The sequence below is a fragment of the Chaetodon auriga genome, chromosome 14 (genome assembly GCF_051107435.1).
Source record: "Chaetodon auriga isolate fChaAug3 chromosome 14, fChaAug3.hap1, whole genome shotgun sequence".
In the NCBI taxonomy this organism is placed as follows: domain Eukaryota; kingdom Metazoa; phylum Chordata; class Actinopteri; order Chaetodontiformes; family Chaetodontidae; genus Chaetodon; species Chaetodon auriga.
The window spans coordinates 9,095,662-9,239,840 of record NC_135087.1 but is presented as its reverse complement, the minus strand read 5'-3'; the positions used below and the strand labels follow the sequence as shown (position 1 = coordinate 9,239,840).

The following is a 144,179-nucleotide window of genomic DNA, read 5'->3' as shown; positions in this document are numbered from 1 at the left end:
CATGAGTGAGAGGGCAGTGACTGACAAAAATAACAATCATGACAAGCAAATTTATTCTATGTTATTGTGGGAAAAAGTCATTTTGAATTAAAAATACCACAATTTCATAATGACTTGTGTTTAAATATTTTATCAAATCATCTTCCAATTATTTTTTTCTTCCATCTAAATTTAAATGATCCTTTCATTTATAATTCATGTGATTTTGGTTTAAAAGGAACTCCACTGACAGTAAGTATCATTTCCCTGAACTGCCTCCAAGAGGATTCTGTGCACTTTGTCTATGCCTGACAAATTAAGACCTTCAGAGGGATAAATTGTGAATTACATGACTGTCCAGCCATTCATACATAATGAATGACCTGTCCATTCATACATAATACTGTCGATGCACGCACGTATTCAGTTACACTAATATCTCCTCTCAGCACTATTTGACCGGATCACAATATGCTAGCAACCGAAATTGGCTTATGGAACCAACATGGCCGGCACACTGCATAGTGAAAAGGCCGAGCGGAGCTTGAAAAGAGCTTTGTGGGGGAAATTGAAGAATGCTGAGAATAAATGTTTGCTCTATAGGATGTGCCGGCCACAGTGTGCTGTGCTGGTGAATAAATGATGAAGAGGAAGAAGGCCCTGTCCTGCTGAGCTTGTCAGCTTTGGACAGTTTTGTTTGTGTGTGTGTGTGTGTATGTGTGTGTGTGCAGGGCTGACAGGATAGCTGGCCCAGATGGATTTATATACAGGCACATTGCATGTCAATGTCAACATTTTACGGAGACTGGAATAATTTTCCTACATATTTGTAAATATCAAAGATTCCTGTTTAGAGCAGATTCTCCTCTCAGCTGTCTCAGTCATGAACATCTCTCTTTGTGTTACTGTATGATGAATAAAGTTGGTGCTGTTGTGGTGTTATTGTTGCACACACAGACATGCCCATACTTCTGTATGAACACAGATTCTAAAGTCTTCAACATTGCCAATGCCATGTTAAAATTCTGTTGAAAACTTTGACCAGCTGGTGCTACAAGATAAAGTCAGTTCACCGAAGTGATTACACAATTCGTCCTGAGAGGGACGACAATGTCTGTACTGAATTCCATGGAAACTGAGTGAGACATTTCAGTCAAAACCGCAAATGTGAACCTCATGGTGGTGCTACGGGAAAAGTCAGAGGATCACAGAAGTTCTTAGGATTCATCCTCTGGGCACCACGAACAGACTGACGTTGCCATGGATGGAGCCATGACGTTAGTGTGGCTCGACAAACTCTAAAACAATTCCTATTATTGTTAAAAACTGGAAACTAAATTTTGAAATGTCCACATCTCCTGGCTGCAAGCTGTTGTTATTATCATAGCCGCTACATTCCCTGCAGGGATAATTGCATCTTATCACGGTTCAGTAATGAGATCAAAACAAACCAGTTCAAACAAATCCATTCTCTGTGCTTAACTCCTATTTTTGTTATCTAAATTTGCTTTGCATGACAAAATATAGTCAATTAGTTTGCGGTTTCCTATTCATATATCTATATCTATATAAGATGTATGACTCCAAAGAAATCAATTATTCCAGAGCAAAAAGCTAAGAAGGAATTTTGCTGGCTAGCAGTAAATCTAAGTCATTACAATAACGCCTCAATATCTGTTATTCCCTCATGGATTTAATTATTGAAGGCTGCATTAGACCCTGTCCTGTTGAGTGTTTGTGTGCACACATGCAAGCATACACTACATTAGACACAAGCTGCAGTTGCTGGTAGTCTACCACCATCACTAATGCAGCATGGAAACATGGGAATGGATCATGTGCCTGTCGAGAGATTTCTGTCTAGGTCGTTGCAACTTAAGGCCTGCAATTTCTACACCGAGTCTCTGGAAGCTCTCGACTGTATGCTCCAGATACATATGACTGTCTGACGCATCATTGCTTAAAGTACTTCTGGAGAGTCTGTCACAGCAGACACTTGGTGGTATGTCACAAATCCATTGGGATTTAGGCTGTTGCTCCCTGTGCAGCACATAAAGATGCCAGGAAGTCAAGAACAACATCCCTGACTCAGAGATGCTGCTGATGTCATTTTTATGGCACCGGTAAGAGGATGTCACTGACGCAAAGCTGACATGTACGAGCCCACAAAGAAGTTCTGAACTCCTTGTGGACAAAAGGAGACGGATCCTCAAGGACGTTCATGTTGAGTTTGTCATGTGCAAGATGATTTTTGAAGACGCCTGAGACGTGATGCGTTTGCACCTGCGAGGACATCCACATACACTCGAAACCTGTGGTGTGACTGTGTATCTGCACACGTACAGTATTGTGATGAGCCATGGAGGTGTCACCTGCTACTGTCTGTGGCTGCGTTCCTCTGCGGTGTTGACAGGCACAGGCAGGTTATGGGATAGGAGCGGCGACAGCAGCCTTTCTAACTGCAGCAGGTGCTGTCTGTCCAAACTGTGTTCCCTCTGTCTCCCTTCTCTCTCCAAACTCCCTGTTTCCTTTTCCCCATCCTCCCCTGTGGATGACTCAGAGTTCTCTAATAATTTTACTCTCCTCACCAAGAAGCACCTCTAATTCATGCAGGAATAAAGGTGCAGTAAACCCTGTGTGCCGCAGGTTTGTAAATCACTTAGACCAAAATTCCACCAAATTCACATGAAAGTAAAACACCCAGAAACTACCTCAATATAACAGGAAATACTTTTAAAAAAAGAAAAACCAAAAATTTAAGGAAAGAGGAAAAGACGATCAAACAACACACCAAAGTTGAAGTGATGGAGTGTTATCGAGCAGCAGCTGTATAATGTTATTTCAAGTCTAGCTAGACAGCTGGAAGATTTATGGGATCATGACTTCCAATCAACCACAGGCATTTTCCATGATGGCACAACAGATGGAATGCCAGCCTGACCACATGTAACATGTTTAATATCATCAGATAAATGAACAAACATACCTAAGCCTGTTTAATCTGCAGTGTCACGCATTTCACGAAACACAACATACAGAATGCACAATCAGCTCTACGCTCAAGTAAATATAGAGTAAATACACAGCAGTCAGTTTGGTGGTGGAGCAACTGTGTAGGGAATGACAGTATACAGAAGATATTAAGCTGACAGCTGTCAGTCAGTGTTTTATGCTCCACAAAGGATTAGTCTGTGCATTAACAAACACCTAATTACCCTCAACTGCTTCTCATTCAGATTCCATGAATATTTAATGGACCACAGTAATGAAATTGTGTAGAAGTAAATTTAGCACAGTGGAGCTAAACAACTATTCCGGGTAAAACTGCAATTATTAAGACACGCAGGCCATCCCAGCATGAGGCCTTTTAATGCAAGAGTAATTAGAATTCGGCTAAATTATTGCCGGCAATAATAATCATGCAATAACACTCAGTCACAGTTGTGGGATTTAAAACATGATGTACATGCAGTTCTTATCATAAATTTGTTTAGCAATTACGTCCCTAAACCACAGCGTAAACACCAGTAATGACTGGAACAACACAATGTATGGTAAACACATCATTTATATGCTAAAACCCTGTGTCGGCCAGTGACAGAGCTCTTGGTTAGCAAACCACGCTAACTTTTTAACATATTGGCGCATCTTTACAAAACGGTGGATCTGATGCTGGACGATGCTCTCTGTGTGAGCCACCCATTAGTGTCTTTTTATTTCTTGTGAAACCCATAAAAAAAAGACATCAAAGGGCTTGTTCACTGATTTTCAGCTGCGTGTTCACATGCATTGTCCTGGACAGGTATTGATCCGCCGAGGAATGAAGAGGAAAAAAAATCAATAGCTTTTACATGAATGCACAACAAGCAGTTTTAGCACGTGTGTGTGTGTGCAGAATGAGGTCCATAAGGGTAAAATGTACAATACTGAAAATGCACATACATTCAAACACATGCTGTACGCGTACAGTATATACAGTGTATACACACCCTCTAATGATCAGTCTCGATACATGTGCATGAGTACCAAATTATATATGTACATAAAACACCTTCTGACATACAGAGAGCACAAAAACAACAGAACCTGTAACCTGCTCCTACATCCATTAACTCTGTCAGGGTGAGAAAGTTGGGTGAGCTGGCTGGATTTCTTTTCTCTGGAGAATCGTGGCTGACAGTGGCTTAGGGTCCTCGTGATGTACACATTAAAACCATGAAAATACATCTCTCAGTTTCTGTCTCACACACATCTCTCCTCCCTTTACTGTCTTCTTTCTACCCTCCTTCCTGTCTACCTTTCTGCCTCTCCTCCAAGTGAATTGAGAGACACACAGAGCAGTCATGGGCCTGATAGATTAGGTCTAAATGACCTGTCATTATATTTGACTAATGGTCAATCAGACCAGATAGAGACACAGACAGACAGCCAGACGCCTGTGCAGATCTAAATCTAAGAACCAATGTGCCGCCATGGCAGAACGAACAGATCACCCAAACCACCCACATGATCAGCCGTCAGCTGCAGGTCTTGATAGAGTTAGCATGGTGCATGTTCATCACAGGTTTTAGGTCTTGTGTAAGGGTCTGTGAACTTCTTCATGATAGTACATTTATTTTCAATTAGAAATTGAAGCCTTATCGATCCGTTACAAAGGTTACAGCAGACATATTAAATCTTTTTTTGTTAAATTTAACATTAGTGAACTTTGACATACTAATTTGCACTGTTTCCTATAGCAAGCATTCTCGACAGTGCTGAACTTAAAGGGAACTGAGGCGTGGAAGGGCCTAGATTAGAGAAAGCTATCATAGCTTTTTAGCTGTGTTACACCATCCACTTTTATCTAAATGTAACCTTCCTCTGTCAGTGTATAAACTGCAACAAAAGAGGAACAGTTTGCAGATAGTTAGTGGGGAGTGGATGGTACAAATGTATCTTTTGAATAAAGTGTATGAACTTATTGTCCTGTTAAGACAACTGAGCCCGCTAGCTCTGAGAGCTTGTTTTTAATGGAGTTATCTGTGTCTACTCCCTTCAGTAACCCTCTCTTAAATGAAACAATGTACAATCCCCAACAAGAAAATCCCAGGGGGAGTAAACAACCCACTACAGAGACAATGGAGAGAAGCTTGTTATTTATTGTGTGACTGACTGGTGTCACCCGGTTGGCTAGCATGTTAGCAGTTAGCCCTTCTGCTACACTACATTAGAACCTTATAGAACCACATATTTTGTGTATCACTAAGCCTTAAAACACTTTGATCATACTGTGCGATTGTGAGGCAGAACATACACTCAATTTGTAGACTAGGATTTTATGTTTTTTTAGGTGTCTGGATCTGGGTAGCACAAACACCACAAACTGGTGAAGGAGTGTGCATGGCCAACAAAGTGTCACATCAAAAGCTCCTCCGAGTTACAGTAATCAGGAGAGAGCCTCAAATCTGCCAGTGTGAGGCGGTGAGTAATTAAGCCTTGCTGGCACAGCAAACGGGTGGACAAACGTTTGATTTCACTAAGTCCTTCTCTATTTGTCAGTGTAAACTTGTCAAAGTACACGGTGTGTGTGTGTGTGTGTGTGTGTGTGTGTGTGTGTGTGTGTGTGTGTGTGTGTGTGTGTGTGTGTGTGTGTGTTGCCATGTATTCCTTACGTTGTGGGGACATAAATCTGTTAGCACAGTCACATTGTTGGGATGGACCTTCCTTATAGAGACAAAATACAGGTCCCCATAATGTAAATCATTAAATCTTAGGGTGAAGACTTGGGTTAAGGTTACGATAAGGGTTAGGTTTAGATATGTTAGGGTTAGGGTTAGGAAAGTAGAGGTAGTGGTTATGGTTAGGGTAAGTCTCCAGGGAATGTAAGTCTATGTAATGTCCCCAAAAGTGATGGGCTGTTTGAAGGTTAAGACTTGGTTTCAGTTGTGCATGTCGGTGAGGGTCCTCATAAGTGTGGAAGTTGCCTCCTACAGTAAGTAGCTTCATGCTTCATCTTTGTTTTACATTAACAGCATGAAAACGTAATCATGCTGTGTGTGTTTGTGTATGTTGGGTTAGTCATTCCAGTCATATCCAACACATGTACACACACACGTACAGCTGTCAGTGCTGGGTGTTGTCAGTGTTGCAGCTGGAACAGAGGCTGTCATAGGGACCCAACGTCAAAGCAGATCTGGTCACAGCTGAACCTGAAGGCATAACCAAAGTCCCTATCAATCCTCCTTCCTTTCTGTTCTCCATCTCTTTATTCTTTCCTCCATGATGAGGAGGTAAAGCTCAGTTTCATTCAGCCCTATCTGTTCTTCCACCTCAAATCATGAAAGATCGGTGTCTTTCTAAATAACCATTTTAAGACACAGTCTGTCTGATAAGTGATGTGACAGTAAGGACCAGCGGGAAATGTTTGCAGGGGATTGGAGTCTTTTCCTTGTTTGACACGTGTCTAGAAACCCATGACCCCCAGAGCTCAGTGCTCCCAGGCACATTAGTCACTAAAGCCACATAAAGCCGTCTTGCCTCTGCTTTGTCATCTTGGGGAGTTGGATTACATAATCTCTGAATCAGATTATTCTTCTGACCTTCTTTTTCACCAGAATCAAATGGACAAGAGGAGCTCAAAGACTGAAGGTGTGACTCAAAGACAGAGCAACTTAATGACACCTTCATTCGTTTATTTCTTTTCACCTACAGGTGGTCTGTTTTTGAATCCCTCACAATCTTACTTTTGTGCATGTGCACGCCAGCATTATTGTCTTATTATTCGTCTACTACTCTTGCTCCCTTCCTTGACAGATATGCTTTCTTTCCCTTTTGGATTTGGCTTTGTTGGGATTTTGAATGCTCGGATTTGAAGAATTGTTCAGTTTTGATTTTTGACGCACCTACAAAGTATTGTTTGTAGAAATTACTTGATGACTGGCTTATTTTAACTCATTGATGTAAAGCTGCTCATTTGCATAATGAAAGTAATCACTCTAATAAATAGGTGGAACTCCCTCCAGCTCCTCCACAGTCTACAGTAGACTCAAAAACAGCTCATCGTGCTGCTGATGAATGAAATAAAAGAGGATGAGAGAGAAAGAGAGAGTTCATAACCACACGCCTTCATTTCAGAGAGACAAGGGGAGAAAGAGAAAGTAGGCCTGTCCTGTAATGAGTATGAAAGCAGCACATGTTCTTGTGGACATTGTCACAGACTGCTTTGGGGTTAATAATTAAACTCTTAAATTACTCAAATATACTGTAACTAATTTCATCATTTTTTCTCCACTTTGTAAGGCTCAGTCAGCCCTCTTTGTCTGTGACAACAATCTCATAATAATGGTTGTTTTGTTCTGTTTTTCCAATTACAATGATGTGGCCACACCGTACAAACAACCTGTTCTGAGTCTGTAGATGGGGATTAATCTCATGGATATACTTGAAAATGTAAAACTGAATGAAAGTTAATTTTATGTGGCTGATAAGTTAAGAGGGTGTCAGCTAAATAACCCATCTACTTCAGAAATGTTGTAGCAGATACATGCAATTTCAGCATTACATCTCCAAATGGGATATGTTCGATTAAGGGACCTGCTCGGGGGCATGTTGTACAGAAATTAAAGCAGCTATAATCTTTATTTTTTCAAGAACCACTTACAGAATGACCATGTGAAATGGGTGTTTCGCAGTGATGAACCTACAAAGACTTATCATTCAAATCTGCAGCTCCCCTCAGTTTTCCAGAGCTTTACATCAAGTTGTTTAACTGTCTGGCTGCAGCATTAGTGTTTTGGTTCACTCTGACCATCACCATGGTTTTTCCGCTGCATCAGGCAGCTGTATTTCAGCAAAAAAAAAAAAAAACTCTAAATACCCTGTGTACACTATACCTGCTCAGCACCAATAGCAGAAAAACAAGTTAGTGACCAGCTGGTAAAGATAGGGGAGCATTTAGGACTATACATACTAAGTCTTTGTCATTTGTTACACTGGCCCCAACTGGCCAAAAAAATCAGTTATTGCAGAAAAAAAACCTACTAGCTAACAGTCCTGTGTGCCATCTCTACAACCTTGAGGATGACAAAGAGATTGATATTAGGACAGAGGAATAACTGAGTGGAGATAATTATGCACCACTGAATCAGTGTCACCCAATAGAGCTGTGACATCATCCGTCCTACACCCACACAAACACATCAAAGCAGGTGTGAGAGGGAAGGGGAAGTGGACGGTCAGAAGGGCGGGTGAACCTAGCAACCGCTGCTACTAAATTTTTAAGTGGAAAGCTGGAGGTAGAAGGTCAGAGAGTCCTTGAACAGGTTTACAATCCTGATCTAATCCACACATCTAATGAGGAACAATCAGCTTATACTCTGAAGGCAAGGCCACAGGACCTGGACCTGTGTAGACACAACTCGCAAACGAACGAAGAAATATTAGCTGGAAAAGCTTTGATCAGAATCTCTTAAAGAGCTTGTACATGGTGTGAGAGTGTGAGTAGACTTATATACATATGCAGCCACAGTAAAAGATAACAGTGTGTAAATGAGATAGGCAGAACCTGCTTCAACACACTCCTTTGTTTCTCTCCCTCATCACCACTGTGGAGCCAGCTCTGCTCTCCAAATGAGAATGTGGATCCTGTCCAGCAGAAGCAATGATGCCTTGGATAACATCCATAATAAGGCACTGGCCAGTGACACTGACACTAGATTACTCCCAGAGACGCTATTTCCACCTGCTGGCCTCGCAATACAGCTGAATATGTGTTCGCGTTATCCGATCGAGTCTGGTAAATGAGCTTCCGAGAGGACGACACCCTCCTCTGCTTGCTCTGATTGCTTTATCACTTGTACTATGATTATCAGAGCAAGCTAACCAAAAATAATAAAAAAAGAAAACTCACCATACTCCTCCCCTCTTGGTCACTCTATCCTACTTTCTCAGCTGCTCCTTTCCTCCCTTCTTGTCTGCACTATTAGTTTGTGCTCCCAGCCCCCATCAAATCAATCTCGACTCCTTAGCAGCATGAAGTTCCTCACTTCACCACACCTGCTGCTATGATTAAACGGACATGGGACACTTTTGTGTGACCTATCCATCATGTCTCACACTATATGTGTGTGGGTGCTGGATATACTGTATGAACCGATGGTGTTCTGATGTTTGGTTTTGCATTTGCTAATTAAAAAATATGCTGAGTGCAAGTAATTTGAATCAATCATTGTTTTTGAATGTTCGAATTTGCATGTGTACTCTTTCATTTGTATGGATGTTTGAATGTGAGTTAATAGGAATGGGCATGCATTTAAGCATATAGACCTACATGCCAGAGGAGAAAATCTGGTGTTGTAGTATAAAGAGCAAGAAAGTCAACACTGACCTATTTCAACTTATATAACATACTGAAGTTACATCACACATGTAACAGGAACATACTTTTTTTAACCCATGATCTTTTCCTAACCCTAATCATGTACCTCCGTTACTTAAACTTAAGCAAACTAGGAGTGCTTTAGTAACAACAATAACGCACTTATTTTAACACCAAGCCACGCTCTTTTCCTAAACTGAACCAAGTAGCTTTGTTGCCTCAACATGACCAAGTAGAGTTGGTGTCTAAATCTATGGAAAGTGTGAGCGTTTCACAACCTTAAGCACGTGAGGAAAAACATCCATTTTGAGGAATGAGGATGTTTTGTACATGCATATGACCTTTGTGTCAAGCTTCGCTCACTTTAGGCTGTACGTCAGGGACCTCAAGGTTTCCAAACATGACGCATGGGCAGTGGCCTCCAGCGTAACATCTTACACATCAACCCTGGTGCAACTTCTCAGTTTTCGCTATGTTGCATTTTCATCTTCCAACGAAAATAAATCTGCTTTCTTAATTAGACAGGCAACATGGGTAGCGTCGCGTGAGGGCCTGGATGCTTCATGCATAAGTGCGCTTTTGGTGAGATAGTTTCTGTCTGCGAGTTGGACAGAAATAAATCTGCAATTCCCACTCCCCTCCCTGCTGCGTCCACCTCGCTCTTTTTTCTGCTTCATAACTCTACATGTCTGCCCATCTGGCTAGCTGCCTCATTTCCATTCTTTGCATCTCTTTTAATTTAGTTTTCTATCCTCTCTTTGTTTTTTTCATTTCTTCCCTTGAATCCCTTTGCCTTGTTCACCTTGAGAGGTCTCCTCCTCCCCCACCTCTTCCCCTGTGAGAGAGTATCTGTTTCAGAGCCAGAACACATAGAAATGCTGCTCATGGACAGAAAGGAAACATCACCACCACCCTCCCCGTCCGCCCGCCTCTGCCTCCGTCCCCCTCCTCCTCTTCACAGGGATCCGTGCTGTCTAGATAGATGTGAATGAAGGTCATCTTGTGGCTGACGAAGAGCCAAACACATTGCTAGTCTTTCTCAGCAATTCAAATACTGGAGCACTGCTCTGTTTTCTCTGCTTAAGCTATGTATACAGCTGTGTAGACAAACAGCACCAACAGTTACTGCAGTAAACTGATACTACAGGGTGTGTGCATGTGTGTGTGCACCTATATTTGTTTGCAACATGAATTCATCTGTGTGGTTTACGTACAAATTGCAGAGACCTGTGGTTGCAGGGGGCGATTATAATCAACAGCTTAATGGTTGATGCAGACCAACTGAAAATGTGCTTGTGGCCACAGGGCAGCACTTCCGTTATTGATCCTCAACACCCACAAAGGCATGCAAAGTGGCTGTTTAAATGCCTGACATAGGTTTCATGAACAAAATCAAAATGGCTGCATATAATTGCAGAACTTTGAGGTTCTTTGAGTGAAATGAATCTGTACTGTAAGTGCTGTCAAGCTCTTATTTTCCCTTCCAGCAGTGACTGTAACAACACCGCAAAAAGTAAATCCCCACAGCACAGTGGATAATGCTTGCATTTCTATGCATTACATCGCTTACTATACGTCCATGTTCCCTCTCCACTGAGGCTGTTGGACATCTCTGGCTTGGCTTACAGAAAAGAAAATTAATAGGGCAAATCGGTCTTAATGAGTCTAAATCCGCTAATAAAGAAAATGAGCTCTCAATCAGTCAACCAGGCAGTTTCTATTTCACCCTCTCTCTCCCAAACGCTCTGAAGTAATGTAAGAGAGGACCTCGGGGGAGGACTTAGCAGATACAGTGCTCGCTGTATGTGTTCATTCACTTTCATAATCCCTCTCATATTTCAGACATTTCCGCAGAGCATCAAGCAGTACATGTGCTCTCTGCAGGACGTACTGTAGCTCCAGTCTGATGCTGTTTTTTCCTACATGTTCGCCGTCTTCTCCCAAAGGCCTGCTCAAGCACGGGTTTTCTGGGGGAACTTAAACATTACAGTATGGAGATTGGATATCATAGAGTTGTCTTTTTTGCTTCTTGGTTCATGAAATAAACATCTGCTGACACATCAAATGGTCACATATACAGAGAAGCTGCAACCAAGCACTGGGCAAACCTAATTAAAAAGATAAGATGTACTGACTATTATAACCACTCATTATAACTCCACTCTGTAAGCTTGCTTCAGTCCTCACTAGAGCTTGAGGACTCCACAGGGGTGCATTTCATGCTCAATTAAATCATTACATGATAATAACATGGTTGTGTATCGATGTGCATTTTGGCAACAGGGTCATGCATTGATCTGCCTTTGATTATCATGAGGGTCATTTATTGACGTCTTCCAACCGAGATCAATCTGCACCCTTTAGAAGGTTCAATAGTACGCTGCCTCTTCCTCAACCTCCTGCACCTCTTTATCATAGTTACTGTACCAAAAAACAAAAAGAGGAATGGGAAGGTTTGAACAAGGGGGAATTTGCCCGAGTGCTGGAAAAAAAAAAAGAAAAAAAAAGGTAAGGCTCAAGGTATGATTAGAGCTCGGTATTGAGTTTGAACATTTTTCAGTGCCAGTTCCAGTAAAGTACTGGAGTTTTTGGTGTTGATTGAATATTTTCAAGACCGATAGTTTGAGACGTATAAATGGATTTTCCAACAAAACAAAGCAGAAAATGCCAAACTTCTCAATGTATCAGTGATCAATGTTGTACCAGAGCAGAGCTAAATAAAATCTTAACTAAAAAAAAATGAAAGCTATGATTTGGACCAGGAAAAATCTGATCGGAGACACTTCGATCAAAAACTATTGAGGCCTGAAAACCCAGACAGAGTTACTGAAGTCTTTACTGATAGAAATGATAGCACCTCTCCACTTTGAATCCAGAAGACAATATCTGTGTGTGTGTGTGTGTGTGTGTGTGTGTGTGTGTGTGTGTGTGTGTGTGTGTGTGTGTGTGTGTGTGTGTGCGTTGTGTGTTGTGTGTTGTGTGTCTGCAGTGCAGCCTCAGCACCCAGATGAAGTGTCCCTAATAGGATCCCTGTGGGATTCCTCAGCAGCTTTTCACAGCGATCCTGCACGCTGTCAGCAGTCAGCACTGACAGAGCCTAAAACTAAAGATGGGACATGCTACTCTCCCTCTTCCTCTCTTGCTCCCTCTCTCTGCACACACACACACAAGCTTACATTCAGTACACACAAACACACAACCGTCACTCATCAAAATGCATGTCAGCTTCCAGTGGAGTGTTTTGGAGTGTTTAGATGAGTCAGGCAGCCATAATTATTGTAGCTTGCCAAAATGTTAACACCCTCGTCTACCTTCCAGAATAATTGGATGTGTCTTCCTTCCTGCTTCCTTCAACTAGTCCTCCAGTTGTTGTCTTATTTTCTCTCTGACACATGAAAAACGGACAGCTACTTAACAAGCTTGCTAATATGGTGCTGTTTGTGTGACAGGTAAGACGGTGTCAGAAGTAGTTCGACTTTCAAAGCCACTAATTGGGCTTCGTTTCACCATGGGGGAAATGGAAAGCACATAGGACGCGCATTATTCAACTTTTAGAAATGTATAATATTACTATACATACATTTAACCAGTTACTTTAAATGCCCTGGTCTGTAGCCTCTTAAAATGTAATAGTAGAATATATAGTGAAATGAAATATGTCCAGACAGAGCTGTTTTTGTGGGCTGCACAGGGGATGCAGAAACATTAGCCGACAGAATCACCCCCCCTGTGCAACATAATGTATCTCAGAGCCTGAAGGACTGGCTGCTGAACATTATAAGAAGTAATTAACCAGCTCCTCTGTTTAGCTAATTGGAGATTGGAAGTGTGATAGTCATTAGCAGCTCCCATTTTCTTGTCATGGCTCCACAGCACAAAAATAAAAGAAAGGGTGAACACTTTCTGAGAGTGTGTGCCATTCAACTGGAAATTTCTGGAAGCGAACAGAAGACCTGACTATAGAAAGACAAATTGAGAGGACATAATATGAACGCAATTTTTCCCATTGGGTTCTGCCTGCCAGAGTTCACGGTCGGTGCCAGCTGGCTTTCATCCTAACTCACCGTCTATTGTACAACTGATGAAGCGAAGACATCAGTGTAAAAGCAGATCAGTGTCTTTCAGTGATCAATTGAATGGAAGGAGCAAATGATGTTAACACATCCGTGTGACCACAGAGTAGCCAGTAGAAACATATTCTCTCTTAAAGCAAAGCACATGTAATATGCAACAAAGCAATATGGAGGCTGGTTCCTGCTGTGCTGATGACACACAGTGGCAACACATATTTTGTTACAGCCGCTCTCTTGTATAGTAATGCCCACTTTTTGCAAGCGAGGAGGGTCTGTTCAGAAGCCCTTTTGCCCCGCTGTATGGTGGGTATTAAACCATAAGCCAAAGGTACTGATAAAGGACACATCCTCCTGCTAAAAATGTCTTGGCATGAGATCAATGCTGCCCAGCTAAAATAAGCTGCCGCCATGCCTGGACTGATTTCAATATGGTGCAAATGTTCTACTTAAGGAAGGCAGCTTGGAAGTACAGTAAAGAGAAGTCAAACCATGCCTCCCATCTCTCCTCCCCTCTCTTGCTCTCTCTTGCTGGTGCCATCTTGAGAGTTTTGCCCAAGACTTTTTTACTACCAAAGCTGCAGGGTGTAAAAGAAAAAGAAAAAAAAAAAAACTCCATCCAAAACACAGAGGAAACAGATCAGAGCTTCACTGCTTACTCACACACTGGTTTTAAGGATCAAATTCAGTTCAGCTGTCTCATGATTATTTCATTAAGCGTGGAATTTTACAGTAGCCTTGACCTGGATTTGTTTTCATATTCTGAGCATCATTTGATCATTCACACTTTATGCAAATCACATTCATGTGCCTTCATAAGAATAAAACTATTGCCTTTTATCACAAGAAATCCCTGTATTTTGGATTTCCTTCAATTATTCAAAATGTCCAAAGCTTTATGTTTTTAGTGGTTCATTTTTAATTTAGCATATAGAGTATTTGAGTTTTGCATCACACACATCCATGGATACACGTCGAAAAGCGTGGAAAGCAACCACCTTAAGGGAAACATTGGTTAACCTTCTACATCATGTTATGTACAGCCTCTTAAATCCAAGAGCAATCAAAAATAAATAACTCAGACCTGTAGGAGTACACAGCTATTCAGGCAAAAACAAAATAGAAATATATTCAGTACACGCACACACTCACACCCTATCATAGTGCAGAACACAGTGAAAAATTAAAAGTCTGTACTGCGGGTTGAGCCAGGAATTTACACTCATTATGTATTCATTATACATTGTTGTGGATAAGACCATCAGCTTTGTCTCAGTGCAGAGTGCATCCAAGAGTCTGACTGCATGTCTGAGGCTGTTTACGTCAGATGCCTCCTCCTGCTGACAAAATTACTCCCCAGTACCTTCAATCTTTATTTTGTGGCATCACAGCTCCTTCACTTCTCCGACTCTGTGTGTGTGTGTGTGTGTTTACAGCCCAAGGACGTCCATGCGACAGATGCACTACTTGTCATACGCCTGGATGTATGTGAACATGCGGGCATGTGTGTGCCAGCATACTGTGTGTGGTATGTGTGTGTGTATGTGTGACATTCTACCATCCTCACAGCATCAGACATATCCTCAAGGTCACAAATCAGGCCAGGTGGCCATTGAGAAAGATTAAAGACACATTCCTAAAAAAAAGGAGACACTTATGATTCATCATATGAAGCCAACAGCCATGGAAACCTCTGAAAGGCAGCATTAAGAAGTTATGAAGCGGGGATTTGGGCAGAAACCCAAGAGATTTTAGACTAAACTCCTAAACCCTTCTACATGTTACAAAAATGATGGCGGTGAAAGTGAAGGAGGAGATGTCAGGAGGAAAAGTGGGGGAGGGAAGGATAAGGAAAGAGGCAGAGTGTAAACGAGACAGAGACATTAAACCCCCACTAGTCCCCTCTGACAGATGCTAGCTAGGGCGGCATGCCAGGGAGGCGCAGTCTTAAGGTGACAGGCTCTGCCATAGTGAACAAAATTGATAATGCCATATGGCTAGAGGAGAGCAGCCATGGATTCCAGTCACGAAACCAGAACGAGGAATAATCCTCCTGTCGCTGTTTGTAGGACATGTTTTTACTGCCCTGTAAGACTGGAAGGAGGGGAGAGGAAAAAGAAGAACAGGGAAGTGGAGGAAGGTGGAGGAGACGGAAGGAGGAGGGGCACGCTGCAGGAAAGGCCACGCTGATGACCTCCGCCTTTTCCTCCCCCTCGTGTTGGGTGCAACCCTCTCACTGAACGAGCAGACACACACTCCACCCTATCTCCTAATGCTCGGTTTCCTCGACAGCTACACCAACGCTGACATAACTATTCCTCGTGGCGCTTCAATCCGATAAAAACGTGCTCGGGTTTTACAAGAGAAGAGAGCAGGTGGCACTGAGCATCCCTTTTGTATACCCACACTGAAGAGCAGTGAGTGTGTGTTATCGCAGATGCTTTATAGAGATGGGGATTGTGAGAAATGCAGACTCACAGTTACCTTTTCCCCAGGTACAAAGAGGGACCAGAGGAGGCGAGGGGAGTGGGGGGCCTGTTCTGTAGCGAGAAGCAATTAATTTGGAATGTGCAGCACCAGAGGCTGGGAGGTTAGACTTAAATGGACCACAGCCAGCTACAGAGACTAGGCTTAATTGTTTGATTGATTGGCCGCGACTGCAAGGCATATTTCTGCGGCCCCTCTGCGCCGATCAATGAGTCAATGAGCGCCGCGCCAAACCTCGCAGCTTCCCGGCCTCGCGATTCAATTAATGTGGAGGCCTTGGTGGCCCCAGCCTGCGATCGCGTTACACCCCTGGAGACAAGCCTCTTTCTTTCTCATTGAACTGGGAGCTTATTGCGGCAAATACAGGCAAGGGGGCAGGGTGTGTGTGCGAGGGGAGGGGCCGAGAGGAAGGAGCAAAGGGGGCGGGTAGGTTGGCTTTATTAGATTGGTAACAGACACTACATACTGTATTGGACACAAATCGAGTTACCCTCCTAATCTGTCATTTAAACAAATTATCTTGGGTGGTGATGCATCAGCAGTATCGCTGCTCTCCAGGGAGTTGAGGTGAGGGGGAGGGATGGAGGAATGGAGAGGGGGAGGGGCAGTGATGGAGGGCTGAGGCTAATAGAGACACAGGAGAGACTGACACTTTGTCAGGAGAGCAATGGAGGGAGGAAAAGATGGCGAGGGGTGACGGGGGATAGAATACAATCTGAGGTCATTTTGAGACTGTTGTTTATGTTCACCTGCTGAACATCTGACTACAGACAAAACAACTTAAAAACTGTGATTACTAGCAGCTTACAACAGTACAGTATGCAATACTGGCATGTGACAATTGCTGAGCTGAATATTTGACAACAGACAGAATGCAGTAATGAACAACTGAATGATTGACAAGTGTGCACTAGAGATGGAGAGATGGAATATTTAGAACAATATGTACGTAGTGTGGAAAAGCTGACAAATGTTCCTTTACCCAAACCAGTTGAGTCCAAAGAAGAAGAGAAAGGTTCAAGCTGGACTGGAGGCGGTGTGTGCTGGCCTTTAAAATGGCAGACAGCTCTGACGTGACGTTTGGCCCGGGTCAGGGTCGAGGCTGACGCCGCCATGACTGAAGATTGACAGGTTCATTGAGGGGAAGACATACAGATAATAGACCAGCAGAGACACCTGCGACTCAGGGGCCACAGTGCATCACGTTCAGTGTGTTGCAATGTAAACATGAATTAAAGAAGGTGCAGTCACAGTGCTGTCTGTCCTGTGGAATAAACCGCAGTAGAACCAAAACTACAGCTACTTATCTGTGCTTTTTAATGCATTTTTTAAGAACTTTGCATTGCCTTTGTGCAAAAAATGTACCATGCAAAGGCAGAAACTCATCTTTGCTATGAAACTGAGGTAAAATGTATGAAGTTCACCATTTCCTACTGGTTGCTGATGAGGGTCATGAATTACTTAATGTCCCTGAAGCGTTTACAAAATAGTAAGACATTAATAGAACCTTCGACATACTGCAGTTGAGACTGTGGATGATAATTCAAATAACCAATACAATTCATGTGCTTTCATTGACAAACACCAGTGCACTTATGCATTAGAGAAACATGTCATGTTGGTAATGATCTTGTATCACTACGGGCCCATTTTCTTCATGATAACTCTTGGCTCAATACACAAGATGTCAAATAGACTCGAGATGAATGGAGCTTGCCAAGGCTTGAAGGAAAACGTCCCAACGTGTTAATCTTGATAATACTTCAGCAAGTACAAGATATATGAAAGCTCATCAGAACAGATTCATATACCTGCCAGGCTTTGGAGTTCCCACTTCTGATTTCTAGATTATACTGTATATAACAGCCCACCAGGTGGTGGATACAATATTGCTGATTACAGAACATAAAGGAGTGAAGAGTCCAACATAAATCAGAGTCACATGGGGTGTGTTATCAGTCTGACAAGATACCATGAATCTGGTGGGTGAGCTACAACAGCCATTGCTCTAATGCTTGTTTTAAAACAATCTATATTGTCTTCCAACTCAATTTCTTTAACTAAATCCATGCAGTGCATTGTAAAAATGCTTACATGAGACAAACTGCTGATAAAGGAAGCACACACACATCACATCACAAAGTGAAAGCACTGACTGGGAGATCAAGGCAGGTCTCAGAGGCCCGCTGCCTCCCTTTGACCCTCCGACCTCATGGAGCTCCACATGAAAGTCCCAACACCTCCCACCTCCTACATCTCCGGCCCCCTCTGCTCCCTCTGTACCCGGCCGTGGGTTGCTGAGTGCACAATATCCAACTCTGCCGACTCAGAGAAGCAGCGGGTCAAGGTGCAAAGGTCAGCTTTAAATCCACGACCCCTGCGATTTGCATATGACACCAGTTTCCTCTGCAGAGCTTTGCTTCCTACTGGGTCTGCTGGTGTTTCATTAAGCATTCATTCAAACAGATCCTTCTGTGTGTTTGTCTCAGCATGGTACATTCGCTGTAACCTCATCTGCCTGTGCTGTAATGTGCCTCCCACAGTGCAACATACTGTACAAACACATTCATGCAGTAAGCGCACGCAAATGCACGCACGGAAAATTTCTAATAAACGTTTAATAAAGTAAAAGTATTTAAATTAACTGTACCTTCAGTGCATTTTCAGTGTCTTTCTCTTCAAGAAGACCCTGTTTCATTGATGTCTGCTCCCCATCTGGTGATGTGTACATTACTAATTCAGTTGAAAATAAATAAAAAAAAGTTGCATGGTGTCACAGTGCATAGAAACTGATCTTTGCCTCAACAAGGGTTTTCATCTGCGTCAAAACGCAGTGACAGCCATGTTGTACACATACGCCCATTTCTACATGATAAAGTTCTACAGTCGCTGCACCTGAGGGAGCTGTCCTCATTAGGGCTCATACACGTACACTCTTTGAATACACACAGCATGTAATATACAATCGCACACTCACTCACACATTCATGCAAACATAGACACAGTAATTGGCTGTTTTTAGAGAACACCATGTTTCTCAGGTTCCTCTGAATTGTGACCAGGAATTTGGGAAACAGCACACAAACACACCATCTGCACATCTGACCACTGGCTGTCACATAGCTTTAGTTTACCTCTTCTTTCTTTTGTCATCTCTGAACATGTGTTATACTCATGACTGTAACTGACACATCAGCTATTTCTATTGATTATGTTTTGAGTTAGGGGCAGAAAATAAGATTTTTCCTCTCCCTGCTCCTTTACAGCCATGCAACATGTAAATAGAGTTCTGTTTTGATTGCGTAATGCATTTTGTATTTTTTTCTTTCCTCTGGAGTTTAGCATTACCATGAGCGGAACGAATAAAAAATGAATGAAAAAATACTTATTTCCTTGTTTTATTTATTGGTTGTTAACGGGTCCTTAATGTGAGGTTGGTTTCGGGTTAATGTGCATAAATGATGGTAAATTAGTGGCATGTGAGTTGATAACGAGACAATTTCAAAGATCCTACGGTTAGTTTAATGAAGCATCTTGCATGAATCGCATGAATCTTTCAAATGTGTGAGTAGTTTCTCTGTACATAAACCAATGCCAGATTGCTTTTCCTTATACACTTATCCAGTGTCTGCAAGATCCTTAAACTGATGATTTTAGAACAGGTGTTTCTAAAAATCATTCTGCCGATCTTAATCCTAAACCTGACTGCAGAGTAGTTCCTTAAACTGATGAGTCATACGGGCACATGCACAAACGTATAGCAGCATGAGTCACATCTTCTCTCCGTGAAACTTACTCACACTCATTTCCAGTAACACGTGGGCAAAGGTTAATGAAAGCAAAGGGCTGAACACATTAGGTCGACCACAATGATGCTAATCCTCACAACAGGTTAACTGGAGGAGACCCTGACTGGCACCCGCTCCCAGTTGACTGATAAAAAGTGAGCAAAACAGCTTCTTTTCCGGAAATCATTTGGGATTTTTCTTTCTGAGTGCGAAGGTGCCAGCACTCCAAAATAATTATCTCCACAGCTAGAGTAATAAACATCAACTGTGCACACGAATGCAGAGATTTCATTTTCTCCTAATTGCTTCTGTGTATTGAATAAGTGAGGAGTTTTTAGGCATGCTGTGGCAGAGTGCATCTCGACTCTGAATATGACATTCAGCCTTTTCCCCCCCTTCATCAAATGGGTAAAAAAAAAAAAAAAACTGTGCTGAATAAACACACAAACACACACTGAGAGTCGAGAGTGGAATTGTGTGTGTGTGTCTGATGCAGCAGGGCCTGTTTTCTAACTGCTATGGATAGTATTTATGTGTGTGCCCATGTGCATGAGAGTGTGTGCTCCTTTCTTCAGCCCAAGTGGCTGCTGAAATATGAATGCATGGTGTAACTGCCCTGCTATCCCACTTGCAGTGCTTCTGCAGTCACTGTCTTGTCGCAATGAGCTGTGACAAGGGAATTCAGGGGGAATGGGTCTGCTTCAAAAGTCATTTCTGCTGCCACTAATTGTCTGTCATTCTGAGCTGATGGGCAGCAGGACGCTGACAGACAGCGCTGATCACCAAGACGGGACACAATTGGATTCTGCAAGACGGAGCCTGTCTAAATGCCTGAACTGAGCGAAAGTCTGAGCTGCATTACCCAAGATTTTTATATAGGTCTACACCTGAAGCAGGTGACTGACAGAGGTGGAAGAAGCATTCAGTAGTCATATTCTAAGAAAAAGAGCCAAGACAACAATGCAAAAATACACCATGACAAGTAAAAGTCCTGCTTTCAAGCGCTTGGTTTCTTAGTATCAGCAAAATGTAATTTAAGCCTAAAAAGTACTAATTACACGGAAAAACAGCCTCTTTAACGCATATGTTATCACACATGATATTATCAAATGTTAAAACTGATGCAACTTCTGACATCAACATGCAGTTGCGTGTAGCTTTTCTGTGCTGTTTTGTCAGCAAACATGTTCATTGTGCCCTTTAAATACTTGAAGTCTCACCACACCAACTGTTCACACATGCTTTGCTGTCCTGTCATTCCCAGCCCCCCTTTCCACTCGCCGCATGTTATTCCAGGTATAGCAGACAGAATGCTTTCTGTGGCATTTAAATTAACTCTAAAGCCTCAAAGTCAGTGTTATATTTACCTCGCTGACGCATGGTGAGCATTGGATGACACTGATTCACCTGCCGTGCTGGCGTGGGGCCTGGCTGAGGTGTGAGAGCGATACTGGACCAAAGGATAATGCAGAATGGAAAACACCTGTCTGGCCTGCTTGCACAGAGCACAGGAGGCTGAGTCGACAATGAGAGGCACCCCGGTCAGTGTGAGGCAGCTGAAAATATTCTTCCCAATTTACAGTGCAATTTGTTTGGGACTGACAGTACCTGTGGGTACAAGGGAAACAATGTGGAAACTAAAGAATTTATACTGTAGGTATTTTTAAACTACTATCATATTCTGTTATTGCGGCGTAAAATATGATCTACTGAGCAATAACCTGGTGTTTGAGATGACTTGACAAAGAATTTATGCTGTCAATATTTTTAACAGCCTGGTATCCTGACCATCCTTTGAGAGCTGCCCACAAGCGAGCGTCCAGCGTGTGGGGCAGCAGAGACCGTCTTCCATGGAGCTGCAGTAAAGGGACACACTTTGAAACAGGCTTTGTATAGATAGCACCTGTTGTTTTGGGATTAGGTCTGCTCGCTGCCGGATGGAGCTTGAAAGGTAGTTAATTTAGATGACACGTGCTGAGTTTGAAGGTTAAATGACCCGTAGCTCGTCATAACATGGTTTAATTTTGACAATGTGCAATGACTCTCAGTTAAGGTTGACTTCAATGTTTGTGTCCTTCATGGTTAATGACAGCGACACCGTGACATGACATGAAACCAATCTTCTTTTAGACATAAGTAGAGTAATCCATTGTAGATTGGTGTAATAGCTCTTTTGTTATTTCATTTGCTTTCTGATCTTTATACCTTGCTTATACAGTCCAAATAAATCTGATCCACTTCAGGCTTCTCATCTCTCCTGTAAGTACAGTGTTGTACCCGATGTGTAAGTAAGTGTAAGTGCAACATATACATATGTATGCCTACAGTATGTTCCTGGCAATACTATTTCTCCAAAGATTCTTTGTTCCACAGTAAAAACACAAAAGTACCTGCTACTTATTAAAGAACGATATGTCATTTGCCTGTCCTCATTTTGTTACCATCTCTACCCCTCCAGTTTAGGTGAGCAGTATGTGTTAATTTAGAAATAAATCACTGTAGATGAATAAACTTGCGATCGTGAATATCTGCTTTGTGTGTGTCTGAAGGACAAACTTTGGAGAGGGCTGAACTTCTTACTTTTTAGGTGTGATAACTTTTCTATTTTTTATTTCTTTCTTTTCATTTCTCAGTCTCCATCTCTCTGCCTGTTTCTTTTTATCTCTGTCTCTCTGTAGTGCTGTAGCCATGCTGAGACAGGAGCGACATGTTTCTCTTCTCCATGTCTTTGAGGATCTGTTGGCCGGGCCAGACGACCCGCCAGCTCGGCTGACCCAATCCAATCCAGATCCTGAAAGCACGGGGGCTCTTTAAACCTCCACACAGGCCTGGATGACAGGCCACCCTCCCTTTTGTCTGATTTGAGAGTCGGACCGTTGCTGTTGTTTCAGCTGCATTGCAGTCATCCCAGACACGTCCAAATTTCACTGGGGGAAAGAAGATAGACCTAAGAAGAAAAGGCAGCTGAGGACAGTGGCAGAGTTGAGGAAAAAGAAGAGACAGAGAAGAAAGAGCAACAGAGAGACAACAAAGAGGAACAAAAAAGACACATCTTATCCAGCCCTGAGTCATTAGTGGGCCATGATTTGTCACAACTGTCATTACACACAGAAGGCCACTGAGAGGACATATCAGCATGTTGCTCAACTCCAATCAGGCCTCACAAAAAGGGATATAAGTTTCCCTACCACTCACTTATTCACTCACCAATTCATTAGATACCTCCCTCTTACTATTCATGACATACAGAACTCCTCAGTCCATCAGCTGAGCAGACAGCAGGCGGTAACTTACGGTATTTCTGCAAACTGAGCTGCAGCAGGTAACTCATTTTCCTGACACTCACTAGGAGGCAATTAAATAAGATGGACCTGAAATTGGCAGACAGTTGACCTATAAATCCACAAATGGGCCACTGGTGGCGAGTGGAGCGGCCAGAGAGAAACAGCTGAAGGAAGAGGGAGAAGAGAGGTCCAAAGAGGGGGAGGAAAAAAATAGAAAGTGACAGAAGAGGGGGAAAAAGACAGACACGTATCAGAATAATATGTGCTTATTCCCTGCAGCTGTCAGGCAGGACAAGCACACCCAGACGGTGAGATATGACACATGGGTGTGTCCCGTCCGGCCCACTTTCCCCCAGCAGGTCCTGTGAACGTCTGGTTGGCCTGGCCCTAATCCTCGCTCTGAGACTGACACCACTGCTGCCTCCCCCTATGCGAACCTGATTTCTTTGTCCTCTTCTCTGTACTTTTACGTGATAACAAGTTAAAGCAGGACTTGTAAAGTCCACTGTTTTGACAGGCACTGCAGAGATCTGCTGCAGCCAGGAGCCACAGATAGACGAGGGATAGTGAGTGAAAACGGGAGACAAAGTACGGTGCGGCAGCGGCAAAGCATGATGAAACAACAAGTGATATTCGTGATGCTTGGTTTAAAACGAGCCCCAAAATGCAAATAACGCTGAGCTTATCTGTGAATGCGATTAAAAAGCAAGTGTTGGGACACATAATGTTTAACCTACATACCGTATCTCAAGCGATTTCCACAGAGAAAGTCCCTCTTATCTGCTAATAGACCTCGGTAATCCCTCAAACATGCATGTAGTGCACACTGGCAGCTTCTAATGAATACTGAATGAGAAACTAGTCTGCTCGAAATCATCAGATAGCTCATACTAGTGTATGCGCAGAGAGTAATACTGTTATGGTTCATGGAAAGGGAAGATCCAGATTTGTTCAAGTCAGTCAGGACTCATGGTTCATCAATGACTCCTTGCTACTGAAGAGCAGTGACAACCTGGGACTGTCCAGGCCAATCGTGAGGCTTTCTTACTCGGTAAAAACCCAGCTGTCTATGGATTTGCAAGCTAAAAAATACAAAACAGTCTACATTGCTGCATCCTTGAGTGCTGTTTGGTCATATAATTACATATATGGTGACCTCTGTAGCATCAACTGCTGCCGACAAAGACAGCTGACTTGCAAAAAGTTCATTTAATCACTAATCGTCAACAAACAGCAGCACAAGGATGAATCGTGCAGGGCTCGTTGCAAATCACGGAGAGGAAAGCTATGCATGATGAAGTCTGAATGTCAACATGCCAAGCTCTGCCACATTCATTTTCACTGTGATTAAAACAGCAAACACTGGGGAAATGCAAGAGGTGAGGGTTGCCCCCTTGAAATGAGCCACTGATATTTGTTATGTTCTGCTTTGTAAACTCTCACAGCATCAAATTAGTGCCAATCAGCTAGTTTTCATAAAGTAATGTGGACAAGAAATGGGAAAGTAGGGGCTCCAGGGGTTTTGGGCAGAAAATCAGAGTACGGAGAGAGGACCAGTAGTGGAGATCAGCAGTGTGACCATATCCAGAAAATTAGATTAACTGAATTAGAGGGATTAGATTGACTATAGCTGGAATGGTCCCGATGCCTCTAAGAAAACGGAAAAGACAGAGCAAGAGAGGGAGCGCAGTGCGTGAGAGAGAAGGAGGGCGGACGAGGAAAGGAGGATAGCCGGAAGAGTAAGATGTAAAGAAGTTTCTTTGGGAGTTGGGTGGAAAAGTCGTATTGCGGTAGAGAGAGGAGCGGAAGGAGGAGACAGCTCAGCAGATTTAGGCATCCTGGGTAACTTTTAGGGGCTGGCACTGAAGTGAGCATCTGATGCTGTCGCGGCCAGTCCTCGCTCCTGAAGATTCAGCCAGGTTTGTTCTGCACTCAGCTTAAGCTGCAGTGCCCCTTAGTGGTGAAACATTGGCATGTGCTCTCTGAGCATGACATGGTCCAAAAGAAGAGACATGGGGGCATGGAGAGGACAACTGCACGGACCTTAATTAAAAAATACATATCACTAGTATCATGCTTTTGCTTGAAACTTAAAAGCTTTGATGTGATTGCTTCTATTTATGATCACTGCCATGTTTTTGTGGTGTAGTGCCATTCCCTTCTCTACATTATGTGGCCTGTTTTGACCTCCTCCTCCTACAGTGTTGGAATGCTTGTGATGAGAAACCATTACCAGCCCATTATCCTGGGCAGATCTACTGCCATGCATGAATAATAGGTTAGGTGTGGGTGTGTGTCTCATTGTGCAGCAGAGAAAGACAGAGCTCTAACCAGGGGGGAGATGAAGCCTAAATCAATGTGATTAATTCATGTTAATTGCTGCCCCCTGGTGTCAGTGCCGCAGTCGTTGTTACTTTGCTGATACACAAGCTTTTGGCGACGCCTCTTTGCCCAGGAGATGAATCTCCCACGTCGATTGAGAGACAGATACAAACTCCCGCTGCTTCACGGCTTCACACTGCAGTTAAAAAAGAAAAAAATCCCCAAGACTCACAATCTCTCAGCTTGCTACCCGCCAATCCTCTGGTGGAATTTGGAGAATATTAACAAGGTTGTTGTGATGTATCAAAGACAAACAGGAAGTGACAGATTTTGTTATGAATTCTCCCTCCTGCATATTTCACCGCCATTTAGAGGCTTCATGCAGCCTGCACTGCAAAACTGTGGGGCGTTGTCTGCATGCTGATGTCCTGCTCATTCTGAGGATCAGAAGCTATCCCTCACACAGCAAACAGAGATGTTTCAGGAACTCATAAACCTTCCTTCAAAAGGCACAATATCTGCAGCACACAGACAACGAATGAGGCAAGGATTCGGGCCGGGATAAAACCGAGGTTGGTCATGTTTCAACTGATTCTTTCGCCTCAGAATCTCAATCAGCCAACACCTCGTCTGGTCATAGATCACTGTGAACAGAGACCTATTGGAGCTGATATGTAAGGATGATTAATGGCAAGCAATCGGTCAAACTCAGCGACATGATTTTGAGATGCATGTGTGCGCATGTGAATTTTATTACTCTCCTCATTCAGGTACTTAAAGCAGGTCAAAACCAAAGGCCTCATTCATTTAGGATGGACACAACCCCGATTCCATAAAAGTAGAGACGCTGTGTAAAAAATAAGAGGTCGATCTGAATCTCCCACTGAAGCTACCAGACAGAGAGCATGAACAGAAAGCCACAGCCAGCTCAGACGTGCACCTTTGGGTGTGAAACAGCTTTATGTACACATGTGCAATGAACCAGAGAAACACCCTGTTTGATATATGTCTCCAAAAGAGGCAGACCAACTCCCATGATCACCTCGTCCACGCGACGGGGCGAGAGCACTGAGTGCTCCCAGAAGACGGACAGATTGCATGTCACTGCTTGTTTGAAGCCAATCTGTTTCTTCAGTCAAGTCAATAATAACAGCTGGATACAATGAAGGAGTGGGCTGTTAGATCAATAATGATGTCATATCACACCATGAGACTCATGCTCAGCGGCTACTACATACAAAGCCATCTCCTCTTCTCTATAGTGTGTGTTTTCAAGGCTTAAAGGCGGTACAGGCATCAAGAGACACCATGTTTTTTTAAGGCTTTAACGTTACAGTTGTTTGCTCTTATTTGAGAAAAGCAGCAAACATCCCTCATGTTTTGCACCTTGTATAACAACAATAATCCCGTGTATACTGTATTGTGAACATAAATGGCATAAAAAGGTCCACAAGGAAGTGGGTCAATGCAGATCTTTTCCCTCCACCCCCGTGTGTCTTCTGAAACTAGTCTCGTTTCCAGCAGGAGCTTAAGGTGGTATTTATACTCTGTAAGCAGAGAAGATGCCTCTCTCTGTTTTCCCTCCAGCTCAAAAATATCCCTTTGGGTTTATTAATAAACACAAGAATGTTAGGTGTTTTTACACATTACACAAAGCTGAGCATAAAGCACAACTCGGCGTACAAAGGCAGTGAAGTCAGTAAATTCTGACCCACTTGCACAAAAAGAGGAAGTGATCTAATGAAGATGAAAGTGAGAGGGAGAGAAGTGTGTGAGGTAGATACAAATCAGGATAATGACTGATGATTCCAGCACGGCTGACATTGCACTCCACAGGAACTCAAAGGCAGAGAGGAGAATGGGAGGCCCGATTTAGAGCGAGCAGCTGTTGTGCGCTTCGCCTCGCTAACACATCTGCCAAGTCACTGTGGGCAGGGCGCTGAGGTGACTTCCCAAGCTCCACCAGTCAGTCCCTGCCTCTTCCTTACATCAACTTAAAATCCTCTCTGCAAACAGACTAATGTCACAAACGCACACTGGACCGACCGGGGTCGCTTGCATAATTGAGGGGGAGCACTTTCAATTTACGAGTCTGAACTGCAGCACTGAACGGCGACCGGCTCCTCGGATGTGCTGACTCGACATGTAGCTGTTGCTTGTTGGTGCCATGTGACTGCACATAGCTCAGCTCGGCCAAGACAAACAGCATGTCATTACTGGGTAAATGCTACGTTGCATAAGATCAGGCAGGGGTCTTTGCCATGCTGCTGTTTTAACCTATTGTTTTAACCTATTTGAAGTTGTGCTTTGATGCTATATTTGCATTTCAGCCTTTACAGTTAATCCCACTATGTGGAACCACCTGCTACTGCCTATTCTGAGCAATTTTGTTTGCCTGTGAGCACAATTATTTCTTTAGAGCTTAATCTGCTCATTTTTATTGTTTTTTTTTCATTAATTGCCAAGTCTATAAATGCCAAAAAAAAAGAAAAAAAATGCATCTTCAAAAAGCTTGTTTTGTCTAAGCAACAGTCCAAAAATCAACCAATTTACAATTCTACAAAACAAAGGAAAGCTTCACACAGCTTCCACATTTCAAAGGCTTGAGCCAGAATGTTTGGAATTTTTACCTGATAAATGACTTCAGCAATTAATTATCAAAACTGTTCACTGATTAACTGACTAATTGTTTCAGCACTACATTGAGGCATTAACGCTTGTTTGCTGTTGAGTGTGTGGCTGGTGGACACTCCTTTGTCTGCAAATCCAAACTCAGCTTTACTGTACTCTTTCCCACTTTAGTCTTGGCTGTTAATACAGTTTATGCTTTTGTTTATTATTAAATGTCTGTATCTGTATGTATTTTGGAGCCTGTATCAAATATAATTCAGTCAGCGGACTCACGCAGATTTATTACGTGAATATAGAGAAAGACAAAGTTGATATTTGGCTTCTCGCCTCTGATCTCGTCACTCCCTGCAAAAAGACACCGAGCTCAGCATGGCAGATTGGGGAGTGCTGATAATAAGCACCCCCTTGGGAGGAACTCAAATTCAGTGTCTATTGGCAGAAAGCAGCCCACACAACAACATACCAGCAACTGTTTGCAGCAGTGTTTACGAAGAAAGCAGTAAACTCATATGAATCAATACTGTAAAAGCATCACATTGCACATAGACGGTATCCTGAGGGATTCTCACATCACGTTACCTCGTGTGATCTCATGAATCCGGCTGTCTCACAAGGGAATTACCACACAACAGCTGAAGAAAAATAAATATGGACAGAAGAGGAAATTGTGATTAAGAAATATTGCACAAAGGTTAACAGCAGCAGCAGTATAAAAGCAGAATTTGCCAGATTACATCACAATGCCGACCACAAGCACATCAGCACAGTAGCTCCAGCAGCCTCGCAATGTTAGCTTGCTGTTATTGTCAAGCACTGAAACACTGAACACAGCCAACACATTAACTCTTTTGTGATTGATGAACTTGCTCGCTTGCTAAAGTAAAACATGCAGCGAGCTCTTCTGGGCTGAAGGACACACTTGAGACAACAGTCACGGGTATTTCTTCCACAAAGCCAAGCTGGGGCATCATGATCAGACAGAAGGGAGGTGCACAGTAGAGTTAGGAATTCAGCAATGCAGCAGCACAGCAGAGAGAAAGAGTGGGCAGAGGTTTAACAGTTTGAATCATTTCTTATCGAAAAGGGTGCAGTGAATATATGTTGCAACCAGCAGACATACAGCATAAGACTGATTTTGCTCAGTTAGGTGCTTAATTTATCACTTCTTTAAAGACACTGACATTACTGAAACATTATTGGTTGTACAGATTTCTTTTACCTTGTACTGCAGCACATACAACCACACTAAGGTAGAGCTCTGTAGAGTATGTGAAAAGTTTTGTAGCACTTTCTCTTAGTGGAAACAGTTTGAGGAGCTCCTGTCCAGACACATTTCTCTGGATCCCACTTTCCAGAATACCTGGGGGACACAGGCAATATCCTGCTGCAGTTATTAAACTTTTGACTTTGGGGTAAAAATCCAGTCCTGACTAATAGGACTACTCAGAATCATTGCAGAGATTTGTATGCGATAATGAGAAATAGAAGTGCATTCCCAATTCATTCGGCCTTCTCACCCCTGGGTGTAACTTGTAATTACTCCTATGGAGCTTTGGGGAGGTTGGCAGATTAAAAAGGAGTTGCCCTGAGGCCGGCCAGCCAAACAGCCGACGAGCCTCTCCTGAAGTGACACCAACTCCCTGGCTGACAGGAATGTCAATGCACCTCACAAGGTGACACCAGTCCTGTGCTAAGATCACTCAAGACATACAGTAAGTACCTTCAGTGTGTCACGCACACCAGTCTGCCCTCTGCATGTGAAAATAAGTGTTAAGATAAATCTGAATTAAAAGTGAAAACACATAATATGTGATGGTAGAATGTAATGTGGTATATAAGAAGGCCTTTTCGTCCTTTTCCTTCAAGACTTGTGCTGTGGTCCAGCTGCACATTGGGAAAATGCTGCATGGCTTCACTGCCCACTTGCTCTGTCCCACTAACTCAAGCTCCTGTCAAGACATCCACTGTAGCAATTACTGGTATTGAACAGCTTTCAATCAGCCCTCAATTCACACCTTCCACCTGCGATCAATGCATACATTGCGCTGAAATTAGACACTAATAATCAGTTCTACTAATCAATAAACTACCAGGCAATAAAGCTAGAAGAGGTGATGGGTCTTTGTAAAAGGCGAGTGCATCCTCCAGTGGTCTGCAAAGGTAATTCAACTGTGATTTGCATACATGCTAAAGCGTTAAAGAAATTAAGGCATCAAAAAAGATCAAAAGGGGTCGAGCCATAAACCAGGATGTGTGTGCTGTGGTGTATTATCTGAACCTGTGTTGCTAGAACTAGAATGGAAAGAGAGAGGGGAGCTGAACGATTAGAGGTGGGTTTTAAGAAGGTGCCAGGAAGGAATGATTCACAGGAATTGGCAGAGTGAGTAATGGCAGTGAAGTCCTGCACCGGGGCTTTTATGAGGTACTTACTCCCCTCCTTCTCTGCAGCACTAAAAGCTATAGATCATGTATTTCAGCACTGCTACTACGCTTACTGGCCTTCTGCTTGTCAGATTGGTCCGCATCATTAACTGGAAGATTAAAATACTCTTACGAGGTGGCAAGGAGGGAGAACATAACATAGATGTTTTGTTAAGATTCATTTCTGCTCACTTGACTCTGCTATGCAAGTCGTAATCAACCATCAGACTTACCAGTTCTTCCTTTCAATCTGTGAAAACCGTGAATAAGCTCAAAGCTCAGGGTTCTGGTATAAATCCAATGACATGACTGAGTACAAAGACGCATTACTTATACTATTCTGTGCTGCATATGCTCAGTATATCACCTGCCTAGGATGTTGGTAACATTTACTAAATGATGTACTGACTTGGACATGGGTATCCTTATAAATAAAACAATGTTGAGGGAAAACTGATGCAGGTTATTCAAGCTAAGCTAACTGTGTGTTACTGGACTTTCTTTTTTTTTTTTTTTTTTAAATCAAACAAGACATGCAAAAGCTAAAGCTGTTAAATATGTTTAAACAGACATCAGTTTATTTACATTGCTAGGTACTGCTCAGCCTTTGAAAACAGTTGCATAATGTGCTCTGTTGCTCTGGAGGGGAACTCTAATACTGAGGTGCATTTTGGGAAATGTAGGATCTAGCAGTTTTGAAGCTGAAGCCAAATTAGGGAATAAACATTGGGATATTTAAATCTCTTTTTTTTTTATATGAATCTTGCTAGAAATTTAATGGCAATGGCAGCAGTCTTGATATCACTGTCTGTGGTTAAGGGCTATAGTTATGTTTTACACAATAAGGCTTCATGAACATTCAACAAGAAGCATTGTTTAATTGATCACAATTTTTACAAGCATTAGCCTGTAAATGTAGAAACCAAACTTAAATATGTAGGTAACATTAAAAACTACAAGTTTGTCATTCTAAATACTCCCAAACACCTGCCAATCAATCTGGGAGACCAGCAGGTTCCAGTCATTTATTGCCAATTTTTGTGGTGGGATTTTGTTGTATTGAACAGTCTTTCCTGCAGCCCACACACACACACACACACACACACACACACACACACACACACACACACACACACACACACACACACACACACACACACACACACACACACACACACACACACACACACACACAGAGTCTGGTCAATAGTGAGGCATCAAGACTTGCTGCCTTGCCATAACTTGTGATGATATCGCCCTCTGCAGGGGAAACAGGACACTCTCAAATAGAGCAGAGGTACACACCCTAGGTTTGACTGCAGCTGTATGCTTCATTCTGCTCTCAGTAAGTCTTCCTATTAAAGACGAAACATCACCAGTGCCGGGCAAACATTTTACACAACGTGAAGAAGAATGAACTTTATTTCTTTTTTTTTTATTGATACAGTTTTTTCTATGGAAGGTTGACAAAAACTCAAAATATAAAAATGTCAATATCACTACTTAAAAAAAATGTCTTCATCTATAATAAATAATTTAAATACACACACAATGCAGAACTACTACTTGAATTTAAACCTGGTGAAAGAAGACAGCAAAGGGAAGCATGCAGATAATACTGAACTATTTAAAGGTAAACAGCTCAAATTGGATAAAAAGATACAAGTGATCATATTTAAATGTGCAAAATTTGATCAAGAATGACCTTCACCATTTTACTTCAATGCGGACTTCTGTATGACTCTTCCTGTGTCATCATAAACACAACAACCAGTATTTCATTCAATTGTAACCAAAATCTTTAAACACTTTTTCTTCATGGATCCTCTGAGGCAGTGTTACCCTGGGTTGCCACATTAAGCGAGACAATATGAAGAGCGATTTGCAGACTGAGGTGAGACGTTAACAGCAAAAGGCACTAATAAAGAACCATTATATTTTGATTGTGGATTGGACTTTATTTTACATATTACAGTATTATAGAGAACTGAGATTCAGTGTGATAGGAGCATTGCTGAAGCATGAAGTGAGACCGAGAACATCAGATGGAGAAAATGACATAAAGACCCTTTGAGCTTTTGGCAGCTTATTGTTTATGAGTAGAGAAAAACCACGTGAGTAAAACACACAAATGCGATCATGATAAGGAACACCCGACAAAATAAATGTACAACTTCTGATTCCACTGTTTGATGGAACAGTTAAAGCTGGTTATAAAAAGGACACTATTTATATGCTTTTTTATTAAAACAATAAACATCCAAAGTGTTAGAGAGAGGAATACAAGCACAAAAACATTTAGGCAACTGGAACGTTTCAGTATGAACTCAACAGTGCTCTGCAAGATAAGGTTGTCGGTGCATTGTAACATCATGAATTATAAAATTCAAAATATAAAAAGAATCAAATACATCTCGATTGTGAGGGTGAGGAAGCCAAAGTTACAGCCAGTGTGAGAGCAATGACACAAAAAACTACTACACACTGCTGCTGCTGCTGCTATTTGAGACATTTTCTCATTTATCTATCAGTACACACATCATTATAATGACCAACCCAAACAATTATACAAAAAGTATGACTACTGAATATTTAAACTTGAAATACAGCCGGGAGTCATTTCAAAACATCCCATGATCATGGGACAAATTAGCTCTACAGACATTGAGATAATAGTACTAGAAGAATTACATATTTTGCTTTTTACAATGCAGAAGCTGGTTTACTGAAGTGCCCCCCGCCCCGTCTCCTTCACATAAATTATTCAACTTAAAAGCCTCATTTTGAAATCAGGGTTCTTCAAGTACACTTCCAAAAATGTTGGCAACTATATTCCATGTAGTTTTGGTTGTTGTTGAATGGTAAACAAGTCTAACAGAGGACTGAAATATTTCACCCAAACCGCTCAACTTAGTCTCATATGCTGTTTATGAAACTCTGTGCTGCAAACATTTGACTAATACTGTTTTGAAATGATGGACAGAGCAACAGATTGCACTGTCCAAGAATCAAAGGAGTGAAGGAAATGCTGAAATAACGTTTGGATTTGCTGATGTTCAGGCGGAGAGTTAATGTTGGGATTATTTCTTACATCCCACTCTCCCAAATGCATTGCCAAAATATTTATCCGGGTACAACCCAATAAGCATCAGGTAAGAAAATCAAGAGGGTCCTCAGGTATGCGTGTGTTAAATACTCGTGACGGGAGGGTCCGTCAAATCTGCATAATCACTGCAGTGCTCATGAATAACTCTCATCTTGGAGTGATTGCTGATAATGACATGTCAGCATGTGTGCACTCACTTTAGAGTCTGAGCTTATGAAGACAGGAAGTGTTTTGAGTGACCGTGGTAATCAGATACAGTCATGGCTGTGGCGTGGAACTTTTTTGGCAAACAGAGGTATGAAACATTCTGCTGACAGACTGAAGTAGCGTTGTTTAGCTCCTCTCTTCCTCCCCCCTGCTCCATGGGTCACAATCAGAAGATGCACCATAATACAACAACCCCAAACGTTAAAATGTTAACATTGTTAACAAAGAGGAATCATATTAAAATTTTTAAAAAGAATAAAATCTGGAATCCTTCTCCTGTACAGCGACCGGCGATTGTTGATCCCCACCCCCCCAGTTGGTTTTGGCAGTGGTCTAACACTTGTGCTTCATGGCAAGCTGTAGAAACATTGGGGTGAGGGTTGAGGGATAATACAGTGAGAATTTTAAATAACCCTATAGGCAAAAAGCAGCAGACTCTCTTCAATGAAATGCAGCAGCGAGCACAGCGAGTGAAATGAGGAAACAAAGCACAGATTTTAGAAGCGTTTCATAAGCAAAAAGCTGTTAGGAGAGGTTTATTATACAGGTGCCGGAGGGCAGCCGGGGTCCTGGTGTGCTTTTTTTTTATTCAGGCAATGAGAAGGTAACTTTGTTTACCTCATTAACGAGGGTTCTAGAGAGCTCTGCTGGAGGCTCATTAGAAAGATGACCGGGCCCACCAATCTAATTCACAAAGCTATGGGGTATGGAGACGTGAGGATGGAAGACAAACATTTACCCAACCATGCACACACAAACAGACACAGACTATGTTAAATGACAAGAAGCGAATTCTACAGATTGAACAAGTGGGGGCAGTAGAGCGTCATGCAGGAATGAGGGGCTCTGATTAAAACTGAGCAGTGCATCACAAAGTGAGGCACAGAAATGGGACTGCAGGAGTGGACTAAGAGAAAAAGAGTCAAGGTGACCCTCTCAAAGCACTGCACGTCGCTATGATTTGAAGATGCACTGTATGCAGAGGTCCTCTTTCAACCCATGCAGAGGACTTGAAAAGCAAGAAAACTCCATCTCAATAAATCCCGTCAAGCCATTGTCAAAGGCATCCGCAGACGGAAATGTGATGAGTAACGTGCAGGTGGTCAGGAATGACATTTGTAAAGCTATCGACTGCCTTGAACAGCAGGCTTCGGACATGCAACATTATGAGTATTGATAATACCGTGCAAGTCAAATGACAAGTTATAAAACGAAGAATATAAAACATAATGACAGTGAGTGAAATGAGAAATGCGGGCAAATGAGTGATTCTTCATGGGGGTGCTACAGTCATTTTCTCCTGAAACCACCAGAGCCAAGGCATTTTTCTCTGCTTATCACAGTTTTTGTAATTCATCACAGTGGGGAAGCTCATCTGTGAGCAGTAAGAGGGCCATGCAAGGCCCTTCAAATGTGTTTCAATTATCCCACCATCACTAGTATGGCATTATGCATCGCCCTTAGATGGCGCATGTCTATCAGCACGGTAATAGCATGACGGTGCGCCAGGTCTGCCTGATTTCACACAAAGAAGCCGAGCTGCAAACCCAGGGATGTGTGATATACTGTGTGCTATTAGTAAGACAGTTATGACGATCATAATCAGGTGCACTCGTAACAAAGCGATAGATTTTTTTTTTCTTGTGCTTTGCAGTAAAAAAATCATATTATGCTAATAGCCTCATTAAACAGCATGCAATTAGTTTTGCAGGAAAAGAAGATACAGGATGGATAGAGGATGAGGGAACATCCTACAAAGAACTAGAAAAGAGACAGTAAATGAGGGAAGAAGGTAAAAAAGCTATTATCTGCACAGAGCAGAGAGCACCACTGATGAGAGGCTGGGGTCACAATGAAGCAACTCTTACATATATCCTCAGGTTTAAGTAAAATGTTTGATCTTTTACGTGCACCAATACTGATTTAAAAATTATGACTAGATCTTCTATAACACGAGGTGGGGCTCAAGTCATGCATGTCATACATTTCAATGCACTGCATTAAAATGCATCCAGTAGGCCCACCCTGAGGTTGTTCATTGTAATGTATCTTGCTAACATAATGCCTCACCTTGTGTGCAGTGACAGCGAACTGCTCGGCACTGTTCATCATGTCTGCAGTCCTCTCTTCAGCCCGACCTAATCGCTCGCCGCGCTCATTCAGAGCCTGGCTGGCCTTCTGTACAGCACTCGTCACACTGTCTGCAGCTGAGTGTAGTATACTGTTACCTGCAGATAAGGGTTGGGATGGAAGAGGGAAGACAGAGCAAAGAGTCGAGAGGAAGAAAAGTAAAGTGGCACACAAGGGAGAAAAGACAAAAGGGGAAAGAAACTGTGATTCTTCTGGTGGACAACAGAGTGCGTGAGACCAGCTGTGACATTTGATGGGTGTAGTTTAATCAGTGACCCTGGGAATAATTGTTAATGGTGGAAGACAAAACATTGCAAAGTAAATGGCTTCCCATCAGGTGCAACGTGGGAAGGTGGCTAATGAGTTTTCTTCAAAGCTGATTCACTTCAAGGGAAGATCAAGTGAAATTAACCTTTCCTAACTTCAAAGTATGCAAATAGCTACACATCACTTAATGTCTCTTTTCAGAAAACATGTCATGCCTGCTGACAATCAGCACTGCTTTTCTTCAGTTTTGAACTTCTGCTGCCACCTCTGTGATTACTTGCCTCCTTTCTGAACTTCAGTGTAATAAAGAGAGGATATGTGCTTGGCTGCATGAGCAGCCCTGGAGACCCAGCAGTGGATATAAGACAGAGAACACATCTTCCGATAGCTGTGGCAGCCCTGTGGATGTTTCCTCTGACAAGCCATTAATCTACCTCACATCGGGAAGCAGACGAGGAGCAGCAATCTTCATGCAGCCTTTCTCTTGGCAGTGGGGTACAGTCATTTTATGTAGATGTATCTGATGTCGACTGTTTTCAAACTGCTACTTTTGGTTGTCCAACAAGAGTCTAAAAAGGCTTTCAGTCTGTGTGGGCAAGATCCTGACAATTCGTTTTAACAGCAACATCCGCCTGACACCACAGGGCTCACAACATGACAGAAAGTAAAATAAAAAATGTCTAGGAGCACAAGAAGCTATTCTATTGTAATATATGTTTTAAATGTACTGATTTTGTGATGACCACCCCAGCCACTCCAGGAATTTCAAACATTCAGTTAAATTATACTAAATAATTCACAACACTGTCTAGTCTTACCTAACTTTAAGTGAAAAATAATTACGAACAACACAACAAACACCCACAAAAAAGATGAGAAAGATTACGCTTTTCAAGGTCTACCCTCAGATATACAGTAAACGAGTTTGAGGGGAACAAACAGACTGAGCAAAGCTGGAAGGTACTGACTGTATTAAGACTTGACAAGCTTGATTCCATCTACTCCCCCAGGAAACTGCAATATAGTGAGTGTATGTCCCGTGGCATCAAGGCAGGTATGCTGAGTGACAGATAACTTGGACAGCTCTACTGCAGTGCTTTATATGACAGCCCGAAAGCAGCCGGTGAGGCCAGCTGGTGTTCCTTCAGAAGAAGTTAACTTGATAAAGTCAAAGCAGTTTGTGTTGAGACACACCTGTGCTGCAGACACATGATGGATGTATAGACGTTCAGACCCACACCTGTGCGCACTAAACGAAATGGAAATACATGCAAAACAGAAGGCCCTCCTTCGGTCAGTTTCCCAAAGATTAATGTAAATTAAACACAGACTACCACACTGTAAACACACCGGGATTCCTTCCTCGGATTAGAATTTGTCTACAGCATACAAGAGTCTACAGCTACAACCTGAATATAGTATCTACTGTCTTAACTTGGAATTCTGTAGCCATTAGCAAAGCAAAGTTCATGGGTAATTCTCATACACCGCAAATGTGTCTTCTGGTTTACACTGGCTAAAACATATCTCTGCTCTGCTTCTTTTCTGAGAAGCATCAGTGGAAAGGATAAGACCTTTTCACCTTCAGACAGATTCCTCTTAATCCGCTCCTTCTCCAGGGGAGCCAGGGGAGTAATACCGCTATCGCCTTCAATATAACCCCCACTCTCACAACCCCTCCACACCATGCACTCACAGAACATCACCCTTTATTTGTCTGCACTCCATGTCCCTTTTCTCTGGTGCCTTTTCGTCTCCATTCTTGGAGATCAGTGGCGGGCTGCAGCGTGGGCTCCCCCAGTGGAGAATGTAATTACAGAGAAGGCAGGGTGGGGACATTCTGGCGAGCTTACGAAGGGGCTGCAGCACCAGGAACTGAATGAAACGTGTAGGAGTAGATTATGTTATGTGGTGCCACTGTTATGATTTAAACTCTGAGCCTTAGTGGCTCTTAACTTAAAGTGGGAGCCATCCAGCCTTCACTGTTATCAGTGGGGATCACAGCAGCTATGTTAAGAGCTTCGCCGGTATTAATAAAATGTGCATGTTATTGACACTAATGTTGAGCTGGTAAATCTAAAAGAGAAGCTTTTTGTTGCATTGTGGATAAAGACTGACCTACAGTACCAACCCTGTACATCCATGACACGCCTCTTTCAACAATACGGGAGGAATTTTGTTGCTATACCCCATGATATCAGAAAAAGCCAGTGTTTCTTAAACAACTGAGAGTGAACAAAGAGGGAAATAGAAGTTATGAGCAGAAAAATATAACAAGGAAGGGAAAGTTCATTTAAAGTCAACCCCTCCTTTTTCAGCTCTGCTGTAAGCAGTAGATTACAGGCTACACTGCTGTGGCGCTAAAGAAAATGAGCTGATGGTTATCAACAGGAACATGTCAGATACACTTCACGAGATGCTGACAGCCAAGTCACATTTACTCTCAAAGCATATGGGATTGATTAGATCGGACAGTTAACGTCAAGAACAAAACACACCTACGCAAAAAGATCCATGCTACAATTAGTATTTTCACTCTGAGAGCGTACATGAGCATATGATCACTGTGCGAGGATAATGCTGTGGGGTATGATATGTGTGGGTGTTTGAAGGGAGTGAGACTCTTACAGTAATTTCTTTTAAGTATTAGGGAGCACACACTTATCTGCACTTCAACAAGTACCATCAAAAATTCTCCTTATTACCCAGATATAACCAGAGGGCTTTAGGCTGCAGTTATTCATCCAGAGAAACATATTAAACATTCTGTCAGGGATTTCTTTAAGTCAGGCCTATTCAACTAGGGGTCTGTGGGCCAGATACAGCCCTTTTGTTTCTACGGCCCGTAAGAGGCTGCCTGCAAACCAGGCTGGCACGTGTGTGATATGGCAAATAAAACTAAGATATACATCTCTGAGCTACTTTGACAGATCTGAACCATAGACTCATATCATCTGAACCAATATGGTGGGGATTTTGAACTTCAATAGCAAGTGGGCTACATAGGAAAATCACTGGGGGTCTGTGGGCCTCACAGAATACTTTATCATTTAGTTAGTAGATACATGGAATACACTAGTCACACGCACCCCCTTTCTCTCACTATAAGTGTATGATTAGAGTCAATATCAGACAGCAGTCAGTCCACACAGACTACAAACAGAATATAGAACTTTTTGGTCGCAATGAGCAAACGCATGTTTGAAGGAAACAAGAACACTTCACCGGGTGGATCTATCATGTTTTGGGCTTGTGTTGCAGCCAGTGGCAGTGGGGACATTTCACCTATCACAGGATAAATGGTTTCAATTACATACCAGCAAATTCTGGAAAAAGGCTGAAGATGAAAAGAGGATGACTTCTACAACAGGATAATAATCAAAATCCACATTTGGACGGCCTCAAGAAGCACAAGCCCTGGCCCTCACAGTACCCCGACCTAAATATCAATGAAAATCTGTGGATAGACCTCAAAAGAGCAGCACATGCAAGACGGCCCAAGATTCTCACACAAATACAAGTCTTTTGCAGGAACTGTTGGGTGGCAACAAAAAGTCAAATGTGGCTATTCCAATGTGTTAATAAAATTTTCAACCTAAATTAAAAAAAATAATAATAATAATAAAAAATAACTTGTAGAAGCAAGGAAAAGGATTTATGACAAAGTAAAGGACCTGAACCACAACTGCACTTACAAATGGAGCATTACTGTGATAAAAGAACATATCTTAATCTGTTTTTAAATTCAACAGATGGAAGTTTATTTTGCTCTCTACATGTGTGAAAGCAGCTCTTTCTGAGTAGTGGAGGTATAAAGCTCTAGAGTGGTGAATATGTAAATAGTTTGAATACAATAAATCAGCATGAAGGCCAAGGCTGAAAAACAAACAAACAAAAAAACATTCCTCTTTTAATGCTTCTGTGGTCTGGCATTTTGAAAAGTTTTTCATGTTTAAAAAGACTAAAGCAGGAAGAATACAAAAAAAAACTAACATGCATAACATGCTTCATATTTATATTTAATTTTTAGACTAGTTACTTTACACTTTAGTTTCCTATACAATGAAAACTAGAAGTTATTTGGCAGTTATTCCTTGTGTTTCTGGTATTTTCCCTTCAGCGTGTCCTCCTTCGTGGCACATGTACCCATGATCTCCTCTCTTCTTTTGTCAAGTGAAGAGAATGAGAAGATCATCATCACTGGATGAGGTTGAATTCCCGTTTTATTCTCTAGAGCGAGCTGGAACAAATCTGCTTGAACCTTTTACTGAACAAGTGTTGCATTTCTGCCAAAATGAATAGTTGTAATGGGAAATATTGGTGTGCTGTTTGTTCGTCACGTTCCTGGTGTGCAAAGGCCTTTCTGCAGCTCTTGCTGCTGTAAGATAAATCCCGTTGCAGTTTAATTAATGCAAATCTTGACATTATCCGCAGCAGCATAATGAAACTATAGCAGAGGTTCAACCAGGAAGGGCACCTCCCCCCGGCACTCCTGACACACACATACTGTGTAGTCTTTTACCCAATCACTTTTCTCCACATTTTTCCTGCAATTATTCCCTTAACAGTTAATTCTCTTTTTCAGCGTTCACTCCCAAACCCTTTATAAAGAGCAGTTCTCCCCTCCTCTGTGTTCTTCCCAAATCATTAGCCATCTGGACATTCCCCTCATTTTCAGATACCACTCCCTCCCCATGAAATATATACTGTACTTACACCCTACTGTACATATATCACTATATCACTGTCCACCACCAGAATCGAGGAACCTGACTTGGTCAGCATCAGCAGTCACAGGCGATCTTCATTTCAACCTACATAATCTCAATTACACTAGTTTTCAAACATTAATATGAAATGTGTGATCCGATGCTGAGGTTTACAGCAAATGGTTCTTGTTGTAAACAGTAATTAAGTAATTAATCTGTATTATTATGTTTGCCCTTCCTACTTCAACTACATTTGACTCACTTTTAATGTACAAATATACAGTATGTGTCCTACAGACACTCAACTTTTACAGTTGTGAGTGAGATGGATGTGTAGCCTGAATGGCTCCTTCAGCCCCGTGGTTAACGTCCCTGACATTTTTCCATGAGGGGACAGGCTTGACCTTGCTTGCTCGGTCGGCCTTTAGTTCTAGTCACAGTGCCTTGCTGAAGCCTTTTTCACCAGCATGACAAAGGACACCAATGAGGACAAACATGCACATCCTGTCCTGAATGTACAAGAGTGGCGCCGACGCTGACAGAAAAACAGCTACTAGTTATTCATGAACAGCCTACTCTCAGTGGCTTTAATCAGCAGATAAATGTCAGCGTCACACAATGCATTAAACAGCCATAATTCCCCACCATTATAGTCTTGACGAAGCTTAAATGTTAATTTGTGAAATGCTATACAGAAGAACAGAATACTGAGAAAACCATTAGGGAAGAAGCTCTATCACTGCACTGCCCTTGTATGTCACAATGTGATTTACCTCTCTACAGGATTAGTCAGTGACTCTGCACACAGCCTGACAGTGAGGGGCAAGGACAGCAAACATAACTCACATAACCTTTGGGTGTAAACTTAAAATCCCTTTCAGCATGTACTCAACCCCCACACAGCGACAACATGGACTAGAGAAATGCTGACCTTGTGCTCACTAGGAGCATAGAGGAGAACTCTGTTTGTAAATGTTAACTAGAGTGAAGCCCTAACAATGACAACACAAGTCCCTTAAATCCCTGAGAGCCTGGAGCAGAGCCCTCAGCTCAGGCAGGGGACAGGTTTCTTTTTAAAGTCTTTTAAATCCAGCGGCAGAATGGGCCCATTTGCACATTTTTTTCTACTGTACAGCATGGTAGACCTGCACTTACTGTGATCTCTACAAACCTGACTACTATTGGAACTTATCTTGTTAGTAGAAGGCGACATGTTTAATTTAGTGCAAGAAACTTTGTATATCACCTTGTTTTCTAGAGGAACTCAATACTTTTTAGTAAAGGATATGACTTCTTACTTTTAGTAGTTTCATATGCTGTAGCACTGGCTTACCTTGTCTTAGCAGACGACTGAGGTGTGCAACAAATTCTTTCCTCATTCTGTTCAAATACACCTTGCAACGGAAAAAGACTGAATCTACAGCTTGGTCTTCTGTGATGAGAAAATATCAGAAGTCAGCTTTCATGTTCAGCACATTTATTTTTGGAATCAGTGAAGAGGGGTTACTGGTTTTGGATTATTAGATCATGAGTTAAGTGTTGATGGTTCAGTTCTTTGTAAATTTCATGCAAAACAAAAAAAAAAGGGTGAAACTGGTTACTGTTTAATTATTCATCCATGAATTGATTGGAACCCTCAAACTGAGCCTTTAGCATAAAAAGCAGGGAGACAGGTGTGCCTAATGCTGAGGGCTTAAAAACATCCACTGCAGGCTCACGGTTAACAATTCTTTTAGATTCAAGTCATGAATACATGCCAGAAAAAAGCTTCGGGAGAAATTGGCTATAACGGGGTATAACAGTGTGGCCAGCAGCCCAAGTCGGCACTGATAACAAGGCAATTAACAAATTAGGGGCTTTTATTTCTAGATCAATTACACGGCCCATCAAAGACCAAAAACATGGGCCTGTAAAACTCCGTGGTATCACCTAGAAAACTGTCTGTAAACAGAGCTACAGTTACAAGGCACATGGATATGGACTGAGATGTACAGAATGAGGAAAAAAGAAGTCTAGAGTTTTACTGAAAATAGTTTTGCATCAAAACATAAACTCCTCCCTAACTCCACATACATTATGATACTTGGGATGATACTCCCTGATGATTTAAAATTAACAATACTATTTCACAGATGCAATTCATGGATGAGCTCTCTGGTCATTCTAAACTCAGGATTGACAGGACCTCTTGAATTAGTCAGATCCACTGCTCCCTATCTTGAACAGCAAAACATACTTGTCCTTCTTTTTTGGGGGCTGCCATCCCAGAGGATACTGTAGACAGAGTCTCCCACAGTTATGGTCCCACACCTGAGCAGCGTCATGATTTTTGTTTTGCACTGGTGTGAGACTTAAACCGGAGTGGACAGAGCTGGCAGCAGGCTGGCATCCTCTCTGTTACTCCTGCCACAACGTGCGTGGTGAGCTGTCAACTTGTTCATCTAGCACACACAGCATCCTCCACTCACTGAGAGCCAGGAATTCATTATGTGATCATTTGGCCAGATGGATGTACAGCATGTTGTCAATAGCTGGATCAATACTGTAGCTGTTTCTACAACACCATGGGTTGGACTTTTAAAAGTGTATCTCAAAGAGGACATGTCGTTTGTGTGGGTAAAGTCATTCATGATACAAGCATCTATATCAAGGCCAGTGCAATGTGTCTTGTAGGCATCCATGAGTTTCTTAGATTTTGTGCTACAGGGCTTCACAGTGTAATGTTCAGATCTACTGGAGGCGTATGGTTGATGCAACATTTGCATTCCATAATCCATCCTACTCTAAAGACCCCCAGGTTCAGTGCTCTCCGGGACACCACTACCTTCCCACCTACACACACGGAGACTATAGTATGCACCAGGGTCACTTTAAGCGAGTTAAATACGGACACGGCTTTCAGAGTAGGAGGGAGGTCAAGGCAACGTAGCAGAATGTTAAGGAGCATGGGCAGCTTTATCATTGATGAGCGGAGAATGGGTTCCCACACAAACAGAGTAAGCAAACTACAGTATCTTTATACACAGATTTCACATAGTCTCACCTCACTGTAATGAACTACTCATTCAAAAATACTTTCCAAAGCTGCAGCTTCACCCAGAAATCCGAAAAAATACGTCACGAGTGAAAGCTTTCACATAGCATGTGTTACCATTTACAAGAGACTCTGGCTTGTCATTAGTCATTATGTGACTTGCTCACAGTAAGATCTGTAGTGCTAACAGACACAAGTTTAAAATTCAGCAACGCAAACAATTTATTGTATGTTTCTAAAATATCTACTTCTACTAATTGATTATTGTACTGTGTATGTGTGGCAGGTGGACACCCTGCAGGAGGCAGATTCGGGATGTGTTTCCATAAATAATCCCATGAATAATACAACAGGTTGAATAGTGCTCAAAGATGAGGCTTGGGGGTAAAAAGATCGATATCTGATTAAGTCGCTCAGGAGTCTGCATTCTCTACTGGATTTCACTGTAGAGGAAACCATCGACCAGCACCAGAACTCTTCCTCACAATGGGTAACAAACACACAACTTGGAGTCAGGAAATGACCAGTTATATGGCTTTACATCTATACTTCAGATGTCTAAATCATTTGGGAATGGTTACGCTTTGATCATCAGCTGTTACTTATTAGTTGGGTATGAAATGATTATTATTTTCAAAGGGAGAGGTTAGCTTTAAACTGACATAGACTCATAAATTCAACATCAGTGTCATTCGTTAGGGGACTGTTATAGCTTTTTCTGTGATGTTTATTGTTATTATAAAGGGCGGACACCAATTGAAAATAATGAGTTTCACACTTCAGGCACACAATAAAATTTGTCAACATCATATAAATAAGAGAAAATTATTTAGTGTTGGATTTAGCATTTCTGTGTGCTTTAAACCAGCTGATCTACGTCATATGCTTTAAGTCACAACTGATGTATTTTGTTGGAGATCCTCATTGACCTCACTACAGCCGAGCACTCAACAGTTGTTGTGTATGAGGAATAAACATGCATTTTCATACATGCCAGATGCTGGTTGTCATCGTGCATAATTAGATGCAGACTGGCTTATAGCACAGGATGACAGCAGTGAGTCTGGCGCTGCAGAGCCACTGTGTTCTAAACAGAAATAGACGTGGTGTTTGTTTTTAACTGTCTTACCCCCCAGCAGTTTGGCCTGACAGTTGACAAACTCTGGTTTCCGTGCTGAGCTGTAGCGCTGGCAGGTGTGGTGAAGAATCTGGATGAAGGTGCACTTCTCTCCTGCTGAACCAGCAACCCACTGATCGAAAGCATTTTCGAACATCAGGTCAAACTCTGGACAGTCCTTGGAGAGAAAACCAGTAAGAGAAAGACATTAGTACCAGCAAAATCCATGTTAACCCAAGAATAGCCCTTTATCAACTACATAGACAGAAGCAGTTGCAGGGAAATGACTTACTTTGTTTGGGTCAATGCCGTTGACCTGCCGTAGCTGGTCAACTGTCCACTGTGACCTTTTTACAAAGGCAGAAGATCCTTGGAACTGCTTCACCTTAGTAATGGATACGTAGGACGGTTTCTTATTCGTCACTGTGGGAAAAATCAAGAACAAAGCATACCAGATAAGATTGTTGCAACAACAACTAAATTCCAAAATGTGAGGTTTCTGTATATGTTTATGACATGATGAGAAAGCCTGAATTAGGATAAATGGACGGTTCAGGTCACAAGATGAGGAATATAAAGAGTCAAGCAGAAGTACAAGCTTCCTTTTGTGGGCGGCAGAAACAAAGGGATCCATTAACAATGGACATCTCATTGTTGGAGCCAACAGCAACAGAAGCCATGATATAATTTCCTATGAGAGGACAGCCTAACCACGAACGGACAAATCCTGTGAACATGGATTTGGCTTTTGTGTTTATCCTGCCAAATTGTGTGCAGTATACAGTAAACTGTTGTGTTCCAGCTACATAAAGAACATTTTTCCACATTACTGGTCTGAAGAACATAAACACTTGGTTATATTGTTCCTGTCAAAGTATAAATTGGTGAGTTTTTTTTACACTGTGCTGGACACAACTCATTTCTCTTGACGAAAGAGATGTATTTCTTCCACCGCACGGCAGACTAAATCTATGCGAGTAACAAATTACACTGCATTCAAGCATGGAGGTATTGCCTTTTAAACAACTCACAACAGAAAAATGGACATAATGGACACAATCAGTGGCTCAAAAAGTGGCTTTCCTAAGGTATTTTGTTTTGTCACTCGGTGCAGCAACAATCATGCTTAGTTGGTTTATAACATTTGTACAATCTAGAGAAAAAGTCTATTGCCTGCCCATTCTAGGAGCCATTTTCTTTTTACTTTGACCTAATGAGCTTGTCCAACAATATCAGTAACATGCTAATAAAGTGTAACTTTTAAGAATAACTAAGATGTTGTAAGGTTCCAAAACTTCACTCTAACTTTCCACCTCCTGTCCAACGGCATCATCATTGTGTCCTCAGCTTGGCCTCGCTCACCTCAGCATTACAGTGCCTTCACTTCTATTCCCATGGGTATCTGTGTTTGAGTCTTCCCATCAACACAGTCACATGTTTGCAGATCATCGAAGCTCACAGTTCTATTATGTGTCTGGACTTTGTACTTCTCAGGAGCAACGTGCTTCTATGTTGCTTTTCTAACCCCGGCAGCGAACCCCTGTTTCCGCTCTCCCACATTTGCCATTGTGTCATCTCGGAAAGAGGGAAGCGTTTGGGTCACTTTCACCGCTGTTGCTCTCCTAACCTCTCCCAAAACCACTAGCATCCCTACTGGTTGCAATGTTACATTTTGCCTTTTGTTCACGCTTGTTTTGTGAAAAATACGCCACACCTTTTTCTGGGAATGATTTTGAAAACATAGGTAGGGCTGAATGTTACGTCAGGTGATACATTCAGTAAGCGAACTCCCCAGAGAGGAGGGATGTTTGGATATGTTTTGTGTATCCATTTAGACAGCTGCAGTTAATACTTGAGGTGCTGACCTGAGGTTGCATGCTGGAACAGACAGACAGAGGCAGACAGATACAATTCAGGCAGATTGGCAGTTTCTTTCTAATCTTTTCTTTGAGAATTTATTCAGTTATTCAAACAGACAGCCACTGCCATGACAAATAGATGAAGTGATTGATCAGATCTGTCTCGGGTCACACAGAAGGCTAATAGAAGCTCCAGAAACTGGAAAATTTCATAAAGAGGACAGCAGCTGGATGTGATGAACCAGTGTGGTGAAGGGTAGGTGTCTAGAAACTCGGGTCATCCAATTCACAGTAAGAATAATTTGTCTCTGACTATAGCACACTTTCCCCAAACTGATTAAGTAGAAATGGGGTTTTATTGCTCTCAATTGGCAAGTGGAGGACTGCTAGCTGAGAGATAAAAGACTGCCACAAGTACATTATGAATTCAACAAGGAACCATCTTTCTCTTTCAGATACGAGCCTCGCCTCCATCTTATCCTACCAGAAATGTCCAATACTGTATGGAGCTGGGATTTATGATTATTTCCATTATCGATGAATCTGTCCATATTTTTTCAATTAACTGAAACTGCTCTGTCCATAAAAAGGCAGAAAATGGCAAGAAATGTCATCACAAGAGAGAATGATTAGGTCTTCAAATTGCTTGTTTTGGCTGACAAACAACCTGAAACCCCAGAGATATATAATTTACACTGATATCAAACAAAGGAAAGCAGGATATACTCAAATTTAAGTAGCTACAACCAGTGAATGTTTGGCATGCTTGTATATGAATTATTAATGTTTTTTATTCAGCACAGCCCTATGAGGAAAGTGTAACCTGCCTTCCAATTAAGTACAATATGCCAAGTGTATGTCAAACGTACTCATATCAGAGCAATCAGTCACAGTAGGGGAACGGAACATGTTGAAAAGACAGGAACAGTATTTTTATAATTTACTGTAGCAACCAGTCACGTCATGGCTCAACGGTTGTAATTCTTTTCACCTACAGCATACTTTAACACAACAGATGGAAAAAAAAATATGATGATGAATGATTGCGACCCCCATGCCTGAGAGGCTTTGACTGACACATTCCCACATTAGCATACTCACTTGTCATATCACACGCTTTGTGGTGAGGCTGCTTTCAAAACAATCATGCCGACTTCAGGATTAGAATAATAGTTGCGTGACACTGGAGAACGGGCATGAACCATGTGAAAACGGCGTACTACATGATCTGTTGTGCACATGTGGAGGAAAATTTACTGCAGGCAATCCTGGAGTGCTGTTTGGCGATTTATCCACTTTTTTAAATAAAGCTATGACACTGCACTGAGAGCTGAGTACTGAAATGCATCAGTGAACACGTGAAAGAGACCTGTCGTCTCCAGGCCATGGAGCTAAATCATCAACACATCAACACCCAGGTCTTAATCAAACTGCCAGACACCTTTGAGCCTCTCAAATCAATTTCATATTCAGCTGTTGACTCCCACCTTGTCTGAGTTGCTCCCCTGCATATTAAACAATTACTGAAAGTTAGAGGAGCTGGCTTTATTCAAATGGCAATCAAAGAGAGGACTGTGAGAAAATCTATGCTCAGGCCCTTCCACTAATATGAAACCTCAAGCTGGTCTCACTGAGTGATCCCGAGTGTGAAGAAGAAAATAATTAAGAGAAGTAATTCTCAGAGAAAATAATGACAGAGGCAAGCTGGGATACAAAAACTGATCATAGAAGGGAGTAAGATATTTGTTTCACATCATTAGGCGCGTTGACTTTTCACCTCATTTTATCAATACTTGAAATCCAGCGTCACAGCAAGCTTCTCATCACGAATATATCTTGAAACATAGTTCAGCTAGACTACTATTAGACTAGACCATACCCTGACGACAGTTGCAAAATTTCGGTAATAAGGGGAAAACTTTTCATGGGGATTGAAGGGAATTTATGGGAATTAAAAGGAAAAAACTGGAATAAAACTGAAATATTGGACTTATTTACTCAGGCTGTATTTACCACATCATATGTAGATAGAAACATATATTTTACCATGTCTTAAATTGAACTTCAATTAAATAGTTGACTCACTTAACATTATATTTATCTATTTGTCCTCCAGACCTTCTCTGTGTCCTCCAAGGTGTTAGACACTGATGCCTCACCTTCATTATCCAAACCTGTTGAGGATGGTTCTGTGTCAGGATCAAAGGTTCAAATTTGCCTTGATAGGCACCAGATTTCAACTCATTGGTGGTGGTTAGCTTATGTGTGCCTTGGTGTGAGTGTCCCCAAACAGGGACCAGTTATGCTCAGCGGTGGCTGATGCTGGTGGGATCTGGAGGATGATGAAGGCAACACAGGAAATCAAGTCGTGGCATATTCCATCTTGTGCAATTTTTGTATTGAAATTGGGTAAAATGTTAGAAATTCTACAAATTCCTGAGCTTACGTTCCCTTTGAATATTTTCACTAAATTTACAGACATTTTCCAGAAGTTCACTGGCCTTATGCAACCCTAACCCTGACCACTATTCAACTGGTGCGTTGAGGCTGAGCTTCAAAGGCCAAAGCTGATCAAGCTTGTGCAAAGTGAAGATACAGAGATGAACAGAGACACATTTTCCCTTCCTACACAGGAACTGAAGTGGATCAACTGACTCGCTTCACAAACATAATAATACAAATCCCACCATGAAGCCAATGTTACAGCATAAAAAACTTTACAAGAATGAGCAAACACCACTTGGCTACATAATACTGTATATCTAGAAACAAGGAAAGACCACAACCACTGAGAGGCTGCCAAAGCCATTGTTTCCATGTGGGTTGTCAGAGGAAGGCCACTCTGGGGTTCCTGCCCTGCTCCTTTCTCATGCTCTGATGGTGACATGCTCTCACTTCCTCCAGTGGATCGGTCCCTTGTTGTGCTTGGCCAAGAAGGGAAACTCATACTGTACCATTCACAGACTGCGGACATCACACAGGAAACATTCTGAGGATCAGCTTTCCCTCAACGAAATATTATCATAGCTGTGGTTGTTACAAGAGAAATGTGAGCGCTAGGAAGGTTTTAGGAAAAGCAGTAATGACATAAATGATCATGTGAGAAGTGTGCAGGTTGTCTGTTGTAGATTAATGCAAGCCTTTTTGGAAATGTTGAACACAGCGCGACAAAAACAAATATAATCCAGTACAATCAATACCACAGCAGCAGGTATGGAACAACTATGGAATTCATGCTGAGCCATGAAATTCATACTGGAGCTTGGACCACCCACAAGGGCATAACATTAATGACTTCCTTTCCCTTATATAATACAACTTAATCCTCATGTCAACAGTGATGCTTCTCAAAAATCTCCTTCCACAAGCCAGAAATATGATAAGCATCAGCATTTTGGGCCATGCGAGAAGAGATATGAAAATCCAAATCCACAGAATAACAAAAGACCACATCAGATATGGGAGATAATGTGTAACTGTACAGTCAGGAAGGCACCATGTTGCCTTTGGAATGACTGGTTGTTCCAAGATTCACCCACCAAGAAGAGGTGATGTTTAAAATTATTAGAAATAACACTGAGGATTTCTGGGGTCTGTTTATACAACAGCTATGGATGCTTCACAGGAGCAGTTATTGGGGGCTATTAACCATCAAGCCAGTATTGCTGCTTCTTTAAACATAACACTTCTTCCTGTGTGCCAGTAGAAATTATCTCACTTCAGTTGTCTGAGAATAGCAAATATGAAAACTCTACTGACCTTTGTATCTGCAATCTGTGATTGTGTTGCCTAACATATTTATATCACAAGTTGTGATTACAGTTTAAGGATCGCCTGTTAATGAAGCTTGAAAGATGAAAGTATGTTTTTAGTCATTTGAATCCCATCTGTCCTGCTTCAAAGAGGCATTTCAAAGACTCTATCTCAGCCAGGTGGGCTAAGGATCTCTTGACAAATCAGACCCCTTCAGTTTGCAGTCAAGCAGCTCTGTGCTCTGACATTAAGAAGACACGGTTGCCATGGCAATTGCATTTGCATGGCACAAAAGACACCTGAGAAGCAGGGGCTGGCACCTGGCCAGGTTCATCCAAGGACAGCAAGCTAGGATGGTTCACATGCAATTCTGACTGTAGACGGGATTCACAGCTAAGAGACACTAAGTCATTTGGATATCATGAAGACAGAAGGAAATGCTAATGGACAAAGTGCTGGGCTACAAAGTACTGTGTACTGCTGTTTGTTTGGCTTGGCTGAGGGCCAGATATGAACTAAAGGGTTGGATCATGTGTGTATGGACAAACTAAACAGATGAATCTACATGAATCATTGTCATTACTGGCCTTATGGAACAAGTTATGATTCCAAAAAAGAGGCCAAAGTTGAAAACCTAAATGTTAGCGTTAGAATACAACAGGCATTTTAATCCTAACTTTAAGATTATACTTTATCAATTATCAAAATAGTTGGTAATTAATTGTTTTTAATGAATGATGAATTAACCTTCGCAGCTCTACTGATGTCCCCATCTCTTGAGGTAAAAACAACAACGACCTGAATGATCGTCTGCTGCATTTTTGGATTGGAGAATGGTTTAGTATCTTGGTAGTGAGGACACGATCCAGCAAGGTAAACATTCAAACCTCACAGGTTGACTTTTGTGGCTTGTTATTAGAGCTGTCGTCTGAGGGCACATCCTACACTTTTCTCTGTCTGGGTCTGTGATTACAGGTCTATTTTAGAGCTGCCCCCACTCTGCTTGAGCTGGAACACACTGTTATCTTCAGAAAGAAGCTGTCACTGGAATGAACCACGGCACTGGCTAGACTCGCAACAACACCCCAGAACAAAGGCCTCTACAGTCTATTCACGGGATCGAAAACACAGCGACTTCTGTGTGCAAGTCCTCCTCAGACGGGATGGCGATCATGCAGTGGCAGGGCACCAATAGTAAAATGGAGTGCATATACCATGGTGAATAATAGCTATAGAAAGAGATCAGCTTCGTTCAACTGTTGGGAGGGACAACTTACACAACACTATTAGCTTAACACGACAGCACAGAAACAATAGAGCAGTGCACAGTCGTACCTTCTCATACAACAATGAACCATTTATTATAGACTGGAACAAAGCAGTGGTATTAAATATGAGTTACTATAAAACTTGCATGATTTATATCAACTTTTAATTTGATTTTCATGAAGCTCAAATTAATCCTAAATGCCTCAATAACTTCATTCCATGCCAGTATTTTTAGTGTGGGAGCAGCAGACAGTAACTACCTGACTTTCACTTTAATCGAAACCAAATTGCAGCAAACCTTTAAATGCTTATTTAACAAATTGTCAAGAGAAGGTGTTATTTTGTATATTTGACAAATCCTGTCAAATCTGTCACGGCTGGCTAGCAACTGAAGAAGATGTTACAAGGAAAAGTTCCTCATGTATTCTTTTTTTTTTTTTTTGGCATGTTATGCCCCCTTGGAGTGTGTTGTACCTTAGCTTTTGTGTTTTTCAATTATGTGACTAATAACCCATAAAAACAACAATCATGCACCAGTGCTAATAGCTGTAAACCTTCACAGCAGGAACAGGCATGGGGTGCTGCTAATGGATTTCAAAATGGCTACACCACCAAGAGACTAGGTGACTTATAGTTGAAAAGAAATGATTTTTTCACATTAAATAACCGAATTCCCATGCTTGCATTTTAATTAACCTAACTATGACTGACATGCCATTGATATAACCTCATGTTCACATCATGAAACTAGTTTGTGTCTTTGAGGATCTTTTGGAAGTCAAGTCGTTGCTTTTTATCCAAGCTCCTTTAAACAGCAAGAATTCAAAACCCAAAAGAGCTTTTTAAAACATAGCTGCCTTTAGCCTCCAGTCACATCTGTTATCCATCCAATTATAACACTCACCCAAGGACAACACATTAAAAGGATTCTGGAGGCTTGACAAATCATGTGCGTCAGCCATTCAAAATGAAAACTCTCATTTGAGGCACCAGAGCTTCTTCAAGTTCAGCTCAAATCAAAGCAACTCAGAAATTATTTAATGGAAGAATCTGGCTGAACTGAGTGTTAAACAAATTAAATTTTTTGTTATCTATGTCACATTTTTTTTTTAAATAGACAGGTATGAAGTGTATTGTCTGACACTCTATAGCATTCATTTCATTTAGCCAGTTACCTGTCTGCAACACAACTAGAGTTACTTAGAATGAAATAATACACATCATATGAGTGGGCACAAAAAACAACAAAAAAAAAAAACACTCAGTTTAAGTTTCAATAGTTTGTGTACTTTGTTACATAACATTTGGGGAGTTGCCATATATTGTCATGTAAATCAGAAAAAGCTTTATTGCCAAGTACGATTTTACACATACGAGGAATTTGTTTTGGTGAAATTGGTGCATGACACATCTACTAAAAATAATGTCTTTAAATGTGATCTAAGCTCTCAAGCTTCCTTGTTAATTATCTCCATCTCTTATGTTGAGAACACTGTTGCACTAAACACTAAACTTGGCTTCAAGTCAACTTAAGTCAAGCAAACGTCAATCTGAGCTGTAACGTGGTAAGACAGCATTTTGGTTATGGGGTGATGAGATGTCATGTTGACAGCTTTTGATAAAGTGCAAACACGCTACTGATCACTGTGACATTTTTCCTTCATGTCTGAGGTGTGGAGTGCAGCTTTGGAGTTGATTAATGAAGTAACATGAAGAGCGAAGTTATCACAGAGTAAAATAATCAGAGCAGCAGTCAGTGAGGGGAAGATGAAAAAGAAAAAACTTGAGCATGAAAGTCAGTCGGGAGATAAGGTTAAAGAGGGATAGGAGCCATTGGAAAAGCTGGGGCAAAGAATGGTGAGAGCATTTGCTGAGGCAATTGACTCACTGAAGGCTTCAACCTCCGCAGCGTTGTCAAGGTCAAAACAAAACCACCTGATGACAAATTCATAGTGATGGAAGCATGTCACTTAGCAATAAATCAGGACTTAAATAAACTGAACTGCACACGAATGCAAGATATTTCTGTCCTATAGGAGGTCTCACAATGACGGACATGTAATACCTCTTTGAATCCTATGAAGAGAAACCATGGAAAGATTATCACCAAATCCAGAGGCAAAGAAACCAATCACACTTTCCAGAGACTGGTCATTATGTTTCTCTTTGTCATCTCGCTTCCTGCTCCCGTGCACATCCAGAGAAAAAAAACACAAGGTCTCTTGTGAGGCCTTCATTTCCACATTAGGACCCCATGAGCTCGTCCATCACCCAGTGCCCCATGGACCACTTAATCACCCAGCTATTCCAGGTTAGGCCCCAGCCCACATAGTAGACATTCCTCTCGAGCCAGAGCGCACGGATACAAGGAAATATTTAATTACGCTGGGGCACCGACCTGAGGCTTCTCCCCTACTGTGATCACTGGTCCCTACCTGCCAAGTAAAACCTGAACTGATTGTGTTTCTGCATAACTCCACCAGGCTCAAGTCTAAAACAAGACATGTTTTTGTAAATGTTTGCTTAACAGCTGGCATTTCTAAATTTCTATATTAACTTTATTGCAAGAAAAAGCAAGTACACTATGTTAGCAAGGTAAGTGAGAGAGAGGGGGATAAAAACAAAAGAAGGGAAGAGTTGGTGTCAGGTCATTACATTTGCAGTACAACCTCAAGGCTCAGTTTGGAAAGAGATAAAATGCACACAAAATCTGTTCTATGTGCCAAACCTCTGTTGTTAATACACGAAGACCTCATAACAACCTAATCTGGATATCATCACGCAATAGCATGCGTCGGTATTTCAAACAGCTCAAAAAAAAAAAAGCACATTCCTCAACACTTACTTCTTCAGAATGACCTAAACTCATGTGCCTGGAACAGAAATCCAAAAACAACTTCTATGTCAAACCTGGGCCACATAGTACGAGACAGGAATGGTTAGTGACAACCTGTTCCTGATCCCAAGATGCATAGTGCTTTTGATAATTCCAATGAAGTCAAATATGTTGTTCATCACAGAAGAGCACTGTACACTCCCTGTTTTACCATACTCCTGAAACATCTCTTAAGGATATATTTCAAAGGTGCTCATTCATTATGTCACTCTTCCCTTTAAATTAAATCCAACTTGCTGTAACTTTACCCCCCCCCAACTATCCCCCATTGCTCATGTTCACTTTGGAGATACAGAAGTATATATTTTTGTCTGACTGGTTTGGATTTTGGTTCTGTGATAACTGAAATAAATATATAAATAAATGATTAGTAATCTAGGAATTTAAACCTACCCTTCTACTACTCTACTAATTCATCGATTATGCTGATATTTGAAATTGTTCACAGTTATAACTGAAACGTCTGGAAGAGCTGGATTGAATACTAGTGAGTCATTCCAGTGAATTCTACTTTAAGCCCTAAAAAGTGAAATCAAATGATGAATCAAAGCATTACAGTTCAGGCTTGCTTCCAGATCTCATTTCCTGGCCCATCTGTTCTCTTTTAGACAAGGTTTAGTGAAGCACCGTCTGTACCTCATATGGAGGGAGAGACGCAGTGATTAATATTGCACAACTGACTTCAACTATCCAAGAATACATGCTGCTTATGGAGTTGAAGAAAGCCTGAAGAAAACGCTTCACTGTCATGGCTCTGGTCAAGTCGGAGAAAAGATATTTTTGGGACTATACTGGCAAAGGACATTTTTTGAATAGCAAAGAAAATGACTGCATCATATAGTACTACGCTGCAGGGCACTTTGTTCTTTCAGCTTTGATACGCTGTCTACTTCTCATAAGATTAAGGCTAAAAAGGCACTGGCATTTGTTTGTTGTTTCTGTTTCAAATGGATGATGTGTTGTAGCTTTTGTCAACGGGGAAAAAATCTTATTATGTACTGAAAAGCACAGTTAGATCTTTTAGTCAGGAGTGTGTGTTGCTGCTTGTGTGCGTTAGTTTGTGTTGGGGACTGGGTGAGGGATATGTTCACAATTCCTGCCACGTACTGTATCAGACAGGATTAGAGCCCCACCTGAAATGTTTTCTCAGGATTACAGACTGGGGTCAATACTTCATATAGAGTGAATAAAAGTTCACACAGTAGAAAATATAAATCTGTACAAAATGTTTGCGTTTCATAAATCTTTTCCCATGGTGAGGTAAGGAGCCTTGCTCTATGAGCAGCAGGGATGAATATGATAAACTAAATGCTTAAAAACTGTCCAACAAATTGTAATAAACGATCACACAGACTGACAACCCAAAGGCTTGGCGTCAAGCATGTGGATTCACACAGCTGCAGAAATTGTTTAAGCTTTTGACTTATGCAAAGTTTTAGGGGACATGATAGATGTGGCATGTCACCAAAGAGGGATGGATGGTAAAGAGTATCCATCAGTCTTCCTAACCGGTGACAAGTGCCCATGAGGACTCCTCAGCAAGAGCCTCCTCCAGAAATCTAAACCACTGTATGATCAAGGTCATGAAGATAGTGCAGATGCCACAGTGAGGACATTTTCCCAGCGGCTAATAATCTTATGACAACACTGATGTTCCAATCACACCAGATATTTTACAAGATAGGAGTTTTTTTCCGATGATGCTCAATATCTGTAGAGTGCTTACTTTGATCTCCTGTCCAGACCTCGCTGCAGGGCCCATTTTGGCAGGCTCACTCTTGTGGTGTACTTGAAGGTGTGTGTGTGTAGATTAGAGGTGTAGCCTCCAGATGCTGCCACCTTCATCAGACATCATTTACAGATTGTCTGATTAGCATTATCAGATTCCCTATTAGCATTGTGTTTAAATCCAGAATGCCAAATGGACACTTTAGCTTTTCGCTTTGACACCAAATCTCCAGCCATTGCCTTGTCTGTCAACTCGCCTTACTAAGCAAAATCTGACACCTGCTACTCGCTACTGCTGCAGCGAGCAGACACTTTCAGTTTATAATCATAGCATCCACTGCCCAAACAACACCAAATTCAGTCGTGAGCCTAGAAGTCAATGACATGTATAAAAACATACTTTTGCACAGAACAGAAGGCTTCATTATGTATGCTCCTTAAAGAACAGTAACAAAGCCCTGGAGTTATTATAATAGCATTTCTAATTCCAGCAACCCGGATTTTTCCTCTACACCAACTGTAGCTACACAGCTAAAATTGTGGCTATAATAGGAGCCCAGGGGATATCATTTAATGCCTCTGCTGGGTAGATTTTTTCCCCTCATAGCAGCCCCTCACTTGTTGTCCACATTTACAATAGTTACCTAAAAGATAACACAGATGACAGATCCTGATCTCAAAAATGACGCAATGGTGACAGATGTGTGCAATTAAAGGGTTTGTAAGACACATGTGTTCCATATTAGACTGGAAATTGATGATTGGCTGAGGGGTAGTTCCAAAATGATTTGTTCAGTAGTAAAATCTAGTGAATCGTGGAAGGTTATTCCAAACATGAGGGTCACAAAATTCACTGAATTTACAATGTTATAAACACCCTCCTGCACTGGGATGTCTGTCTCCTTTTGCTTTTACTCTTGTTTAAAATCCATTAGTCCTGGCCTCCAGAACACTTGGTCAAAGCAGGAGTGGACAAGTGGATGAATAATTCACTACTCATTACCAAAGGGTCATGGGAAGGAACAAAGAGAGCTGTGACTGGCTACATAAATATATACAATTGTGCATTAGGAACAGATTTCTGCAGTGAAATATTAAGCAAGGGTTCAGTGTGACACATCGGTCTGTAATACAAGCTGCATCTTGCCTTTTGGAATTTATGATGGCTGTCACAGCGGATGTGTCTAAAGAACAATAATAATAATAATAATAATTCCTACCTGTAAGCTAACATGCATTGTCTTGGCAAGACTGTAGAATCTGGGAGAGGACACACCAACGTTGGGTGCACATGCTAACCGAGTTTGCTACAGTAGTTAATAATTATATTTGATGAACTCAAGTTCCTTCACTTTATACTAGAAACATTACAATCACTACAACAAGAAGCAAGCAAGCTCACATTTCCTGCAGCGTCTTGCTCCACCATAAGGTTGGGTGATGTTAGATCATAAACTGGAAAATCTGAGAAATGGGCTGCATTTTGTCAGCTATCCTCTGCAGTTGTCCACTATTTTCAAGTAAGACAAAAGTAACAAGTAACGAGCCCCATTTCAGTAATTGAAATTGCATTTTTCAATTTGAAAAGAAATTTGTTACATTTCTAGTTACAGACAAAAGAAGTGGAATTACAGTAACACATTACTCCCAAAACTGATCACAGTACAGTTATTGTTTGGTCATAACCATAACCAAATAACCAATTACAATAACCATACTATACCAACCAAAATACAGCAGAAACACTAAAATCTGTTTTCTCAAATGAACTCTGGACAATGTCTGCAGAATCAGGTCTGGACATTGTCCAGAGTTGTCCTTTCACAAATGTAGCACGGTTGCCTGTGTCAGACACGGGGGACGACAACTCACCCATTATGATGACTGTAATTGCATTGATAACACTCCATGTATTTCGACGTATCCACAATGTCACAAAAGACTGGAGCACAAAATACAGGCAAGAAGAATAAGGTATGAAGCAGCTACACTCCCTGCAATGTCATCAATACACCCATTCGCTCACTGTGTAGCAGCTTAGCAGTGCATACACTGAACGACAGTGTGTAAATATGGCTGAAGGGATAGTACAGTACAGTACAGTCAATCTAAAAGACGTTTTTTTACACTTTATCTGTATATTGAAAAGTGTTTGATGTGATCTTGTGTAATGCAGTGAGTCTTGAGATTACAAAAATTAAGTGCAACAGATAAAAGGAATGACCCTAAAGAAGTGAAATATTGAAAAAGTTCACAAATGTCAACGATAACAAACCTGAAAACCAGATCAGTACTGTCTTCAAGTATCCAACAAAGCCTGCTGGATCACTCAGTGAATATTTGTATTGGTTTTCAGTCACTCCCCTCATTAGGGATTACCTGCGTGTCTTATTAAACAATTCATCTTCAAGAACTTTTGCAGAAAGTACAGGAACAAAGAATGATGTAGTCTTTCTGGTGTAAGCTGAAGCTGCATCTTAAAGACAAAGTCCCCAGCAAACATATGATAAACAACTAGACCTTGGAGGAGGCCAAGCTTAGCTGAAAGGCAGGAAGCCTCATTATGTGACATGTTTTGAGAAAAGAAAGGGAGAAACTGTTGTGTTAAGGGCAATAAGATTAACTGGCAAGGCCAAAAACATTGCAAGCTAGGTTACTCTTAGTTGTATAAGTGGCCAGTTTTTGATGTAACAAGACATAACATGTTTTGTACTGTATACATGTATATTTTAGAGGTGGGGAATGTCTGATTGGCCTTCATTGGTGACATTACCAAGTACCTCTCTGAGCTTAAATTCAAGCTCCATGGGTCCCAGCTAGCTTCTCAGCTTTCTGCTTTCAAATGTGAAATCGTTTGAAGTGAAGTTAAAGCTGTAGCAAGTACAACCGGAAAGGGGTACCACTGCATTTTCATTCTCTCCAAGAACAAAAGCCTGCTATGGAATCTGAATATGCTTGTGAGTGTGCCAAACGCCTTGAGGCATTTGGTGAGAAATTCCCAGATATGCATAGTAAACAAAAAGAACTGAGCATATCCGCTACGTTGTTTAATGTGGAAACAGCTGGTGTGCCTGACAACCTACAAGACAAAATCATGAAGCTGAAAAGCAACAACCTACAACTGTGAGCACTTCTTTTCAAAACTGCCAGTTGCAAAGACTCGGGATTCAGAATTGATTGCCTAAGCCTGGAAAACCAGCTGTTAGCATCATCAAAAATACCATCTGATATCAGACATCTCGCCAGAGAGAAGCCATTCTGACTATCACAGAGGTTTGTGTGATATATGTGTGCAATATTTTAGTATGGCCCTTGAAGGATGCAACAGAAAGTGAAAGTGAAAGTCCCTTGATAGGAAAAAGGTTCCCCACTGCTAAAGTATATGGCTGCTTTGGATTTGTTGGAGGTCAGCTCATTACCCCTACTCACATCTTTGATCAATGTAATGCTCAACGCATCCTGGACCAGTCTCTGTATGGCATGCACATGGAGCTTATAATGAATTTCACGAAGAACTTGAGCGCAAAAAAAGCAGATTTCCCAGAAAGTCAGAGTTTACCTGTGATGTACCACACTGACTGTGAACTTATGCCCAACTCTTATGGATCACAAGCAGTGACAGTGTAATGACTGTATGACAGCAAGCGTCCCCTTCTCACACACACACACACACACACACACACACACACACACACACACAAAAACAGTGTCATTGTAGGGAACAGATTGCCACTCCACCAGGATGGATCATGAACATGGAGGAAAAGTTTCATTTGTTCCCTCACTCAGTCAGTTTCCATCTGGTCTTCCCATGAACGGTGTTCCATGTAGCTGAAAAACAGTGGGGATGTGCGAATGATATTAAACTATGATATCATTCTTCCTTTCGCTCCATCTCTAACATTGTATGAAGTTCAAGAAAAAACAATCTGATTCTCAATTCAGCTCATTTTGAAAAATTCATGAACAAGTGAAATGAGCAATTTCCAGCAACTAAACTAAAGAGGGTAATGTTTGTAAAACTATACTCAGTTGTTCTCACATCAACAACCACTTTGGTATGAAGGAGTGAAAATGTGTAACAGATACACACTTTCCTCATGGCATCCCACTAGTACACAGTGTGTACCGATATAGGACTGTCAGGGAGCCTGCAGGGGTGCTAAGCCATGCCCTTAATGTGAAATACCAGAGCAGAGCCCACCCAGCGCCTGACAGAGGAAGTCTCAACAGTAGACCACTAGGGTCCCTGCAGTCTGCTGTCACCAGGTTGTTCAGCCAAACAGCTGCCTGCAGAGAGTGAGATGCCAACGTGCCAGTCCACATCCTGTCTAACCTTTAAATCTTGATGAACACTAAAACTTCAAGCTGTCTGACTGTCTGGTGTTGGCCTGAACACCTGCCTCGAAAAAGTCATCTGTAGAGATGTGATCTTCATATATATCATTAAGACAGCACTTCATTCAAGTACAACTTTTTCTAAAACATGTACAATCCTGATTCCAAAAAAAGTTGGGGCACTGTGTAAAGATAAAACAGAATGTCATTACTTGCTAGTCCTTTTTGACATATACTCAATTGAAAACAAATACAAACATATTTGATGTTTTACCATGTCAACTTTCCTGATTTTTGTAAACATATGCTTGGTAATCACAGATTGTTTGCAAATGACCATGTTCTAGTTGTGTTAATGCTTTACACAACATCCCACCTTCTTTGGAACCAGGTTCCTTCAAACTATTCCAATACCTGTTTTTGCATTTCATGGCTATCAGAGGGAAAACAAATCCGAGAGACATGCCACTTGTATATCATTTCAACATAAACATGTCTTTTAAAAGATCTACATACCTAGACAAATAAAATAACATCCTAGACTGCGTTGTTGAAATTTGACCTACGTTTCATTTCTATCAGTCAAAGTGATGTGTGCAGAGTTTCCAACTGGTGTCCTGGAATATTTCAATATCCAAACAAACAGGAGGAATTACATTCACTTATCTGACTATTGACCATATTTTCCCATGTTTTGTGTCCAAGCAGCTAATGGAAAACACAAGTTTTTCCAGTATTTAGTTAGCGCTGCAGTCGGCATCCTGGCTACAATGTAATCCCTCTGGGCGTTTGAGCACTGTCAATGTACGTCCACTTGAAGTGTTGCCACTGACAGGCTCAGATTTTTATTCTAAGTTTGTGACAATATTATGGACAATATCCCTATAGAGACACCTTCTGTTAAATAGTAAGATCTGTTTTGTTTAACCAGAAACAGACTTTATATCTCTCTTGCCAAGGCCACCACAGAAACAGTGATTTTATCGACATAAAATACACTTCATTCAAACACAACTGAGACCAAATAATAGTCACCAAAAGCTTCTTGGTTTGTCTTTCACTGCTGGAACAATCATCACTAACGCTGGTTTGGTTGAAACAAACTCTTAAGCATGGGAATTACTTTCACTAGACATAATGACCTGGGGGTTTTAAATTCAACAGATATTCCTGGTAAAAAACATTCTGGCTTTGTGACTCCAGTCCATCATGCAGTGCATTCAGAGCATCCACTACAGCAGTGCTGCCCCACCCCTCAATCAAATATTAATTTTCAAAATCCAATGTATGTATTTTAACAATCTGAATATAAATTTGAACTTAAAATATCTGTTGACAGCCCTACAGGTTGGTATTGTCCCTACAGTGCATCACCCACTGCATTTGGTTGTATATTTAATTACAACATATGCACTTTACTCTAAATGCACACCACTTCCTACAAGATGACAGAGCTGCACTTAATTTGACCTCAAAACTAACCATATGTGCTAAACTCAACAAGCATCAGGGGCCAAACTGTAGTGAGGAGGTTCTGTAGCCCATAAGATAAACCAATCATAAATAATCCAAACAGAAATTCACATAAAATATCTGCTGTTGGTATTAAGTAATTGAAATTTGCTCAGTTCCAATTGTACAGCCTTAAGGCCTCTACCAATTAAAAGGTTTGAAGAAAGTACAAAATTGTGTTCAACTATAAAAAACTTGCAGTTCTTCCTTTGCACTTTGACAGATATTCTGTATGAGGCTCTAAATCTCACTTATCTTTTCTCAGCTGCTGTGATGAAATTTAAACACAATTTTGCAAACCTTCTGCCCAGCTGTTATCCATTGTTGTAGGGTGCGGCTGTCCGGCAAATCCACGCATCTCATACTTTCATGATTCTTGCATTTCCAGATTAAGTCAAAAGATTGCAGGTTGAGGAAATTCTCCAAACTCTAAGGCTCATGCAACCATTTCAAAATCCTCACTTCAAAAATGCATCGTCGCCTTGTACAGGGTTGTTGTTTTTTATTTTGTAAAAAGCTGGCATTTTGAAGATAAATGCTTTTTAACTCAACAGCAATAAGATGCAAATTGAGTGACCTATAATCAATATCCACCACACACAGTTGCATGCCCAGTTTTGTGGTCTTGGGAGGAGAGGCAGGATGAGATAAGAGTTCCACTGACTTGAAAACTCACTTGGAAATTGAATCAGATGTTCACTTTGCACTGAGAATCATCACAGAGCATCCCAACATTTGCAAAGGTGGTGATTCAATCAGCAGCCTTAGATGTGATTAAGGCAAGGATGCCAGTAAGAGTCTGTGCTGAACTCCAGCAACTCTATTTTTATTATCTTTTATTATTTTTATTATCCATTTTTATGTGTAAGTGACCAGTCTAAGTTACGGCTGATGAGCCATTTTCATTATCACTACATGTGTAACAGAGCTGAACACAACACTTACAGTATCATTAAATGGATGATAATAAGAAGCACACTTGGATGTGACTTCATGGTTAACACTGGCCCTGACTCTGTTAAGTAGATATGTTCTAAACAGAGTATTAAGTAACTATCATTAATCAGGTGGCCAACGCAACTCCATCTCAGTATTGTAGCCGTACCTGCTTGATAACAATGAGTATGTTGAGTCTTTCAACCCCTTTGTGGTCAAAAATCACTCGAAGCAACTTTAAATAGAGTGCATCCTCTTCTTGAAGTTCATTTTAGTCCAGATAGTTCAGTCTCACTCGATCCTAGTTTGGACAGCGGACCTTGCAGTATCTCACATATCTTGGCTCTGGGCTCTGTAACTGAATTTCTCAGCGGCAGGTCTAAGAAAGGTGTGAGGTGGTGGGTAAGGAGCATATGGTGTTTTTCTGTGTCCCGGTGAGGTTCACGCCAGGCAGCAATTCCCCTACAGGGAGTGTTGTAGATACAGAGAGGGACTCCAGCTGCTCCTCTGGGTGACCTTCATTATCACAATTAACATGCATGCCACTCATAGGCACACTAGGCTGGGATGCATGCTGCACTAGAAGCATGGTCAGAGAGGAGAAGGACGAGGGGCGTGACACAGCTGGCCAGTGAGAAATAACTACATGAAGGATGTAGGTTGCTAAAACTATAAAGAGTAAATCAAAACTAATAAAAAGATGATGATTTTTGTGTTAAATACTAGATTATTATTGGGACAAAGAGAAATACGCAAGAATTTGTCATTGCCAAATTAACTAATACTATATTGTACTGTAGTTCAGACAAATAAGACCATGATTGATTATAAATAATACATATGATATATTGTCCTGCTATCCCTTGAGTGATCAGTGTTTATTTATTGTGTATAGTAATGAGCTACCATGCTAATGGAAACTACAGATTGATGACAGGCTCTACTGTCATCAGTCTATAACAGGCAGATAGAGTTTTCACTTACCACTTGAGCTTTCACGGTGATTGAGTCATTGGGGTTATGAAGCGTGTTCATCCCTCACCAATGTCTTGTTGCATAAGACACCCCAGGACCGCTAAATTGCAGACCGATGTTGTCTTTTAATCTTATTGCAATATGAATTTCTACAATAAACATATTGCAAAGGGCAACAATATCAATGCAGACTCATAAAGCTGGCAGCTCCTGGTCCCCTGTGCCTGTTGTACCAGAGCTATAATGAAGTCCAGCCTTCAATCCCAAACTTAAGTGGCAACAAAAGAAACACTGAAAAATGTGATTATATAGATGAAGACCAACTTTTATGAAGTGACAAGAAAACCCTTGTTTATTTCTGGAAAAAGCAAGACATCAACCACACAGGTACATCTTACAAAGTTTTGCAGTCATAGACTAAGGGCATTAACTGTGGCAAACAGTGCCTTTTTAGGTTTCAAGTCTATTCATCTTAGGTGCATGATAACAGTGACTGTGTACAAAGCACAAATGGTTAAATCAAGGGTCTCAATTAGCAGCACATACTATCAGAGACAGTGAAGTGCATTTCTGTATTGTGAACTTTTAAATACTTTGTTGGATATTGTGATAGTGGTATAGGATGAGCATAAACAAACTGCAATTTGTCTCTAAAATATGCACAATGTGGCTGGTCAACAAAAAATGCAGATTTATCAGCCAATGAAATGAATGAATGTACACTCTTTGGCATTCAAAGAGCTGAATCACTTTATAGAGCTACAAAGCCATTACATAAATGTACTGACATCACTGACCTTGAGCTTCAAGGCTTATCAATGAATATTCTAAATTCAAATATATAATCAAACTGCTTTAAAATAATTCTAGAGTTAGATGCCATCAGTGCCAATACCAAACAATTTTAGTGGACATTTGCGGTGCACAAATGCCCAGAGGGATTACACTGCAGCCTGTTTTGTGACTGCTGGCTGAAGCACGCTCATTTAACACTGGACCAATTTCAAAAATTGGTGTCCCCATTAGTTACACAAAACATGAGAAAATAGGGTCCATAATCACAGATAATATTTAGTTTTGAGACCCTTAGTCTCCTCGCAACTGTGTCGCAAACACTCAGCAGTCTGATGAAGCCCAGACTAGGAAGACAAAGAAAGTTGTGTTTGATGATCTTAACAGCACAAAATCTTACTAACAAACACTTTGCTTTCAGTCAAAAACCCTGACTATAAAAAATCAATACTGAAAAACGATCAGCTTACTGCACAACGGCTAATGGGCACTTTATTCAGGAACTTTTGTTTGTTATTCTAAAGCTAATCGATCAAAGAACACAGAGGCCAAGTAAGGTGAACACAGAGACCATTACCTCGTCCCACTGCTTCTCAATACAGACCCATTCACTTACATGCCTGATCGGGTCCCTCCGGACAGAGGCATGGCGAGTACAAACAATGCTTAATTGCACAGTGGGAGGTTCTGACTTGTAATGACAGAAGACCAGAGCAGTGCTAGCCTGTTATGTTGTTGAGACAGAAGACCTCCCATGTATGTTATTGGTCTGCAAATCAGATTTTTAAAGACTATAGAGGAAGCTAATGAAGACAGGCCTATCTTACTACATATGAATGTTGATTTTCAAAGTAACAATTATGTGTAGAAAATATTTGATATTTGGGTGTGCCATCATTTTCACTTTCACATGGAGAGCATAAAACTGTTTATTTGCAAAATTTTACAATGTTGGATTATTCAATGCAAATGTAGCCTTGTGGGTTGCAAACTATACTTACGCAAATTAAAATAGATTTTTTGGTAGAGCATGTTATTCAAATGATGACACAAGGTCAGATCAGACACTCAAAACATACTGCTAGTTCATATTCTATTGGCCACTGCCCCAAACCCATAGACTTTTACTGACATACAACTGGCAGGCAAACCAAAGTGAAGCTGCAGAGGGGTTATTTTCTGACGTGATTCTGGCTTCCTGTCAACGAGACCACTTAAAAGTCTTATGGGCTAAACACCACCATGGTTTCTACATAAAGTTCGGGTCAAGCCATTATTAAAGTATCAAGCATCAATCATCAGTGAATGATGATCATCAGAGTCTGCTCATAAAACAGAAAAGAAAATACTTATATGATGACATATAGGGGAGAAAAACAGCCTGCAGTTGTTTTCAATATGATACCCTCTTATAACCATCAGTTTAAGATTTTTCTGCTGTAAAAAATACTAATATATACATTCTCCCAAAAGAAAATTCAAGTGATAAACATGCCATAAGCATGCACACACATAACCAAAGACAACTGTTCACTGCTGCTTTTCCTGAGCCTCTAAGGGAGGCCAGTGTTTGTATTCCTTAGCTTCAAATCCAAAGAGTCCAGCTTTGAGGAAGTGTTGTATGGAGGAGATGTGGGAGATGAAGACCAACAGATGTTGAATATAACAAGGAAAAGGTTAAAGATACGAAAATGAAGAAAGTGAAGGGGGGTTGGGAACAATGAAGGAGAGGGAGGAAGAGATGGAGGAACAGATAAAAGAGCCCTCACAGAAAAGGACAGGCAAAGATGAAGTGATTAAAGCTATGGGCAGGAACACTCGTATCTTTTTAGCCCACAGTTCTTCAGAGTTATGGGTTGTATGGGAGGAGAGAGTAATGGAAAGTCAACTTTTATCAATTTATTCAAAGGTCATAGAGCAGACAAAATTAGGTCAGAATAAAGCCTCACTTCAGCTGGATGAATTCCATCTCAAGATCTGCTCGGGAAGAAGTGTTATCACAATTCCTCGAATTCATACGTCAACGGTGAAGCGAGTACATATAAAAACAGAAAATCAGCATGATGTCATTACCTTGTTAATTAAAAGGTATTTGTGCAGCAGTATGATTTTGGAGAGTAGATGTACATTTGATACAGAACACTGTTTTTGTCAGCTTTGTCTTGATTATTTCACTTCAGAAATCTCATAAGTTTATCAGAAAAGGCCAAGTTCAATTTCATGTTCTTTCTTTTGGCAAGACTTGCAGCCAGTTGGTTCATACCACGAGCATCAAGAAATGCCTTGATTAAAGAACATCTTGTTCGAAAAGAGCACAGCATAACTGATCACGTTAAACAGATATGGTAACGCCTGCCAATTATGAGGACGAGAGCAGATAAAAATGTATCTCTCGTTTTATATTTTAAAAATCTGAGCAAGTCGATGACTAAAAGTTCAAATGTGATTATAGAAACTTTTATTTTCCAGCTTTGAAAATGTATCTAAATACACCAATCAAGGTCCAGAGTGGAATTAAGAATGAACGGGAAATTCTAACCTGAAACCTGCGGGTAAACAAATGGGTCAGTACAACCACAATCCTACAATCAAAAAAACTACTTCTGTGATATTTTTGCAACAATTACTGTCATATTGAAATTTTAGTCAATCATATGTAAGAATTAAGATTAAGTATATTTGGGGCTAAACAAGAGTTGCAGCTCACCCATCCTGAAATAAAATCAGTACAGAGATTTTAGACCATCTAACATGTTTCTGTGAAATGTTTCACTGGGGTGAAAGTTATCAGTGAAAACTGTTGGCCAGATGTTGCATCCCCCTCTGTGACAATAAAGCACTCCTTAGTCAGACTGGGCTTATCCAAGCAACTTCTCTTTCTGATTACCTGACTGGGGTCTGACTTGACCCCGATGCTGCTGAAGACTTGTTACTAGTAAAGGGGAAAAAAGCCATTTATTCTAATCACACAACAGTCTGGCTTTTATCTGATAACCGCAACAAAGAGTGACATTATGGGATGGACTGTGTGTATGTGGAAGTGTCATGAGTGTGTGTACTTTCCAAAAATGGGTCTGATGTTCCCCACAAGGTCCAATTACTCAAGCTCAGTAGATTCAGTGCTGTCTGTTTGCATCAAAGCTGATCCACATCTAATGGCCTGATCGCCAAACACACAAGGCTGCATTCATAAACAAGCAAACAAACACACTCCCACCACACAAACAATACGGAAATTACTGAAACCTGTAGCCTGTACGAGTCCAGCCTGCACCCTTGTGTGAAATAAGAGGGTCTCTGGCCTACCTGCCAGACTGGAAACCAGCAGCACATTGGACAAGTGTCCTGCGCAGCTGTGCACATGGTCTCCTCGCACTGCCTGAAGCTATCCTGGGGGACTTCTCCAACAGCTCCACACTGTCACTCACTCTCTCCAGCTCTTACTTTCAGTTCTCACGCACTCACTCTTTCACTCAGTCACTCGCTTGCTTGTGGTCTGAGGAGGTAAGGATTAGGGAAAGACTGTCAGGGATCTCAGAGACTCTCTTGGACCTTGTCCCAATCTCTAGCATAAGCACCATGCACTGTTAAGCACTAAAGCTGGCGCATGTAGACTTAGCCTTGAGCGTGTGTTGCTCAGGGAGCACAAATCATTCACTATGTTAGCCTCCCCACTTATGCAGGTGCAAAAATAAGGTTGTTAGGGATCTGTTGATTGAAACAGTTGCTTCTTACTCCTCATTTCCAATACTGCAACCAAAGTGCCTCTTCAATGACAACAAACAGCACGCAAAAACAGATGAAGTGTACAGTGTGGCAACAAATCCACCTCTCTGCACCTCGTCCTGTAGACTGCAGCTGGACTCAGATCTGCTTGGAAGGCAGAATTCTTCTCCGTTTTGGGGCTGTAGATAAATCCACTCTCGCTTTAAAGGAGACTGATAGAGTTAACTCCAGATGCACTAGCTCAGCAAATCCATGTGCCGCACTTAAAAATCAATACTAGCGGCTTTAAAATGATATAAGAATCATCAGGCTCAGTGAGCATATAACCATGGAATCAGATATGTCTTTGAATTCATTACATCTGATGGTATCAATCCTGCTGTGGCTTATTAGAACCCCTCACAGAGAGGCTTTTCTTGCTACATGCATTTTAAATCTTCCTTGTTCTCTTACAGACAGAAGCAGAAGCAGAGAACATTGCTGCCACTGTTACGAAAATAATTCGCCTTATTATGTTGCTGAAAGAAGGTATGTGGATTATTATGGTAGCCTCCATTCACAATCTACAACAAATGACTGCCACTAGCCTTCTACATGCATCCTGTTAAACCACCCTATTAGACATAAGCTTTGCTCAAAGCCTGCAGGTTAAGAGGAGGAAGCATCTTTAATTCATCATGCACTGAGAAGATATATTCAAAACAGATGAGGCATCAGGGAAGAGCACTGAGAGGCTGCATGTTTGAGCAAATTCACCTCTGTAAGCTGGTATGTAGCAGCATGATATGTTACAGAGGGCATTTGTATATGTGCGTATGGATCCGCATTCAACTTGGAATTCTTGTGTTGAATCTATTTACAATCCTTTTGCAAATAGATCATATGTCCATGATAAAACTAAATGATAATATCTTTAAATTCATGAGAAATGAATTGCTAGTGATGGGATCCTTTGAAACTGCCAAGGTATCCAGTCTATGACATGACTTATGAGTTAAGAAAAAAAGTCAAATGTATAGTTACACCTCGGCCCTGGCAGACAACGATCATGAACCGCAAAGATGGAATGGATGGATAAGCAGTTCTACTTGATCTCTTTATTTATGAGTAGAGGAGGGGAGAGACTCAATTGTTAAATGTTTGCTTTTCCAACGTATAATTCAGCACATGCTGTCTGCGCTGTTCTCTATCTTTGGGGCTGGAGAGGGAGAGAGCCAAACAAATATTTACTGTGCGAGCTGCAAGGACTTTGCTGCAAAAAACACTAATCGATAATTCTCAGTCCTCTCCTCAATCACTTACAGGCAGTTAACAAGTCAGTTCCTCTTCCTGAGCAATGGAGAGACAATTTTCCAGCAGAAACTTTTTTTAAAAAGAATAATGATGATGCCATTTCATTTCTCTATTTTACACATTCATGGAGAATGATAAGGAGGAAGATTCAGGCCAATATTAACTCTTATTCATTATACTGGCAGCATGAAGTGGAAAGCCACCCTGATCCAGACCCTCATCTTTGCATTTGCTGGGTTTTGGACCTGAATGTCAATGTTTTATTCGATAAAAATGTATTGTGCACTGCGCTGTAAAGTAGGTTGGGTACTGAACTCTGTACTTTCAGGATACTCATCAAATTGCATCAGTAATACCAAGTACTGATTCATGATAAATCAATCAATGCAGAGAGAGAGAGAGAGAGAGAGAGAGAGAGAGAGAGAGAGAGGACACAGTGGGCAGAGTGGCAAAGTCATGTTCATATCATGAAACACACACACCCTCTTGCACCAGCTACCATACAGCAAAGACGTTCAAACGGGAGATAATTGGACAGCTAGAGAGAGAGGGTCAGCTGAAGTAGGAAAGAATATCCTGTTAAGTTTTCTGGTCAGGCAGATAAGTCCCCAAGGTTAATGCATGAAGTTTCCAGTCTTATGGCTTTTTGTATGCAAGTGTTTGTGGTGCTGGCTCAGATACTGTGTGCTTTTAGCTTTGTTAGCCCCATAATACAGGCTGACTGACGAGAGACATCTCAATGCTGAGAGAGTAAAAACAGGATGAATAAATACTGAAAAAAGGATTGAGAGAAAATGTCTACTAAATCACGGCACATCACAACTCTTCTGTGTTTCTCCCTCACTATCTCTCTCTGGAGAAGAAGGGGAGAAAAATCTTGGAGATACTGAGCACTGAGAAACATGGATGCGTATATCTGTCTGCAAGCATAGACAAGGGAGAAGCTGACAAGGACATGCATAAACTGATCTGATCCTTTGGCCCAGGCAGGCTTCTTATTTATGCAGCACTTAAGGAAACACATTTCTGGCCATCAAAGGAATTGAAAATCAAGGCAAGAGACACATGAATAAGGGATGTGAATGGTTAACCACTAATCGGTTAACCACAAGAGTATTTTTGACCGGTTATGCATGTCGGTCTGCAGGTTAACACACACACCCCCACACACACACACACACACAACAGCTCAGTTCACGTGGGGCTAAGTGCAGTATGAAAAGCCTATAAAGTAAAAAATTAAGCATGCTAAACAAAGCTCGGTGTGGGAACACTTCCCTTAGAAAAGTCAAATTTAGTTTAGTAGCAGTACTCACACTATGTTGTACCATAATAGGAACAAGTATGCGGCTGCCATGCACTACGCTGCTATCCAAGGAGAGAAAGTGTGTCGCAGTTTGGTTGCCATCAACAAATGCAAAGACCTAGCTTGATACCTCGAGCTGAAGAGAAATACATTATAGATATACATATTTTCACTGTGGTGCACATAAATAATGAAGCTTTTATTTCAACCTGATTATGTCCTAATTATGTTCACACCACATCATTTGATCAATTTTGAAACAGGAATAACGTGCAACAAAGACTCCATGGCTCCACAGTTCATAGAAGGATCATTACTGTATGACAAGTAACACACAAACCATCTATTTGTCTTTCAATTTCACATCATAAGAGAAAAACACTTCTGAGTTGTGTTATATTTCAAAAACTGGAGCGCACTGGATTAATAACAGTAACAGCTTTCCAGCTTTCACTTTCCATTTCAAACCCTTCTTCTTTCCAGTAAAGACTATCAGAGGTTAGGACCCTTGAGATCCTTCCCTCCCTTTCTCACCCTCCTGTCTCTTTCACTATCCAAAGCCTCCTCCCATCCTAGTCTAAGCAGGTGCGTAGTGTATATTGTACTGAATAGTCTCCTTTCCATCTTTTGTATACTTTAGTGTATCTCAGATGGTCTCTAATAATCAAATAAGTCTTCGTGACATGCAGAGTCACAGAGGGACCCTTGACTGAACAGATTTACTGGCTGCACCTGTAGATTAGCACGGAAGAGATGCAGCCAAACTCAAATTTATCACCTCTATCCATGAATGAATCACTTTTATTGATGGAAATATGGAAGATTTCAAGCTTTTGGCCTCTTATAAGTAAATCTTTTACTGAAAAGTACTGCAGAAAAAGAATTCTTTTAAGTATACATCTGTCAAAATTTCAGAGATATAAAACAATTACTGAAGCAAAGTTGGGCAAAATCTTATGATGGGTATTTATTCAAGTACAAATTAAGACAAACTTTTAGTACATTTTACCTTTTAAACTGTGTACAGTAATAAAAATAAGTCCTAAGATATGCCATCTGGCAGCGTTTTAGCCATATGCTTTAATACCGCTCGATACTTTTTGCAGATGCACCAAAGTTTTGTCAGCCAAACCAAAGATAATTGCACTGAAGGCATGAGGCCAGGATGATTGTGTAGTATCAATTTTACAGCCAAAAGACATTTTGGTAAGTCCCTGTGTGCTGATTTTTGTCCAGCAGAGAGCCAGCTGAACTGTAGAATGAAGGTCAGCATAATATGAACTCACCTTTAACTACAAAACATTTTCAAATTCTTAGCTATTGTCGCATACAAACTGCTACCGTTTACATTACTCTAGCTATCCCCTAAACTGGTTTTCCTTTGCTCCCTTTCGTCTATTCCTGACCTATTCCCTCTCTAAACAATCATTTTAGTTGAGAGACGGGGAGAACTGCTCTTCTCTAATGAAGTTCATTGTATTAATCATAGACTTCCCCTGCTTGCAAGGGAACAAATGACCCAATCAAGTATACTGAAGTCACTGCAGTCAAATTTAGACAGATAAATAAATTACTTGAATACCCAAAGCATTCTGCTTGTGCCTTTGTAAGGGCTTGAAAGACAGATGGCACTGGCCGCTGGGAAGAACATTGCCGAGCTCCATTTTTTTAAGTGTTTTCATCAGGGAGTGCTGTGGCTTCTGAGACAAAATGTGTTCCTTCTGCAGCCTATGCAAGAAATGTGTTGCAACTGCAGCTGGCAAACACCTGACACTGGAAAAACTCTGTGTTTGTCAGTGAACTACTGCCAGTAAATGTTTTGCCTCATTTGAGCAGTTGGCCTAGAATTGTCAGCAAAACCACATACTACAACAATCCTCAACCTGAAAAGTCCAATAAGACTTGGATATGGAAAAGCATTCAGTTAAGCTGGAGAGGAATTTATGCCAAATATTTGTTTCAGTCATTATATTTCATTCATATTATGATTTCCCAAGTCCACAGAAGAAATGTGAGAAAAACAAAAGCCCTGTTTGTTCAACTACTGCTTGAAGAACAGACCACTGCACAGTATATTGGGAAGCAATGTACTGTAATGGTATTTCATCTCGCAAGCATTGTAGAAGTTGACAAGAAAAAGCTGTCAGACAGCAAGCAGTCCAGAACACTGACTTCAACGTCATTATTGTGATGGCAAAGTTTGCCTTTCCAAGTCTTTGTCAAATGCAGTTGTTGAAGGGGGGCCAAGTGCTGCAAAGAGGATCCAACAAGATTGAGGACTCGAATTAATGGGCTAAAGAGTGTTCAGGACATAATTACAGAGTGCCATTTTTCAGGGCAGGCCAAAAAACAACTAGTTTCCTCAGCTTCCTTCCTGTATTCTAAGATCACTGCATACATAAAATAAGTCTATAATGAATTGCACTCACATTAATGTTATTGGAAGACCTCCTAAAATAATGGATGGAGAAAAAATAATGTATCCCACCAATTCACCCAACATCATGTGGCTACTTTTACCATTTGTCTGGCAACTCCCTACTTAAAGGAGGACTGTTATTGCCTCCGAATTGCTGTGAGAGATTGAGAAAATAACTTAGTAAAATGTCAAGAGTTATAATGCACTGGCGGGACATTTTGTAAGAGTCATGGAATGTCAATACATTGTGAAATAAGACAGAACTCTTGTGAAATAAGCCTTATTTTTCACCTCGTCAAAAACATTTTCTTCAGATAAGCCATTTGAATATATTCAGAGACTGCTTTAATAAAGCCAAATGAAATGTGTTGGAAATCAGTTGGACTGAGCAACTAAAGTTGCTTATTAAATGTTTAGTTGTGAACTCTCTCAGTTTGACAAGAACAGAGCATCAGCTAATTATATGGATGGCTGACCTTTATAAGGCCGAGCTCTTCACTCCTTTATTACAGCACTCTCTTCTTTCCTCCTCCCCTTCCCTCCTTCCCTTGATTTCACACTGCACAGATGAGAGGAAGGGTCTGGGGTACAACCTTTGTTTGCACAAAACAAAAGCTGAGAACACCATGAAGATTACAGGTACACAGGGAATTGTGTTGACATGGTCTTTGCTCTGTTAGTGAGCCAATACATACGGTCAGAGTACACAATATCAAAAACATGTATGGTGTGGCCCTCTTCTCGAATAATTACCTCCTCAATGATCCCTAAGTGGCCACATCACCTCATCTCCCTGGGCCATTCCCTGCTGTCGTGTGCCATCAACACAGGCCAGAAACAAAACCTCCACTCTTAACACTTCCGTCAAAACAAGAAAGAATAGTAAAGAAGTCTTAAGGTTAAGAAGAGTCATGCCTAGTTCTGTTGCCATAATGACCAGCTAGTTTTTTTCAACTATTAGAGGCAATTAAACTGTGCTCTAACTATTCCTGCTTTGATGATTGAAATAAATCTCACTCAAATGACTGAGGTACATACACATTCTGAGCTCTAGAACAAGTTCCCTCAAGACTGCCTAAATTTAGATATATGTAAGTATAGGAAAGCCATCACTACACCACAACAACTATAAGCAACTGTAAACAAAATAAAATTATCAGCTCCAACCCACAGCTAGCCACAAATAACTCCCTGAATATATTCTCTCAGCAGGTGCAATGAAAGAATACCCGACAGTCCCTTGTTTCATCTCTTTCTTCCCCAGCTCCCATCTCTCCAGTGTAAACCTCCGGTTCTAAACAGAGATTCCTAATGAAGGAGCAGAGCTGCACCAAGAGCAATAAGTGAATTGATAGCTAGAGTGAGCTGAGGGGAGTCTTCCAAACCATCAGCCATGCATTGCCAACCACCACACCAATCATCAGATTCCTGCTACTTAGAAAGCACCCTGCTGTTTCTGCTGGAAAACAAGACATACACACCCAAGACAAAAGCAGTGGCAGCTGAAATGCTCACAGGTCCACGGCTGATGTGCGAGGAGATCAGGAAACAAAATTGTAGGTTTGTTCTGTGAACCAAAGTGATGTTTGAATAGAAGGCAAGCAGACTGAGTAGGACAGTAAAGGACAGCGGAGGGGCTGACGAGGCTGACAGACAGTCTGACTTTGGAACAGGAAAGTGCTGTGAAGAGAACTGTCAGAACCACTGGGGCATGTACTGATTTCCCAACATGCACACACACACACACACACACACAAAGCCACACTCACTCTCTGTAGACTGGATGAAAACACGCTGGCCGCCTATACAGACGGGGGCTTTTGTATGCACAACAGCACACGCACCTCAGTCCACCTGCAGTGCACCTGAGCCTTTCATCTATCTCGCTCCATCTGCTGTGCGCATGTGTGTGTATGTGTGTGAGCAAGCGAAAGAGATATCAGAGTCCATGCATATCGGATTGTGCAGTTGCATGACTGCATGTCTTTAAAGTCAATGGACTTCTCTCACAAATATTTTAGTTATCCTTTTATAATTTTGCTAAACTGAATTAAAAATAAAGTGAACTGTAGAATTAAGACAAGAAACGAAAGAATGTCGGTCCACTATGATACCACAGGACACAACACATAGTTTCTGTCCTTTCAACACTTTAAAACATTTTTTTTTTTTTTTCTAAAAGTCAAGATTTAAACGCAAACTATGTATACTTAGGCACATTATTTGGGTCTATTGGCAATAGTATATTGCTCTTACAGCCGGCAAATTTTGAGTTCAAGCAATTCATGCAATTTGTTCCTATGTTCAAACAGTGTTCGAATAAGAAATGTCAGCAGAGTGTATTCTGACTCTTTTTCCTGCAAACTGTTCCAAAGCTTCCAAACAAGTGCCATTCCATCTCTTTAATCTTTTCACTTTGCCACCTGTCCTTCACTTCTCTTAACTTTTGACTTCTGTCTTAGCTCTCCTCCCCTAGGTTAAGCTCAGGTCAGTCGAGCACTGAAGCCTATCCCAAGACTTTTAAGGACCCTCATCTCAGCCAGAAGCAGATTGGAGACTGGAGGCGAGGGGTTGAGGAGGAGGCAGACGTGATAAGAGGGGGCGAGAGTGAGGGGTGAAGACAGTTGATGTTTTAGAGAGTAGTCTGGCATAAAAATGAGCTGAGTTGCAGCAAGAACCTAATTAGTCTAGATAAAGACTGCCATAGAAAACTGATTTAAGGAGGTTCTGGTCTGGATGGCATACACACGCAGATGCGTGCACACAGACATACACATACCTTAACAGGAATGTGGAATTAGTGTAATGGTGATGTATCTGGTCCTGTGTGAGTGGGCTGTATGCCTCTGCTTTCAGTAAATACTGGGAGGCCAGCATCAGTCACTGCTGCTACACTGGCCCCGTAAGAAACCCACAGAAGGCAACATTCTTCACAACAGAATACAGATCACCCACACACCCACGCCAAGCTAAACCTCGTTAACAAACATTTGCCAGACTCCCTGAGATGTTTAAAAAACTTCTATCGGTAGGATGCAATATGGAAGCTAAACCAAATAAGACCCAGAAAAAGCTTCAAAGAACACAGGCCAACAATAATGAGCTGAGTTTAAAACTGTACAGTCTGAAATTCATAAACACAATTTTAATCTTCATTACCATCAAAACGGTTATTGTCAGCTGTTACAGCTAGCCTGGCTTTGTCCAAAGATAACGAAATCCTCCTACCAGCACTTCTAATTAACACATCTTATCTCATTTGTTCAATGTGCACAAAAACCAAAGAACTAACTGCTTTAGAAAGATGTTACTAAATGCCTCACAACAGTCTTTTTAAGTCATGTTGTCGAGTCAAGTCCAAGACAATTTTTCACATTGCAGTCAACTAACTGACTGACAAATGCAACAGCGATCCCACGGCAATGGATGAATATTCTGGATCTAAAATTCTGGTATTGACATAAAATCTTGAAGTCGTCCCTTATTTCATTTTTAAGGGGATTTTAACTGAGACACATTAACACTTACTTTGAACTTCATTCTTCATACTGTATTGACATGAAACCTGTTTTATGGTGCAGTGCTAACACCTCCTAGTTGTATAAATATGTACCCACTCATTTCTGCTTCTATCTGCACTTATAAGGATGGGCTAACCTTGACAAACGCACCCACGATCTCAATGTACGTCATGTTCATGAATACCAAAACTCAGACTGATGTGTTTTTGGATTGAGTAACCAAGGTCATAGCTGATCTGACTTTCTGAGTGGCCTGAGCACCTTAATATACCAGTGAGCTACACGATCTGCTTGCACATCCATCTCACAATGCCATCAATAGCCTCGACACTGCTGATGATGAATGGAGTGAAGTGGAAGGGGCAATACACAAACTGGTGTGGTAAGTGAGGAATCTATATTCTACATGGCCTTGGAGGAAACAGTGATACAGGACTTTGTTACTGACAGAAAGTAAGAGATCTTTATTCCTCCACAAAATAGGGCTCACTGTTGATACTTAGGCACAAGATAGAAGGGAGTGATTATAATATATACAGTTGTCAAAAAACACTTGGTCCACTTAAAGATATTTAAATTAAAGACTTCCTGTGTATCACATGATAAAGAACATCCTTTCCACTTTATGTTGCTCAACTTCTGATTGATCAGGTGCCACAGACAGCAAATTTTAACATCAAAAACAAACAACACAAAGACAAACAAACCCAACATCAAACCACACCACAAGAGAGGCACACTCAGCATATCACATACGTAACACACAGCCTACGCATCAAATTAAACATGTGAACCAACCCACAAAATTACATGCCTGCATTAACAGACTGTGCATGAATACACCCATAAATATGGATGCCCACATGCTTCCCACATGGAAACTGACATATTAACATAAAGAAACAATAGGTATGTTTACATGCACACAAGTATCCTGGCTATTGGGTTTGTGAAGTAAGGCTGTATCCCCGTTTTGAGAAACCTGGAATTGCTACTTGGAGTGCTCCAAGACACAACTGCACACAAATGAACGGAAACCTAGATACTGTTAACATCATGTAAACAGTAATATGAGTAACCACCTATCTCATCTTCTCATCTATGTTAACATTATATCCCAATTAAGATCAAAATCAGGGTATGGCTAAAAACCGGCATACCAGTGCACACACAAAGCATGTGTTGGTGACAGACAACTGGCAGAAGAACATTGTCTTACATCAATAAAGTAAACTTGGTTAGTGGAAATAAAAAGGATGGCATTTCCTAATAAGAGTGAAAAGCCAACAGATGGATCCTCATTTCCTTCACTAAACACCCCAAAGCCGCCAACCTGTAGCAGTAATGCATATAAACATGCACTGATGTAAACAGCAAGGGCAAGCAGAGGTAGTGAAAATCATGAGGATTGTTCATAGGAGCAATAGGCTGGGAAAGGAAGAAAATGTTTTCCTCAGAAGAGAAAAAAGAAATGAAAACCATATAGACTAATGGGGTGCTCCAGTGAGGCTGCTCCTTCACAGTGTCTTATCTAGCTAAACTGGCCTCACATCTGTCCTGCCAAACATTCTGTGGGCAGTCCAGGGTTTCAGCCCTGAGGTCCAGCCATAAAGGCACCGCATGAAGCCCAGTGATCAAAGAGAAAGCTCTCTAACCATCTTGGTCCGTGTTTGGCTTCTGGCTTCACTCCAGCACTCTCCTATGTTGTCTAAACCCCTGATGATGTTGTGAAAGTGTTAACATACGTTTGCGTTTGCAATCAAGCAATTCTGTGTGAACACTTGTGCGTATAAGATCAAAGACATCCTAGAAATCTCAACACAGCGCAGGCTAGGAGCATCTACTGGTCACAGAGGTAAAGTCAAACCAGAGCAAGGCAGCAAAATCAGTTTAGTTTAGCTTTAAATATGTATTGCGTATATCACATAGTCTTGTGAATGGTCTGTGTCGTGTTCTCACCACAAGCTAACCACGACAGATTTCACTCAGACTGAAACCCACCAGACTGTGACAGCAAATTGCAAAGTGGACAAAATTCACCAATTTGCCAAAACCATGTAAAACAGATTGGAGCATGACTATGAGTTTAATCATGACTCCAAAAAATGAAATATTTTGTTAGTCAACTCAAATGCTACTGATGACAGGCCTTGTGGAAAAATCTAGAGCTATAGGGAATTTAAGAATAATACTGTTCTGCTTTGCTGACAGACAACTGATGATTTCACCCTGAAGCCAGACAGCAGTTAGATATGTGAGCTGAACCTCTCTTGTTTTCCTGGAGCCACATGTAATTCTGCAACAAGAAACACTGACTCTGAAAGTGGCAGCTGTCCAGGCCTTGTTGTTCCACTGATAGATGTGCCTCTCTACCTTAGACAAGAAGCCATGTGTTTAACAAACAGCCAATTCAAAGACTCAGACTTGGCCACACTGAAAAGACAGCTCAAACTGACTGCTGCGGTTACAAGGTCAATTGCATAACATCCATATTCCATGCCTGTAAAAGCAGTGATTTATTCCTAACAGACAAAAAAAGACAACAGTCATTACTTTGAAAGTGCAAGTAAGGGCATTTTCGGGTAAGTCATATTAGTTGAAAATACTTGTTATTCTTGTATTCAGTCAGATCTTATGACTGTATTACAGCATATGATCCTGGAATTAGAGCAGTAGTGATGGCCTGGCGTTTCATCCTGGCTCCCTGCTCGGCTTGAAAGCGAAGTGCCCGTGGCTGTCTATGCAGCACAGCTCCTCATACTTCCTTTAACAGTGACATACCACAGATTACACAACTCTGCTACTATATGGCCCTCAGGCCTCAACTATCTGCTACTGTAGCCATGAGACTGTCAGCAACCCCCTTCCCCCACCCTTATATACATACAGTGCTTTCACATAGTTACACACAAGCTGAACAGTCAAAGTCCCACACCAGCCTCGTATCTTCCAATACGCTGGGAGGCGAAGCCTGGTTTCACTTTCATGATGTAGCTGTACAGTACACGCACAGGAACACACATGCGCGCACACACACACAAACAACTTAGAACAATGCTTGGCTGGCTAGAAGAAATGCCACATGACTAAGTGAACTGCATAACAGTGTTGGCCTTCACCGCTCCCACGTGATACACAACAGCAGCCTAATCAGGCGAGCGTTAGTGTAGAGCACACAGCAAAAAACGTCTAATAGGCTCACTATGGCGGGATATAAACTTGACTGAAGTGATGGTAGAAGCGGCCCTAAACTATGTGATTTCTTTTAGAACCTTATGCAACATCCATTCACACATATAGAATACTGTACTTCAAAGGATAATAAATACAAAATGTTCATCCTTTGAAAATGATTGACATTGAATCAACAAAACGCTTTTAAGCACAAGGATGAACTAGTCCGATGTCTCGGCTCATAACCAAAGATGGCAGTGAATGAATGGCTGTTTTCTCAATCCTATGCAAACAACAGAGCCATTACTCCCACTTACAGAGAGCAAAAGAGAAAACGCACCTATTCAGCTGCATTACATAAAAAGTAAGAGGTAAGAATGCAACAACCCACAATCCCTTTAGTCACACAGTCCAACATTAGGCCTCTTCATCCATACAGCAAGGTTGGATTCACTGACTGCAGCAAACTTATCTCGTTCCAACCAGATGATGCAGAGATCCAAGGTATAAATCCTCCACTGACAGCAACTTTAAGGCAGTTTAAATTGGCTACCCTTCGACATGTCATCCAAGATTTAAGACTTACCCTGCCTCAATCGCTCTGTCTCTCTGTCCATGTTATACTGACATGCACACTTATAGATGACAAACCGTCTAGCATCACCACAGTTCTGCGGCGTTAAAGTACGAGTAGCCCTACTGATATAATATGAGGTTAAATCTGTAGTTACCACATAAAGAATTGGCAACATCAGATAAATATACAATTTGCCTAATTTTGCCTAAAATTTGCCACAACAATGTGTGATGGTGAGTGTCATCTCAATTAGTGATGAACTACTTGATTAATAATTCGAGTTTCATTTCATGTGACTGTAAATCTATTAGAAGACATCACTCTGGGCCCTGGTTTATTATGATAGGCATTTTTTTTGTTTTGTTTTGTTTTTGACATATAGACTAAGCAAGCCATTTTTAAAAATGTCAAGATTTGAAAGAGTGCAGGACTCAAAGAAAAGAAAAGGTTACTGCTGATTCCCCAATTTTCACAGCCATATCTGCGATTCACACCAGCAGCTTTGGACTCAAGACCAATCTCTAATCTGACCATGTATTCTGTTGTAATCATTATTTTTAAAAAAATTCACAAGAAATTACAATATCAGATCATTTATGCATGTCTACTACACCACGCAGCCGAAGCAATTAGGACATCCAGTGACTTTGATAGATTTTGGAGCAGCAGATCTCAAACAGAGAACAGAGGTGAGGGCTGCTGCTGGGGACGTGATGAGACATTACAACAAGTGAATATCAACCAACACTCATTTCCACATCAAACGAGAAATGACTCATCATAAAACTTTCGGAAGAACAGTGTCGGTTTTCAGAAACCTGTGGTTAATTTGTGGCTTGTGCTTGACACAGTTAGCTTTTATGTGTTTGTACATGAGAGTGTAAACTCTGAAGCTCCGTGTTGAATAGCTAGAATATTGGAGGACAACCTTGAATTTGAATTCCACACAGAGAGGCTGTGCTAGCCTTTGTGCTGTACTGATACAGTACAAATTCCTCTTAGTCACCATTAAGTACTTTGAACCTTTGGTGATGTGATCTGCGGCTGCCAAAGCAGAGTTTAATACACATTAAAATGGTAGGATTAAGAAATGTCATTGATCTTCATAAGCAGTTCTGCTGGCACTGAAATTAATAGGCTCCAGCTATTCTCCTCATGAATAATATGCGTGGCTAATTCAATTAACAAGCAATATTTCAGTTGACGTTCAAATAGTCCAAAAAACAATATAATTTAAACCTCAATTTCTGCTTAGACAATTATTCAATTGCAGCTGAAATCTAATCTATTTGAAAAGGACTGACCTAAAGCCCAGCAGTAAATTGAATTAACATGTCATCTTATTGGCAGAGGAAACGTAAACATGCTCATCAGTGTGAACATTAGTGGGAGAATTAAGGGAGACGTGTTGAAATGTGATTTTGGGTCACAACAGCACAGCCGATACACACATATACATAGATGAGCATACGAAAGCCATTTAAACACAAGTAAGAGGAAAAGAGAAGAGATTTCCTCTGACCTGAGAGGCAGATGAAGGTCATGTAGTCTCCCTGACCACCAGTAGCCAGGAAGGGGATCTTCTTCTTGGTCCTCCGCTTCACCTGCACAGCAGCAAGCATCTTCTCATCATGGGGTATGAAGACCTCCTTGTTGATGGCTGACTTGGCACTCATCTCTAAAGTAGGCAGGAGTGAACAGCTGGCAAGCAGTTTAAGTGGAGAGGATGAGATCCACTCTTCACTGAAGAGGAGAAGAAAGCAAGGAAAATCAGAAAGGATGGGTTAGGCTAACTACTTACAGTGCACAATGCGTCACTTTCTCACAAATCTCCTTAATTAGAGAAAAACACATACTTTCTCAGTTGCCTCTACTGCTGTCCAGAGACACCTCTGTTTTCAGATATACAACTTTTTGCGCCTTAATATAAAAGGCCCTATCTTAGTGTTGGCGCAACGACCAGTGCAGGCAGGGCTCCGACCACTTGGTATTTTTCTGACCTTGAAAGTTGCTCTGCTCCTCTGTGCGGTGCCTCGGGCAGTGAGTGCGAAGGCAGGTAAAAACAGGTGGGAGGTTCATTCAAATGAGGGAGCGCAAAGCCAGTTGTTGTTATTTGGGTTACATAAGAGAAAAGTATGAAAATAAAAACCTTGTTTCTTATTCAAGTTATCATTTCACCAGCTATTAAGATTCATCCTTCTGCCCCCAGATTCACTGAACTAGAGGTGAGTGAGAAAATGTAGGGTTTTTTTTTTGTAATTTGGGTGAATAAGCCCCTACATAAAAACACACAGTGAGCTTGAAGTGGCCTGAAGTGAGCAGGAGAAATCATTCTGTTAAAGAACAGTTTGTATTGTAGAGCTTATGTCTTTTGTGCGCCTCAGGCCAATTACTTCCCTCAGTCTCCAAAAGAACACACACAAAACCAATCTGAATTTGTACACTCTCTACTGCTCACAGAGTATGGCACGTTAAAGCAATGACAGAGTTAGAATGGCTGTGTTGGTCTGTGTTGCAGCCAGTCTCCATGCTCCATCTCTCTTAAATGCTTTGCCAATGTTCTCCATGGAAGCGCTGTCACTCGCAAAGATGAAATGACTTCAGCTGAAGCTGTTAACAGGACTGGTTAACTCTCACTGATACAGAGCAGCAATCATGTTTCTATGATTACAAACTGACGTCTACTAGTCAATTTATTTTTTGGTGACTGGGAATGTACCACAAGAGACACAGCGGTATGCCTGATGGTGTCAGGGAAAACCGTGCTTAGGTGGCCTAACTGTGCTTAAATGCAGGATACAGTCACACAGAAGTGGGTTAATTAGGTCCAAATGCTCTCAGGAGGACTATGGAGCTTAATCATTTTCTCAGCCGCACACATTCACGAGACACACACAAGCCATCACAGCCACACACCGCACAGGCCACACTAAACTGTCAGTCTCAACCAGTCGATGAATTACTCTACTGCGAGGCAAAGCAAGCCAGACTGCAAAACAATGCCTTCATCAAACTGGCTTGCAAATAAATAACAGACCGCAAAGTTGTTTTCTAACAGTGCAGCAAGATTTAAAACGAGTACTCAGCAGCTGAGGAGAATCAAGTTGAGTCACAGCGTTGTTCATTCATTATTATAAAAAAGCAAAACCCGCAGGAGTACAAGGTTTACATGGGCAGAGGAAAGTGCACAAGCCGACTTCTCCACCCCAAAACTGATTGACCGAAAGCCTGCCATTGCTGACTGGTGGTCACTGTTACAGCAGGATTACGTCAGGACAGAAGGAACACTTCAACAGCAGTGGAACATAAAAGCTTTGAACACAAAAGCACAGCTACAATACACTGTAATCTAATAAATAGCCCTGCTGTACGTAGTACTTTCATAAAGCTATGTTCTTTCTGTGGGGAACACTATGTATGGTAATTTTTAAAACAGCAGTTAATGGTGCTTTCATACTGAATTGTATTACAGGCAAAGATAATGTGCCTAATGTGTACAGGTCGACAAAAGGAGCTGAATTGCCTCTGACACAGTCTTCCACAAACATTTTACATTACAGGTTTCACAAAGTAAAATGTATTGAAAGGCCACTGTATTATGTTACATTATGTTGTACAGATAGTCAAGTTGTTGTGCAAGTCTCTTATAAAATGCCCAGATAGACGTATGAAAGGCTTACTGAATTAGTTCAACATTTACTTTTTCTGTGTTTCAGGCAGTTTCCGATCCTATCGAGCGTCCTCTGTTTCCATCCATCTCCCTTCCTCTCTGCTTTTTCAGCAATGCAAGACTTCACAGTAAACAAAAAACTGGGCCAAGATTTTGTGGAGAGTAATTAGAGAGGGTAATAAATATGCCTTTCATTGGAATTTAAAAGACGTCCAACATCCCAACACTTCGGCTAGGAAATAGGCCCAAACTTTCTGATAAATATTCGACACTTGATCAAAGGCACAAGTTGTTTTGCACTGAAGCCTCTGTCAAAGGCTGGAAAGCTTGTTCAACCGGGGCCTTTTAAGCGAGCCAGGCACCATGTAAAAAGCGTGCAAAACTGCTTTGAGCCATGTGTGCATGTCATACCAAGCTCTGATAAAGACTACAAGACCTGCACTGTGCCAGTCCGACCTCAAAGTGCACAAACAGTACAGCACTCAAAAGACTTGACATCATGTGCTCTGAAAACAACAATCAATATTGTGAGGTCAGCTCTGAATGTATTTAGCATTTACAGTATACTCTCACCAAGAATGGTATTTTAAACTCATGCGTAGCAGAGCTTTCAGTCAATAGAGACCAACTGTATTTTTTTCTGATTAGGATTTCCTCGTTGAGGGGCAAAACGATTGCACAATTGCGAGATTTGTCATCATATTGTGCATCAACCAACCGACACATGCATAATACTGTACACATGTGTATTCATATTCATTTACATATGCGCACACCAACTGCCCCAAATGAGCTCACCCATTCCCGTTGGTATCTAATCTTTAATGCCATCTTCCCCTCTTCCTTCTCAATTACTGGATAGTACAATGAAGAAAACAAAAACAGAAAATCAAGGTTCATTTTCAGTCTTGTTGTGCTCTGGTAGAAAATCAGCCCAGCGGACTTCCTCTCCGTGGAAGCTCTAATCCGTAACATCTCTCCCTCTTCTCCGATTTCCTCCAGCTGCGAAGGCTGCCCACATCTCCCTGCAAGCTGTCACCAGGCAAAGGGGTGCAGATATCCCCCCTCAGGTGGCCCAGTGAAGCATGACGGAAAGGATGGATAAGGGGATGGGGGGCGCGAGGACAAAAACAAGGAGGAAGAGGAGGAGGAGGTAGACAGGAGCCTCTAGGCAGTGAAATGTAGTCTTCCACAATGCATAGCTTATGGTTTGACTTTGAGCAGTCTTATGCAATGCTCACAGCACAGGGCTGAACAGTTGTATTGGAGAGAGGCAAGGAGCTGCGGCAGTGAAAACGACGTACATATATTTTACGGCTGCTTATCACCTCATTTCCAAGCGGAGCCCCTCTCAAAAACACTTCATTAACTGTGGCTGTGTGTTGCCATGCAGTCAAAGGAACAGCACTGTTCCTGCTCATTCCCTTGGTCCCCCTGTGCCCAGTGTGTTAATGTGAAATCTGTTCAGTCCGTGCTCACGGCCCTCCTGGGACCTCACTGGAGTGTGGCCTTTGAGTTAGCTGCACAGCCACTTCTTTAAGCATCAACACGGTGCTGCTCTCCAGGCTGTGCTCACGAGCCCATGGGAACCTGACACAGTGGCAGAGGCTGCAGAAGCAGAAGAAAGCAGCCCAAAAGACAGGTGGAGGTTATGGGCACTGATCACACTGAATTGAAGGTGTGCCTTCCATTTCCTTTGGAGAGACATATAAACACCAAACCATCAGTTGGCACAGGCTAGAAAATCCATCTAAGAAGGAATTACCAAGTATATTTACTCTGCTGCTTGTGTAATTAAAATGCTGGCAGCTGGTGTGAGAATTACTTAGAAAGTGAGCCATTAGAAATCGATCACACAGATATGAAGCAGTGTGCTAAAGCATGGACGTGAGCTAGTGAGTTAAGGCGGACTTAAGGATAAGGATTGAGTGTGACATGGACATGTAGGCTTTGTGCACACTTGTCCTATCCTTATGAAGACCAATTAATTTCGGACCAGAATTAGGTTTAAGTTAAGGTTAAGGTAAGGGCAGGGGTTGGGCTTACAAAAATGTATGTGTGCACACGCATCAGAAAGACATAAGTATGGGGAAACACCGCCATCAGTGAATGGAATTCTTATTTATGCTGAATTTTGTATATTCAAGAGTTTTCCTTTTACATTCTAACAGCTTCACCTATGAGAAAGCTCCAAAATCTTCTTTCTGTACCACGTCCGCATTGCAGAACCAAGCTCAAACAAGACTAAGGGTGTCTTGGACTGATGCTATGTAAACAGTTCATTAAAAGACAAACAGGCTTGTTTGCTTTTTGGAATGGACTCTATTTCAAAGACAAATTGCGATAATAACCCATCATTATATTCCATTAAAAACATTCTAAACATGCACAGTGTATTTCTGGAGCCCCGTGTGTCGTGTTTGAGAGATTCTAAGAGATACACCTAAAACACACACATTCAGCAAACACATACAGGTGCACTGCACCAGTGTGTCAACAAGCATTTTTGCTTGTGGATAAGACAGCAACAAGACAAGGAATTACAGTCTGTCTGCCAACAGCAGAGAACAAGAGCAAAGGTAATCTTGGAGAATATCACTTGTAGCTGGGGTGTAGACTAAACCTTAACTGAATGAGTGTAAGTTACAAAAGAACAACACTGCAAAATTTGGAACATAATGATATCTGGCAAGATAACTAACTCAAACAGATAATATAATCCTCCACTAGAAGCAATTCCCCTGTATCTACTCCTCCCACTCACATTTGACTGACTTTGGAAACTTCCAAAGACAAAGTAGTTTCTTTCATTCCACACTGCACTCTCAAAGATGTATGAAAGACATAAAATACTTTGCCTCATCTGCAGCATCTCGTGCATGTCTTTCATGTTGGCTTATGGCTCTGTACAAGGCCTTCATTTTACAGAAAAACCTCCCACAGTGCGCACATCTTCATAGATTACATCTTTAGAGAGTGATGTCACACGGCAGTGTCACTTTAAACGAGCGGTATCCAACATCGCCACATGAACAGATGGTGAATGTTACCTCTCATAAAATAATTGAGAGATTACGCTGTCTTCCCTGCTGTTTTTGTGGTGTCAGAGCCAGCCTGTGATGTATTAAAATCCAATCCTACAAGAGTGCAGCACCAAGTTACACATGACAAAACTCAGCCTTGACAAAAACATTTCAGTCAAAGGTCACTTACAAGTATCATGTTGGTTGATAAGGGCCAATAAAACCAAGAATTATGCTGTACAATTACACACTGCAGTTCATGCCAAGGAAAAACTTTCTCTGGTATTTAATAAGACAAGACACGAATGTCGGTGAAAGAAAGCCCTTTATTTTTGGAGGATTTCTACAATATACTACTCCAAAACTACTCCAACACTTGTGGAATCAAACAGCACTCGCGCACAGCAGCGAGCAAATTTGTGTTAATACCAAGTCAAAAACAAGCACAAGGGGAGGACATCTTATTCAAGCAGGGTAAGACTTAAGGCCTGATTTAGCTGTCCAACTTTTGAGATCTAAGACCAAATCCCTCCATCAGAACCAACTCAATGTGCATGCCAGACAGCAAAGCTCATTAACACAGTTCTTCTGCCATCTCACACATCCAGAAATCTTTAAATATGCTTGATTTAGTCAAATCTGTTGCGCTGTTGTCGTATGCGAAGTAAAGTTGCAGCGGTGTGCCAGTTTTACAGTAAACTTTGGTATGAAAATTGCTGCTTATCCTACCACGCACATTTGCAAATCGACAGTATTGAATTCGACCATATTAGTGTTATTAAAAAACATTTCAAGGGATGAAAATCTCATACCACTGCAACCCTAATGAAAAGACAGGATTTGAAAACAAGTAAAGTACACAGGGCTGAAGCAGTGGAAATACTAAACAATATCACCAAGCTTTTTAAGTTATCTCAAACTCTCCAAAGAGAAATGACAAGCGGTGCTGCAACTCAACCATTCTGTTCTCCAAATTCAGCATCTCACCCCGTTTTCTTTAGTGACACTCAGACGCACTGGATTCTGATCTTCTCTCTCCCCTCAAGCTCAATTTTAGCACACTCAGGTGGGAAAACAGTGATTTTGTTTCGTGTTGTGCTTTGGAGACAGCAGGGCATTTGGACTTCGAGCCTGAATCAAACAGTTTACTGCGCACATGCATGACAACATCGGTGAGACAAGAAATTACAGGACAGGTTGTCTAATTGAACGGTAGAGAGCTGTTGCACGGTTGAAAATCTTGTGTTCAGCAGAAGGATCAAATTGATTTTCAAATAATGACCAGGGGAAACCCATGTAAGTGTCCATAATTGGCTGTCTGACGGATACCACTACTGTAATTTGTAGACCGCTTTATTCTTGAGGGAGCATGACAGCAGTTTGTCTGAAATGCTCTTAGAGAGCGGAGAGGATCAAGACCATTTTGGCTTTAAGATCCTCTCAACAATTTAATTGTTCTTTTTGCATCCTGCGACAGTAGTTTGAGTCTCTAATGTTGTTCTGGCAATTTTGTGTTAAAAAGCACAAAGTCGTCCGTTGTCCAGAACAGGGGAAGTTGTCAGGTTATATACATTATCTTGTAAATAGGATGACATTACCATCAGAACCATGTCAGCACAATAGGCACATCACAATGTGTTGTTCAATCAGGACAATGGTCAATCAGCAGCTTTGATCATTCAGGATGGTCCCTTAATCAGTAGATGAGTACATACGTGGTGTCATGGTCAGCAGACTAACACATACATACACCTAATCAAATGACATAGTTAATCATTTGATAGGTAGTGAATGCCTACGACTGAGTAAAAAGAAGATGAAATCATTTGGTTCACGATTGAGGAACAGAGAAGATGGATAATAAGATATCCCATTACAATGTGAATTGTACTTGTGTATTCTTTGAGGTATCTGAGGCAGCTAATATACATTGCATACTGTGGTATAAAAGGAAAGTGACAATGTACACAAGAATTTATACTGTATATCCTGCTGATGTCTATTTTATGTTACAAAGTGATAAGAGACTCAGCTCCAAGTGAAGGTTATATAGTGGCAGGGCGCTATGGGCTATCCATGAATCAATGAGTGACGTACCAGGCCCCGAAATGAGCTCATCCTTTACAGACCAGCACCTTATGGCAATAAAGCATTTGGGAGGGACTGAACAGTGACTGGTAAACAGCAGAAAAGCAAACGTAGAGCACCTACAAATAGATGTCTCCAATACAACTGCAGGGATCATTAACACAAAGACTCAATTCCACTATATGCTGGGCCAATGGCTTGAGGCATTAGTGAAACAAAAGCGAACGTACGATTTGTTTACATAAGGACAAGCTAAAAGCAGCAGCACTGTATCAGTGTTCATGGCCAAAATAATCGATATACACAGAGCAAAATCAGCAAATATTCTGAGGTAAACAGACAAAACATCACCAGCCCTGTGTCCAATTTTACTACTTCTCCATTACATGTATTGCAAAACAGAGTTGTTGCTCATGATCGTGACACAGACGGCATCATTTCTGTAATCCAGGGAGGGCAACCACAGACTCAGTGATTCAGACTCCTCCAGGACTCCCAATCTTGGTGTCATTTTGTCAGAAACACTGACAGGCTGGTTTTTGTTCCTCTTTTCGTGATGCCATCCACTAAGGAAACAAGGCTCTTTATATCTTTGTGTCTGCCAAGGATATCTGTCCTCTCTGGCAACAGAACAAGCTGAGGTGGTGGACACAAGGGGAGGGAGCCAGAGCGACAGTTTACACAATGCTGACTGTAATTAGACACTGAAGTATGGGGAAAGGTATAAGCTTATCGTTTATGGCGTGTCAAAACAAATTAAGGCCTGAACTCTTGCAAAGAAAGAAGCAATTTTTTAATGTAAGTGGGTTAGTTAATGCCATTGGGAGACGCAAGGGTAAGATTAGGAGCCTCACTGCCAACCTGAACTAAATGGCTTTCCAGGGTCCTACATGCCACAAAGACATAGCAGTGGAGATGTGATGACTGCTTTTTAGAGATTTGAAACACGACTACCTTTCTTCTATATAGATTTGGCAAAAATGCCAACCAGAGCATTTTTTGGAGCCTAAAAATAACGAATAATTCAGTAGAATAAAATAACAGGGGTTAACGGAAATGTGAATACAGTTTCCTTTTATAATCAACCCTAGATACAACACATTAAATCGCATTTAAACAAAGTACAGGACTTGATTTTCTTATTTTGAGACTCCCTGCTGCACAGTGTGCATACGCCTTGGGTCAGGTCTGCTTTGACACACACAAGATTATAACAAACGTTTATTTCAAACAATGGGCGGCATTGAAAACCAGTCTCCAGCCTGGTCACATGACTGCTGGGTGGAAGAGAAAAGCAACTGGCAGTGATGATCCAAATGATGTATTTAACATGTGATGCTAAAACAAACAGCATCAGGGATGATGACTGAGACCTCGCTCCATATGGTTCAGCATGGACCACCATCATCACGTTTCTTTAGAGCCTTAAAATGAGACCATGTTTTGATGCATCAAGTGATGATGTTATGATCTTGTAAGTTAATACTGATGGTGTGAAAAATGTGTCCTATTGCTTTATGAGCAAACACAGTGATGATACAGAAGCGCAGCCTACATCATAATACGCAGCTATTCAAGTTGGACAACACCCAAATTCACTTGTCTGGGCAGACAGGAATTTCACTTCCAAGTCATATGTAGGACGGGGGCCAAACTTGCTCTGATCAAATATTGGACGATTTAAGTCTTGACACAAGAATCCACTTGAGATTTCTTTTCAACACACCGTGGCCACAGCCTCAGCCTCTTACAAAGACAGCTCCATAACACGGAGGCGCGGTTCACCTCTGTGGACGCCATAAAACACAAAAATGACATATTTTGGGCTGTAAATCAACTTGAATTTTCCTCATTTTTAATCAAAGCATGGGCAAAACACTCCATCAACAAGTTTGCACCAGTAAAATCATGAAAACAACGTTTAGTTCCTAAAATCTTGACAAATCAAAAGCACTCAGTTACGCACAGTTTTAAAGCACAACACCAGCACGTGCACTAGCAGTTAACGAGCTAGACGCGCGAGCGTTCAGATTCTGAACGGCCGTTGACGCAGCAAAGTGCCAATCGCCAATCAATATCGCGAAAACAACAGTTCCTACGCGGGCACCAAACACCTATTAAACTTTTTTTTCGGGCGGGAAACTGTTAATGTGTCCGTGCAATGGTCTAAAACAGAAGTACAGTGCGGGGTTGAGGTTACTTACCGATGTGTGTCAGCGCAGCTTTCCACGTGTGGTCCCTCACTTAATTTGTCCAGCTGCTGTCACAGTTCGCCCACTTTCGGCTGTCTCTTCCTGGCCGTGAGCTGTCCTCTCAGGCGAAACGGTAGCATTTCGTGTTAAGCATCGCGTCGACTTTACTTTTAGGACAGTTGTTGGCTTTAAAACGGCGGGAGGAGACTTTGTTTTCCCTGCTGCCGTTTCAGCGGAGACGCCGTCTGCCTGACTGCAGTTCTCTCTCTGTGTGTGTATGTGTGTGTAACGTTATGGGAAGCCAGTAGCAGGTTCCCAGACACACAAACCCTCCCGCCAATCACGTACAGTGTCACTCCACCGCGTAGCGGGCGTTCCACGTCTGTATAAATGCGCAGGGAGGAGGAGGTGAATGCTAAAGCTAAATTGCTAAATTGAGGCTTTGGATGGATTTTTATGGGCTATAGTAAAGTCATAAAACATTTTTAGCACAGTTTTCCATTGATGACACTTTGCTAGGAGCCTGGGGAGTGTTTAAGCAGGCATATTTATTGTAAGGAGGATTTAAGCTAACAGTTGGACTATTTTTATTGAAAAATTGTAGAGCACATTTACAAGGATGCTAGCCTAACATTGCATAAGCAACTTTACAACTGTGAGTCCCAACAGGAACATGATAAAAGGGGTTATCAGACTGTATTAGACTAATAAGTTCATGGTGACACTTTCAGTCCCTATGGGAATGTTTGTTTATAGGCCTAGTTTTTATCACTTTCTCTGGGACTCAAACCTGAAATATATCTGATTACAGCATCCTACACAACTTAGTGAACATGTTCATCAACTAGGGCATCCCCCTGATTCCAGAAAAGTTGGGATGTTGTGTGAAACATAAATAAAACGTGATAATTTGCTTGTCCTTTTGACATATACTCACTAGAAAACAGTACTACATTATACTCAATTTGATGCAGCAACATGTTTCAAACAAGTTGTGACAGGAGGAACAAAAGGTTCACTGGTAACAGGTGATAGTATCATGATTGGGTATGAAAGGGGCATCCTGGAAAGGCTCAGTCGTTCACAAGCAAGGATGGAGCGACTTTGTGAACACATGATTGTATAAAGGATGTTACTTACTACATGGGCTCAGGAACATTTTGTTAAACCGTTGTCTGTAAACACAGTTCATTTGCAAATGATCACATTCTGTCTTTATTTATGTTTTACAGTGTCCCAACTTTTGTTGGAGTCAGGGTTGTATCACCCTGTCTCTGTGACTCAAACCTCAAATATTTCAGATTATAGTAGGCGTCCCACACTATGACTTAATAAACAGTGACTAGGGCATTCCCCAAGATCACCATAAAAAAGTAGCTGAACTTCTTTGAATCGCTTGTTTCGACAGGCCCACACTATTACATTTTGCAACAGCTCGCTGCTGGATGTGTGGGAGGTGTTCAAAACTGTCCCAAACTGCCAGCAGCTGTTGACTACCATCTTTTGTTTCTACAGCCATGCCAACAGAAATCTGTACCCTGGGAATTCACACACACGGCGGTGGAATTGTGTGAAAGAGTGTGTATGTGTGTGTGTGTGTTTCTTGTCTGATGTTTTGCTTGGCTCATTGTGAGTCATCCAAATTCCCTACAGAGCTCTAATTCCTCTCCTGGTTGATTTGGCTTCTGTTATAAGCTCTGCCTTCATTTTGAAGAGACTTGGACACTGCTGGCTCATCTGAGATGGTTCAACTTTTCTGCGCTTCTGTTTCTTTGCCTCTGGGTCTTTGCAGCTGATCATTAACATGCTGCACAGGGAAATGATGAGCATTTAAGGCTTTATTTTTTGTCATGCTAAGCAAAGGACCAGTTTAGCAGATGTCTGTGGGTCAGTTGAGACAGCCTGTGATATTAAGTGCATGATAAAGGATAAACAAATCCACTTGTGGCTTACAAACGGCAGTCCTGTAATCAAACGTGAATGTTTCTGATTTCACTGACAGCACTTTGCAGGAGTTTGTCGGGCTCTGCATTTCTCTGCCAATCTGCTGCAACACTGAACTCATAGTAAGCTGTCATTGTATGCACATAAGACCAGCTGCATTGATGGCAGATGTCATTCAGTTTTCTCACTTATAAATACAATTTATTTACCGGGCTAAAGCTCCAAGACAAATTGCTCCCTGATCCACGCTGCCAAAAAAAGAAATGTTACAAAATCATATTTGGCAGTTGGCACGTCAATAATCAAACATGGCTGTTTCTTTTCCATCCAGCCCTTGAAGCTTCCTTGGGATCATATTACAGTTTGTCTGGCTTTGTGATTCCACGCTACAGCAAGCTGCTCAACCATCTGGTAGAGCATGTGGAAATAGTTCAAGATTTTAGAATTGAAAAATGTCTTCTGAGACTTTTTTTTTTCTGCTTACCTTCAGACAATCCACTTTGATTTACACAGCCGCGTCTGTTGAGTGTAAATTTGGACCTGGGTGGGGCTTGTTTTGCCACGAGGCCACGGGGACAGCAGCAAGAAGGTATTGCATACAGTGCTGGACTCTCTAGACTGTGACACTGTAGAAATACTGAACATTACCTCTGCGCTCCCCCACATGAGCAAACACTTTCACTGCAATGACTCACTCTTTCCTGGTTGAGAGAAAAAGACACAGTGGCTGGGGGGGGGGATGCATTCACAGTCGCACACATGCAACCACACAGACGCACACAAGCAGAGAGGGTTAAAAGGGCATTAGCTGTTTCCTGCTGGTGAGTTTGGGAATTCAGCCGGCTGGGTCTCTCGAGGGAAACGCTGGCCGGCGATCCGCTCTGATGAAAGAGGCAAAACACTGAACCGAGTCAAGGTTTGTTTGGAGGTTTGGTGTGCGGCACTACCAGTCTCAATAACAGCCTGAAGACTGATTGCCCAACAAATATGCTGAAAGCTTGACGCTGCTCATTGCTCAATTCAGTGCTGAGGTTAGTTTTTGGATGCATGACACACCGCAGAGACTGAAACATCCTTCAGGTTTTGCTCACGTGGCTCGAAGTTTCCGCGATGTGTTATAGGACTGGAATCTGTGGGAAGGAAATGGTGGTGGAAAAGTAACCAATAACAGCTATTCGAGTGAATTTGTATGAGTATTTCAAACACTATTCATGTACTAGTGAGGACTTTAGCACAGCATTAGCAATTACTGTCTGTTCTTACAGCACCATAGCAAACTTGCAGAATAGCTCAACATTAAGTGCAATATTGAAATTAACAAGGAGTTATTATTATTTTGTTTGCCATGTGTGATTTTCTGGAGCAGACGTGCTTCATTGACCTGAGTGCAATGCATCCACTTAAAACTAATGTTCCTAATACTCCCCATAGATTTTCCATTACGTGGCTGTGAGGAACTGTTTTCATGCTGTTTGATAACATCGTGCTCTGTACCTGCTTGTTGCAGTGCTTCACCACTTATATTTTAAGAGTATTCGTTAAATCTTAAGAGCAAGAGGAAACGTTTAAATGACTTGTGCATTATTTATACACATTTTTAAACCAAATTCTTCACACTTCCTGTCAGTGAAATGAAGTCTGTTTTCATGGCTGCCCCTTTATATGAAATGGAAAATTATACATGCCTCCTGCCTCACTTGATGCACACGTCCTTGTAATTCTGTATGACGTATTTGGCATCAATCAAAACCTTGGAATCTTGTCTGGAATTTAAAAAGAGCTTGTGTGGGCTCAAGTAAAGCTCTTCCACACAACATGAGCTTTTAATGAGGGACCCGCCAAAGATGGGTTGAGATGTTAATCGCTCCCTCTCTTTGAGTACAATCAGTCCTTTTTCCCATTGAAAGCTCACCCAGAGAGCTCTACCTGGCACCCTTTCTCGCTTATCCTCCCCTCTCTCTGCACACTCTCCATCCCTCCTCCCCAAACCCTGGAAAACATAAACATCCCTCCAGCCTCTGACGTTAGACGAGGAGCCGTGCAGGCTGGCTGCATTAGGGAGAGCGAGGTGCTCGGTCCCCGTGGTGAGTAGGGTAAACATGGGAGATCTGACGATAGAGGAATGGAACGGTGCGAGGGACCCTTTGCTCCGACCACCGGCTGCCTCTCATCTCCCCACATGGCCAGATGGCTGCTGTACACCCTCACACAATCCCCGATGCACTCTCTATTAGTCTCTATTTTCTCCTTTCCCTGTCTGACGGCTGCACTAATCAAACACTGAATTCATGTGGTTTGTTGTTTACTCTTCACAGCGTGTGGCACGAATCACACACATCAGCCACGGCCCCCAGAGCTGCATGAGAGCTCACTGGGGAGAAAAACATGTCTTATTGTGGTCGAGCCCACATGCATACATTTCGTGTGTGCATAGTGTGTGAGTTGCTGCATGCTTTCGGTTGAGTTTTTATGTCTTTGTTCCAAGCAGAGAATATCAAACGCTGCGTGTTTGGTTTTCTTTCATCAGAGCTCTTCTGCAGTTCTCGGTAACTTCGTGGAACTCGCCACACTCAGGGAGATGGACTGCGTGTTTATGTGAGGAGAGGGTGTCTGAAACCTCTTGTTTAGATTTTACTTGTCAAGAAAGACAGAAAGTAAATCTGTGTATGTGTATGTGTGTGTGTGTGCTCTTTGCTGCATATTTCACATTATCGAAGCAGGTCAAGTGTAACAATCCACTCTAAGTATGAAATAAGAAAATATTTAGCCCTCGGATCTGGTATTGATTTTAGCCGCGAGTACCTGATAGAATATCTCTCATGTGTGGTCCCTAACCAATCACATTAGATACACAACAACCCAACTTCTCTCATCGCTGGCCTCTGCGTTGTTTTCAAGAAATTTTCTTGCATTGCTGTTTTGTGTTTCCGCTTCCACACAGAACTCTGTGTTCAGCAGAGCCGCTTTTATTACGCACTATTACACACTTTCTGAGGTATATCTGTGTTCCTTTTACAATGAGTCATTGCAGGACAAAGGTTGTCAAAAGGCCTCATGTGATTAGTCCAGAAGATCTGTCAGATTATAGGAATTATCTATATGACCTTTCAGGCACTGCTGGAGCAGAAAGACCTGTCACTTCTTTAAAACGATTCAAACAAGTTTTCATAGCTGCTCACACTGACATCTTTTTCAAATTTTGGGACTAATCATTGGAAAATTCCTTTGCCAAAGACAGACACTTTAATTAGACTTGAAGCAGATATCAGCCATCCATCATCCGAATGCGCCGGCCAGCCACACATAATGACTTTCACACTCAGATCAATCTTTAGCTGCTTTGTCACTTTATAAAACGCAGCAAAGAAATTTGCTTTAAATCCCTGCTCTCAATTCTGTATCACCAATAAAAGCTGGTTGTTCAATCAATGACACGTTTAGTTTTAATATAACAAAAATCAATATTTAATTAAATTCAGTCTGTTGGTTGATGAGGGACAGAGGGAGGTCTCGCTGATCTTGTTACATTATTCTGTTTACCTCTATCAGAACTGGTTGGGCTAGATGCCATATTTGAACCTACAGTGAGATGTTTTTTTTCTTTATCTTGATCCAAGGAATGTTTCTTTTGTCTCCCCTTTTCCCCTCAATTTATCGAACAATGTACAGACACATCAACCATGAAGCCACTGGAGATCAGTGGACTTGCAAGAGACGTGCAAGAGATACGAGAGCATGTGTCAGGACTGCAAATATCTTCATTTTTCATTTTAGATTGGCGTTATAGTATGAAAGCAGAATCAATGTAATTAGCATTACATCAAAGTTTCTACATCTGGGGTGAATAACAAGATAGTGGAAATAAACCCTGAAACGGCTTATTGTCAGTCTTCTGTTTTCTCTTGTCTGCCATCGGCATGCCAACACTGGAGAAACTTTAATCTCACTTTTCCCACAGGCAGCAGCTTAACTCGGGACTGAAAACAGGATTTCCAGAAGGAGAACCCATCCTGAATCAAAGTTGATACTCTGGGGTGTGCTGAAGTCAGATTTCAGAGCAATTTGCTGGGCAAAAGACTCTGTAATGGAGCCACACACCATTAAACACCACAAACTAAATCCATCTCCATCACGGCAGCCAGACAGTTGAATGATGGCTGTGTGGAGTGTGTGTGCGGCGGCCGTGGTTGTGTGTAGTATTCATCTGGACAATAAGTCACCCCTGTCATAATGAACGATCCAGGCATGTGAAAGCCTCAAAGGAGTCTCTCAATCCACATTACATTGAAGGAGTCCTTCAATATGAGTCCTTATACACCCTATATGTTCATCATTTAACGCAGCATTGCTAATGTATTCATCAGTTATATCAGCTAACACATTTGTTAGGTTTTACAGTGCAGCACCTCATACACAGGGAGACTTTTTACTTTCTTGCTTGTCTTTATTCAGTTTAAGGTTTCATTCTGTCGGCTGTCCCTGCCTGCCAGGAATCCACTCACTCTGCAGCGCTTATCATTTCACTGCCAGATAACATGTCAAAATCAGCTAATTTAGCCAATCAATGAGCAGAGCCCTCTGGGAAACACAAAGAGCCAAAGATTCAATTTCATTTTGCAAGTTTCATTTGGTCTTTATTGTTGGCAGGATAAGTGGTGTCGCCCTGAGACGCTGCCGTGGCCACAGGGAGGAAATGTGGAGATACAGAGATGGACACGGGACCCACTGAGACTTAGGGATTAAAACAGACTTTTTTCTTATTATGTCTTGATGTCTGGGAACAATTGAGGGAAAACAGGTAATAAAAAGGGGAATAAAACTGAGGACATCAAACTGAAGACACCAATGAGGTCCTAAAAGGTGATGTGTTACAGGTCCTTTTAATGCTATTGATCAAAGGGGAATAATAACCTGATTTATTTCAATATGTGACACTGAGGCATAGTTCATACTAAATAAAATGCCTCTATTGGACAAAAATGCCCCTAAAGACCCATTCGAGTCTCTCTATTCACTCTATTTTCTTAAATTTTGCCTTGATTTCGCCTTTTTTTTCCAAAAGCAAGATTTGGACAAAATATCTCCCAGGATGCATGTGTTTCTTCCTTGTCAGACAAATCAGCAGACTTACGCTCCCATCACGCCCCAGGCAAAGACAGGTTCTTCCACCACCTCCAAAAGAAAAATAAAAAAGGAATTCAAGACTTGTCTGTTTCTTCCAAATGTACTCCCCAACGACAGCCCTTTAAGTTGCCTTAACTCAGTTGAAAAACAAGATAGAGCCAAACAAAATAGGTTTTAGTGGGAGAAGCGATGCAAATTACCCAATTTTGTGCAACAGTGCTTAAAGCCAAAAGGTCCCTGGGGAAGAAGCGGATTACTTTAGAAAAGACTCCTACAGCAAATAGCCCGAGAGGGGATTCAACTGGAAATGTTACATGAGCTGGAATACACAACATCTGTAGCTTAAGCTGCAATTTGTTGCACATAATTTGTGTATTCTTGTGTACTGTATGTACGCATGACCATAAAATTCTTGCGTGCTGCAGAAAGTGATGATGCAAGCGCCTTGGCTCACGACAGGCCCATCTCATCTCTATAAACACCATGTGACATGACCTCATCAGCCGAGAGGACACCCTCCGGATCAGCTCTGAGACCTTAATGACACGCTTAGAAACTCTGCAACTGCACGCGTGGCGTCCCCCGGACTTCAAGGCACGACTAACAAGGTGGATGACTTAAGGCCTCCGGTAATCGTCCAACAGATCAGCTGTAGCTTGCTGTTTACGACGTTGTTTATGGATAAAACTGCTTCTGTCAAAGAGAAGAACAAGAGACGGGTAATCTCGCTTGTAGCAATAACTGAGATAACCTCTAGTGTATGAGTCAGTGACAAAGACTCCAAGACAATGACCAATATGTAAACATCCCTTCACAAAATCTCTGTGTAATAGAATCTCCCCGAGGTATCTGAAAGGCCTGTTACATCTATTAACAGCTAGTGAAACCCAACACCAATCTGACTTCACGTGGATTAACTGATGCCACAGATGAACAGGAGTTTTTGATCTTATAGAATTGATTTAGCCTTTGAACCTCAGAGAGTGTATCACATATGTTTTCTAGAGCCTTTAAACTCAGTTTAGCAGCTCCAGAGTGTAATTGATGACATCAAGATAAGAGTTGGCACTCCTCACTGTTGAGCCCAGAGCGAGCATTTTCCATGGAAACATATCTAGACCGAGCTGTCCAGGATAATGGGAAGAACACATGTGAGCTCCTTTTTGGATGGATTTCTTCTGCTTTAACATGTGAATCAAGGAGGTCAAGGCCGCAAACTGAGTGTAGCGTGTTGCATGGTATACTGAAAGTATTTAAAGCTGAAAGGAAATGGAGAAAATAACGAATCCTTCACACGGCTTTTGCCTTTTAACAAGTGGGATTTAACAGCATGCTGAGTATTACGTTAAAGGAAAAAATGGTGTTGCTGTGCAGTGTAGACCTCCAGAACGGTTTGGCTTACAAAAATCACATAAGGGAATTATTGTAGCACACACACTGGAAACACATCAGACTACCTAGTGATAAAAGTTTATGACACTAGTTTTTTTATTCACAAACCAAAATATCCAAGGCCCTCAATTATGCTGAGAAAATATTTACTTTGCAAAATGAAATTATGACATTGATTAAGAGAAATGTGGAGATTTAAAAAAATGTTATTTTATATCCAAAGCAAGCAAGACACAGTGTGGTGACATCATGCTACAATGCTCACAGTGACAATACTCACAGTGTTTTAGTCTTAGATGCCTTCATGCTAACATTTGCTTGTTAGGACTAAATACAAAGTACCGCTGAGGCTAATGGGAATGTCATAGCTTTGACCTGATGATCGCGTTAGGATACAAAGGGATCACTGAAATGATTGGAAGTCATCTTCAGTGGAAAATGAACGTCTGTACTGAATGTCATGGCAATCCATCCAAAAGCTGTTGGGACATTTCACACAAAACCTAATGGTGGCGCTAGCAGAAAAGTCAGGAGTTCACCAAAGTCAGCAGGGTTCGTCCTCCTGGGAACCATGAACGACCACGCATGGTTAAAAACCTGCAAGATCTCCTCACTTTCTATCATCTTGGCAGCAACTGTTTAAACTCCAGCCAGCGTGACCATGTACCTCCCCCCTCACAGCTGGTGACAGCCGTTAGAAAAAGAGAATAAAAAAACAATTGATCCAGACAAGGTCAGAAGACTGGTCTGAGGAGAAAAGACGGAGCTTTCTTCAAGGAAATCTCAAGGCTCACCTGAAACCAGCTAATCAGCAAATCTGCTGTGATGGCTGACATTATCTCTAGCACTCTGCAGGCGAGAGGGGGTAAATGTCAGAAACACTTTCCTAGAGAGAGCTGCCCGTGACATTAACAATGACTTTAACCGGCTGTGAACTTCAGGAATGAGGAAAGCAGAGCAGCGCTTCCTTCAAACTGAACTATGCGCTCGATTCAACCAGGAAGCTGCTGTGTTGAATGGCAGCAGGTGCTGCTCTGCTCCCTGCATTGTGTCGCTTCTTTTATGTTGCGACTTCCTGCATTTTAATTGTTTGTGAGCGGCGCAATCTATAAATGCCATCCTCAATCTCCTCCTTTTCTTTTCTGTCACATGAAGGCCCTCATCCACGCCAAAGGGTCTGAGGAATTCCACGTCATCCATCGTCGACACGCCTTTACTTCCCACACAGGCTGTGAACACAATGGGCCAGATCCCACTTGAGTGTGGACCACAAAGGGAACATTAGAGGCCACAGGGAATAGTCACAGAAAGGTATGCTTCCACGTCTAAATCCCAACTATGAATGGATCTTGATTTGCTCTGTGCTTCAAAAGCTGCCTTAGAAGTTACTGCCAGCCTTAGTGTCGGATTGAGACCCATCTTTCACGAGAACACGATGTTCCTGCAGAATTCAGTTCATTGTTCCCACTGCGATGCTGCGCACCTCATCTAATCTCACAACTGACTGGAGGGTGGATACAAGCTCATGGGCGGTTGAAATGTAGTGTCAGCTATTAATATTACAATACTTTAGGGTTGGGTCTTCTGCAAAGCTAAATTATTACATGAAATGTGCCCAATAGCAGGGCGGATGAACATCTCTAGTTATAAAGAAATGTGCCATCAAGGCCGAAGAGTCTGCAGGTTTTTATCGCACCAACCAGAGAGGAGAAGATTAGTTTATTAAGCTGTTGTAGTTTTGATTGGAGAAAAATCCGGCATACATGTGGGCTTCATGGAAAATTAAAATGAATAGCATTTGATGATATGCCAGTTAGAGCTCTTTTGCTCACAATGATCACTTCTCCTCCACGCTGTTCATCTAACTCATCCAATCTCACACAAGCAACTGTCCAACCTTTAAACCGTCCCCTGTCCTCACAATCCTCAGCATCTTTCTAAAGGCCTCCTTGTTTAAACCCATGCCGTCTGCCAGTTGACACCAAACCACCGTGGACATCAGGTGGTGCGAGCAGCTCCCCAGTCATCATGGCCACCAACACCTCCGTATCCCAGCTGCTCAGGAGGTCGACAGACGGACGTGAGCCGTGTCCGCTGCGGCCAAAAGCCTGCAAATAGACAGACTGTCTGCAGGCGTTCTCTGATCTAATCTCCTCCTCAATCTGCCACTTAGTTTTCTGCTGGGTTGGCAGGTAAACATGTCAGATATGGGCAAAGAAACCTTTGGAGAAGTTTGGAATGCATCAAGTAGAGGACTGAGGTGGAGAGATGTGGAGCGCAAATGGTTGCAGACTGCCCTCTAGTGGAGAAACATAACCAATGTACATGTAGTGTGTATGCAGGGACTATTATGTTATGGATGGTACAGTAGCTGAAAAATAAAAATGGCTTAGTTTAAATCTTAAATTTGACCTTTTTCAACATAGCTTTGGTACAAATCTGTCAGCCACAAGTTTTTCTATGCAATCCTTGTTCTTTATTACTTTTTGTGGTAATTTATCTCTAACGCACCGTGACTTCATTTTACTTTGCTTGATGCTGATTTATAGTAAAAAAAACTGCTGCATAATCAGTAAAACCTAATCTGAGGGACAAGTGTGAATTGTCCTGTTTGTAGTATTAGTATTAGTTTCTGCGCACTGAACTGCAGTATCACCGTTTGTCAGTAACTCTGCTGAAGCAGCTCAGAGGAGCATTAGGCTAATCTGTGGAGCCTGATATAGATTATTCCTCTGTGCCAAAGACCGCCATTGATTTTGAAAAATTACAAAAAGCTGCATCAGTGAGCCACAGCCTTGCTCTGGGTGATGTGTTCCTTCATTACCATAAATATGGGCAAGCTTACGTACTTCTTACTGCTTTAAATACCATCCAGCACACCAAATGTGCAATTATTGGGCTCTGATTTCAGCCTCAGTTTTACTCCTGTTTGAGTAACATTAGCTGGAAACCACAGTGACCAGCTGTTTTAGAAAATTACTGATTGTTATTTTAAAATGAAACTATATATTTGTGACCTGCTTCTGAATATTTGTCTCTGCGGTTGGGAATGAATGGGATGAGTGCTACAGACAGAGATTTTGGGATATTAGAACATTACTTACACATTGTTGGTTTGGATCCTTTCATCGCAATTTGCGGACAATAGAGGACATTGTGAGTTAGCGCAAACGCGAGACAGAAGATGCTGTTTTTAAATAAAAATTACTTTATTTTTTTAAAATAAATGCATTTTTTACAGTCAGAAAACAGAGCAGCAGGACATGCACCGCTGCTCCCGACACTGGAGGCAAACAAAAACAACATCAGAGAAAATAAACACAGACCAGGCTTGCTTTTCTCTTACCTCTGTTCACTTTTGCTGATTTGTCTCAAACTCCAGGGTCTAAACAATGTGGGTCTCCTTCATACGGACATTATTAAACGGCACACTTCAGCTGTGACAAAACCAGACAAATAAGTGAAGTATTTTAAAAAGGCTAAAGACTGAGCTAAAAACACAAAACTAAGGGCCGCCGATGGACGCTGTGATCCACAAGTGGTAGAAGAGAAAGAGGAAAATCAATATAATGCAAGAAAAAAAGAGCACATTGAGAAGTCATACGTATCTGCATTTAAAAAAAATTATAATATGTACTCGACAAATATCTTAATCAAACCTGGAGTTTGAGACTAGTGTTATCTTCATATATATTCATATATATCTTCATCTGAAAACTCAGTAAGACCACAACATAAGCAGGCACAATTCTGAATACTACACACGTTGACAGATGGCTTCCCCCCTCTTTCCCCAAAAGCAGAAAAAACAACTGTACAATTCTATAAAACGTTTGTGTTTTTACATTAGTTACAAAAAAAAATAATACTTCATTTACTGATCCTTCATACGGAGGACAGAAGAAAAAAAAAAGTTGCATATTCATTCTTCAAACTCGGTGACCTCTTGCTGGTGTGTAATGATAAAACTTAGAATAATAATACTATATGGTGTGAGAAACAGAATGGCAGTAAAGGTGGAACGATGGCGTCATGAGCCCTCCTGTTGCGTAGCGTGCATGAGATTAGCGACGACATGTCCGGGCTTTCAGATCTCTGGATGCAGGAGATTTAGTGACTGTGGTCGCAGCAGCAGCCACAAACAGGCGTGTTTGGCAGAATATGGATGCACCGCATACGCTTTCAAAGTTGGGAAAACAGACCTTCTATAGACTGAATTACTGACTTTTTAAGATGGACATTTTCGCAGAGAGGACAGTTGGAAGAGATTTTCAAACCCGCAGGACACTCATCACACCGTAGTGTGTTTTCACTCACTCTTAGCAGTCTATTACACACAAAACTAAACTCAGGCTCTTCAATGTCACACCTGTCAGCTAATACAATGACTCAGAGGAGACCATCACTCTGGACAAGCTCGGAAACGAAGACGACAGACGTCAAAAGCAAAGGAAATCAACAACAGCTTATTCATAAACAGGACTGTATACTGCAGAAGTGCTTACATGTGACTTCAGAGATGTGACCCTTCATAGAGTGGACAGGATGGACGTGTAGTGACCACTGCTGTTTACAGACGCCCCCTTTTGATTGGACTCCATGATAAAATCCATTTTTTTTAGGATAAATAATTTGATATAATTCGAGGCATCTGTGGCACCACAGCTACAATAAGTTTTAATGACCATTTGATGTCTGTTCCTTTAGTCCAGTTCTAGAAAATAGCGAGAGAAAGAGCGAAGAGCAAAAAAAAGAAGAAGATTCTTTGGGATTAAATCTGCTGTTTGATTGGTTTTAAAGGGTTGTCATGGACGTAAGTTGATGGCCATCAGTCCAGGAGGAGAGGAGGCAGGTGGTCGTCGTAGGAGAACAGAGAAGCTTCCCGGTTCAGGTTTGTGTAAGGCTCAACCACAGGGGTTCAAAAGTTCATCTGGATTGCGCTCACCACAATACTAGTGTTGTAACAAATGACCTTGTCAGCGTTAATGCAAAAAACAAACTAGAACAATAAAAACGGTGTCAGCCGTGGCAATAGCAGTGCTGTTCTGGACTCTTCAGCACAGCTCCAAACAATTAAAAACACTTGAGAAATAGTAGAATGAAATAAACCCCATACGCTGTGGTTCCACCGCCCACCCCACCCCAGCCCAGCCCAGCCACTCCCCTCCTGGCCCCTGACCTACAATCGTTGACCCCTGGAGGTTAGGGGGCAGCTCAGACCCAGCCGCTGGTCAGCTTATAGAACATCTCCTCATCTAGAGACTCGTTCTGGTCCTTGGCACGTGTGGACAGGAAGATGTAGCCACCGATGAACTCGTGGACCACCTTACAGTCCACCTCGGCACAGACGAACGACAGACTGGGCTCGTCTGCGAACTCCACCGTCACCTGAGCCCACGGAGCAAAGACATGAGGCGTGCTTCAGTGAAAACCAGCAACATGTAATCATGTTTCTTGGTGACATGTGACAGACGGTATGATGATCAAAGCTGCAGTTTAGTTATGACTGATGCCCCATGTTTCACAAAATTACTTCTGATAGTGCCCAGAGAACAAAAGTTATGAGAGTCTATTGTAGCCCTTCAACGTGGTTATTCATAGTTTTTTCCTTGTACCTCCACTGAGCAACATTTTGATTATCAAAGCTAAATCAAATGGCTTCCCAGTGTTGTGAAAGGCTCGCTAGTGCTGCAGATTCAAACTGTGCAGCTTTCAGATGCTTTTAGCTGATTGCTTTTAGTTCTTCAATCAGCTTGGGCCGACTAATGATTATTAATTAATCAGCCACTTCTTTTGAAAATTAATTTCTTCTTTTATTCCACAGATCTTCCTTGTCAACACCTGGTGCCTACATTACCCACAATGCCTGGCTGTTGACAGTCTGGTTGGAGATTTTGGTGTGCTATGTAAATAGTGGCTAATGTAGCCTCGAGCTGCTAGCCCCAAGCAGAGATGAGGGGCGGGCTAAAGAGGTCTGGTGAGCTGACTTCTGCTGACTCAAGTGACATCACGATTTCCCATAGCTCAACCCTGAAGCCACAAAAGGCTTCATATAACTTTATTGACATTTACAGTAGTATGACTCATAGTCTGTGGAGTGGAATGTCCCTTTAACCAAGTAATTACATCAGCTCTAGAAACAATAATTTCCATAATTGGAAAAGTTGCAACATTCAAGGAAAATCTATTACACTAAAATAGTCCCACTCAGTGGGTTTCCTACCATCTTGATCTCCCAGTTGACGTTCCACTGTTTCATGTTGCTGAAGCGCCAGGTCTTGATAGCATCTCCAGTGCCAGCATCCATCCGGATCAAACGGTTGTAAGTGATGCCGATCAGCTCCTCCCGCTTCCCACCCTGGAACCTGCAGAGAGGAAGAAGAGAATCCACGGAGTAATGAAAAACGTGGAGATCAAATGACAATATGAGTCCCTGTGAGCTCATAAAACAGAGAGTGGGTGACAGAGATAGAAGTATAAAGACACATCAGCAACTTTTTTCAGCTGTGACAAAACTTACTTGGCAAGGAAATGAGTGATTCCAAACTCAGGCAGGGACTGCCACGCCTGGATGAAGCGCATCTTGGCCTCAATGAGACTCATCTGGGCCACATTCTGGTGTGCTTCGAGGATCCGGGCTGAAATCTGACAAACACACATGTGCGAACATTACACACAGTACTTTGCACGACAAACACTGACACAATCTCAGCTGTAAACAAATGCATCCCGTCACCACATTGAAGCACCCTGATCCACACACACACACACACACACACACACACACACACACACACACACACACACACACAAAGTCAGCCAATAGCCAGAGAGATGTCACAGTAAAAGTCTACAACACACAGCACAAACAAATATAAACCTATGAGGCCCCTGGGAGCCAGACTACGGTTAATGAGCCAAAGGAAGCCTCCAGTCTGTGAGAGCGTGCATGCATGAGTGTATTCCCACCCTGACACTTCACACTTTTTTGGGCTGCAGCCCAACATTTTAACATCTAATTAAAAAGTGGAAGAAGTGTAAGCTGAGGATCCTGACATCTCTCTCTGTATAACTACACATGACCGTTTTCTAAAGGATGTCTAAGAGTGCTTCCTCGAGCCTGCAGGTCACAGCTGGCTTCAGTTCATGTGAGTGCTGCATGAGAATAACAAGAGACTTCTTTGCTGAAAGAAGTAATCCATCACAGAGAACTTCACTTTGCAAACCTCCCACATATTACGTCTGATTAGCATTGCATTCTCGAGCTGCGTTAGGGAAAGAATTGGAATTGATCACTGAGGATGAAGTTGTTCATTTTGTTGCAGTGCAGAAACAACTTATTGTCGCAGCTTCTCATAAGCACCAACACAAAAAAAAATCCAGCAGCCCCCGCTCAACCGTGTAATGATAACCAAAAAGCATAAACAAGCTTTAGTGATGGATCACTTACGTTCAGCATATTTCTAGCCTCTGCTTTTCATATTATACAGACAGAAAAGTAAAAGACATTACCCGAAAACTCATTAAAGCCTCCCTCAATCTAAAAACCTATGGCTTGTTTTGAGAAATGGTGGGAGCATTGTTAAATATATGGAGCTTGTGTTAAATGGGCTAAAACATGCAAAAACACCTGCATGGTACATTTATTTTACTGAATATCCCAGATTGTATATGTCCTATCACTGCTTGTCCCTATTGATGATGTAAAGAAAAATACAAACAACACAGATGCCCAAATGTTGTAGAAACAGAATTATGTATTTGCATATCTTAAGGTATCCTGAAAACATTAGAGCTAATGACAAGTAACCAACAAACTAACAAGAAGGATCTACTCTACTGTGACTATCAGTCTCTATGGCAGGACAGCTGCACTACTGTTGGTTAGGTGAGGCGACCCAGACACAAAGAGTGTTCAGAGTTTGTCAAATCATGCACATACATGTATCTAAGGTTTAAAAGGCACTCAGTGGACACATAGCACAACTTACCAAGTCCCTGATATAGCCTGGCTGAAGATGGGAGGTGGGAATGGGAGAAGGACACAGAGGAATGAAGGAGATGCATACAAGAAGAGAGACAATAAAGATTGGACAAAGAGAACAAGCAAGTAAGATCAATGTCAGGGGAGGAAAGATCCAAAACAACAAAGTAGGAGGCCGTAATTTTAACAAAGAGGGGAGAGGGGCTTTGGATTCAAGAGGTCATGCAGTATTCAGCCACAAGAGGGAGAGAGAGAGCACAGCAGCAGTCAGACACAGTAATTTAAAAGAGAAAAGAGGGAGGTAACGCAACATTTGCATGGTTTCACATCAAGGAAGCGGGCACTGGAGCTGTACATTTCAGGTGCAGATAATGTGTGTTCGTTCTTAACAGGCTTTCACAGTGGGCTATAATAATCACACAGCTTCTCTGTAATTCCCCCTTCATCCACACGATGGCGGTATGTACCAAGCAGCACCAACACGTCAGCATGGCTCCATGCTCCAGGAGTTTTTATTTTTTTACTGCGCCTTGACTGTTTGTTTTCTCTGATGTGGATGTATAGATTTGACAAGAGTCCACACCGATCCCACTAATCTTCCTGTGTGTGTGTCCGCTGGGAGCTGCAGCACGGAAGCCTCCTCGGACCAGTCTCGCAACAGGAAGTCCAGTTTAAGGGAGATGGGGAGGGGTTGCAGTCTGTGAGCTAACGGGCTTTTCCCAGACAGTTTTCCCGCGCAGCATTCCCAGGCACGGCTCATTTCCTGACGCCGCCGCCCACTATGCGAGTGTGTGGGTACGTACACATACTGTACATAATGTCACTACTCTTTCATGTTGTGCCTGAGGGACCCCCTATCAGACTGGGATTGTGAGTGAGACTGGAGCCGGACCAGGAAGAACCACAGCCCCAGACAGACACACTCCCTGCCAGGCTACTACTCCTAAAACGTCTAAGTCCTGCCCACTGTTCAAGCTAGCCTCTATTTCAGGCGTGTATTATGTCACGCAGGGTGTTCTTTCCATTTGTCTTTCTGGGCAGTTCTTCACCATGACATCTGAACAGCTCCACGATTTTAACGAAGATAAAACGACAATGATCATGTTAGCATTTAATAACTACAGCTCCCAAGAGGATTTGATAGCAACTGCATGGTTTATGGGAGCTGTAGTTCTGCAGTGCTAGCAAATGCAATTAAAATGAGCTGATAAAATACCACTGTCCAGCTGAGTCAGAGTCTGTTGTAGAATATGTTAAAGTCTCATATTTCAGTATCACTTTCAGTATCATGCTTCAGCTTTCCAGTAAACTGAAAAATGAAACAAACCTTCTATGGCAAAGAGAACGATATAGAGATCCAAACACTGCTCTGTTTCAGACCAACACACTGACACATTGGACCCACAGGTTGGTTTGGTCTCAACCGAACATCATGGGGTCCGGTCTGTGACCCCTTCTTTGCTTGAACATGGATTGATCACTCCTCAGGTTTGGTGAACAAGATTTTCTATTAGCGATGGTGAATTAGTTTCATGTAACAGACCCCAACTACATTTAAGGGATTTCCTGAGTAATCTAAAATGGGAGAAAGTGAGACATCCAGAGAAAGAGGGAACTGAAACTCTATTCAGTACTTCTGTAATATTGGGTTAATTCTAATTCCAGATTAATCTGTGACAGCAGGTCCACATGAATGAGTAAATCACATGTTCAGGGGAACCACTTCACACTCACATTTTCAGTGTTAAAAGAGTATCAGAGAAATGAAGAACAAGGCTGGTTTGTATTATGGGCCACCAGAAGAACCGACTCAACCGGCTATGCTGACACCTATTAACAGGATCTGAATCTCTCTCTCTCTCTCTCTCTCTCTCTCTCTCTCTCCATCCAGGACATTTCAGGATATGCCTCTGACCACTTCTGAGTCACCACTTACTGTACCAACACCGTCACAACATCCATCCAACCCCCTAGCAACATTCCACTTTTCTACTACAACTTAAACAAAGCCAGATTGAGTGAGTAAGCTATGGGGAGGCAACCCCCCCCCCCCCCAGCCTGTCCCCAACTAACACGGCTATGGCAGCCGTGTACTCAGCTGTTCCACTGTACACACACACCAGCCTGTTGCTTACATGCAAACCTGCTGGACACATTGGAGACTTCTTCTGACTCTTGCAAGAAAGTTAATTCATCCTGAGTGCTTAAATTGTACACCTGGCTTTTAAGATGTTTGCTGATGATGTGCTTCTGTTGCTCCATAATGCTGTTTAGACAAACGCGTTCTGATTTCTTGCCAGTGCTCCCAGATTAACTGACAAATTCAGCGACTGAGATCTCCACTCTTTTGTCTACAAGCATAAAAGCCGAGAGGAGAGGAAGTATCCACGACAGTCTGACATGAGCAACATCACTGTACGCATGTTGAGCGGTTTGGACGTCTGCTGTCCTGGTTTCCCCTCGAACAGAGAAGGGTGTTGGGGGAGGAATGGAGGGGAGAGGAAGAGAGTGAAGGAGGGGGAGTAGAGGAAGGCTACATTCCAATGCAAGACAAGCCTGATGCCAGGAGGCGCCCATCTGGTAAGCATCAGACACTGCTCTGTCTAACTCCACAACCAACTCATCAAACAAGTAAACAACCTCCCACAAAACACACATTAGACCAGATAGTTACCTTCCTTATTCTGTCTCTTTGTAACTACACTCTTTACCCTCCATGCTGTAACTACAGCCTACAGAGCCTTCAGAGGTAGTATTTTAAGCTCCAAACAGAAAGACAGCCTGCAGGGCTTACCTGCTTGTTCTTATACTTCTTCAGATAGCGTGGGGACACCAGGCACTCCGGGTTGATATCGGTGGTGATTGGCTCAATGAACTGAGGGTCAGGGTTCATGTGTTGCATCTTGAGGAAGGACAGAATGTTCTGCACCTCCAGGTTGTAAGAGCTGTCTGCCATGGTCTTTCCTTTGGAGGCCAAGCGACACGCAGCCATCCAGTGGGCGTACTGTTTCTCCTGGAAAAGAAAGTCAAACACTGGCATTTAAAAACCTGCCAAAAAGAACAAGAACTGATCGTAAATGGTGCACTAAAACCTACCGTGTCACACCGAAGCCAGATCTCATTCATGCCATCAGCCACGGGGATTAGCAACTTGATGTTGAATTTCTGACCCGAGATGTTAACATCTGGAGTTACCTCACAACCTACACATGGAAGCCAAAGTGAAGAGCGGAAGAAGAGGTCAAAGGTCACACCCATTCTTTAAACGCACCATCAAAAATGGTACTACTTGTAGCATAAAAATAAATAAAGCATTCAAATTCTTGCATGGACATGAAATGACATCTTTTGTGTGCTTGCACCTCTAAGATTCATTTGGTGAGCAGGTGTCCCATGTGCCTCCTCTTTACTCTTGTAACAGGAAATTGTGATATCCTTGAATGTGCACCAATACTGCTTATAGCCCTTCAGTGTCAGTTTCTTGGGTCTAGAAAATACACAACAGACAGAGGGAGACACGTCAGACTTCAGATGGGGAAAAAAAAACCCAACAACAATCACAAAAAAACATTTTCTTCATTAGCGGTCAAGAGGGAGAGTGGGGGAGGGGACATTACAAGTGAGTACAAAGGAGAGAGGGAGAAAGAGAAGGAGAGCCTCTCAAGTGCAAAGTCAGCGAGGTGAATAGGAAACGAGCCAGCACTGGATGTGAGCATTAATGGAAAACCATTAAAGAGGAAATGCCTCTTGATATAATCCCCCACCCCTATGGTTTCTACATTTTATGAGACAACCAGCCCAGGGGCCACCTGCCTGTCAGCAATGGTTTGAAGCCAAAAATGAATATGGTTAAAAAATATGCTTGGTCCAACTGCAATCACTTCCAAAAGCTAAACTGAAAGCTCAGCCTGCAAATGTCCTTTGGCAAACAATGCAGCCTATTACACTGATGCAAACCAGACAACAGCTCTCTCATCTAGCCAGTTTTTATTTCTTGGTAACTTGACAGACTCAGCATCTTTTGGACGAATGCAATCTTTACACGTACTCATGCACAGTTGTTTCTAATAACACTGAAAGTACATGTGGTCTCGTGGGATCAGGTGGCTCTGGATGCATACTTACTTGAAGACTTTGACATAGTCCGCTAGCTCAGGAATAGATGTGATGTCACCCTAGGAGGAAGGGGGAAAGCGATTGTTAGTATAAGCTTGGGAGATTTTAATAGAAAAAAGAATAAGAACATGGTTAAACATAACCGAAACAATGACCTCCGGTTCAACTTGGTACATTTCAATGTCACTGCTCAGTAGAGTCTGCTAAAGACAACACTTCTTATGCAATATCTCAAAGCTCAGTTTCCTCTGATAAGCTGTATAAACCTAACAGGTTCTCAAGGCGGGGCAGCTGAAATAATGGACACACATATTCAACGTAACACGCAGCCTGTGTCGGGTTTGTTTAAGTGTCAAATATCCCACAGCCCCGGCCTTTTGTCAGATGCAGGGCCTCATAAATAACAATGTGAAATTTTGCACTTCCACTGAAACTCATTGTGATTTCCTCTCCCCTGGGTCAGTGTACAGTGTCTATGTGGGTTTCCGCTTCTGTTAAATACCACTGATGAAAGGAGACGTCATCAGAAAACAGGAGAGAAACAAAGGACCAAACACACTGCCAAGCCGCTACGATTGAGAACACAAATTCACATAATAAGTGAATGTGAAGCTGTGGCGCTGTTGGCATACCAGTGTGTTGGACGTCTTCCCTCCCTCCAAAGTAATCTCCAGGTCTGACAGGGCTGCATCCACCTCATCCACCTCCTTCTCGCTGTTATTCATGTGGTTGTCTGAAGACATGATTGACAGCTTGTTGATGTGGTACTGAGGTGAAGAAAGAAAGAAAGAGTTCCAGTTAATTAAATATTTTTGAGCACTGTTAAAACCTACAATCGTCCAGCTACAGAAGGCTTCTATCCGCCAGATTCGTCGAAGCCTTCCAGGTGACAAACAGCCAGTCTCAGACACTGATTAACAAAGTAAGTTAGACATAAACCATTTGCTGGAAAATGTTAGTTGTTCCAAACACCTTTGTCAACAGTTCTGCTGATTTCTATAAAGTTTCTGCTATGTGTGCTACCGGTGCATAAACCCTCCAACTTTGTCTTATAAAAGTGAATTGGTCTGTGATAATTGCCACATAAATACTTTAAAATGTGTTGGAATTTATGTTAGCAAGTGCTGCCAAACACTTGCGCTTACCGATCATGAAACAATGACTTTTATCTCTGAGGGAGATGAGGATGAGGACACTAGTTTCAGGTTGAGACGAGGATGAAGTGCGGGAAATAAGCCGTACATTTTTGGACAATGTGTTCTCAGCATGTCCTTGAACTATTACAGGCTCTGAAAATGATTTTTACTGGTAACATATGTGAGACTGGGCCAATAGGACGAGCTAACAGACGGTGCGTTCTTGTAAAACACCAGCTGATCAGGATGGGGCCATTACTGAAAACCTGGCTGTGTTTTCCTCTTAGTGTGAGTCACAGACACTAAATACAACTTGTTGACAAATGGTATTTATAATGTCAACCTATCAGCAACCCCCCACCAATATATGAATGAACAGCTGTTGAGAGAGTGAGAGATACAGAGGCAGAGTTTGAGACGGACGTGTGAGGCTTTAGCCAGCTAAGGTTACAGAATATGGGACAAAGGGCTCGCCATAACTCCATTCCTCCGCCTCTTCCACTCTGACAGTCTTTTAACAACTGCAACACTGGGGGGCTTATTTCCTGTTTGTGTTTATGAGCAGCTGAGCACATGTGTTTATCTGCTGTGGTACAAAGTACAACCTGTGCCCCTGAGAGCGGTCACTTTCCGCGACTCCCGATTACCTCATTTCTATGTGCTGCCAAAGTAAAATGTCCAGGTGATGCATGCCAACATAAGTCAGCAACATACTGGATGTGGACAATCATCGCTCTTTATTTAGATCCTGTGTATCCACTCTCAACAGTGACACCACCCCTGAGCTCATACTACACCCAGCTGAAACTAGAAGTAGCTACCAAAGCGCTAACAGACAGGTAGTGACAGAGTAGCCACCAGTATAAACGCCCATCTCAGATTAGCATCTCTCTCAGGAACAGTAACCAGAAACCAGTTAAGTGTAATTATAACTGGTCCGATGAAACACACCTAACACCTCAGAGTGTAAGAGGGCTTTTAGAGGAATGTGAGCAGGTCTATGAGGCAGTGTCTCACTGGGGGGTGGGTGGTCCCGACTGAGGCACCGGGTGCTGTGGCCCAAGATGCTCTATAATTACCTCGGGGGTGAGGACAGGGTGGCGTCCTCAGGTCTTGGCACCCACAGTTTATGAGGGTCAGAAATAGAAGGGGTACCACCCCTAGACTATGGGGGCTACCTGAGGGGGCTAAAGGGCGTGACATCTGTATATCACTTCCACTGCTTCCTATTTCTCTTCCCCTTTAAACTTTTCTCAAATGGGAAGACTTGTCTGATGCTGCCAGTGGCTCTGAGGCTCAGGCCAGATCAGCTCCGTATGAGTGGCTGCAGCCGAGAATTACTCAGTCTAATATAGGACTCTACTTTTTTCCAGATTTTGTTTTATTTTTTCCACAAGTGGGTCTGATGGAAGCTGCTCTCATGTTCGGGCAATACTCTTCCTGAACATCTGCCTCGGCACATACAGCCACAAAGTCGTCAATGAACTTGGTCTTGCATCTGACGATGTGGTTGTTCTTCTAAGAGTTTGTTGAAGTGGTGAGCTCTTGCTAGCGCACTGCAGTTCCGTCAGGGAACTTCCTTGACATGAGTCTGTGTGTGTGTGTGTGTGTGTGTGTGTGTGTGTGTGTGTGTGTGTGTGCGAGTGAGTGAGTGACACCAAAACATAGCAGCATAGTTTTTTTCTGTTCATTCAGCTTAGGTGCTGTGCAATGTCTATAATGGCAGGGAAACCCTGAAATGCATCCACATTTGGGCAATTTCCTAAGTTTCCTCTCTTTTATTATTAATTTCCGCCAGTCCATCCGTGCTTTCTCCATCAAGGAAATCATACAAATAAAGGTACAAAATGGTCCAGCATACAAACATGAGAGAATACAACGCCGGGAATTTCAACAGGTTGTTATACATCAAAAAGAACATTTATGAAAATTAGAATATAATGTTTTGTCATCATGTTTTATATCTTTGATGACTCAGTTTCTAGGCCTTCAAAGTGACACTTAGCTCATGTAGTTAAACAGAGTTAAGTGCATTAATGTTATTCAAGTTAATTGCAATTCATTACTCAAGAGATTTTTTGTTCAAAAGTCTAATGACTCCCTTTTTTCTGGGAACTGGGTCAAAAAAAAAAGGTAAATGATTGAGAATGAAGCACATTGAGAAGCCCAGTGGGAATATGAGTGATAATGCCCCTGTTAACTCATTCTACATCAGTGTACAAAAGGCAAGTTTTAGTATGCATGCTGCAGCAGGACTGGCAGCCATATGGCTCAGATCTGGGCTGGAAGCCCATCCAATTCATTAGCTTGCGGTTGAAAAGGCAATGTGCCCATTGCCCAATGAAAAGAGGACTGCAGGTCTTCAAATTTCAGACTCTGGCAAGACAATGCTGAAACAGGAAAATTGAGAGCAGACACACACACACACATTCTCTCCCTCTCTCTCTCTTTACCTGCAGGGCAGCAAACATCATCATTTCCTCCTCCGTGCACTCAATTTCCTCCAGCAGGATGGCCCACTTGGACTGTTCATAGAGCTGGTTCACTCGGATGGCATCATACTGTGGAGAGGATTGCCAGATGTTAACATGCAAACAAACAGCAGATTCACACAGACGTATGCTCTCTGGTACACACAGGATACAACTAGATTTGAGTGAAAGGCTGACTACATGTCTTATGTGGTCAATAGCATCATGACCTCCAGATAAAATGAAAAGTTGCTTTCTGGCACACCGGATTCTCAACAAATGTCGTCTGGGACTACATTTGCAAGGGGAAAGAGTATTGCTTTGAATATGGGACGTACCTTTGGGTTGAGGTCAAAGAAACTGTGGTATTTGAACCTCAGCAGCAGCACCTCATTTTCCTTTACATCCTGCTCCATCAGAGACCGGGATGAGTCCAACCACCTGTACACAGACAATGAATATGACGTCTTCAGAAGCAATCTCTTTGCAGCCGCTTAGCTTGCTACAACCACAACATAGAACTTGTGACTATGAGCAATCAATTCATCTCACCCCTGGTTGATTTTGGCTTTATCCAGAAGGGACTGGGGCTTGTAAAGTTTGACCAGGATGTCTGGTGAGGAGATTGGCTGGCTGACCGCGAGGATGCTGGGATTGCCCTCAGAGAGGGGACTGTCCCCAAACCAGGCAGAGGTGGGTGACAGCGGGCTGCCGTCTCTGGAGTCATAGGTCGGGGTCATAGTCTTGCTGTACAAGCCTGGACTGGAGTAGATGCTCCCTGAAAACAAACAACCACCAGTTAGTCCCTTATAGAGCAATGAGGTCCAAGAGGAAAAGTATCATATGAATTTAAGGAGCAATATAGCTTACATAATTTTTTATATATGTTGTCTCACAGTGACACACGTCAAATCTAATGCTCCCATTTCAAAGCATTGACAAATATTATACATCAACAAAAACAGTGTCAGGAGAAAAAGGGGCGAACACTTTTCAAAAAGCACACACACTTGCAGCCTAGCCAGGCCAGCTAGCGGTCAACAACACCACGTGACTACCAGCCCACACTTTGCAGATGAGTGGCTTCAACAATGTCCTCCCGCTGATGCCGAGACTGATGTGGATCAGCATGCAGATGTTGCAGAACATGATTAAGGTCACCCACTTATTCACAGTCAAAAAACCTGCAGGAATGCACTGCACACAGCAAACTACTGCACAATTCACCACAGAGAGGAGAGAGGGAGCGCTAAGATATGGGAGGAGGATTATCACAAAAACATGCACCTTTGGAAAAAACTGCCGCATAATTTTTAAACCAAATATTGATTGAATAAGGGGGTCTAAATAATTTAAATGTTAATATATCTGTATATTTTCCTTTGGTTTTTCCATTAGTTATTGAATTAGTCTGAATCGTGGTGGCAAACATAAGCAAGCCACCGAAGTGAGGCTGTTTGCATTTCCTGTTGGCTGGCCTTGTGGGAGTATTTCTGGCCCCATACACCCCCATTCCCTCTCTCCCTCTGTAGGGCCTAGGTCAAGAAGCAACACTGGCTAAACCACTAAATCCCTTCTGAAATCAGGAAGTTGGCTTGGTTTGTGTTTGTGAGTGCGCACGTGTGTGTTTGTGTTTGCGAGCTGAGGTCATGAGAACAGGGTGCAGCCTATGGCCACCCATCCCCTTGTGGGGGAGGGTGCTATTCAGTGGTTCTTTCAAGGTTTTTCCCTGATGCTCAGTTCATCAGGTCAGGGAGAGTACTCCCATCTCCCATAGGGTCTCTTGAGGAATCCCAAATATCCAGAGATTCCGTGTATAAGGAGAAAGCTGGCAGTCCATTAAAAACAACTAGGCCTCCTTCCATGCTGTTTATGGACTCTCCAATACAGGCGAAAAGGCCCAAAGAATGTTAACATTACTTGACTCCCTAATGCTCCCACACTGGGGATTCATAGAGGGCTTAGATGGATGGAGCTGGACCACCATGGGCTGTTAAGACTAGAAGTAAACCATGCGCGGGTTGTCAATAAATGAAAATGTTTCTTGTGGATTTGATTGTTGTGGAATGTACAACCCTGACTCCAAAAAAAGCGGGGACGCTGTGCAAAACCTAAATAAAAACAGAATACGATCATTCGCAAACAAACTGTGTTTACTGACAGCAGTTTTATGAAGTGCTCCAGAGTCCATGTGGCAATATCCTTTATACAATCAGTGGTGAACCTCACTCCATTCTCGCTTGTGAATGACTGATGCCCCTTTCACACCCAATCATGATACTATCACCTGTTACCAATGAACCTGTTTACCTGTGGAATGTTCCAAACAGGTGTTTTTGGAGCATTCCACATCTTTCCCAGTCTTTAGTTGCTCCTGTCCCAACTTGTTTTAAAGGTGTTGCGAGCATCAAACTCAGAATAAGCAAATTATCCCCATCTGTTTTATTTATGTTTTACACAATGTCAATGTTTTTGGAATCAGGGTTGTGTGTAGGATAATGGACAAATAAGAATTACTAGCAAATGCACAAAAACATCTGATGATAATTTACTTATGACCATCTCAGTAACCACCACTTTCACAAAAAATGATCAGCTACCCTGCAAAACAGTCCACAGGCACAGTGAGCAGGCCTGGAGCAGCTGTAAGAAAAAGTGAGCTTGGATCTAATTTCTAATGGGAGGCAAAGCTTTTATCATGTGACCATCCGAATCAGCTGACTTCCTCTGGTGGGGCAGTCAGGTGACTCGGCTGCTGGTCCCAAACGTTACAGATGACATGTGACCTCAACACTCCAGCTGTGGTTGGAAGGGGAGGAGGCGAGGGTGAGGAAGCAGTGCTGAAGAGTAAAGGACAGAGGAAGAGGAAAGCTTACCTTTGACAGGTCCGATGTATATTATCTCAGAGGCTAGGATGAAAAGAGAAAGAGTAAGAGAAAGAAAGACAGGAAAGGAGGTGGAGGGAAGAAGCGGAATGGGAACAAACAACGTCAAGTGGACAGATTTAAGATGCTGAAAACTCTACAAGGACAGGAGGAAACAGAAAAGACAAAAAAGTAGAGAAATACAAGAATGGGGAGATCTGTGGCATTTCCATGGGCAACGCCAACTGCTAGCCTCAAAGTGGATGATGACTCAGTTTACCCTCTTTTGCAGAGGGAGATCACCCTGGAATGACTAGTGAGGTTCTGTCGTTTCCATCCACCCATTCATAGCCATCCAACGCAGCATGACTGATTGAAAACACAGGCAAGGCGTTGGTCAACGTGACCCAGCCCTGCATGTATAAACTGCAGCACAAATAGAAAATACTGGCTGTCTGGGATATGCCATTCTCCACGCTGACAGGAAAGATAATTAGATACAACAGGCACGTCAAGATGCGGTGGGCCCAGAGGGACTCGACGGACCGGCATCATAGCCAACATCAGTCAAAGTCATGACAACAGCTGAGGATTACTAACATGGTTTTTCTAACAAAATGACCAAGTCTGTGTGGCCCTTGACATGACTGTGCAGACAGACAGGGGACACGGAGTTTCCTAACTGGGACACTGAAGGGTAGAGGTTGAGGTTTAGGAAAAGGATTGTCAGTCTTTAAGTAGAAATAATTGGTCACGTACTCCTTATGACTGTGGTGTTCAACATCCTCCCATGTCATTTGCTTCTGAGGTCAATGTAGACCTCACTGAACAGTATACGTACTTTGTGCTATGTGTATCTGAGCTATAAAGAATTTCTTTATTTCTTATTCTCCATTTGTTTGAGCAGCATTGCCAACGACAAACAGGTCAATAAAAAGATAGTGAGGCACAGCCAAAGGGCCCTGTAAAGCTAAGCTAACTGGGAGAATTAATGCTGCAACTATTCACTATCTTCAGTATTGATGAATGAATTAATGACTTGGCCAATAAAATGTCAGAAAAGTGTTAAAAGTCAGACGTGTTCTCTTCAAATGTCTTGTTTCGACTGAGCAACAATCCTAAATCTGAAGATATTCCGTTTACCATAATAGGAGAGTAAGAAAAAAAAAGTACGAAAATCAGATAAAATTCACATTTGAGAAAATGTATTTCACTGATTTTCTTTGCTCGGTAAAACCATGGTGAGCTGCAATAAGCCCTCCTTTATTTCATCTCCACAGTGGTGTGGAGTGTATAGAAGCAGCTGGCTGCACAAGAGAAGGCTGTGGTTCTGACTGCATCGCTGCCTCTCTGCAAAGCCTTGTGATTCCTATCAGGAGACCTGAGCCAAGAGGTCAGCACTTCTCCACAAGGGACCGAATAATGCCTTACAACTTGGCCATGAAATATACTCTGACTGTAGCATGTGATCTGACAGGGAGGATGCAGGAAGTGTGTGTGCTCACACACACAGGGAGAGTGGTGACAGTAAACAGATTCTGCACATTCCTGCTGAAACTCTGTTTCTCTGCACCACCTAATAGTGTGACCACAGTCGTCCACTGAAAACAAAATGTATCGTAACGTAGCACACGCCTGAAATGTAATGATGCAACTCTGGGTGTGATCACTATGTGCCGTCCATAAAAATGGAAAGCTGAGGTTTTTTGCATTTTCACTCATTTTATTTGGATGTTCGGGAAAGTACTGTAGATGCAAAATCTGCAGCTAGCTTCACAGTGAAGCATGTCAGCAGAGTTTGTTTTTCTGAACTGTGAGATTTATTACAATGATCATTGAGCCCCCTTTCCACTCACATGAGAGTGTACTATATACGTGCACGCTGAGCTGAGTCTAAGGGGCCAGTATACAGACCAGAGGCCATGGCAGAAGAGACTCAAACCGCACAAAGAGTCCCATTCACCCTGTCTCAAAGTGTTAGCAGTTATGCTTAATGCTAACTCTGTGACAGCAGCACAGCCTGTTTTGTTCTGCTCCTCCCAGCTCACATGGTTGTAACTCTCCCATCACTGGCAGAAGGAGGGAGGCGGGCTAGTTTAACTCCAGTCGTGTAGCCTGGTTTGGGTTTAAAATGGCAGCGTGACCAACTATGTGTGGAATCTCAACCATTCTTCGTCCTCCCTGCCAAGGAATTGGGAGCCGGGGCTGCAGGCCTCAAACTCACACATTCATATTTGGTCACTAGAAGCAGGGTGCAGCAATCTGGAGGTTTTCGAACCACAAGTGCAATCAGACACAAAAAAGAATGGAGGACGCTCCACAGCAGTCAGTGAAACCTGCTATTCAACCTGCTGCTTGAGGGAAACGAGATGATTACTTTTCACAATGAAATATAAAAATAAAACCCAACAGTCCATAATTACTTCAAAGTAGAGCTTAACTTAAAAACCTGAATACACAGACTTCAGTTTGCGTGAGCAATCCTCTTTCAACTCCAACTTAAGACTTGTCTTTCTTTTATTTTGTTCAATAGAGACTATTATTCCTCTCCCTTTTAAATTCAGCTGATATTTTTTAAGAGAACAGACAGTAACAAGTGCTTTTGATGCATAAGTGCTTCCTCTTCATGTAGGAGCTACTATCCATCAGCTCACCTGATCCAGGGGTTAACAGCGGACCCTCCATCTCCAGATCATCCTCCTCCGCCTCCTCCAACTTTTTCTTCTTCTTCTTGGGATCACGGGGCTTACGCAGTAGAGATAGCTCCTCTGGGTGGCGGATATCTGGAGGGAGGGAGAGCAAGAAAGTTCATTTGATGCCACAAAAACAAACTCACAACAAAGCAAAGCAAATCAGGACACCAACAAGTCGTGAAAAAAACTTGAGTAGTTTCAACTACAGGCTTCCAATAAACCCCATGACCTCCTCCAAAGCACGCAGACAACGTATGCATGTAATGTAGCTGAACACAGTGACATTAAGGGAACTTAAATTGAAAAAAGTTCAGGGTAAAAAAAAAAGGGGAAGAGTAAGAGAAAGCGAAGGGACGCAGGAGATGGCTAAGAGCTGTAGACAGCTGTGCACACGAGGGGTGGAAAATTGCAAATCCCTTTTCTCAGGGCCCCAACAAATCTTGCTTTAACTGTAATCCCCAACTGAGACAGGGCAGACACAACCTCCATCTCCTTCTTACCCTTTTCCTCCAACTTTTTCTCTCTCACACACATACACACAGACAAAAGCATTATACAGTTGCTGTTGGCGAGTAACAGGACAGTGCAGTTTTCACAAAAACACCAAAAAGTCATCCCTGAGGACACCAAAACACTATAAACCAAATAACCACATCCCAATTGTGTGCAAGACAGTTAAGATACGACACTGAATATAATGACTAAAACAGAGCAGCTCCTCTCCCCTCTTTTCCCTCCCTTCCCTCGGGCTTGGAGGCCAGGGAATCATCACTCAGCACTGGACTGATGTTTTAAGACGGGCTTGGGATGGCTCTGATGTAGTCGTGAGACGGCCAGAATGTGTCAGGACTAGAATGGACGGAGCTGGTCTGGAAGCAAGCACATCTGGGTCCTCAGCTGGATATGGTTTTCCCAAAAATTCCAAATACATTAATTAAACTGAGCTGAAATCTGAGAGCCTTATTTCATTATTTTGCAGGACTCTTTGTATCTCAGTTTTTTTTAAGGGTGAAAGATTGGAAAGGTGTTGCAAAATTGATTGAAGAGGTTGCCGAGCGTGCTGAGGATAGCAGGAGCAGAAGGGGAGCGAGAAGGTCTTGGCTTGGTGAGAAAGCTTGTTTGGTTTGTGTAACTAAAGCAAAAGCATTCCAGGAGTTTTAAGAACTACCAGATGGGAGCTCACCCTCTTGCTCGCTCTCTTTGCCTCCCTCCTCCTTCGTTCCCGCTCTGCTGCAGCGGTGAAGCACAATCCCTGTGCCCTTATACAGCCATGTGAGTTGCAGGCGTGCTGCCGAGCTTTAGCCCCACTGAGCTGCGTGAGGAGGCCAAATACACACAGTGAAGCGTGTACCAAACTGCGTACGTGGGTAGCACTACGCTTCTCGGTGAAGCATAGCAGAGGCATGATGCATTTTACTACAATGTCACTTTCAGTGTTCATGCTTATGACCTCATTGTGACCAAGGAAATCATCTATGAGCCAATCAGATGCGCAATAAAACATCTGATATACCTAACATTCATCAAGTGTTTCCATATTGTAAACCTCTATAGATCAAAACGTGGCTCAAAAGCAAAGATTTTGCCCACACAATCTCCATAAAACCACTACTCAACGTGGGAAAAATCTACTTTCTGTGGCAGGTTTAGGATCCATTATCAGAGGAGGGAATGAAAATACAAAAACGCCTGTAAAAGTAATATCTGAGGCACCTCTACTGGGTCGTTGTTGCTGAGCGCCTGGAAAACAACAGAAGTGGGAAATGGGTGGGTGGGATAAATAAATTGACAGATATGTGTTTTTCATCACTCCCATGAAGGGAGAGGAGGCGTAGCTGATATGATGGAGATTTCAGGTCTGCTAAAGAATGTATGCTATTAAAAACAAAGAAGTGAGGATGAGCAAGTCAGGCTAAGGAGAAAATACAAAAAAACGCTTAGACTGATGAGCAGTACAGTCAATTCTGCTGACATACTCAGCTGAATTGTATGTTTATAGTGATAATAAGATTCGTGATCTGGTCGGAAAGGCTGCTCCTATACATACTTGTGGTTGGCGTCAGGAGGAGCAGGGAGGCTGAGTGATGGTTAGAGTGCTTACAAAAGCTTGGTTGGTTTCCATTAGCAGAAATGACACCTTAGACAATAAGACCCCAATCTTCCATCCTGCAGACATGTGGCAGTAACCGGGCCTGGAGCCAGAGGAGAGGGCTTGAGTGAAAGCCAGCTGGGCTTGCAAGATCTACTCGTTGGAACACATGATTCACTGCAGTGAGTAAGGCCAGCCGCAGAAGAATCACAAACACCGTCACAGTCTAATTTTACAGCACTAAAGTTTACCGTACAAACAGACCCTACATGGACAAAAAAAATGAAAGAGGAGCGATTTCCCCCTGTGTTTTCCCCCCTGCATACTTCTTAATGTTATGAAGAGGTGCTCATTGGGCCGTAAGGCTGACTGATCAATTCTAAGGAGTAAATAAATCTTCTGGGGAAGACTAAATGAAAAAATGACTCACATGCAGCCTCAGTCTGATGGGAAATGGATAATAAGAACATAGATGGTGTGGATATTTTACATTTTGAGAAGTTAGCCAAAAACAAGTACCGCGAAGTCAAGAGAGTTTTAAGTTAAGAGTTCAGAGTGTCAGAGGTTCTCTTCATCTACCAGACAGGAGAAAAAGGTGCTAAAAGGCCACTCAAAAAGGATAATAATGCACTTTAATTTAGGAGCTGGAGGTGAGGCCAAACTGCACTCCTCCTGTGTTATGACAACAGTGGCCACCGCACTCGGGCCAGTCGAGCAGACCACAGGTTGATGGGCCATAAATCTGCTGGCCCAAAACGATGAAGCAACAGTCCCACACATATCTAAAAAGGTTTCAGGAGGATAAAGCGCTCTGACCAACACCCTCTCAACTGTCCACCTCCTTCTTCAGGCTCATCCTCCTGTACTCTTCATGTCCCGTGACACTGGCACCCTTCCCTGCCCGGTCGTCCATTTCAGAGCAGTGCAGACAAATGACACAAGTTACAGTGTTGCTGCCTCTATTGTGTCTCCGTCTTCCCACACATGGTAGCGAAGAAGTGCTGACTTTAAAAAAAACCATAGCGGTTAAGTGGAGCAGCCTGACTCTTGTTACCCTGAAGTGGTGCTTTGCTGAGAGAAGCAGCTTCTTTTTTGTACCACCTCATGTTCCCAAGCCCACAGTCATGTGTTAGTCAGTTGGGAAGAGTACATTTTGTGAAGAGAAAAGAGCCTCCTGTCAGAGGGAGGAGGTGTACGTGTGTGTTTAATGTGTAGGAAGTGAGTCCAGGTTGTCTAGACGGGACAAGCTCTTGTCTGACTGACTCCTCAAAGGGCAAATGAAGCTTAAGCAGCCAGTTAGGGGCCTTTTGTTTCTTTGTCTCAGCTGCAGACCTGATTTTCATAAAGCATTTTGTTACTATTTTCCACCACCTATTGAAAAAAAGAACAACAATCAGTAGCTTAATTGACCATTTGCTGCAGCCCAGCAACATATCTACAGTTTCAGCTGGCACTGTAACGCAAACACTTCAGACTTCAAAACAACTTCTCAGAATTGTTGACACAGTTCAAAAATGTTATCTTGCGACTAAAAATGGAAAATCCCCAATGCCTTTGCTTCACCATCAAGTGAGCAGTGCAGCACAGGATGTAAACGCTGCCAAATGGAATCAGAGGTCAAAACAGGAGTGGAACTGAGTGATTTTCATGTATTACAGTGCATCAACCTTTTGCTGAGTCCTCTGAGTTCCCAGCCAGCCCAGATGGACTTTGTCTGTGTCAGGACGCAGCTGCCATGGCCATGGGAGAACAAACAGCGGGGATAATTGGTTTTATACTTCTAACTTGGGGTGTTATGTTGATTTTCAATGCTCTTCCACGGTATGGGATGCTCCCTGTCAGAGTTTGAGTTGTGCTAAAAAGGGACTGAAAAGCAGACAAAATTGAAAGTTCAAGGTAAAAAAGAAAAATGCTGTATGTTAATATATGACAATATAACAGACATAATGTTGGTAGCATACTATAAGTCTTAACCTGAAGTGTGTAATAAGGAAAATAAACTATGGAGGGGATAAAAACAGCCAAATACTACACTGGAGGACTGAACTCGGAACTTGCTTTGCAACAGGAAATAGCTTCTGTGTGACCAACTGACCGGACACGCCGGAGCAAAAATACCCTCAGAAATAAATGAGAAAAAGAACTGGAGCCAATGGTGAGCTGAAAATCTCAACTGGCTTTCTCTATCGATTTCCATCTTCCAGTATCTCTGTCCCTCCCTTTCTGCTGTCTGGAGTGAAGGCCAAGTTGGACAGGCCTCGTCTGTTCCTGTCCCCTCCGATTGTCTATGCTGCGCAGCTCACACGGAGTCAGCAGAAAATATGCACAGGAAATTGTAAAACTCAAAGTTGCCCCGATAACAAAAAAAGAAATGCTTCCAGGCCAGAGCAGCTGTAAGTCCGCAAAGTCAGCTGTCATACCCACAGTTACGAGTTCTTAACTGTCCATTATCCTAAGTTCTGCTTTCTGTGAGCAATAATGCAGTGATACAAATCCAAGCATATCACCGCACAACATCTTGCAACATCCTGGCACGCACATAGTCAGCCAAAAGCAATTTGTCCTGAATTTCTGAATAGCTGAAATAGATTTATTACAGAAGCAGCAGACACATTCTTCACTACGCCTGGCTGAGAGACAGGCCTGATTCTGCCCCGTCTCCCTGCCTCTGCTTTCAAAAACAGCATCTTTGTATATTTACACTAAATAAAATGTGCCGTTTGTTCTCTTCATTTCATAGAACTGCTCTGTGGACTCCATAGCCTTCTGAAAAAAAAAATAAAAAGCTTCATTCCTGCCAAACTAAAAACAAGTTTGAGCGCTACCTGTAGGGGCCAATAAAAACAGGAGAGCTGACTCTGGAGCCCCAAATCCTGCCTACTGAACCCAGTCCAGTGACAAAGATGCAACAGGTGTGCTATGACCCTGTCTGATGGAAGGTTTTATATTGCTGGGGGCTCTCCAAGCCTTTCTGGAGACAGTGACTAAGAGGTGGGGGTGAGGGGTGAGGACTCTGCTGAGGAAAAGTGGGTCTTAGCAGGTCAAGGGTCACTGAGGTCCACTGTGTGACCTCTGTTTATGACAGGACAGGGTGGTGCCGGTGATGGAAGATATTGATTGTGTGTGTGTGTGTGTGTGTGTGTGTGTGTGAGACCCTTGGGTACTACGTACACCATGTGAGACAGTTAAATTTGGATATCTGGACATGATATTAGCAAAATAGCCACGTTTCCATCTGATTGTCAAGCAAATCTGAAGCAAAACTTTGAGTGAGAGTAGAAGTAGTGGTTGCGAACTGGAATCAAAACCAATCGTTTGCTGGCATCAGAGAAGAAGAAACAAAAAACAATCCCTTTGGCCATCTACGAGAAAAAAAATGGAGAGGACTTATGGAATTTTTTTGACAGCAGAAACTGGTTCTTCTTCGTCCTCTCTGAGAGTGGAAACAGCTGATCAGTCATGTGAGTTAAATGTTTGCTATACCACATGTTATTTGGAAAAGGTGTTTCTATCTCCCATCTTTTTTTCTCAAATTTTTCCATTACCATCAACCTTTCCTGACACAACACTTCAAAATACTTGTAAAAATATGTTGATGGAAACATGGCTAGTGAGTACGAGTGTGAGTAATTTACATGTGCATGAACACTTTGGTGGGTGCCTGTGTCATAAGCACTGAGACAGATTGATAATCTCTGTTTACTAAACAGTACTGTGAGACCTATGGAGCTCAGGTTCCAAGGACACGACTCCGGAGCCAACAGCGGACAAGCAGTCAGGAGACGTGACTCCAGCAGGCAGAGCTCAGAGAATGTTTGATAAACACAACAAATTGCCAGGGATAAAAACAAAGTGAGGAAGGGCATGATTAACTAAGTTTGACGTGGAACATTTCCAGAACTTTTTCCAAAAATAGTCTTAGTCGGGTAAATGTTTTTGGTTCAGCAGGGCAGCAGCAGCGAGTAGGCTGGACCAATATTCTACTTTGCCAATCAGCCACACCTCATCTCACATTTGCCTCATCACCGTTTTCCACATCTTGACTAAAACCGAAGTCTGCTCTGCCTGCCCACCCCTACAAGAGTCAATTGTTCCACTTACTAAAAGTTTTGCAGATGTCGGACACGGCCTTGAAGACGCGGTCCGAGAAGTTGACCTTGACCTTCATGTGCTTCATGTTGGGCAGCTGGAGGCGCAGAAGCTTGTGCTGCGGCGTGAAAAGCAGCCTGGCGTCGGCCTGGATGCCGTACTTGTCCAACGTCCAGTGGGTTTTCAGCAGCCATGTCTTCTTCTTCTCCCACCACAAAGCATGGTCTGACCAGTCCTTCTTCACATCTACAGATGGGAAGAAAAGAGGAGAGATGATGAGTTTTACTAGTAATGAAAGATGAAAAAGAAACCACAGAAAAGGACAGAGTGGCTAAATTGCATGGCTATATTGGTTTAATTTTCAAGATATGGTTGGCAAAAGTTAAGTGTGACTAGTGTGCTCAGTCTGTAGCCATTGCACTATACTGACCTGAGCTCACCAAATACGTCCCTCCAGGGCAGAGGGTCACGTTAGGGGTGAAAAATGGGGCATAGAAAAGGTTTGCATGGGGGCGGTGAAGTCAAAGTGAGAGGGAGGAGACGACGGAGTGTGTGAAAGACGTGGCTGTTTGTGTGACACTGTGGGAATATCAGGTTTATACCTCCCTCTTTGTTCCAAAGTCACACCGTGATCCCTCTAAAGCAGACACAAGCCACCCAAAACCCCACATAGCTCCCAGGCTTTTGCTCTGCAGGGGCTCAGCACAATGGGGACGGACCTGTGGTCTCATGGTGTGTGTGTCTGCCTTCAAGGGAGACGGTGAAAACCGCAGGGATTTAAAGGAACTCAAAGCAGCTGTTTGTGCAGATCACCTTGCTGTGGTTTCTATATGAGCAGCGCTGTGATGGGCTGAAGTTGTGTTTGAGCTGCAAATCGCCTCAAAGAAAAAGGTAAAATACACTTAATGAGAGAGGGAGAGATCCTTTGCATCCATTTCTCACCTGTAGTCGGACACATTCACAAAACAGATCAGTCTGTTACGCAGGTCAACATGCATGGCAGGCCAGCTGTTGATGTATCCCAAACTGTGCATATGTTCCTTTATGCTGTAACAGTCTATAATAGTTGAGATGGAGTGAAAAGGCCTGTAGACTTTAGCCTATTATACTCTGAGATGTTCCCCCTGAGCAGTGATGTCATTACTCCGGCATTAGTCCAGGAAGGCACTTCCCAAAGCGGTGTCTCATTTCCTCCACCCACATACCTCATCATTGCTTCTCCAGCCTATCCTCTGTCTCACTCTGGGTCTCGCTCTCTGTACTGAGTCGCCGTGTCCAGACACAGACGTCAGTGCATTCAGTCATCCTTTAATCAAAGCAGTCGATCTGAGCTGCTTTTACACAGCTGTGGCAGCTTTTAAAGACATATATGCTGATTTAGAGTAAAATGTCCTCCACAATATCCTTCTTCAGTTATCTTTGATCATTGTGCTATATTATGTATATATGTGCACTTGTTGATTGAAAAACATCAACAGACAACCATTGTTGTGAAGATTTGGACTTCAGGGGACAAGTGGGGATGGTTGGGAGTCTTTGGCTGGGTTGGGAAGGAATGGGTGGGGTACCTTTCACAACTGTGATCATTCGAATAATGCAGCTGTCCCATGCTTATGTACACTTTCATTTACAATATATGCTGCAAACTGACTTCAATATCAAACTTGTCAAGGATAAATGTTACTTCGATTGGCTGACATTAGTTGACAGATGTTTCAGCAGTATCTTACTGCTGGCTAAGTAGAAATTAGCCAAATATCTGTGCTTTCGGTCGAGAAATCACTTTATTTAGTGTGAATGAATGCTGAGGACTCCTGAAATTAAAAACAGGGAAGAGCTGCATTTTGACCCTCATTCAGACACACATCCAGTTTGTTTTCACGGCTGGCAGCACATCATCTAAATGTGACATCAACACATTGCATCTACTTATTGCACAAGGAAGGACACAGCTACTAATGCACAAACTGATGCAATAATGGACTCCAATTACCTTCTGATACACAGAAAGCAAACAGCAGAACGCAGATGCACATCAATTTTTCCATCAAAGTCCAACATGGACTGATGCACATTACGTCTGCTCATTCTCAAAGGAGCACAGTCACAATTGAAAAAGACAGGGGAACGATCTTGAATGTTGCTCTACGCTGACCTCCTCCATATGTCAAACAGCTTGGTGCCATAGTAACCTAAACCTTGAGCGGCCTTCTGTCTGCATGTGTTGCTATTGTTTTCCCCGACCCTAACTTTACATAGGGGCACCCATATGCACTGTTGACACTCTCCAGCTGATCCCGTCTAAAAGCTGAATGATCGGGATTAGCGAGTGAGTGGGTGAAACAACAAATTGGCTGCTTAGAGCCGGGAAACAAGAATGCTGTGATGTGAGGAAAGCAAACTGGAATGAGGAAGAGATTACACCGGCGATTAAGATGGCGGGGGAAGTTTTAGACGAAGAGTGACCACCAGCATCTCAATGCAGATGTCATTGTGAAGGCTTAGGACTGTGTGAACTGATTTTGGGGGGTGGGAGGATGTTGTTTGTCAAGCTGTTGGGTTTTATACTGTTTACTCCGGGGAGAAACACTTGAGTGAAAACATTCCAAGCTTTCTTTCTGAGGCCCTCTGTGAGTTACTCTAACGGCATGGGGTCTAGCTGTCATCGCTCATTCTGATGCCTCAGCTGTGCAGAACACAACTTCATCGCTAGCATCAGAGAAACTGCTCCTCTTAGCGCTCTGCAGCTATTAACGGCTGAAATAATGAGAGGGAGCAAGGAGAGGAAAATTGAAAATAGACCTGAATGTATTTTCATAACTGTGCTCACAGTTTTTCCTCTTACAACCTTGTAATTTCTGGTGTCTGGGAGCAATGCAGAACAGCTAGCATTAACATTTGGCGCTCAGGTCTTCACCACAGTTCTATAGAAACGTCCTCATACTCAGCATGCATGACCACCATACAGTTTGTGGCGAGGCATGAATGCACGCCTTGGCTGGTCCCCGTAACCCTCAACACGCTCTCAATGGTCCCTGCTCCACCGTTTCCTTGTCGCCGCCCACGGCCAAAACCTTAATGGGCATAGTCTTTCCTTCTGCTTGCTTGTGTCATTACGCAGTGGTTCGATGTGTTGTGATTGGACGACGGCAGCTCGGGTAGGCGTCCATTGGGTTCTTTCAGCAACAAGGTGGTAACTCAATCCACAGAGAGGGAGGGAGAGAGGGCCAATGGCATCTCCAAGCTAAAAATACAGCCTGCCAAGCCTGACGTAATGCAGCAGCCAGAGGAGTGGGGGCCTAAGTAATTGGGTGCATTAAATGTGGACCCACAGCTCCTCAGTAGAGTGATATGTGTGTGCGTGTATGTGTGTGTACACAAGGAGGACTTGAAAGACAAGGGGAGGGGAAACACAATGGCAAAACCATGTTTTATGACCTCTGCAGGATGTGAAATATGATACAGAGATTGTGTGTGTGTGTGTGTGTGTGTGTGTGTGTGGGTGTGGGTGCGCACAGGTTTGGGGATTTGTCGAAGCGAGCGTTCTTATCCATCCATTAACTACATTAGCTCCGTGTGTTTGTGCGAGTGTGCGCTTTAACAAGCCAAATTAATCCATAAATTCTGTCAAACTGAGTTATTTTCATTCACCACCACCACCACGGCAGCTACCGACCAGGGACCACTTCCTCTGCTTTGTGCACCAGATACCACAGCGAGACACACTGCTTTAAAAAGATGCAGATTTTTAGTGAGTATTCTCCAAAGCAATTAAGCAAAAAAAGCACAGAACCCGCAGTGAAATTGTATTTAAAATGTTGCATACTAGGCACAAACGTACCCAGTTTGTAGGGATTTTATTTAGATACTAAAGGAAACTGAACTGTCCCTCCTTCCCTCTCCTCCCCATCACTCCTCTTTGCTCTCCCCATCCCTCCCTTCCTACTCCGAGTATCTGTGGTGTTTACATTTCGTGACAGCTATGTTTATGGAGGACTGTCTGTGAGGGGGAGGGGATGGGACGACAAGAGAGGATGAGGGAGACGGAATGAGAGAAAGGGCATGAAAAGGAGAGATGAGGAGGATGAGCAGAGGACAAGGGAGAAGCTCATACTGGGGACAAAATAATATGAGACACAGCAAGACTGAGCAAGCATGAGGAAGTGGAAAGTCAAATTCTACCACGCAGAAATACTAAAAATACAAATAGCATCTCCAATTTTATCGCCTGCATAAAAATGAAAAACTAGCCAGAGATTAAGCAGTTGAGTTTGTATCTAGTGGTTGCTAACACACACTCTCACACACACACACACACACAGAGATTGGGTAACTGATGCGACACTCTCAGCTGTCTGGTTTATTGGTTTGTGGTTGCGTAAACATTTTTCCATCAAAAACTATTCCTGCATTCCCATTAAAGTTATGTTGCCGGTTGATATGTTACCATTTAAAAGGCACCTCCTAAAGTCCTGCCATGATGTAACAGAGGCTGCAACAAAGACCTATTTCAATCATTGATTCATCTGCTGATTATTTCCTCCATTTATCATTGGGTGGATGAAATGCCAAGAGACAGTGAAGGGTAAAGCCTAAGGTGAAACCATCAAATTGCCTGTTTTATTGGGCTCACAGTCCAAGAACCAAAATATACTCAACTTATTATCACATATGAGTAAGAGGAGCAGCAAATTCCCACAAATGACTGGCTGAACTGCCAAGTGTTTGGCATTTTAGCTCTAAAGATGACTTAAAGACAACTTAAGTTTGACTAATGAATTAATCATTGCAGCTCTCAAAGGAAGCCCATGTTGTTGCATGTGCACTCAATGACTCATATTCATTCATTATTAGGCTTCAACCAGCAGGGCAGTGACAGTCAGCTGATGCCTAAAGCAAAATCCAGGTTCATCTTTTGCATCATTGATGCAGCTGATTTAAGTCAGGACTTTTTCCACTGTGCTTGTACATTTAGCCCTTTCCTCCCTTTTCATGAGCTGTCGGAGCCAAGCTGTTAGCTATCAGTGATAACCATGGCCATGCAGTGCGAGGCTTTGTCATTTCCAGCCATCAGCTGATAAAAACATTACAGCTGGGTGAGGCTGGTCATGCCGTTTCCTTGGTGACTCCTGGCTGACGCCGCGGGGGCAGTGGTGCGAGGCGATGACTTGTTTTCATACACAACAAAGACACGGAGCCACAAGTTTGTCAGTCGTATTCTTTCTCCCACACACGCACACACAGTTCATCCCCCTCTACAACATGAAAGCCTTTCTCCCTCTAAATATATTCACGTCTGAAGCAGGGTGAAGGTCGGTATTGACAAGCAAAGATACAGGAAGCAACTGTTCTGCACTGTCCTTAAATTAGATCTACAGTAGATGGCCTTTAAGCACTCGCTTGTGCCCTCATGCTAGATAGTATTAACATCAGATACCCAGCATGTACACAAGTTCGATGGAGACAGGCGATGACAATATCTGTGTGGCAGACACGCGACAGAGAGTCCCGTGAGACTGCAGTGAAGATTTAAGTGATACAGTGAATTCAACAATACCGCGGCTCATTTTAAAGACAATGCACGCACCGTGACGCAGTCGAAGTGACAGCAGACAAACTCGTTTCTGGACTTGTGACAAATGATCAACAGATAAGCTAAATCCAGAAGTCATGTGTTCCATCTAGAACACAACCAAGAGTGAGTAATACTGGCAACACAACAATGACTGCCTGAGTCTGACACCCATAAAGATGAAATCATTGACTAATATTCTGATCTTTTCCAGCTGTGTCCTTTGGGTATTCACTAACCAATACCATTAAAACTCAAGCGCTTTCCATCGACAACCTGAGCTGACCGAGGTTAGCCGAGCTTATTTCTGCCTGTTATTTTACAACAGCTCAGCTTCCCGCTAATAGTCAATCAATCAGGCCATTTATCACAGGCATTAAATATGCAACACACTGCGCCTGTTGGACCCAGAGTCTGCTGGCAGGCAAGCGGTCAAACATTACCTGAAAAGACAACGGGGCACTTAATGCTGCCATTAAAGCTTTTTAGGCTGCAGAAATACAACAGAAAAGGTTCAGCGGGGTTGTGTCCTGTCAGTGACACACAGAGATCCTTTAAAAGGTCATGGCTGGCTTAAAAGGTGTCAGGGGATATTGTGACAGATATTGATTGAATTCTGCCAGTAAGACTTCCCCCAAACACACACACGCGTGCACACACACACACAGACGCACAGACACACAGTCCAAATCTGTGAAAGCAAAACCGGGCTCCATACACGGAGAGATAATAAGAGTGGAGTGAATCTGAAATCTTAACAGGAAATTTAGGAGCATCCTGCCCGTTACAGTAAGAAGAGAGTGCAACAGCGCTGGCTTTGATGCATTAGGAGAGGCCAGGAGGGCTATTAGAGGAAACCTCCTTAGAGACATGTAGTTTGTATCCATTTGTGTCATTTTCCAAACACAGAGACACAGTGGGGGTACTCCCCCTCCACCCTGACACAGCTTTATACAATTAAATGTTCAGGGACCCGGTGGAGCAATGACATTACAAAGAAACTCTGGGACCAAGATCAATGGAGCAGATAGGCAATATTCATCTGTCCTTCTATCCACGGACACATCCTGCCAGACGTCCCCTCAGGACTACGATAAGTCGTCCCACTGATGCCTCTGTGAGTTCAGCAGGACGCTCAGTTGCTCTCCAGCTTCTAGGTGCTTTTCTCTAGAAATCCTGAGGAGCAACTGGCAATTCTGAATACCTAAGGCAGCTAAGCACAATTGCTTCTGGCTCGAATATTTGAAAAATGAGCTTATTTACTGTTTAATAAATGAACAGATTATACTGACAATCACTTTTATGTACAAATACAAAAACAACCAGAAAATGGTTGTGTCTATTTAATTGTGACTCTTGGTCAGATAAATAAGCAACCTCAAGACATAATTTTCTCCACTTTTATCATTTTTCAGAAACAAATGCACCTACTATGGAGCAAATGAGAAAATTAAATTAGTGGGAACCATGGCAGGCTTTAAACTGGATGGCACATTAATCATGTATAAACTTTAAACAGCTGCCTTAACAGAGGCTCATCCCTTGGTTATGAAAACAAACACCTCTCTCCTGCCCTTTAGCACTGTAAAAGTGGGAGTACAGAGACAGACTGAGAGGCAGGGACAGCTTTAAATGAATGAAATGTGGGCTGAGAACCTAGACAAAAACTCTGGATCAGTTTACTCCACTGTCATACAGGTGTGTGGTGTTACAACAACAATGTGCTGCTCTAACATTTCCTTCCACTGGATCCTCTGCGCTGCCTGCTATTACAGGAAGGCGAGAGGGACAAAAAGCAACAAGCTTCAGATTCCCAGACGAGCCATGAAAGTTCGTTCCACTGCATGTTTAAAATGCCAAACATAGCCAATTAAATCATCCTTAACAAGCACAGCAAGCCCTTCCATGAAAGTGGACAGAGGGTGAAAACTGGAAAAGAAAAATTGAGATATTTCAAAAATGCAAACTGATTACACTGTGCTTTGCAAATATATATATATATATATATATATATAGACAATCACTACCCTGTTCAGAATAATGTATCAAGAGATATTTGGAGCAGCTGATATTGTTAGCACATGACCCTTCATCAAGGGAGTGCATTGAAACTACCAGCTGTCAAAGTCAAGCTTAGTCCAGTCTTAACAGAAACTTTTCCTTGGACAATGTGTAAGTAAGTAACTTTGTAGCATTTCACAGATTAATGTTTCATGTTTCTTGCCGTGCCACCGTCTCCTTTAAATTCTCTGTCATAGCACTAAAGCATCAGTCAAGGTCTGATCATCGGGAGGTCATTTTTCCATGCGGTAACATGTGACAGTCTGACTAACTTTTCATTCAATCCACTGTTGGTACCGCCAAGCACAATGTAATGAAAGAAGAAATATTAAACATATTTTAAAATCTTTTAGTTTGGGGCAGATCTCTTTGTGTAGGCTAATCTAATATATGGCAAGCAATGAGTTTGACTGTGAATATATAGGCCAGGGGTCTGTGTGCGAGCACTGAGGGCAGAACAGCACAATCACTGTAGCATCTTGCTAGTGAAACAGGAAAGCTCTGGCCTGGGCAGGACCACTACTTAGGCTAACTACTTCCTGTCAAAGAGATTACAGAGCTGGACGATCACACAGGCTGCCAGACCGCTTCTCACTTTGTAATGCCAAACGTTTAGGACGACTCCACAGTCACAATCAATGAGTCTCATTACACACAGTGATACATCTGTGTGTCATGGTGAGATGATATGAGGAGAGGGGAAAGCGGTTAGCCACCCATCAAAGGAATCTTACACCGTCCTGGTGTGAGAATGTGAAGATGTGAGCCGTTCACAACTCTCACATCATCAGGACAGATAGGACTACCATATCTCAGCTCTTCATCTCGCTCTCTGCCGGGACTGAAGACCCTTCTTTCCCCTCAGTGAGGGGACACGGAGAGGGCAGGAAGGCGGGAATGCAAGGAAGGCGCAAGGGAGAAGGCGCATTAAAAAAAGCCCAGAGGAAGTTCAGCATCCTGTGTTAAATCGCATCTGTTTCCTAATGAAACCTGCACTCCATTGTCAAACCAAAGCCATCTCCCCCCGGTCAGCATAACCTCCAACAGAAAGCATCTTGACAAAAAGGACGATTCAAACAGCTCACAAACTGGACAATTATCTCGAAAACAAAGCATCTCAGAGGAAATATTTGAATTACTTTAAAGTCATTTCTAAGGGTAAACTTTATTGCTAATTACAAACATGTTTCCTATATGATTCGCTCCAAAAAGACTGAAACGAATGTGGCATGGTAACATTTGCCAAATCGCTTGAGATGTGAATATGTAGGTCATCACAAATACAAAACACACATTTTCTCTGACATGCAGGGAAAGTTCTCTGCGGCCGGCTGGTGGTACGGCAGCCAAAAACTGCAGGCCCCTCTCTGGAAACAACCGCATGAACTATCAGAGTCACACTCGACCAATTAGGTTGCTGGAGTTCTATTTATGGAACATTTAACAGTCAGCGTACATGAACCTGGGTCAGAAACCATGAGAAAGTGAACAACATGTACTTCCATGTTTTCGATTGATTAGTAAGCTTTGCTACGTGGCTGGAGGAGTGGATGGTGTCAAATAGCAAGACATGGCCGCCACAAAAAAAAAAAAAAGTGAGACAAAAAATATTTTCCACAAAATGCATTTAGATGAAGCGGGAGCGAGAAAGGAGGGTGAAAACAGAGGGGAAGAGGGAGAAAGGAAAAGGGGGAGGGCTGACAGAGAGAGGGGGAGGTGGATGAAGCAGGCAGCAGAGAATCCAGTAATGACGGCAGCGACCAGAGACAACATGCCAAACCCTGGAAGTCATTTCCTGCTTCGTCGAAGACTTTTATGGAATTCTAGCAGCGTGGCTAACGTCACAACGAGAGGGGAGAGACGGAGAGATAGACTCCTCACACCTCCCTCCCCTTTCCCCTCTCTTTCCCTCCCATCTTCTTCTCCATCCTGGCCCTCTACCCTGAGCTGTCTTTGGTGAGGCTAAGCAGAGCCAATACAACCAGGGTACCTCCAGAGGTGTAAGCGTAGCAACATTCTCACCAATCACTGATGTTTATATGCACATTCACTCTCATTCCAAATATGACAATATTTGGAATTTGATACGGGTAAACGCCGAATTCCATTTGGATATTCCGAATTACGCCTTATTCCACATGAAGCATTTTCCGATTGGGCTATGCTGATGTCAGAGTTTAAAGAGCATTCGTTGGACATGTATATCGCACATCTGGAATATGCATCTGAATTGGGTTTCTACCGCAGTTTGCCACACACAGCCTCTTACCTTTTTAGAGTCAAACTCGGGAAAAAATCCTATGGCAGAAGTGCCGCCAACCATTTAATTTCTCCATTTTTAGACATGATAAATGACATGTTAGGGCATCGACCCCTGTCAAACACAGCCAAGAATCGGAGTATGCACTGCTACATGAACACAGAAATATTAATTTTCATTCCATTTATCATGTAAAAGAGTTAAGTACGAATAGTCTTTTAAGAATAAGGGCAAACACAGGAATATTTGTGCATATGAATGTGGTCATTTACATTTGCTAGCTAATGCTACTCATTCCAAGACTTGCTTTTTCAGCGGTTTGCACAGGTAGCTAAAAATGTGTTATTTCTATTAATAAGCTTGAGAGCCTTGAGTTGAGGAACATGGAGTACAGCCTTACCACTGAAAAAGTTGGCCTTTCCACCTTTAATGTGTGCAAAATAGCGATGCATCGACGCCCTGTTAACTTTAGCACTTACTGTAAGCAACATTTGCCAGATCTAAAAGCTGTGTAACTTGGGAACAATCCCTTCAAATCCAATAAAACTCCCGCCAGCTAATGTTGTTTGTACAATATTTGTTTTCCCTTCTAAATGGCACAATATTAGCTTTTAAAGAAGAGGGCAGCACTTTTAGAAAACATCAACAAAGTCAGAGAAAGCAGCAATGATAGTAATCAACAGAAGGATGAAAGGATTACAGGAGCAGAGACCAGGGGGCGGTCAATCAGCTGGCTTTAAATACTGCTCTCCTGGAGGACTGCAGGGGAAATGGACGCAGCGTTCGCTACTGTGATCAATAGCTAAGTGCCTTCCTGGCATTTGTCTATTTAATCCATTATCGAAGGCCATTTGAGCCTGCAATGTGGACGAGAGACCTGCAGCTCACAGGAAGGGTTGAAAGATGGAGGCAGGAAACATGTGGACGAGACACACCCACCGACATCAGTGCACAACTCTGCTCACGTGTGGAAACACATGCACGAATACTACTAATGAGAACATTGGCAATCGTACTGGAGACTGCAGACGTCAGCACATTTTCAAACACAAACTGCGTCTGAAAGCTATGAGATGCAGCTACAGATAAGTTATGATGGAAAAAAGACCAAGAGCACTGTCAGCCTCCTGGAGAGCAATTACTGAATCACAAGAGGTCCTTCATTTCGGTGAGTAAGAGACAGAAAGAGAGCGGCGGAGAGGACAGAGATTTGTCATTGCACCAGGATGTCCTTTCAATGTGAGACTGACGCACGGCCTGCCACAACTCTGTGGTATATACGTGTCCTTTCTCACAGCACCGTGTATATGTGCATGCACACTTGCACATCTACAGTATCTATGTATAACTACCACGTTCAAGCAATCAGCAGATCCAACAGCGGGTATATGACAGCACTAAGGAGGTGTTGGGTGAGGACTGTGCAACACCCTGCAAGACCCTGAAGATTCTTTCCACAGGAGTGTGTTTTCCTTAACGTAACTCATTAACCTGCACAGACTGTTCCCTCTCACTTCAGACTGTACACTGACACATCAATACATGCTGCTGTGTTGGTTTTAACAAGAAAGTTCCAGTTGAAAAACCGTGTTCAAAATGTCATTTCTTTGGACAAATTTCCCAAATGGTCATGAAGAAAATGTATGTGTTCTGGACTATAGAAAGCACATCTACATTGCCTGTTTCAAGCACAAAACGTTGTGTGTCACATTAACAGTGTGCATGTCCTGCAGTTTGTGCCCATGTGGAAAACCCATGTTGTGGAAGGGTTAATGATTACAATGCAAAACAACCTGTTGACTCAGGGTAGGAGGGAGATGGCAGTCAAATAAAATGTCACCGCACTTTGCGAAACCAGTCGAGAGGCACAAACACACTCTCAAACACTCATGGAGCAGTTTAATGTCACTGCACGAGTTCTGCTTCTCAGTTAGAAGGTCTATTAGCTTAAAGCATGCTTCAGTAAGGTAATTTAACTGCAGTAATGGTGGTAATAGTATGATATCCAGAGGGGATTTAAATATGTGTAAGAATAGTAACCAAGGCTAGAATTAAAATGTGTTTTTGATAAGACAGTGGCGCAAACAATCATGCACACCCATGTCCTGTTATTTTGCTTTGGCGCAGTGACAACCAACAGCCAACCATGTCCAACAAATCAAGACTATTGTCAACATGACGACCTCAAGCCACCGGAATCCTAAGCAGACTGAAAAAAAACGGACAAGTCATTAGCAAAACAGCTAAGAAAAGGAAAACAGAAATTAGGAAGGGTCACAACAAAAGAAGAATGGTCAGCTATGATGGCTGCATGTTCCCAATACAACTTGATATAACTGTAATACAACTGATACAATGTCAAGCACATGTGGCCAGTTTTGATTTTTAGAACAATAAACATCTGTTACAAAGCTGCTACTCTGTCATACCTCATGTATCCAACCTTTAGGACACAAACAGCCATCACTGAAAGACTTTCCCCACACCACACCACAGAGAAGGTGTCGCATCCAGAAAAGTCATACCCTTCAACCAGACCTTTAACAAAAAGCGCGAACACAACTCAAACAATGGATAAGGCCGGGCCTTGAGTGGAGCTGGGGTGGGAGGACCAATGAATTCACGCCGTCCCACACACGGCAGCAACACTGCACTCGCCTCACATAGATGCTGCACAGCACAGACGACCACAGAGAACAAAGACCTCAATTATGTGGAGCTCTAACAGGAGAGCTAAAAACAGGACCATGGGCAGGGAATAAAACCTTGGAGCGCTGCAGGAATGCCGAGCACTCAAGCCCCATCGACACATAACACACTGTCACTCCCAAGTTGCACTGCCACCACCACTGGACTTTCTCCAGCATGAAACAGGGCAGTGTTCAAGTGGCTGGAACAGAGGACTCTTATGCTTACTTGCACCCAAACTTGTCAAGTGCGTAACTGCAGTTACAGAACAGTGAATGATGCAGAGGGGGGAGGGAAGCAGTGTATGGTCTCTTTATACCTTGGGTTACTGACCCATATGCACTGCAGGGAAACAAAGAGCAATATTAACCCCTGAAAGTCCACAAGCATGTCAGAGGGGTTTGAGCTGGCGTCATGCAACAAAGGTCAAGGAAAGACAAGCGTCCACAGAGGTTTACTTTTATCTCAAAATACAATGACTGTGCTTACAATCACAAAATATTCTGGCATTTAAAAAAGATAGTATTCCTATAAGCTGTTTACATGGCTAATAAAAATCAATATTCCATTAACATTTGTTTAAACACAGCCGTGCATAATCTGATTAATTCCTGTTTCATTCGTTCAACCACCTTCTCAAAAAGGTCGCAGTTGCGATATTGTCTTTTATGCATGCATCTGTACCCCAGCCTTGCTAACTGTTAGCTAGCTGGTTTGTGTACAATGCACACAGCTGACTGTAAACTGGCCAGAGGCTGTGTGTCGCAAATTCCAGTTGAGCTGTATAAATGTCCAAAGAATGCTCCTAGAACCCCAATAACACCGACATATCCCATGTTATAATCGGAAAATGCTCTATCCAAAGGGAACATGCTGTTTGCACAATCGGTATCAAATTCAGAATAATGTCACATTTGGACTAAAAGTGGAATATTAGTGTGCATCTAAATGTAATAAAAGATGTAGCTCACTCACACTTTGGAGCTCCCCGCCATGACTAAGTTGGAAAATGTCTGTTCTTAACTTTGGCCAACAGCCACAAACAGTTTGTACAGAGTGACTGGTGACTGTTTTGAGGTATTTATTGCCCAACAAATATGAACAGCTAACACAAGCAGGCCATTGACACACACAGAAATGAGGGGATGTTACAGGGTCAGAGGTCAAAGGAAAGGGCTTTCATTACTACCACCATATCACTGTTGGAAAAGGAATGCACCTTAAATTTGCAGAATCAGCGCACTGCTGTCATTTCTATCGAGTGTCAAAATTAGTCCAGACTACGCTCAAGCCTCTTTATCACACCTTATATAAGCTGCTTTGAAAAGCTGCAATGAACTGCTCTGGTCCGTGCGTGCGCCCATACCTAGCTTCTCCACAAGTTTGAGCATGACTCCACCGATGTGGATTTCCCCAGTGACCCTCAGCGACACGTCCCTGTGGAGGTCAGTGACATGCATCTTCAGTTCCCACGTCCCGTCGGCGTAGCAGCCATCGGGCATCCGGATCCCGTCCAGCGCCATCCTGCCAAACAGACCCACAGTCAGAGGGGGAAAGGTCCAGCTAAACTTCTGTCACGCTGGAGTGAAAAGAAACCCTTTGACCCCCGGGAGAGGAATAAATGTGGTGCAAAGCCCACCATGCATGCAAGGTCCTGAGAAAGAACTGTACTGTTAGATATTTTCACACAGACCCTCGGCTCATATTTCTGAGCGCGCCTCCTTAAATGAGATGGAAATTAACTGGGTAGATTTACTGTTCTTCAGCACTGTACTTGAGTATACATATGTATGTATTTCATTGCATTTACAGTATTAGTTAGCTATAGTTTCTGGTTACTTTGCAGATTAAGATTTTACATTTCACACTGCTTTTAAGAAACCAATGGTGTGACAGGTTGGACAATATGACAACAGAAAATGTGTCCACCCCCAGAGATGCTGACATAACATTAAGCTATACCATTAAAGCCAGCCTTCTCCATTGATTTCATGTGTCAAAATTAGTTGACTTGTCATGGTTGGCACTCCTCAGCCTGTAACAACAGCAACAGTTGTATGATGTCTTCTGCTGCTGTGGAGGATCTCTCTAAAGTAGTGACCCTGATGGTGTCATAGTGACGTCATGGGATACGGATTTATAACAGAAAGCCTGCGTTACACGCTGGAGGTTTGGAGTTTGAACAACATTTACCAGTACAAAACAAAAATTGTTAGCAACACTGTAGATTTTTTGTATTTCTGCATCAAAGCAATGCAGTTTTGTCACAGTCAGTACACTGGATTTGACCAAAAAGCAGACATTTCCATCTGATGAGTTCACCCTGAACAGTTTTTCAATTGATTTTCCATTGATATATTGATGAAAATCACATGGACCACGACTGATCATATTAACACTGCTCTCTCCTAACAGGCTTCATCCCTCATCGACAGTACTTTTCATACTCACACAGTGCTTTAAATACGTTTAGCTGCTGATTCAGTACAATTTTGAATGCAGTATTTTCCCCATTCTGCTATTTCTACTTCATTAAAACTAGTACAGTACCGAGCTTACTCTTCCAGCATTAGCACACTGTGATGGCAATACGACAGTGGCAACAGATGAGGTGATTTAGCTCATTAATGAACATTTGACCCTCAGGGAAGATCTAGAGAGGGATGAAGGTGAACAAATCTGGTTTTCCATCTCTGTGGCTCCGCTCATGCTTGTTGCTGGGAATAAGACGCGCCTTGTAATGTGAAGCCAGGGCCAAAAAGTCACATTATATCCCATCTGTCAGTGTTTGATGGGAGTTTGTCCAGCACAGAGTGGCCTGTCGACCCAAACAGCTCATCAGTAAAGACAGCAGAACAAAGCATACATGCCCGCGGCCGCAAGTTCAACGCCTGGCAGCTCTTACATCCGCAAAATGTGCCGCGTTCACCTGTTAAAAATAACGGTAAAGGCGAACAGGCAGAGGGATTAATTATGTAAGCGGGGTCCGTACAACAGCTCCCCGGCTGCGTGCACACTGGCTCAGTCGGTCGTTGGAGGAGTAAGTTCAGGGGAAAGTGTGTCGGAAAGCAAACAAAATGGCTAAAAATGGCTAAAAGAGTTGTTAACTGAGGCGCTGGTTACACGTAGCAGAAGCGGTAGGACAACAGAAAAAAAAGCAGGTTTTCATATTTCATAGCGGCGAACTAGCAAAGCTTTAAGGACGACCGTTAAACTCACCTTCACAAAGACGAAAAAAACCACTAAAAGAGTCGACTACACGGTACAGAGCAAGTCCCCCGTCTTTAAATCATGTATGGAGTCTTTACGGGGCGATAAAAACAGAGAGAAATCCCAGAAGAAGTCGCTGGAGAAGTGAAGTATCCCAAACAGTTTTCCTGCGGGCTTCGGCTTAATGGAGTCCAGCCGTCCCTCTTTCTCCCTCCCTCTTTCCAGCAGCGGATCACGTCACTGCTCCAATCCCACTTTTCCTTTCATACTGGGAGCTCTTCTGGTCGCCTACTGGTCCCCCCCGTCACCTCACGCGCACACAAAGACACACATACAACGACCAGCGCGCGCACGTGTCTCTGTTTGTGTGTACGTGTGTGAGTGTGTGAACTGTGGGTTAATTCTCCCTTTCTGACCTTTTATGCTCATCACAGGGCCGCTTTGTGGGATTAAAAAGTCGTGTTTTTTAACCATTATTTGACCTGTAGTTTGGTCCGATGCTCAGCCTTAACACGTTTTAAAACTGTCA

At 42.3% G+C, this 144,179-nt stretch overlaps 2 protein-coding genes across 6 annotated transcripts; both read right to left on the bottom strand.

The window, feature by feature from the left end:
• Window positions 1–31,736: 31,736 nt before the first annotated feature.
• On the bottom strand, window positions 31,737–92,359 carry stxbp6 (syntaxin binding protein 6 (amisyn)). Of its 2 annotated transcripts, XM_076748696.1 has the most exons (7): window positions 91,970–92,244; window positions 82,507–82,727; window positions 45,203–45,333; window positions 44,923–45,088; window positions 42,093–42,191; window positions 35,724–35,881; window positions 31,737–34,010 (listed from the first exon to the last, which is right to left on the bottom strand). In XM_076748696.1, the coding sequence occupies exons 2-7, from the start codon at window positions 82,658–82,660 to the stop codon at window positions 33,987–33,989; spliced, it is 732 nt and encodes a 243-aa protein (XP_076604811.1). In that variant the 5' UTR covers window positions 82,661–82,727; window positions 91,970–92,244; the 3' UTR covers window positions 31,737–33,986. The 2 variants fall into 2 exon arrangements, with proteins under 2 accessions (XP_076604811.1, XP_076604812.1); XM_076748697.1 differs by lacking the exon at window positions 42,093–42,191 and having other exon boundaries at window positions 31,738–34,010; window positions 91,970–92,359.
• An 11,243-nt stretch (window positions 92,360–103,602) lies between these two features.
• Window positions 103,603–143,921, bottom strand: fermt2 (FERM domain containing kindlin 2). 4 transcript variants are annotated; one of them, XM_076749164.1, is made up of 17 exons: window positions 143,660–143,921; window positions 141,807–141,964; window positions 127,872–128,105; window positions 121,643–121,771; window positions 119,001–119,033; window positions 116,677–116,902; window positions 116,463–116,565; window positions 116,107–116,214; window positions 113,150–113,284; window positions 112,527–112,576; window positions 111,764–111,888; window positions 111,498–111,604; window positions 111,196–111,414; window positions 108,409–108,429; window positions 106,938–107,062; window positions 106,641–106,782; window positions 103,603–105,805 (listed from the first exon to the last, which is right to left on the bottom strand). In XM_076749164.1, the coding sequence occupies exons 2-17, from the start codon at window positions 141,961–141,963 to the stop codon at window positions 105,632–105,634; spliced, it is 2,088 nt and encodes a 695-aa protein (XP_076605279.1). In that variant the 5' UTR covers window position 141,964; window positions 143,660–143,921; the 3' UTR covers window positions 103,603–105,631. The 4 variants fall into 4 exon arrangements, with proteins under 4 accessions (XP_076605279.1, XP_076605281.1, XP_076605280.1 ...); XM_076749166.1 differs by lacking the exon at window positions 119,001–119,033 and having other exon boundaries at window positions 143,660–143,844; XM_076749165.1 differs by lacking the exon at window positions 108,409–108,429 and having other exon boundaries at window positions 105,546–105,805; window positions 143,660–143,799.
• Window positions 143,922–144,179: the final 258 nt, after the last annotated feature.

Bases quoted from the DNA above. Each gene is read 5' to 3' on its own strand.
- stxbp6 (XM_076748696.1), bottom strand. From the start codon at position 82,660: ATGAGTGCCAAGTCAGCCATCAACAAGGAGGTCTTCATACCCCATGAT. The intron at 42,192-44,922 runs GTAAGACAGTTA...TTCTCATCACAG, and splicing joins TCAGGCCAAACTGCTGGGGG to AAGACCAAGCTGTAGATTCA. The intron at 35,882-42,092 runs GTAAGCCAGTGC...CCTTATCTGCAG, and splicing joins CAGTCGTCTGCTAAGACAAG to GTAACAGTATACTACACTCA.
- fermt2 (XM_076749164.1), bottom strand. From the start codon at position 141,963: ATGGCGCTGGACGGGATCCGGATGCCCGATGGCTGCTACGCCGACGGG. The intron at 112,577-113,149 runs GTATGCCAACAG...CCTTCCTCCTAG, and splicing joins GGAAGACGTCCAACACACTG to GGTGACATCACATCTATTCC. The intron at 111,415-111,497 runs GTAGGTTTTAGT...TTTCTTTTCCAG, and splicing joins TCTGGCTTCGGTGTGACACG to GAGAAACAGTACGCCCACTG.